General features: G+C 45.6%; 3 protein-coding genes across 8 annotated transcripts; all 3 read right to left on the bottom strand.

Annotated features, from left to right (window-relative positions):
* Positions 1-40,803: 40,803 nt before the first annotated feature.
* On the bottom strand, positions 40,804-54,710 carry cyld (cylindromatosis (turban tumor syndrome)). 5 transcript variants are annotated; one of them, XM_067248827.1, is made up of 17 exons: positions 54,692-54,710; positions 52,392-53,066; positions 51,424-51,726; positions 50,454-50,559; positions 49,591-49,692; positions 48,991-49,107; positions 47,395-47,777; positions 47,051-47,216; positions 46,797-46,938; positions 46,502-46,624; positions 46,247-46,338; positions 46,089-46,155; positions 45,809-45,941; positions 45,297-45,405; positions 45,092-45,210; positions 44,451-44,667; positions 40,804-42,625 (listed from the first exon to the last, which is right to left on the bottom strand). In XM_067248827.1, the coding sequence occupies exons 2-17, from the start codon at positions 52,881-52,883 to the stop codon at positions 42,441-42,443; spliced, it is 2,856 nt and encodes a 951-aa protein (XP_067104928.1). In that variant the 5' UTR covers positions 52,884-53,066; positions 54,692-54,710; the 3' UTR covers positions 40,804-42,440. The 5 variants fall into 5 exon arrangements, with proteins under 5 accessions (XP_067104928.1, XP_067104927.1, XP_067104929.1 ...); XM_067248826.1 differs by lacking the exon at positions 54,692-54,710 and adding an exon at positions 54,284-54,685; XM_067248828.1 differs by lacking the exon at positions 54,692-54,710 and adding an exon at positions 54,284-54,685 and having other exon boundaries at positions 52,506-53,066.
* Positions 54,711-54,991: 281 nt separating this feature from the next.
* Positions 54,992-60,296, bottom strand: nod2 (nucleotide-binding oligomerization domain containing 2). Of its 2 annotated transcripts, XM_067248769.1 has the most exons (11): positions 60,200-60,296; positions 58,951-59,450; positions 58,748-58,874; positions 56,864-58,637; positions 56,635-56,718; positions 56,450-56,533; positions 56,270-56,353; positions 55,881-55,964; positions 55,622-55,705; positions 55,425-55,508; positions 54,992-55,304 (listed from the first exon to the last, which is right to left on the bottom strand). In XM_067248769.1, exons 2-11 carry the CDS (start codon positions 59,434-59,436, stop codon positions 55,232-55,234), a joined length of 2,964 nt encoding a protein of 987 aa, XP_067104870.1. In that variant the 5' UTR covers positions 59,437-59,450; positions 60,200-60,296; the 3' UTR covers positions 54,992-55,231. The 2 variants fall into 2 exon arrangements, with proteins under 2 accessions (XP_067104870.1, XP_067104869.1); XM_067248768.1 differs by lacking the exon at positions 54,992-55,304 and having other exon boundaries at positions 55,346-55,508.
* Positions 60,297-68,981: 8,685 nt separating this feature from the next.
* Positions 68,982-95,914, bottom strand: nkd1 (NKD inhibitor of WNT signaling pathway 1). Its single transcript, XM_067249638.1, has 10 exons — positions 95,787-95,914; positions 95,630-95,662; positions 95,272-95,411; positions 79,746-79,803; positions 76,450-76,553; positions 76,146-76,241; positions 74,581-74,728; positions 73,607-73,688; positions 73,283-73,410; positions 68,982-72,615 (listed from the first exon to the last, which is right to left on the bottom strand). The coding sequence occupies exons 1-10, from the start codon at positions 95,809-95,811 to the stop codon at positions 72,065-72,067; spliced, it is 1,365 nt and encodes a 454-aa protein (XP_067105739.1). The 5' UTR covers positions 95,812-95,914; the 3' UTR covers positions 68,982-72,064.
* Positions 95,915-105,976: the final 10,062 nt, after the last annotated feature.

The following is a 105,976-nucleotide window of genomic DNA, read 5'->3' as shown; positions in this document are numbered from 1 at the left end:
AGAGCTGCCAATACCAGGCTGATTATAACGAATCAGGCCCCTCTTAACGCAATAATGTGATCAATTTCTCATTCCACTGAATAAATAAGGGGCCAGATAGGGAGCTGTCTCTGACCTGCCGTTAACCCCCCTGCCTCATTATTCATATCATGGCCTGAAAAGGCACAGAAGGAGAAGGAGATGGAGGGAGCAAGGAAGCAGGGAAGTCAATTGGAGCTAATTATTTGTTAGAAGGGGTGGCTCTGCTTAATGTTTCAGATTGGTGGAGTGTCCCGGGACTTTATGACATCTGCTTAGAAAAAGGCGGTGAGGGATCTGGCCAGCTTGGGACTGCTTTTAATCCCCTCATCCAGACCCAGATAGGGCTGGCAGATGCCTGATCAGCAGCCAGCAGTAGCAGAGGCAGGCAGCAGAGGTAGCCCACACATACACCCGGAGGCAGAGCCATCCCAGCCAGGCAGGGTAACACAATAGGCCTGTCTCCAAGCTCCCCACTTCCTCACAGGGCTGGGTATAAACTAGGCTGCCTGTGGTCTCACTACTGGTTACCATGCAGACATGGAGAGAGAGAGAGCGGAAAAGAAGGAGTGTGAGGGAAAGGAGAAAAGGAGACAAAGAAAGAGAGAAAGAGAGGGTTAAGAGAGGAAACAGCGAGAGAGAATCCTCCACCTGTGGCTGCAACAGGTTCATGCAGATAAAGCAACACCAGCACTGCTAATGTGGGTCTCAAGTGTGCTGTAGGTCCCTTCACCATACACACTAAGGCCAGCTATGCTTGAACAATTAGCATTTCCGTAAATCTAGATGGGGCTACATTTACAGCCAGCATTCGCCCCTAAATCTTTGTTCCAGCATCCGAAATGGAGCCGGGTCTGAGCAGGCTGGATTTCTCTAGCGTGGTAACTGGAAGCTGGCGTATCTGTGCCTATGCGGGCCTTGCCAAGGGAGCTTATGACACTGAGGGCAGCGCTGAGCCTTACACGATAACCAGCCGAGCTCGACCGGGAGGATGTGACACGGCCTGCGCTCGTCATTTATTTACCTGTGGCTTTTAGTAATGGCCCTTCTATGCTGTGTGTGCTTCACCCGACACCCAATATCTGGACCTATTGCTTTCATCTGCACCAAGTATTGGTCTTAACTTACCTCACACTCATCATGTAACTTTAATCAAGTAAATGGATGCATTTAAATGCTGCTAATTTTACCGTGGTAATTGCTAGGCCTTTAATTAAATTTGATCAAAAAGGCATTTTAGGTAATTGGAAGGCTTGAGTCGGAATTACCTAATGTCAGAAGTTAAACCTTAATTATATTGAAATTGTTTTAATTTCATCAAAATGGTTTTCACTTGTGCAGATTCTTTAATATAAATAAATTGCAGAAGCCACATTTCCACTAGTGAGTGAATAATAGATTGATTGTCACACGGCAACTGAAAGGTCGAGCTGTGTTATGAGTCACTGCTGGCTCCCTCTCCCCCTACTCGCTGTAGACCTGATGGCCTTAGCATCTGGACACTCACATGGAGTGCTCTTGCTCTCTTTCCTTCTCTGTCTCTCCCTCTCTTTCTCTGTCTTTCTATCATTCTCTCTCTTTATGTCTATCATTCTCTCTCCAGTTCCATCTTTTAGTCCTTGTGTGTCTTTCTCCCCCTCCTCACTTTTCTCTCCTTTCTCTCCCTCTCTCCCCCTCCTCTGTCCCTCTCCCTGCGTGATTCTGGAGAGGAGCAGGGGCCCAGAATGACGTCTCGGAGGCCTTGAACACTTTTATTGAAGTGATTACAGTTCTACAGAGAAAGCAGTGGAGGAGAGGGGGAGAGGATGGAGGAGGAGAGGCGGAGGAGGGGAGCAGACAGGAGGGGAGCAGGCAGGAGGGGAGGGGTGCAGGCAGGAGGGGAGGGGAGCAGGCAGGAGGGGAGGGGAGCAGGCAGGAGGGAGGGGTGCTCAGTTCCACATGAGAGGACTTCCTCTCCGCCGGCCAGCCAGCCAGCATTACAGAAGAGCAACAGGTGGCTGTTGGCAGAAGAAACCTGGGGCTAAGTGGATGTCAGAGTGGGATTGTGGCTGAATCATGGCTATTTATTTGACCCTCCTCACATCTGCACCTTTCCTCACCAGGGTGTGGGTGTGTCTGTGTATCTGTGTATCTGTGTGTGTGTGTGTGCGTTGAAGGGGTATTTTTTGTTCTCATCCTCTAGGTTAATGTGTTCATGATTTGTGGAAAAAGAAGGGAGGGGGGGGGGTTTATTAATTACAACTCCTCTCACATGGGAGGACAACATTTGCAGCTTTGTGTGTTTGTACGGAGTGGCATCATACACACTAGGAACAAACAGAGGCCTGTGAGATAGAGGTGTATTTCCCCACATGGCTCTTCCATGGCAGCTCTCTCAGATCCCATCTGAACAGAACAGAGGCAGAGCTGGACGCACAGAGGTCCTTCCTGTCGACCTCAGTCTTTCCACGCTGCTATCGTCCTGGGCCGATAGTGCAGGTCAGGAGCGTCTGCTAACAGGAACCCCTCCCTTCAGACCCACATTCTGAAGGCTTAACACACAAGCCGCTCTACAGAGCCCACTCTGTGTGCAGGCACCCATAGCACCTCTGTGTGCGAGTGTATGGAGGTTATTTAAGTGTTCCCAAAGCTGTGTGTATGTGCGCCCACAGCTGGGGCACATATTGGCGCTGGGCTCTGCCAGTCTTCCTGGACACGCTGATACGATTGTTCAGTGTGTGCAGTATGCTGTTTCCCCCTCTCTAAGTATGAGTGAGCTTTGAGACAACCATAACTACTACAGCTAGACATTTTAGTCCACTTTGTGTAATATCCTAAGTAGACATTTCTTCAGTGCTCTGAAGATGACGGAATAGTCAAGCTGTTTTTCCTATTGAGTCACCTGTTGATTCAGTAGTTGGGATGATGTTGTGACAGTGATAATAGACAATCGTCCTTGTGCTACTCTGAATTCCTGTCTGTCCCAAGGCAAAGTGGGAGGTGGTCCCCAGTACAGAGAGCCAGTAAAGTTTATTACACACATGAGCTGGCATGCTGTAGACCATTACTGAAATGTTATATTTCAGCAGCAAGGGATCAACAAATAGGCCTGGGAAATAACAGGCAAGGGACTTTGGTCTTTTAAACCGGGAGAACATTATGCAAACTTTGGATGAGGAATTTATTAAATCTGTTACAACAACCAAGTGGCTCTATGTTTAACTTTTTGAGAGCACTCTGGACAAGTATGGTTTGTGGTTCTGCTTGGCTCTGCGTGCAGTCTAGCGGCTGCAAGCTAGCAACCTCTGGAGTCCTACTTGTCCCTTAAAACAAAACAGCTGCACCCTGTGACACACAGCTAACAATAAAAAGGGGGAGAGAGAAAGGGGGCTGTGCTGGGAGGAGTTTTCATGAATGAAAAAGCTGAGCGAGAGAGAGTAAAGGCAGAAAAGGAGGAGTTGGAGGCAGGACCATGTGTGGGTAGAGGGAAGGAGGGAAGGAGAAAAAAGGAAGGATGCAGGCTTGGTTTGGGTGTGGACATCTGATTCAGGGGGTCATGTTAGTTTGCTTTGGTTCAGAATGAAAAGGGGCAAACAGCAATGTTGTTTACATTGCTTTTCGCTGTGCAGTAACCCACTGTGTAATTTGTAACGTGTGCAGATCATCCCCCCATGCAGGGAGCAGACAGTGGCTGTCACACACACACTCACACACAGTGCCTGCCACCAGAGCCCAAGCAGAGCAACTCTCATGAACAGTAGACAGAAAACAGAGCACCAATTGGCCCAAGCAAGGGGAGTATTAAAGTTAAACACTAAAATGAAACTTCAGAGTTTGACTTTAGGTAAACTCTCTCAAACTATCTAGCAGTCCTCTCCCTCTCTAAGCCAGAACAATATCTGTGTGATTAAATCCCAGAGACACAGAGGGACTGAGAGAAGCTGTGTCACTCAGCCAAACTGAGCCATGTGCATGCAGCCACGTATATTGTTTGGATTGGTGAGGCCAAAAAAATTGCACCATAAAACATTTTCTGCTGAATCTGTGGAAAATTGCGGAGAGGAGCAACACGCCTTAGCGTCTACCTGCCCAATCAGAGCAAGGAGGCTGAGTGGAGAATGGTAACCAGCTGGTCCTGGGGGAACATGAGTCACACGGCGCAATCTGCTGCAACCAACTGGAGGATCTGCTCATCTGCGTCCACACAAAAACAAACAAGCCGACACGCACACACACACAAGATGAAGATATGAACTCTAGTCTGTTCGCGCAGTTTTGGATAGGTATAGTTCACTGAATTCACCCACCACCACTTGATAGTGTTCCAATATAAGGTATTGAAAAATAGTTTTCCGAAGAAAGATTTGTGTGTGTGTGTATGTGGCGCGTATTTTAGACTTCAGCTTTTCAGATTTCTGATTATGGTAAGTGAGTCGTCGTTGTCACCACCACTCCCTGGGAGAGGACCACACACACACATACACAAACATTGGCCTTTCTAACCCCAGTGTCTCCCAGAGCAAGCTCCAGCCCTCACCCCCCCTCACCCCCATCTGTCTTTGATGAATGGATTGGATGGCCATTTTCAGAAGCATACAATGGCTCTGTATGAATATTATCAGTGTACAGTGACAGATAACCATTATCTCCCCAGTAAGAGAGCACATTGTTCTCTCTCCCAGCTCTCATGTAGATGTCACTGTGTTAGCCTAGCTGCTCACGGTCCATTGTTCATAAATTGAAATGTGTCGAGCTACTAAGTGATATCATTGCCTTAAACACTACAGATGTTTAGTCATTACTTATTATATGCACACGTGTATAATGGGCTTAAATTTACTCTGTGTAATATCTGTGTTTCGTGTTGTTTAGTGTTTGCTGGTAGTTTGGTCATTAAAGGCATTGTCCATAATATCACTCCTGCGATGAACCAGTCAAAGATAATTTTACAAAAAAAAGTTGCTATATGGAAGAAATACTTCTAATGTGTAGAGTATCAGAGTATGTTTTCTACCATTGTTTCCACAAGACACACTGAGTGATGTAATGCCAGTAAGTATGAGAGCCACATCTGCATGGTACCGCATTGGCCGATTCTGGTGTCCTACTTCTGAATAATGCAGCTGATTGGCTGAGAGGTCTGTACTTTGCGTGCCCTGTCACTGAAGATGCCCTCTCAACTCGTTGACTAACAGGGCCACCAGGACTGGAGGCAGCACTGTATATACTAAGACAGCAGTGTGACTGTCTATATTATACGGCCTGTTTTGAGACCTCCAGACAATGAGGCTGGTGCCTTTTTATGACAGCGGTTGAGTCTAAGTAGTGCGTGACTCCCTCCGAGTGTGTCTCCTAACAATCTTCCTAATGACACAGAAAATATGCACACGGATCCATTTATGGGCAGTAAAAACAGTCATCCAGCGACACACTAACAGACTGTGGAGAGCGCCATAACAAAAAAGGGCCCGTCATGTTAGGGTACAGCGCAGCACAGCTGAGCGGGGCGAAGTAGCTGTCATACACTTGAAGGATGGAGGAGGGAGCTTGGGGTGGGGGGCTCAGTCCTCTCTCTCTCTCTCTCTCTCTCTCTCTCTCTCTCTCTCTCTCTCTCTCTCTCTCTCTCTCTCTCTCTCTCTCTCTCCCTCTCTCCCTCTCCTTCCCTACCTCTCCTCTTCACGCCTCCCCTCTCCTCGCTGGCAGCCGTACATGAATCCGCGCCCCAGCCTCCCCTCTCCTACTGTAGAGGATGACAAGAACTAGCGGGGCCAGCACATAGGAAGTGACACCAATAAGCAGGCCCCAGAGAGGAAGGGCCTTCAGCTCCGATGATGAGCTGTTTTCCGGATGCTCCTTGACACGCGGTGCCAGTGACGGCAAGCACGGGGGGGGGGGGGGGGGGGAGGGGGGTTCTAGCAGTGCAGCACGCGTCCGTATTATCCGGCTGATTGAGTTATGACAGCTGGTGCCCAAGAGGAACGCAGCGGGCAGGATAGCATCGCCGGCGCCGCAGACAAATGATGATAAAGAGATCACTTTAAAGAACAATCTCCATAATATTTCATGCTCGCTCAGCGGCTCTCTGGGCAGGCCCGGGCGGAGGGGCTAACTGCTCTATCAATTGATTTGATTCACTGCTGCAGCTACTCCCCACACATAGTATTTCAAATAAATGACACCGCGGATAGAAATGATATCTGCATCAATATTAACCCTGAAAAGAACTAATGGAGCCAGGGTGTAATTTGCTGTACATCCCCGGTAATGCATGGGAGGCAGGTGATGGAAGAGTTATAACTAAAGCCCCAGTCCCCCCCCCAACCCCCCTTTCCCACAGGCGTAAAAGGAAACAAGCCCCCCCCTTCCCCCCTTCATGGACGCATACACACACATAAACACGCTACCCTCCCTCCTCCTCCCATCCCCAGGCAGCCATTTGTTTTTGTATTTATAAAGTGCATTACAGAAGAGCAAGCTAAACCCACACCATCTCTCAGGGCCTGCAGAACGCTAAGCCAGGGCTCAGATAAATCACCCTTGACCAGTTAGCCATTAGAGCGTCCCGCCAAACCGAGACCAGGCACGGAAGGTGCTCGTAATGGTAACATGGCGGGCCCTGTATTAATGCACAGACATGATGTGGTTTCCTCTGTGGTTTGAACACGGTTCAGCGCTCTGAACCTCCCATCCCAGTTGGGCTAGCTTGACCACTTTGCAATATGATGCCTTCTAAGCTTTGGTTATTAACGTGCCAGTTTAATCCTCATTTTACAGCCCGAAATTGAGAAAAACTTAATTCATCAACTAATCACATTCTAAATTGGTTGGAGTTATTTAGTGGACATGCTATCTGTGTAGCAAAATAAGAAAGATTGTTTTGGCTAAAAATCTAAAGTAATTTCCTTAGATTACCTATTGCCAGCAATATTTTACAGTTCTCTGAATTCTCTGAAGCAGTCCGTTCAATGGTTTAAAATGCTGCACCTTACACAAGCAAACCTATCACCACAACAGTGGCGTTGAGATAAGGAGCGAATACCACTTCTCAACCTCATTTCTGACCCTTGTGGCTAAACAGGATACCTCAACCACTCTTGCACACACATACAGGCATTGAGACCCACACCGAGCGCTAGATAGCGGGAGGTTAGCTGGCGTCTGATAACTGGGCTGTGATTTATCGCCCAGCAGATGAGAGTCTGGTAGCTAGGTGTCCATCAGAGGGAGCCTAATGAACATCATAATAATAGGATCTTCCCTCGACCACCGAGGTCATCTGGGGGGAAGGGGAGGAGGGGTGCGGTGAGGGGGTGGACAGGGCGATGAGAGGAGGAGGGGTCGGCCTGCACAGAGACCCTCAGCGCACTAATGAGTCCACAAGAGACCAGGCCAATAGCTTTGATTGTGATGCCCGGGAAGAGGGAGCGTCAGGAGATCTTTAGCTGGATTAACTATCTCTTAAGGAGATCCACTCCCAGCCACAATGTTATCAACCGTTGAGTATGTATTAATTAAGGCTATTGCCGAGGCGGTGGGTGTAATTTGCAGCGTATTCCTTCTTCTTGATTGTAAACACCCTCTCACAGGCGCAGACACACACATACAGACATAGGCCAGAATTCTCCAATAGATTCGCTCACAAAGACAGATACATGTGCACACAGACACACATTTGCCACTCAATGCTTGCATGGGTCTGTATACTTTATACATGGGTGTTACAAATGTCATCCTGTTTCCATTAGGGGCTTGTGATATGAAGTAATGCATTATCTGCTACCGGAGATGACGGTTGATTGACTCGGGGCCGGTAATACACTTTAGCCCCTCAAGTGGAAGTTTGGCTTTGATGTAAGGACATATTTCCTGGTTAGGGGCTGATATAATTCCAACCATTCATGAACTTATCATATGGAGCTTTGTCATAGCTGTGGTTCACTGCTGTTTGCATTTCTCCCATGTGTGGCTGGAAGATCAAAATTCATCTCTTTTTTTCCTTTTCTCACCAGCCGTCAGGTCTGCCTCTCTCTCTCTTTCATTCTTTTTTTCTCTTTGTCCATTCTCCTCTCTCGCTTTCTTCTTCTCTCACTCAGTCTCTTTTTTATCTCTCTGCCCTAGCTTGTACCTATCTTACCTTATTCCATGTCCGTTGAGTGCATCCCACCCCACAAACGGCACATGTTAGCATTGGGCTATTGCACACGGCATCAAAATTCAATCCCCCCCTCACCCCCGCCCCTCTCTCTCGTCATAACCCGGATGTTTAGGAAGTGTGTCCAGCTGGTATGTTTTGACTTGGTTTAAGTGGTGTTTAATGACAATGGACTGGCTGTTCTGTTCCGGAGCTGTGTAGAGAGTTCTAATCAAGCGTTCTGCTCCATCAATAATGCAGCGCCTTGGCTCCCTCCGAGCCCGTAATTGTGGGTGTAGGGCTGATACGGAGGCCCGTGGCCGGGGGTGTCTCATTGCAGCGTTTAATTAGAGACCCCTTGCATGTCAAGAGGAGGAGCCAGGGTGTTCGGAGCTCAGTGATCTGCCCACTGCTGGCGAGAGCCCCACTGAAGCCCTGGGAGCCACGTCCAATCGTCTGTTCCGGAGAGAGTCAGAGAAGGACAGACAGGCTCGTTTTATGTTAGCAACATTTATGATTGCTTTTGAAGGGATTCAAAGTCACAGTGACATATTGCTTGGAACTTTTCCTGTGTTCAAGTGACATGTTTGTGACACTTCAGTTACTTGGACATCTGACCATTTTCTCTGTGGTATATCAGTGGCTAGGACGGTACAAGCCTCAGCAGCACGTGACATTTGACACTGTGCCTGTTATTTCAGGTGAAGAAAAAAAAATGCCCTGCCTCTTGTCATGGTTATTACACCAATTATTGATAACAGACGAACATTCCACTTCTGGAGTTTGAGCTTCGGGTTTTTTTAATAAAATCAATACGGCACCTCAGGCCTTTATCTTCCTTCCTAAAGAGAAATGACAGAGCAAATTTGCAGGATGATGAATGATGGTTGCTTTTATGTTTCTTATGTATTGGGTTTATGATAAGGAGTTGAGTGGACTTCCAATTAGGATATGGATTACTGACTGTTTTGAAGTGAAGACCCAGCAGGTTTCAACTCCTAATCTAGCTCCACTGAAATGATTGACAGAAAATCCTGATGGGGATTGAAACCCTTTTTTTTTGTTGCAGTATTAGTCAATCAAATGTGTGGTCAGTTTGATGCAATGGCTTAAGAGATGGGGGAGATCTGTCTCAGTGTTGTCTGACAACAAAATTGGCCAAGATGGAGGGTCAGAGTAGATGATATCCTTTAGCGTCCTACTGCTTTATCAGACCCTGACACCCCGGGCCTGTATTCACGGGGTGTCCCACACGCACTTTCCCCCGGACCCTACATCAGGTGTCACACTGGCCGCGCCAATGAATGGACAATGGCCATCCATCAATCTTCCGTGCCAGCTTGTCTCAGAGCCGAAACACCAACTACAATGTCCATCTCCAAGCAATTTGATCCCCCTCGGTCGTCTCATTCATCAGAGCTGACCTCGTTTTCAGCATGGCCTCATCCCTGAAGAGGAGAATGGTCGGGGAACTCAGTTTACGGATGCAAAATATTGAATTGGAGCCGAGAAGGGATGATGCACTCAAACAGAATGTACCTATAACCTGCATGGCTGAGAGCCGAGTGGGGCGAGGGTTAGGCTTCATGGCAATACCATAGTGGCTCATCTATTCACTTGGTAGGTTGTTTATCATGCGTCTGTGTTGAAGTGGCTGGAGGGCAGGAGTTAGGAGTTAGAGGGTCTTGTCCAGTCCCCCCTCGAGTCACCCCCCCTTCTTCCCATGCTACAGCCTGCATGACCCTAACGGGTCAGCAGGACTTAAGTAAGAGTGAAAGTCACTTTAAATGGAGAGAAGCTCCGTGGGGCTTGGCCATGGGCAGACCAGCTGCAGAAGGCCTGCAACTATTACTTTTTTCAGAGGCTGACTTTGATGTTTTAACAATCCATACATATTGATTGAGACTGATAATAAACAATTTGATTAGCCTCTTTCTATAGGCTGTCATTTCAATCACTCTCAGAGCTCTGACGGAGTGGAAGTGAGGGGCAGCCGGGGGAGGGATGAAGGGATGAGGGAGAGAGAGACGGAGACAGAGAGAAAGACTGAAAGGGGAGGTGGAGGAGGGCGAGAGTGAGAGAGTGTGAGAGTGAGAGAACGAAAGAGAGAGAAAAAGAGAGGAGAGAGAGACCCCGCCTCAGACAGGAAAAAGGAATCCAGTCCTGATTAGGCCTCTGCCTTTGGTGAATTGGACAAGACAGCTGAGCTGCCAAGTTATTAACTCCCTCAGAAAATTCTCAGGCCTCTCCTGGGCCAGCCTGAATACTGCAATCTGGATCGATAAGCAATCTCCGGTGTGTACCAAATGCCTGCTGGATTCATTTGTCTCCCAGCACCCTCTCCCTCCACTGGACAATGCACCTGCGCAAAAGAGCCCCCTCCACTCTCTCTGTCTCTTACTCCCTCTCTATCCAGCCACCCATCCACCCCCTCCTCCACGTCCTCCTCTCTCTCCCTCTTCACCTCTCTCACGTTCACTCACTGGAGTCCCTGTCACTTTTTAAATAATGAGCCAGGGGCCGGAGGAACAACTGCCGGCCTCTATTTCATCACACTGAAGTCCCCTCTCTCTCTCTCTCTCTCTCTCTCTCTCTCTCTCTCTCTCTCTCTCTCTCTCTCTCTCTCTCTCTCTCTCTCTTTCTCTCACTCTCTCTCTCTCTCTCCCTCTCTCCCTCCCTCTCCCTCTCTCTTTCTCTCTCTCTTTCTGTCCCTGTCTCTGTCTCTTTCTGTCTGTCTCTCAGTCCCTTTATTTCCTTCTTTCTCTGTCTCTCTCTCTCTCGCTTTCATTGACCACGCAGGCTTGATGACGATACTGTTGGAGACTAATGGTTTGGGGGTGTTGCCCAGGGCGAACTGGAGGGAGGGCAGGGGGGACAGGAGAGGTGCTGTGAGTGACAGAAGCACAGATGTCACCGTGAGAGCTCCATCTTGGCATAGAAATGACCAGCCAACTGTCTACTGGGTAAATAGAAAATAAAACTGAGACAAAACAACAACAACAAAGCAATCTGTTGACAGGTAATAATAAACTGTGAATAAGCTGTTAAAACGAGAGGCGGTCTATACCCACACTACTTATAGACAGCTACAATTATTCGTAGTGTTGGAGTTGGAATAGGTTTGTCATTCTGCTGACAACATATTTATTATGTGAGAAGATATGGTTGCCCATAAAATTAGCACGGCAGTGGACAACTAGCTTCTGTTCCATTTACTTTACTGTTGTGGTCCAAGATCCAGCCTGGGTTGACAATATTGTACATTTCTGTGTAGGGCTCCTTCTGCAGAACGAGCACCGCCCGCCCCTTACTCCCTCCCTGCTAACTCGTCCTCTCTGCTCCCTTACAGCAGAAGCTGTCTTTGTGGTAGGAGAACTGAAGATGGATTTACATAGTGATTGTGTTTGCAGATTCGGCAGAGGGGCTTCAGCTGATAACATTTAGTGATTCGCTGGGGCATCGATCCCCCCTGGATGGATTTATTGACGGTTTGGACGGCTGAGGCTTGGGGGGGGGAGGGGACGCAGTGGGAGAGCAAGGGTGGAGAAGAGGAGAGAGGGATGGGGTGTGGGGAGGGAGGGAGGGAGGGAGGGAGGGAGGGAGGGAGGGAGGGAGGGAGGGAGGGAGGGAGGGAGGGAGGGAGGGAGGGAGGGAGGGAGGGAGGGAGGGAGGGAGGGAGGGAGGGAGGGAGGGGCAACGATGAACAAGACCCACTCATCCAGGACTGTGGTGGTCTATGAGTCTGTTCTCGCCTCACTTCACTTGCTGGAGCACAGCACTCCTTGGGAAAGATGATACGTTTTCCCAAATCTTATCTCCGTAGTTTGGTGTTCTAGTGTCCCTGCTGTGTTTCCATCCGACCACTTTGAGATGCCTTCGTGCAGTAACTCCAGACACTGCTCTCTGCCTACACACAGCACAGTGTCCACGGTCAGGCCCATGTCATGAGACTCCACTTCTCCAGCCTAATTATCAAAAAGAATGTGAAACATTCAAAACACATTTCATATGTAGGCTTAGGATGAACCTGCCGGATGTTTACACATCCCAATCAGCACAATCTGTCATCTAACAAAATCAAGCTGCTGTTTTTGCAGAGTTGGTTATGAATAGAAAAAGACAACAAGAAAACTTGTGCGACGGAAATGCATTTATTAAAGGAGCTTGGTAAATATTTGTGCATGCTTTAACGTAGAGAACACAAAAACACTCTGTATGCAGGGCCGTATAACCGAGAAAGGATGTGAGACAGACAAAACAGGAAGTCCATCATAAATATATGCTGCAGTACTTTTTAATCAGTGAAAGATGGTGGGCTCGTCAGGGACTGATTGGAACAGAGGTGTTTTTGTTCATAACATCTTTGTGCTTGTGGGAAGCTACACCAGCTGTTATTCTCAAAGACGGCTCCATGCAACATGTGTATTGTACATCAAAGGCTCTGCCTTTATCAGTTTATCTGTTGAACAAATTTAAACTAGATTTGAGATTCCTCAGATCCTAGTTTTAACACACCGAGCACGAGTGAAAGAGAGAGAATCGACAAAGTAGATCTGCAGTGTTCAAATCTTTTCTTTGTTGGTTCTCTTAATTGTTTCGTTTTTTTTTACCGCCCGTTTTTTTGTGCGTCCAAGAGAAACTGTAGATTGCGGCTCCATTGAAGCCGCTGATGTAGTGAGACCAGCTCTCCACTTCTTCTTCATATCAGTCATTTTAAACCATTTTAACCTCCTCTGTAATTCTATATCCCTGTCAAGCACTTTTTCATTAGGCTCTTTGTCTAGGTTTTCCCCCTTTTCAAGGTCATTTGTAACGTGGAATCTATAAAAAAACTCAATGGAGAAAGTTATACGAATTCTTACTTTTTAATGGCGAAGTAAAAAAAATTCCATCTCAGACCTGGAGTTTAAAATGATCCCACAATCTGTATGTCAGCGGATGAAATTGCTGAATTGTAATTAGGCTCACCCATTCAACCTTTCATTCCCTTCTGTCTCTGTTGTCTCTTTCTCTCTATCCTTCTCTCTCTCTTTCCCTTTCTCTCTCTGTCTTTATCTCTCTCTCCCTCATTCTTTGGAAAATAGAAAATACATGTTCTCAACCAAAAAAACCTGTGAAACATCCTACTTACATTAAAAAAAAACTAATCGAGTCTCCAGTTGCTGACGAGGTCTGACATCGTTTTGTCACCTGGATCTGGAGAGAGATCCATCTCTTGCTCTCTCTCTCTAGGCCTTTTCCCTCTCTTTCTCCTTCTCTATCCCCATATCCCTCTCTCCTCTCTCTCGTCATGTGACAGTGATTATAATGTGTGAATAGGTGCGCTGGCCTCTGGGTGCCTTGTGTCCATGTCCACCTTAATAAAAGTCAGCACTTGTCATCATAGCCTCATATCACACACACACACTTACCCCCCCCCCCCTCCTCCTTCTCCCCCACCACTACACACGCACACACAAACAAACAGGCGTCCAGGTTTTTCTGTTTGTTTGTTGTGTACCATCTGAGACGCCACAGGCCAGAATGCTTCCAGAACCTGTCCAACCCTCCGCCGTTCCTCTCTCCTCTCTCTCTCCCCCTGTCCGGTTTGTTTGTCCCCGGTAGACCTTTCCTTTTTCCCCTGTCTACTGAGGTTAAACAGATGTGACTGCATTTCATTTAGCCTGAGCCACAACTCACCTCTGGCATCACAGACACGCTCTATAATTATCCCCGCCACCTTGTGTCACCGAGTCAGGATGTGTCAAAAGTGCAGGTGAAACCAGGGTCACTGTCAGAAAAATGAGTGGAAGATGTAAGAGAACCAAGCACCCATGGAGGTGTGGTAGAGATTCACTTCCTGGTAGCTCTGGTTTGACAACTACTAAGCGAAGTGAGACTTCACAACATTTACAGTAGCCTTTGCAAGACAGGCAAATCTCTGGCTTTCTGAGCTGAAAACATGTACAGTCAGCAATCACTAAAGCACTAAACATTCAGGACAGCTACGGGTAGATTATTATGTTGTGTGTTAAAATGGCATGCAATAAGCAAACAATCGATTCACAGCTCAAAAAACCTAGACCATGGGGATATTTACGCTCAGTGCAAATTAAGTTCAAAATAAAGACATAATACACCAGCAGTAAATCTGTACTCAGTGATAATGGGGGGTAGCCTAGTTGGGGTCAAAAATTAGCATTCATTTGAAGGCTCCGAGATTTAAATATGCCACAAATTTGATTGAGTAGAAGTCTTGGACCAGATTCATCCAGCCACTCTGCCTGTGTCTCCAGATTGATTTTTAAGTTATGGAGGAGGGGGAGAGTGGAGGAGTGGGGGCATGGGGTGGGGGATGGGGGGTGGCCAGGCAATCGGTAAGTACTGCCCAATCAAGACGTAAGAACATACAGCAGATTAGACAATTTGTAGTAATCAATGAAAATATTCCATGATTTGCAGTGTGCTCAATTCCCGCCATAAATCAAGAGCATAACGTGCAAGTTCGTTAGCAATAAAACAAGGGCCGGCGACAGGGCAAACTATAAGAGATGAATTAAGGATCCGGGGGAGGAAGTGCGGACTGGTGCGGTAATGAGACAGAATTACAGGCCCCAGAATCCGGCCATGCTTCCCTTGCAGAAGCTGTCAACAACTAATGGTCTGGCTCCAAGTGCCTGCATTTGTCATCCTGTTTCCGTACACATATTTACTCCTTTATTTATCACCCCAATGCAATATCATCATTTTAATGTTAAATACCCCCCACCTCGCCGGATATACACATTGACTTGTGCTGCTCATCTGCAGTACAGGAAGTGGGCCTTAGGGCAGTAAAAAATGAAACACAGCTGCCAAATGAGGAGTAAATATTATTGGGTAACAAGGGGGCATGGAGGAAGGAAAGTGGAGATGTAGGCAGACCATGACTCTGCAGTATTCCCGGTCTTCTTCTAACTAGAACGTTGGAATATCTATGAGGCCACAAGTCTATCTTAGTGATGGGCGGAAAAAATAATTGATGGGAAAATTCTTGCTGCAAAGCGGAGAGAAAGAATGGTAAAGTCACTGTCATTCGCTTGACTTGATTTTCTCGTTCTGTTTTGTGCATCCTTTGACAGCCTCAGGCCTTTTGTGAGTAACACAGGTGAGATGAGGCCTGTCTTGTGCCTCTTACAGGTTTCTATGGGCCTCGGTATGGGTCTCTCCTGCATCGGGTCTTAGCAGGGGTCTTCTGCCTCCTAATGGACTGGCTAGACAGATGATCCTGACAGCGACCCGCACAAGTGCTTTTGATTCTATCATTCGCTCTCTGTCGTAGGGCCGGGCCTGCTCTATCGGAGGAATTACCTAAAGTGCCTCTTATTTCATCATCTGAGGTGTCGTGGCAGGCCGTTCTTTTAATTTATACACCCCCCAAAACAAGTGCCGCTTCATACATCACACGCCCTCCTCTGAAAAATCATTGGTGGGAGCCGAGGCCAGGTGTAGAATCATTAACCTCAGCCGGGGTGTGAGAGCAGGGTCATTACAGCGTGCAGGAGCGTCCACATTGAGTGAGAGCAGCTTTTGTTACTTGACCTCTCCTTTATTACACTATCTACACAGACACAGGCACGCATCAATAAACTCATTTCCTCCAGCCTTGGGCGCCTGCCGTATGGGTCAAGGAATGTAGTTTCAACTGTAACCCTTCTCTTGAGTTCCATCACTCTGATGTGTGGCCAGTCCCTCGTATGAAAATGGTCTGAAAGTTTGAGACGGATGAGTTTTTCCCAAAATGTTCACATCTTAGATAGAAAATGTGTATGATACAATTTCTTAACCTAGGCCACACATGCTGTTCTGTACCGGCGAGGTAATCAGTCTTTGATGGTAGCCACAGGGCAGACATAATATATTTTACTTTGCTGTGCATCCCACTACCAGACAATAGTAGTCTGTTGAGAAGATGCCTCACTAGCATGTGGGATTATAACGTGGGCGGAATAGGCGTTACTGGTACAGTACAGGCTTCTCTGACTTTGCTTACCCTTGGAAAGCTTTCTGCACCCCGTGATCCAACATCTGAAGAGCTGATAAAAACCCTTCAGTTGCCTCAAAGCAGCTGCATGGCTTAACATTGTCAAAAAGGTTTTTTATTTCCCTCCTGTTTCGACCTCCTGTGTATATTTTATTGAGCTGTTCTCATCCCACTGCAGAGCGAGGCAGCCATAAGCTGCGTTCAAAATGTATTTCGGAGCTCATTAACACGAGATGAGCACGCCTGGAACATACAATGTCCTTTTCAGAGACACTTTGAGAGAGAGCCTGGCTCGGAAACACCTAGAAGCTCAGGAGTGTTTTTTTAATATTCAGAATGAGTGCTTTTCATCTTTCTCTGCAGCAGCTCAACATGAGAGGATTAGAGAAGTTAATGAATTATCTTCACAGGGGCCTAAATGTGTGCAGGCAGCACTATCCCACGACTCATAACATGAGGGCCTTTGAATTTATTGAACTGGAGAGAGCGTTTTCTCACCCTTGGTTTGACCCAATTTATGACCATTATCAGTGTTTTTTTTCTTTCAATTAAATATAGAATATGTGACTCTTAACGCTACAAGAAATAGGTAACAATACATTCGGTCAATTCAGGTGTGGCATTTATGTTAGTTTAGGCTATGTTGTACTTGAGTTGCTTCAGGCTCAGTAGCTGCATTTGGACCCAAGGTTTCACTCCAATCCTAGACTGGACTGAGAGTGGAGGCCCCTGCCCATCACTGGCATCATTTCACTCAAACTCCCGAGGCCAGCCTGTGTAAAATGCACCAGCACAAAACGACGGTAACACAGCAAGACCTTTCCGTTTTTCCAAATGAGGCTGAACTTCTGAAGAACGCCCTCAAGGGGAGAGCCCAAGCTCCGGACGCTTCCCTCCGGGATCTGCCTTTCCATTTTCTATCATACAAAGCAAATATCAAAAATGTGATTTGAATCTCTCGAAAAATTATCCCTGAAGGACATTACAAGGGGGAGTAATGTGTGGCTCATCGCCGCCCGCTTGCTTCTTTTACAGGCATCGATTAAGTCTCTTTAGCTCACTCTCGACCTGCCGCACAGTGGGGCAGGGCCACTTGGAGAGTGTGTCCACAGTCCAGAAACTGCAGACCAACTGCCCTCAAGGTTAATTGAAGTCCCACGAGTGTGTCTAGCGGCCTCTCTTTAACAGGGTGACCCATAAATGTTGGATTTCTGAACGGTGACATGAAAAAGTACGTGTGTGTGACTCATGTCCTTGAGTGACATTCGGTTGTGTTTTTAGAGTTAGAGGAAACTTCCGGAAAATGTTCTGGAGAGGAAAGTGTGGATGACACAAAAGTGTGACACGTGCCTCAATCAGCCTGCTGGCGTGCTAGCCTGTGGAAAATCCAAGCAGCTTTCTTCCATGAGAAAGCCTGATTTTGCAATGTAGAAATGGACTTAGTGCTTTAAAGATGCATTTACACAGTTACATCCATCAGGTTCAATCAGCTGTGATTCCCCAACCACATCAGAATCAGAGGTATCTGCAAATGAAATCTTTAAGCATCTTAAATCTTTAAAAACTAATTTAGTTAATGTTTTACCGTTGCCGATTAAAAGCCCTGTCTGCAATTATATTGGGCCCAGTGATTACGGAGTTCCATGATTTACTTTGCAGTGTGTGTGTGTGGGGATGTGTGTGTGTGGGGATGTGTGTGTGGATGTCTGTGCTTGCGTGTTTCAGCAGGAGACAGGAATAGATAGGCAAAAAAAAGAGAGATGATGGCCCCAGTTCAGAAACCCTCACTTGCATCCTTGTCATTTGCAAGATAATCTCGTCATCGATTTGTAAAAATGCTTGAAAATGAAATGAGTGTCCCTCATCCCACTTAATCAAGAAAGCGTATTGATCAGCCTCCTAATGAAGGATCATTTAGATACGGCTGAGAAGAATGGACAGGCCTAGCATATGATGTTGAGTAATAGGATGTCTTTATCTGCAGATTCCTGGATACCAGTAAAAGGTAGCCTGCTATGTCCTCAGAACGAGGAGCAGCTTCTCAGTTTCATTATCATCTGCCACAGTTCTAGTTTACATTCACCTTGAGAAATATATAGAAGGTTAATAAAGATGGTGCAGTAATTGCAGTAATTCATAGATAATCTTTCTTTGTTGGAACTCATTATTCTTAAAATTACTTTTTAAACTTTTCTTTACTAATTCAACATTAGTAGGTTGTGGGTAATATCTTACTTGTAGCCAAATGAACAAATTGGATTGTGAGAGTGATGGAGGTGAAAAGATCCATTGTGGTTTGAACACTCTGACTGAATCCCGAGTTGATGGGCAGCTCTACTGCATTACAGTAGCGAGCCTGTGTGTACATGTGAGACAAAGAGATGGACATAGTGTCAGTGTGTTCAGAGGGCTCTCACTAACTAACAGCATGACTAACTTCTGGATGACAACAGTCCCACTGGGCATACCAGGATCCACTGACGTTGTTGTAAAAAAGTTGTGATTTGACAGTCATCCAAGTAAGGTTCCCAGTGGATTCCTTCCTGCTTCTTGCTGTGTGGGCGAAGTGTACTTCTTGGCTCCAGAAAGGCCTTCTTGAGAGGCCATTACAGGAAGTAAACTGGCTAAAGCTCCTCTAACAAAATAAGGTTATGGACTTCTCCTCTTTCTCCCTCCATTTTCACAGTCCCTCTCTCTCCCTCTCGGACGTCCTTGCACGCCGACATCGGTTTAGGTTTGGAGGCGAAGTTTACACAAATAATGCATTTCCCATAAACACAGAAAGTGCCCAATCACACCTAATGGTGTTGTGTTAAAACACAGAGTGCTGCCTCCTGGGGTTCATATACTACCCAGAATGCACTCCAGCAGGAGGAGTATGTCGCTGTGATCAAAAGGTAAAAGCGGCGTGGGTCTAGGCGAGGAGAGGAGGAGCAGCTCTCATTACAGGCCCAAGACCTCCATTTGGGTATTTTTAATATGTGTATCCTATTAAGCTCTTTAAGTGCTTTTTGATAATTGTGCTTTGTACTTTTTTACGGCACTCCAGTCTATTCCCAGTTCAATTTCCTCTTTTATCGGACGTTTGAAATATTGATCCCTGACAGATAAAAGCAAACACCATCATCTCACGCCGCCATGTCCCGGAGTGAGTGAGTGAGCTCGCGGTGTGAGAGGGGGGTGAGGGGAAGGGGGGTGAGGGTAAGGGGGGTGCACCAGGGACCAGTCGCTCCTCCAACCCTCTCTCTTTTGTTTTATTGCGTTTTTTCGTCAACACAATTTGCTTACTGCTCTGGGATGCTTATGTAAAACACCTGCTCACTGATGGCTCGTTGATATGACCATCTCCCTCCAGTGTCCCCCTACACCCCTCTATCTCTCCCCACCCCTCCCTCTCATCAACACCCACTCCCAACCCCTCCCCACCCCAGCTCCCCCCTTGACATTTTGCAAAGCGCAGCGTAGGGGCTCCCAGGGTGCTTTCCATGATTGCTGCTGCTTAAACCGCTGTCAGAGCCGCCTGAATAACAGTGATTTATCTCCATAGCAGCTTTATGGAAGTTAGTGTTTTCTGTTAACCTGAGCACTCAAATGCAGCTTGGTGGAGCCTCACCGTCACATTAACCTGAATCAATCACCTCTTGATTTTTCCATAAAAGAAAAGCCTGCTGTAAATAACGTTGGGATATTGGCTGGCTCCTCTGCACGCACAAAGCCCTGCCGGAGTCTGTGCTGAGCTAGGGATGATCTGATGATATTACTGTTGCCTGTTTTCCAATAGTCCTGGACCACCACAGTGCTACAGGCATGATCTGAAGTCCTGACTGTGATTATTGTTAGTCCTTGTTAAGCCGATTTCAAAACTATCTCTATCTGGAGACTTACACTGAACTGACATTCATAGACTGTGCTTGAGAACATAGTGCAAATTAACTTTGCACATTTCCTGAGAAAATGTACTGTACGTGACGTAAAATCGTAATATTTCCTGCTATTATGTCTGTTTAGAGAGCAGGGTGCCCACAGTATTTTGAGATCTGTTCGTTTAGGCATGGAAATACCACAAGATGGGCCTTCTATGCTGCCAAACACTGGAGCTTTTTGTGGCCTGTTTGCCTTTTTAGCTTTGCAGACATTATTCGAGATTTACTGCAAACATTTGACCAACCAGCCCACTCTATTGACTGCGTTTGACAAGCGTAATCCTTTTCTTCTTTCCAGTCACTTCCATTCAGCGATCAATCAGAGCATCAATGCCGTGCAGACCGCTATGAAGTGCAGGCACAGTGTTCGATCATGAGACAGGCACCTTGTGGGCCCTTTCTCTCTATCTCTCTATCTCTCTCTCCCTCCCTCCCCCCTCCTCTCCCTCTCTCTCTCTCTCTTTCTCTCTCTATAATATAGTGATTGATTCATCTTCAAAGATATCTTAAGTGGTTGGCCGGGTGTAGTATATAATGCCTTTTTTTGTTGTTGACTGCAGCCCTTTTTCTTTCCCAAAGAGCAATCCTTTAAAACAACACAAAACAACACATCAAAACTTTCCCCCCAAGACGAATACTGAGAGCTTCTGACCTCCACGTCTCTCTGAAGCTCTGAGCTTTGATTTGAAAAATGGTGATATATATTCAGCCAAGTACAAAGAGGGAGGCATACTTTTAAGATCTCTTTGGAACATTTCACTCTTTGTAAATTGCACCTTAAACTTGTTCCACTTATTCCACTTTTTGCTCCTGAAAACACTCTTCTTATATGTTATATGAGATACAATTCTTATATATTCTCATCTTCACTGACAACCCCACGGTTCTCGCCCCATGGCCTCGGTCAGCTGTGTTGCAGCTTACACCTCAAGGCAACTTCCACATCATCTGCTTTAAGGTTCCACCAGTGCAGTGGAGAGACTTGCATCCACCTTCACTCAACAACAATCACTGGTGTGGGAAGAGACACAGATGGAATAAGTTCTCAACAGGATTCGGTAAGGGACTGAAGGTCACCAATCTGTCTAGTGTCACCCGGTCACCGCAAAGCCACATTAAAACCCTGATCTCTCCCAGATTGGGCTCCGGCTCCGACTCTCACAATACAGCCATGGCAAGGAGCACTTGTTCCTACTAATACATAGATGTAAGTTGAGAGAAGGGGGAGGGAATGCAGCTCCCTTGGAGGAGTATTATAGGAAGTGTAGTAATTAAAGCACAGACAGTGTCACTGACCTCTAGATTGCACCGTGCTGTCTCTTTTGTCCCCGGCTGTGCATCCAGGCTCATTGAGTGAAATTGTATCTTTTCACTTTGGCTCTTTAAAAAATGTGCGTGGTATTGGGAGTCGGTGAGGCGTGACTTTTCTTCTTCTCTGCCCCCCCTCCAACCTCCCCCCCCTCCAATTCTCCACCTCCTCTACCCCTCCTCCCTTCCTGTCCATCCCTTCATCCCCCTCTCTTTCTTACTGGGAGGTGTTTCATGAACAGCTGGGTCCCGGGAGATGAGGAGAGGTTACTGAAAGAGGCACTCTGTGTATAATTCGATGATTATCAGGTGTGTGTGTTTGTGTGCGTAGATATATATGGGTGTGTGCGTGTGTCACTCCACCCCGCCCCTCCTCCAGCTATTGGCAGGTGTCAGGTGACCGGCGGGCCTTGTCACAGACTGTCAGCTGCACCCTGTATGGCAGCAGACACACTGTTCACAGCATTACCATATGAGGATAAGGGACATCACGGCTCGTCTCGGAACTCTCGTGCAGAGCTGATCTGATTGGCTGAGCGGGCAGAGGAGCTCATAGTGCAGCAAGTTGAAGAAAAAAAACATAGTACCCCCAGCTACAGGCAAGCTGATTTGTGTTGACATCTTTCATGTCATTTTTCTTGTCATGTACAACTACTCGTCATTTCTTTCTTAAATCATCAGGCATTTTTTATTGTGTTTTTCCCAACATAACAGAACAAAACAGGCCCTGAAATAATCTCTCTCTCGGTCTTTGTCTATCTCCCTCTCTCTCTCTCTCTCTCTCTCTCTCTCTCTCTAACTGACCCTACAAACCCAGTTGACACTGCAAAACATGCCGGCTCTAATCTCCCCATGGCTTCTTCTCCCAAAAGGCAAGGCTCGGTAATGGCCAGATCGGTTCTAAGGGGGGGGGGGGGGGGGGGGGTGGCTTCAAAGAGGGTCTCGCATTAGCGCTACCTTTAGCATGCTAATTGGTATGCTCCAGCTCTGTGGGGAGGCTGTTTGAGATGGAGGGGGACACGCGGGCTCCGCTCGATCCCTATCAGAGCAGACACGCTGTTCCTGGCCGGCCTGTCACAGCGCGGGGCCGCTCGGGGGGTGGGGGGAGACTGACACGGGGGCCCGACGTCTGCTGGGAATCCTTAAACCTGCCTCTCCGACCCACTTCATTATCTCTGCTGCTCCGTTTGTTGGCCTGCGTGTTGGGACTCCTCTGAGCGGGCTGGTGATAAGGGCAGACCCCTGGGCAGACCCTATCTATCGGCTATGGAATAGAATAGGAATGGAGTTGTAGTAAAGGAGAACATTGTGTGTTGTCTGCTTTGTGTTTGACCTCACAAGGGCATTGTTAATGTTGAATAGGCCTTTGAATGGCGATACTTAAACAGTTTGTTTATAAATCACCTAACTGTACCATACCTCAATGTCTTGTACTCCACATAAAGAACAGAGAAACCAGATTGAGACAAACGTTTATAAACTGAATTTGAAAACATTGTAATGACTTTGTCTAAAGGGTGACTGATGCTTTTAAAAGCCAAGGCATCAAACACTTTTGAAACTAAAACGAGTGCTTGAAAAAAAAGACATAATACGTTAAACTTTTAAAGGGGCCACGATATACGGCAGTTCAAATCGATAGCATTAGCTTAGCTGTGACAAAATACATAAAAAGAGAATCAATGCTAATAAAGTGAGATCAGACTCACAAGAATGCCTCTACTCCTTGCATTCACCTCTAGATTTCTCCGTAGCCCACTGTCTCAAATGCAAGCCATGGCTAGCACTCATTACTGCTGGGCCCAGGTCAATTATTATAGCTATTAACTGTTGCCAAGCCCCCTCAACACAGCAAACACCTGCAATGAACACACTCAGAGAGTGTTACTCTAGATGTAAATTCACTTGTTCCACATGTTTAGAGTACTACTCATGAATTTGGGTAGAGACTGGATTTGTGTTTTAATTAATCTTGTCTGACGTACACATTTTTTTTTGCAGGTTTTCTTCTGAAGTATGTTGATGGACAACAGTTCCAGATCTTAAAATATAAAATATTCCCTTAATGAAAACTACAGCTTATCTTCATCTAATCTTTAAATTCTATCAAGTTTTAACTTAATATAATAATAAATCTTGTCTTTTGAAAATATGTTGCACAGAGGAACAGTTTTTCAGCATGTACCTCTAATATAGGTGGAGCTTGGTAAGTCTTGGGAGTCTGAAGCATATAGTATATTGTTGAGTGCTTTTCTTTTGCCTTGTCATTATTGTGTAGACAGAGTGCCCTCATACCTGACTGAAGCTACTGCTCAAGCATGTCCCCTTCTCTTGAAGCTCAAGCACCTGTTCTCCTTTGCCTTAAACTACACTAAATGTCACTGAGGTGTTGGTAAAGGCATGTTCAAATAAAACGTCATCAGCTCCTATTTTATGTGAGCTGAAATACAAAAGTGACATTTTCTATGTGTGTAAATCATTTTGAACAATTTGGCTAATTAATTAGGTAATTTTTATAATTCAGAATGATGTTTTTTTTTCAACAGTTGTATCTATTGAAGAAAAAAAATCATAATTGTGATCTCTTAGATAGTTTCTTTTTAATTATTATTATTTGGTTAGTGGTCTTAGTTGGTTAGTGTTAAACTTTGTTGCTCTGGATATTTCATTTAGGAACATTCAAAATCAGGTTCTACCTGTCCAGCTTTCTATGAAATTGAAAGCCTATGTCAGGCTGTAAAGACCTGCTTGGTCAGTTCACCTATTTCCTCTCCCTCAAATAGGCCAACTTTCTACTGAAATACTTGAGATATATGTTTATCAATATCTGTGCGAAAGAGAATACTTGTTCCTGTGTAGGTATATGTGTTATCACACGCAGGCCAGTGGTTGAGCCTGTGCGTGTGGCAGTAGACACACGCAAACACATGCACAGGGATACGGTTTCAGGCTGTGATCTGGAGCACAGCGCCCCACAGTGGTCATGTTTGGAACCAGAAGCCCCACTCGGCCACCTCAGCACCCCGCACTACACTTTCTCGTGTGCGCCTGCCTGCCTGCCCAGAGATCCCGAGGTGAACATTACATTTACATAAAGGTGCAAACGCTTGGGCCCCGATGCCACCGACACTGTTTATCGTTTGATCAGCTATGATTGATGCTCTGTTAATACAAATCTAGCTTAGCGTATTTTCCCTGCCAAGGGACCCATGAAGAGGTTCAATTACAGAGCAATCTCATTAATTCGGGGAGCTGGTTACGGAGGAGGAGAGGACAGCCTCGATTTTTTTTATTCTGGAATGCAGATGTGTAGGGAACATAATTAGTAGATAAGAGTCCTAATTGGAACCTGCTGTGTGGCTGCAGAGGGTGTAGCCCTCGCTATGTTTTACAAGTTCCACAGTGTGGAAGTACACTTTTTTATATCCTGCTCACACACACGCACCATCCGTCACACACACTTGCCCAGGCGGGAGGGGGACCCCCCCCTCTGCCCCGACGCCGCACGGAATTGTTAGTGAAAGTGCTTCTGATGAGGAAAATGCACAAGCTCTGGAAATTCTATATTGGTGCTAGAGAAAAGAGACTTGTGTAAAACAAGTTTCCAGGGTATAGTGTTTTAATGCCCTCACTGTATAAAAACAAAATATTGGTATCTTGACTAAGTCCTTATTATTTTGGCACGGTATTGTATTTCCCCCAGTCACTGTGTTTGACTGCAGTGAGTAAGTGTGGTCTGGTAAAGAGGAATAAGATATTCAGACATTCAAGTAAACACACCGGAGTACAGTATCGTCCGGCACTGGCTGGAGAGAACATCTTCTTTCGGTTGTTGGAAGAATGTGGGGAGCTAACTTCAAACACTCCTGTGTGCCTTTTTAACAGCACCTTTATGGTGTTTTTATGACACAACGCAGGTCTCTCCCCCCTGCCCTGTCTCCCAGGCCATGTAAAATGTCAGGGCGGTGGACGGCTGGCTGGAGCCCACAGGGGCTGCAGTTCCACATATCAAAGGGCCGACCACCCCCTGGTCCAGCAAACACAGCCCCTGGTTCATAGGCCCTCGTTAGACAGCCCAGTTATGTAGACCTGCCTGTCTCTCAGCCTCTATGGGGAACCTGCTCTACATAAACAGTCTAGTAGGAGCCCACCCCCACACTCTCCATTCACCCCCCTGCCCCTCTCAAGTCTTTAGAGGGGCAGATACGAAACCAACCATACTCCCTGCGGTAGTCCGCTCTCTTCTGTAGTAGGCTGGGGGCAGCCCTCTCCCCCTGGACAGGGGTGTTATAAGAGTGTGTGAGGGAGGTCGGAGGGTGGGGGGTTGACACGGCTGAGCCAGCCCAGCCCATAGCTTGGTCCCACTGGTGTGGAGGAGGACTGGGAGCCAGAGAGGAGGAGGTGGGACCTCAACAGCTCTGGGTGGCGGATCTGCACCAGCTGTGCCCATGTGAGGGGAAAAGTGAGCCGGAGGAAGCTCCATTAGTTCCAGGGGAAGGCCTGGCCTTGTGTGGCCCATAGCCCTCAGCCCAGTAGAAAAAACCCTAGACGCACTGTACCTCTCTGTCTCTCTTTAACACACACACACACTCTCTCTCACCCTAGCCGTGAGATTCAACTCCAGTTAGAACCTCAGAGCTCAGAGGTCTCAGGACAATGAACAAAGCCCGCTGACTTACCTGACTCAGCTCATAAAGGAGAATAACAAGTCTGCAGCTCTGTTTTATGATCTTTACATTGTGGCCAATTACCTGAGGGCATTGCCCTGAAAAATAATCTTCAATTAATTATTTTACCCAAGGTTTCCTCATTTGTCCCATGTTTATCCAAGCCAAACAAAGAACTGAATGAGGACATTTAACAATCCAGCTGTATTCAATGACTTTCCTCTGTGAAATACAGTCAGAGAAGAACAGACCTGTATAAATGCTGGTTGGCCAAATCTTCTGATGGTAACATTTAAACACGCAGTCTTGTTGTTACTTTACAATGACATTTCTGACGAATTTTACAAAACCTACAATAGCAAAACATTCTCTCAAAAATCAGGGAATTTAGAGGGACTTGATGTAGCAAACGTAACTGTCTAATTTGAAATAACTTGCCATTAGTGTTTTGCCTGTCCCGTGGAAAGTTCCAGAAGGGGAGAACATATGCTCACATCAAAGCCGTCTTCTGCGATGCTCCTCCCTAAGTGCCACGCCAGTGGTTGATTAATTCACACAGGGTATTGCTTTATAGTTAAACAGCCAGCCAAAATAAGAAAGCAGTCTGTCCCGTATTTGGTCAAGGAGGTACCTCTCTTCCGGGCTTCTGTCCTTCTTGAATAACAGAAAAGAGGAGGAACAACAAAAGCTAATCACTTTTCAGACTTGGCCTTTGTTGTTCAGTGACCCATATCTCTATTAATTACATACGTGGTTTATCTTTCGCACGCCCCCCCGATCCCTACGGCAAGTCTGCTTCCTCTGCAAAAACACTTCAAATGGGTCGAGATCTATGTCAGATGTATGGGCTTGCCTGCTAGGAGTGGGGGGCATTATGTTCAGAGGGAAACTAGTTCACAGGCCTGAGTTAAACACAGTGACAACTCAAACTGCAATGACCTGTTAAATGTTTTTTTTTTCCGGTTTCATGGCTTGCAAGTATTTCCCCCCCTCCCCCCCAATATAAAAGGTTTACTTCCTCACATTTTAATTTATTTTGTAACTTTTCAAAACACGGAACAATGTCTGTTTTTACTTAGGTTCTACATGTTTCCCATGTTCGTCTAGGTCTGATAGTTTATCTTCCTTCCTGCCTGTCTGTTGATCCGTCTCTCTGTGTATACATGTGTACTCAGTGTCTGTGTGTGTCGGTCTGTCTGTCTGGCCGTGTGAGGCGGGGGCCCCTGCTGAGCTGTCTGTCAGACCTGACTGCATTGACATTCTGACGGGGCCCGCCGTAGCTCCTCATGTTTTTCAATTAGACGTCCCTTTGCCCGCGCCTGTCTGAAAATGAAAGGGCACGATTGCAATGTTTGTATAAACCTAAAGCCTCTGTTCTCATGTGAAAGTGGTGTCACACAAGACAAATTCTAAGACTGAAGATAAAATGTATCTTGAAATTATTTAGTACAAAATATGCGGTATATATACTGTATATTTATTCTACTGCATTAGACACTAGTGTCTTTTTGCCTCTCCTCCAGTTTTACCCAGTGGGCTGATACAGTGCTGTGTAGTTGACTCTTTTCCTCCCTGATGTGAAGGGTGGGAGGGGGGGGGGGGATTGTGGTTGTAGAGGGGGGAAAGATGCCAGAGGAGGTTTGGAGAAGCGTATGTAAACCTGCCAAACAGGAGCAGTTTATATCCCCCCCCCCTCCCCCCACACACACACACACTCTCCCACCAAACAGGTATTCCCATAGCCCTCTGAGCTCCCCGGCCAGCGCCCAGGGGTGGGAGTCTGAGTAAATAACCCAGAAGGCCTGCGATTTCCCAATCACAACAGAGGTGTCATTTACGCCCCCGTCACGGGGTGCGACCAGGGGGCCAGACTGAGCCCTGAGGAGACGCGCTATTGATCCGCCCCGCCAAGAAAGCCAGCTGCCATTAAAGCCATGACAGTGGAACTGTACAGCATCGATCGCCTGAGCTGGGGCCTCGGCGGTATTATTTATAGAGGGGCAGAGCTCCATCCACCACTCTCTTATGTCTGATAATTGATGGCAAGTGGGGCCTTGCTTCCTTCCCTGACCCCAGAACACTGAAAGACAGATGGATTACATCTAACACAATTATGATTGATATTATCAGATTACGCCATGCACGACAAGGTAGCCTGTGCTGGCTGTGCTGAGCTTTTCACCCTGGCTGTCTGAGGCCTTTTCTTATTCTCCCCTAGCGGGGAGAGATATAGGAGTGTGTGTGTATGTGTGTCTGTGTGTCAATGGCACAACCTAACTATCTTTTTAGCTTTGGGCCTCTGAATTAACAGGCCAAGAACCTCCAACCACAGCTCTCGTCCAGAGAACGAACATGTAGATAACTAGTAGATCTTCTCCACTGCCCCATTAGCTCACCCCCTGTGTAGTAACACATCTGAGTTTTCACCTTCTGTGCTCACAGAGGGCTTTGGAAGGGCTGCTGTGTCTTGAATGTGGGTGAAAATTCAAGTTATCAGAAGCAATCTATATCACCCGCTGTTCAGGAGGTGTAAAAATGTATTGGCAGCTGACATTGCCTTGACTTAACATCCAGCTAAGTAATCTAATAAATTCTGTTGAAATCTCCATCCCGTTTTCCGTCCCATTGGTTTGTTTCCCTGAGATTTCTGTAAGTCATGGGGTGTAATGATTTGATTGAGCAATTCATATTTAGTGCCAACTCAATGCTTTCATATTGATTTTCATGCCAGCTGTTTTGCATTTCTCTGGAGCTCTTTATTGTCTTTTTTCTTGGTCTTCAGTACAACATACAGAACAGAGTTTTGAGGCTCACCTCTGTGAAACAATGTTCTATGTTTTCTGTCAAAGGACAAGAATATCCGAGAAGTAAACTGGATTATGCTAGTCAGAATTCTTTTTTTAAAGCCTAGACTTGAATATTTTTATGATGAAGATAACTTAAGTTTGTGTACTGCATTTAGAACTAGTACTATGAGTACATCTTGGCTTCTGTTACTTTCTGAATATATGTACTGTGTGTGTGTGTATGTGTGTTTTCTTTAGCATGAGACCTCTATTGTGAAGAAGGAAGCCACTGTGGCACAGCCTCAGAGCCAGAGCCCTCCTCAACAGACCTTTCCTGTCCACACTCAATGACCAACATACGCCTCTCAATCCATTTCTTTATGTGTTATTATTATGTAGCTTGCGTTCCCCCCCCCCCCCCCCCCCCCCCATAATTCAATTATTCTGGATAACCATAATGCAATTTGGGCATTGTTTATGAAACTCTCGCTGCACATAACTCTCCTTGTCAAACATGGGAGGTTAAAATGCCAGGCCAGTCTTAAAAGGCTGTCTTTATGTTTAGAAAGTGAAGTTTCTGCCTTCTCCCAAGATCATCTCTGTAGAGAATTGAATTAACGTGGCAGTCGGAATAGCTCCCTAAGCTTTAAATTGTAAAGACAAGCCTTTTAAAATCCATTTTCTAGTTTCTGATTAGATTTAGCGTTATCATCACTGCTGCACAGATATGTCGGTTCTTCATTCATATTTGAGTGAGGAAAACATAAATCCTACAAATTAGTTCCTGTCTCTTCTTATTAAACTGATCTAGATTTATGACTCTGGCAGAGCACAAAGCATCAGACAATACTTGTCCTTACTTCTTTAGCTTCCTAAAACACACACACTTTTTTCATTCAGTATTATTCATAGTAATTACATCAAATTAAATCATATGCCTTTTCCACTTCTACTACTGAATTATAGAGCAAATAAAAAGTGAAACAAAAGTGTGTCAGTTTGAGAGTCCAACAGGTTCTTATCAGATGCTAGAGTTTGCTCAGTTATACAAGACCAACATGTGTCTCAATATACTGTATGTTTATAGTAAAGTAACACATTCAATCTGGAGCACCTCTGAAACATGGTTTGTGTTAACCCCCTCACAGGGTACTATCCCAGTGGAGCAGATGTAAGTTTGAAGCTGCTTTGTGTGAGTGAGCTGGCAGCCAGTGTTCAAGGTGGGGGGCAGACCTACAGCTCTAGACTGGTCCAGGAATGGGTGGGAGGAGGTGAGGCCGGGGGGCGGGCGGGGGCAGGAAGGTTGTACTGGCCTGGTCCTCGTCCTCTGTCCCCTCCTGCCAAGTGCATTTAACACCTGGAGTCCTGGCTGGGCGCTCTTTGGGCCCTGCTGTATAATGGCTTGTTAAACGGGGCTCAATAGGGCTAATTCACCTGATGAAAAAAGAGAAGAGAAAAAAAAACACAAAATATTGAGTGTCGGGCAAACACAAAAATGTTCCATTCACATGAGGCCCTGCTAGGATTACTATGCAGTTAAGCCGGGCCTATATCATGTTAATGTAATGGCTTCCAGTTCGTTTGTTTTGATACCCAATTTCATTTTTCTCTTTAGCAATGAGGAGAGGATCTCTCATATGTATGCTTCACATATGGCATATCAGATTACTCATATGTTGTGCCTATTGTATTTGCGTGTATCATCTTTCTCATATAGCACCTACAACATATGCCGTCCAATTCCTCATATGACATATGCTATTGAACTCACATGAACCCATATTGATACGAGACATGATAGTGTGTGACGTCTGTGACACAGGATGAACTGAAAAGTTGTCTGCCACTGTGATAGAAAGCACTCACACTTCTTTGCTCATGAAAAAAAGGCCTTTTGTAGATGTTGTCCTTCACTGCTGTGTGCTGCATTGTGTGGCTGTGAAAGAGATGGCTGCAGAGCCTAAGAATACACTAAGGCTCTGGGTCAGTGTTTAACTGAACTGAAGGGAAGTGACAACAACTTGTCCTCCAGAGCCGTACAGCCATGTCTGCTGAGAAGGCTATTCGACCCTTTCCTGTGCTGGGCTCTCTTCTCTCTGAGCATGTCTGTGGTTTCCTCTCACCAGAGGACAGTCTTTGTAGCTCCCTTCAGGAGCAGGAAGTCCATTATGATTGGCGGGGAGGTGGTCAGAAAAAGCTAGTAAAATCAGAATGACAGAGAGGAACCTTTTATTCTTTGGAAATGAAGCACGACGTTACACTGGCAAAGACCTGGTGAAGCGGCATGTTCACCAATTTCAAGTTGATGGTAGAAACAAACATTGCCTGAAGATTGACCATGAGGATTAATAATATACTGCATCAAGATTCAATAACATATTGCATTGAACAGTATTTATGATTAACGCCTGCAGTATAATGTAGGTCTGGGGATAATCTTTTATATATTCTTTACCTACTTACATTATTTTTCAACTTGGAAGTTTTATAATGATAACATCTTCAGGCAGAAATAATTGAACATTGCTCTGAGGTATCTTCTCTCATAATACCACTCCTGTCTCATTGTGGGTATAGGCTATCATCAATTGAACCATGTCGCTGCCTCCTTCTTAATTGTGTTATACAGTCAAAAAGCACTAGAATACGTCTTCAACGCTGCTATTGTGCGAATAATTGAACATATCAGTTCGCAGGAGTTAATAAGGTCTAGTTTTGTAATGTAGGAGGCTTACATTGACAAACGGATTGCATTTACTCATTCCTGCCGTGCTTATTATCAGTAACTTGTAATATAAATATGCAAATCTCCTGCTTGAACTTTACAATCTTGAGTTGAGGCTATTCATCTCTTTTAAAGTGTTCATTTGCATCTGAAGAGCATCCATGCATCATGCCGTGTCATTTTGAAAGCAAATATTAATCAATTTTCCGTCGCGATTTGCCCTCAAGCTCTGCGTAATGTGCGATAATGGCACTGTTTCTCTGTCGGGATGAGTCTTCGCGTAGCTCTCTGCTCAAACTCTGAATGATAATTCAAAAAGTGACCTAAACATTCATCAGAGTCTGTGAGGCTTGCCTTGCCCTGCCCTGCCCTGAACGAAGTCGGATGTGACGCTATGTGTATTCAGCTATCTATGAGAGCACATTGAAATTTACACGGCTCTCCTTTTTAAGGGAAATTACATGGAAATGCAGTCCAAAGCATTTATGGTCTGTCGAACTTTAATAGGTATTTTACCTTAAAAAAAATATCCACAACGCCAACTGGCTGGGTAATAGTTTACTGGCAGTGCAGAGTGTGCTTACGATAATGACTTACTCATAACTTCTAGTAATATGACTTTTCATTTCCACCAATTGAGTCATTTGTACTATAAGAATGACTGGGACAGCTTCAATTTGATTGAGTTTTCAAACGAGCGCGCACACACAAACATAGATTTGGTCTGTTAATACCTATTCAGAACTCTTAAACTGTGATTCCCCAAAATGAATCTTGACTGTTCAGTTTCAGGAAGTCAATAAAGTTGGTTGAGTGGGATACTGCTATGTGTAATATGACTGTCCTTAAAGTATAATCTAACTGTACTATTATTTACCACCAAACATGGGATCATATTGGCACACCAATGAGCTTAAATCCTGTGTCAAGTTTGTATTGAGAGTTTTAACAGTCGTGTTGAATGACTCATCAGCATGGCTGCCCTCGGGCTCATTAGGATATATTAGAAGTAGTGAGATGGATTATATCCATGTGTGTCCGTCTGTGTGTATCTGTCCCCCTGGGATGTCACACTCGCTCAGGCACGGTTTCCACGGAGCCTGCCTCGTGTCAGCGAGGCCTTGGTACATGGCAGACTGTCATACCTTGTCATACCACATCAGCCCTGGCAGGGGCTTGACAGGCATGTAACAGAACTCTAATTCCTCCCCTCGCAGCGATTGACAGAGTGGAACCAGGAGCTTGATAATGCAACAAAATAAAAAAAAAAGTCTACACACAGCAAATACAAGAGCCGCCCACATTTTCCCTAAGGTCCCCCACACCCACGGTGGAGCGTCCGACCTCCAGACAAACGATGATGAAGTGATCCCCCTCATGACTTTGACAGGCGCAGCAGACAGCCGCGGGATGGCCCACGCAATAAACACATCCCTCTGGACGGCACGGGCCGCAGAGGAGACAGACACGCCCAGCTCACCGAGACAGAGCTCTCACAGCAAACACCTAGGCTGCTGCAGATCACACATCACATTACCGACCTCTCATTGTTCTGAATGTGATGAACAACAACATACAACACTCCTAAAGAAGACCAGTGTTTACTTGGGGGACATTCATTCAGACACCATATGGAAACGTGTAATATCACTATTGCATAAAACATATAAGGGCCAGTTTCCCAGACATGGATTAAGCCTAGTCTTAAAGTAAGAGACAAATTCAATGAAGATCTCCATTGAAGAATGTTTTTAGTATAGGAGTAGGCTTAATCCATGTCTGGGAAACTGGGTCCTAGTGTTTAGCAAAGTAAGTTCTCTCTAGATTGTCAAACCTTTAAGAAGTGTCTTAACTGTCATTCCTGACGTTGTTGTTCCTCCAGGATGACAGGGCTGTTGCCTGGTAAACAATCCTAAATCTGGCTCTGCTACTCCCCAGGTCTGTGCTTTAAAAGGCATCTCTAAGACCAAGGTGCACCAGAGACAACTATGCCTTTTACCTAAATAAAAACGGTGTCATTTGCCCTCCTATAGCGCATCCAATCCCAGTCGAGATGTGTGTGGGGATTTTCAAGCACAGGAAAGGACAGTGTTTTATTTGAAGCAGCGACTGGAAATGTGACAAGGCAGTGGTGAGAGAGGAGAGAGCAGAGAGGTCAAGCATGTAATATCAGAGAGACATGGCACTTGCCACCGGTGAACAATAGGCCCCCGGAGCAGAAAGCATCCACTTCTTTCAACATCAGTCAGCCATTTCTTTTGTTAATTATAGTCATATCGCTGTATTGAAGTCTGGTGTCCCTTAACATATTCCTCTTTATTTTGAGGCTCTTTTTTCCTCAGGTAATGGAATGTCAGCTTCTGCCCAATTCTCGCGCATCACAGAGTGTTGATCAAAGTGACCTTTGTCCCTCACCGCTCTTGCAAATCAATACGCACAGTCAACAATCCCTGACGCCAGGCAGGCACAACATATAATAAATGACAATTCACCATCACAATGGCAAGAGCATATCTGACAACTACTGCTCATGGCAGTCATTTTCACACAATGCCAACCTGTTATGTTCAAAGTGGGATTTATTTGCTGGGCCCGTCTGACACAGGTTGTGATATTACAAGACCGACTTGGTTAAAGCACAAACACCCCATCTCCCCCAGCCATGCATTCCTGCTTGAGCTTGTCCTGGCAGTTCACTGACTGAAGGAATGGTATTACAGTTGTAGCTTTTTTATTGTTGTTGTCTTTCAGAGGGAGCCTATATCGAAAGCAATTTTCCTCTTAAGGGAGCAAATTGTTCATGGAAAATTGTAACTGCTGTTTGGGATGATTGGCAACGTGTTTTGAGGTTGGGAGCCAGGAATGAAAGGATTTCATACATGGCGGAAGAAGAAGAAAAAATGGTGCGGTGCATATTAAAAGATGTGTTGTGAAAAACGAGTGTGAAATTTCACACGCTCCGGATGAAAATGGCTTCTGTTTTTTCAGGTGGAAGAGAGCTGGAAATCTGATGCGGGCAAGCAAGTACACCCAGGGTAGGAGAGAGAGAAAGGCAGGGCATGGTGTTGTTTGGGTCTAAGAGAGAAGGAGAGAGAGAAACAGAAAGAGAGAGACTGAATGAAAAAGAGTGTCTGTAGATGCCAGCTCATTGTGTAAGCCTCACAGTGGGCCATCTTAACCAGTGTGACTAGCCTCTCGCTCCATGTTTCACAGCTTTGTAAGGATCAAGAGGATTTGGTTCTTCTGGCAAGCTTCCAGTCACCTGAAACAAAGAGTCTAACTGATGGGAAGGGGACATTTAGGTTCAGAAATACATTTAGCACTTTTGCTCTAGCCAGAGATGGCAAAAGTACACACATCCTTCAATCAAGAAGAAGTAAAGATACTCATGTTGAAAAACACTTGTAAAAGTTGAAGTGCTGATTACACTTTTTCACTCAAGTTACAGTAAAGAAGTATGGGCTCTAACATGCCGCGTTAAGTCAAATGTAGCCATTACAACTACCTGTTTTAGGGTCACGCTGGTGACTGGGCCTCACATTATATTAAAACATAAATACAAAAATACTATATTTAGACACGCAGCGCATTCAAGGAATCCTTTTTCACACCGGCAATTTTGAACATCTCCCTCATATATGGCCATGGGTGATCAGGAATGTCTCCATTCTCAGTCATGTCGACATTGCTAACTCCCTGTCTCATCCAGAACATTAGCCATGCTTCTTGTTGCCTTCTGCCTTGCTGTGCTCCGTGGTAGAACCGTGGTGGCTTCGTAGACTAGCTTACGTTTGTTGTGCGTGATAGCCAGGAAATGAAAAAGGGAAAGTAATGGCAAGAAATAATATTGATCATCCCACCAAATACAGATTAAAACTAAAGTAACAAGCCTGGTTTGAAAATGTAAGAAATTACTGATATATGTGGAGAAAAAAAATGTGAGTGAAAGTAAAAAGTTGTCCAAAAAATAAATAGTGAAGTAAAGTACTGATACCAAAAGAATCTACTTAAATTTACATGTAGTCATTTAGCAGACGCTCTTATCCAGAGCGACTTACAGTAAGTACAGGGACATTCCCCCGAGGCAAGTAGGGTGAATGGCCTTGCCCAAGGACACAACGTCATTTTCACGGCCGGGAATCGAACTGGCAACCTTCAGATTACTAGCCCGATTCCCTAACCGCTTAGCCACCTGACTCCCCACCTGACTCCCCAGTCAAATACAGTAACAAAGTATTTGTACTAAGTTACTTCCCATGTCTGGCTCTGGCCAATCTAAGTTTCCCCTCAGATATACTGTAGTTTCGTCCTTGCAAACTCAAGTGTCAACACTGACGAAGTTAAGTAAATCTTTCTCCCACACTGTGACATATGTAAAATGTTTAATGTGTGTCACATCATCAATTAAATCCAATATTTGCATTGGGGATTTATTTAATGCAAATATAAACTGTGAGGGTTGTTTTTTCTTTGAATAATTCCTTTCCTTATGGGTTACCTTTACAGATTAATCAACCTAAAATTCAAAGTTTCTGTATTGATTTCACATGACCAGGCTCGTGTGGCAAAGTTAATGAATTGCATTTTTTTGCAAGTTTTTACAACCTTTTCAATATTACCATTTGGCTTTCAACAGGTTTAGTCCCCGTGTAAAGCTTGCTCTGTTGGAGCCCTGTCTGCTTCCCCTCCCTGCTCTGCCTGGTCTGGCTCTCTGGCTCTTTTCCCCCTGGGTCTGAGAACCAACAGGTCTCTGCCACTGCTAATTGCCCTGATCCTGACATTTCTCATATTATAGACATAATGAATTATGAAAGTGGCTGAGCTGACACCCCCCCCCCACACCTTCTCCTCCTCATCCCCTCCCACACTTCCCAATAAACTTGTTTGTTTTGGGTCAGCTCCACCTCATCCATTAGATGTTATTGTTTTTCTTAAACATGGCATTGATTCAATTTAACACCAATCAATTTCGAACGGTTCTGACATTCAGATATGACCTTAAAGCCGGGCGATTCCAGAACTATGATTAGGATTAAACTTCTGCTAATGAGGTGATTTCTCTTCTGCCAGGGCATCAGACAAGACCCACCAGGGTTGGTCAGTAAAAATTAGATCAATTATTGCAAAGGAAACAGCTTTAACTTGATTACCCCTTGCAGACGCTAATTTGTGTAATTAATAACCTCTCCTCAGCCAGGGCGAGAGCAGTTTATTAATAACAATCTATAGCTGTGCTCCTTAATGAAATGGCATGGGCAGGTCATCCGTTAGGCAGGTAATGTCATAATCAATGGAGCCCAACATGCATGTTAATTAATGATGTTATTAATTGTTACAGTTAGCGTTGAATGCTACATGCTGTCAGACCCTTTTGTCCTATTATGTATAGCAATCAGTGGATTGGAAATGGCAAATCTAATTAGCCATTCAGCAGTCAGACTGGGTCTCCAAATGAGACGGTATCAGCTCTGACAGCTGGCAGACGAAGCGCCGCACACACTGGGCGCCGAACAAAACCGCCATTATCCAGTAGGCAAGGGACAAGAGGGGAAGGGATGTATCGCAAACTAATAAATACATTCACAGTAGCGGCCTGCCATATCCCACAATGGCCTGATGAAATGGCTGCTTGATGCCATTGTTTGGGTACAAGCAGTGTTTATGCGTTTATCTGTGCATTGGTGGGTGTGCTTAGTCCGTTCCAGTCCCAGTCCAAGAGAAAGGGGCTGTCGTGACACACACACACACACACACACACACCCTCTTCAGCTCTTTCACTTCTCTGTGTAAGCTTCTCTGTGTAAGAGCTTTCCCTGTTCCTCAGGTTGGTGTTATTGGTAAACCTTCACTTGGCCTTGGCTGAGATGCATACAGGCTGTAGATTTGTAGGAAAGTAGATAAGAACTTAACAGAAGCAAAGCACATGCACATATATACCTCAAATTTCCTCATGAGAAGCCATGTGGATTCAAGGGACATCATACTACCCAAACAGGACCTATCTTGTCTTTGAAGATCCAAAGGTCAATTACTTATGTCTTGACAGGGTCTTGACTGAACGCGGTATTCACATGGATCATCTGACCGTCAATAGCACTGCTTTTTGATGCATGGCCGTATGTTCTGAACTTTCAAGTCATGGGTTTCATAGCTCTAATGTTATTTGCCTGAATTTATGCTGTAAGGACATTTGAAAAATGCTCTGAATGAATTCCAAACAGTTTAAACATTGTTTTCTATTCAATGATTGACCATCACATGAACTTCAGCACATTGATTAGTCATGGTTGCAACCAACATTACTGTGATTTGGAATGAAAGTGAATTTAACATGAAGCTCTGTCCAATGTATTTACTTCATAGATGTTTGCGATCTTAACTCTTTCTCATCTAGAGCCTGAGGGCTAGTATTCCGAAGGTTGCCAGTTCGATTCCCGGTCATGCAAACTGACGTTGTGTCCTTGGGCAAGGCACTTCACCCTACTTGCCTCGGGGGAATGTCCCTGTACTTACTGTAAGTCGCTCTGGATAAGAGCGTCTGCTAAATGACTAAATGTAAATGTAGAGCACACAGCAGACAGATGTCTTTGGTGCAAGGGCCTCATGGAACATATAACTCGGAGGGTTTTGTGGACAAAGGTTGCTAGGAAGCGTACACACACACTTTCACTCACTCACACACACACACACATACACATACACATTCATATTTGATCTAGAAACCAGCTTGCGTCTCCATCCAGTAAGCACCTGTAAATAATGCAGTGTTAAAGATGGCAGCCAGGAGGGGATTAGGGAGTGAACAGGTGTATGAGGCCTTTACGTACATACACACACACACACACACACACACCAGTGCCAAGTTACATCCCACCCTCACCCTTACCACAGGTGCCAGGCTCAGCGTGTGATGCCCAGGGGGCATGCCGGCCTTTCCTTCTGCTGTACTGCAGAGTAGTGATGGGCAATAAAAACACTTCACACCTTAAGTGAAAGATACGACTTTAAATATTTTACACACATTCTGCATATGCAATTTGGCCCACACCTGCCTCTTAGTGGGAGCAACATCTGGTAGCAGTTGCTTTAGAGATAATTCATTCTTCATCCTTTTGACTAGCAAATACCCTCCTACTGAATATCTGTGAAAGGGAGTTGTGTGTTACACAGGTGAGAGCAGACGAGGAGATATTGCAGACGGCTCTGGGTATACATACGCATAAGTGACTGCACCTGTTCATTTGAGGGGCAGAAAGTGTTTTACTTGACCTTCAAAACAACTGAACAATGCTTTCTGCTCTTAATAGAATCATGGACAACAATGGCGCCACTATTAAATCAAATAGAGTTAGTTCAAAGACCATGAGGCTGTGAAATGAAGACATTGAGTAGACCACTGTCAGTCCTACCTCAAATAACGGGTCAAATCAGGGTAAAAATGACTGGCTTTAGTTCCATTTAGCAGTTAGCAACCCGGGAATTAAAGAAAACACTGAAGGAAAACCACATTACAAACCTAGATTTGGAGATGGCTCAGTGATTGAATAACTGCAAAGGCAAAATGTCCAGCTATAAACATTAGTTTGATTGCACTGCTTTGACTTCATCAGAATCTGACCTTTGTAGACACTAAATAAAGCCCGTTATCACAATGGAGTTAAAACTCCAGCCTAAGTGGTATATTGGGTTAGCACTGATTGGCTTGAAATTGTACTCTCTCAGCTCCTTTTCATCTTTAGTGTCGGAAATCACTGTTTTCCTGTTGTCTGAATGAGTTTAAACGTTTACCTTGACTCTCTCTCTCTGATGGGTTTTCTTTTTTACCGCTGTCTTTTCCCATGGGAAGAAAAACAGCTTCAGGGTTCAAAGCAGAGTTTCTGCATTCCTGTAGCAGTGGAATCTCTACAGTTCCTAAAGTAAGGTAGTTGACAATAAATTACAAAAAGCGCCCTGTCTTATCTAAAGCAAGCTGCACTGTCCCGTCCTTCTTGTGTGATAATTCACTTTCTAAATGGAAACCTAATGGCAAATGGTATTTCCTGAGCAGGATGTGGCACTGTGTACATTCTGGACCTTCCCATTGGCAAATTATATTCCCTTAGCAGGTTAGGGTGCAGTGTAATTCCTGGTTCATCCAGTTGGTGAATTGTATTCCCTGAGCAGGATGTGGTACAGTGTAATTCCTGGTTCTGCTCATTGGAGGGGTGTGGGTGGGGGAAGGTGGAGAGGGGGGGGGGGGGGTACCCCAGTGGTGTTGGAGGGACACTGGCTGTTTATCATAAACACAGTCCTGCCCAGAGAGGTCCATCTGCTTTGATTTTATTTAGCGATTCCCCCCAGGGGCCCTGAGCTGGAGTGAGAATAATAATACTCTAGCCCATCTGCTCCTGTAGTACCAGTCCCGGCTAAATTATCGCGCACTACGAGCGGCTGGCATATGCTGTGGCATAAAGCTACAAGAGGGCATTGTGCGCCAGCTGTTGTGTTGACAAATACTTATCTGGCACTTCTGAAGTCAGCTTGCTAAGCTGGTTGCAAGTTTGACTTGAAAACTAAATTGGGGGTAAGGTGTGTAACAACCATGCTGAAGGGGACATGAATGTAGAATATCAGATGGTATCTCTCCTGGTATCTTTGTGGCTCAATGTCTCTGGGAATTAGGTCACAGGCTATGGATCTTAATCCAAACAAATAGGCCAGTAAGGCCACGGAGGTGAATAACAATGACAAGTGGTCCAGACTATGATATTAAGAATCGCTGAGTATCCGGCACAAGCTGTGATCTTCTTGACCTGTTCATCTTTTTCCCTTTGTTATGACAAATTCAATTTGTAAAGGCCTCAATTACAATCTACGGTATCATAATAATCTGATAATCCTCTCACTACCATAACTGCTCAGCCTTTTATTTGAGATTTATGACATCGAGTTTTACAGACTAGAAGAACCCAGAATAAATAGAAATGAAAGTGGCAGGTATGTGTTACTGATGTGCCGTGTCTGTCCAGGCTGGACCTGTAGCTCTATGACCAGAGTCCATCTGTCGGGGCTCTGCCATTGCCCATGGGAAGACACAGACAGTGAGTCCCATCTGCTGTGTGCGTCTGACGGATCAACCACCACCTAGCGTGCTCCCACGGATACACCATGCTAATGAGACACACACCTCAGTGACAGGTGTGACCACACTCTCCTGCAGTGGTGACACATACAAAGTGTAGCACTTATTACACACACACACACACACACATCATACAGTACCTTTCAAAATGGGTTTTAATTTAGTTAACATTTACAGGAACAGCACTGACATTAATATTCCATCTGTTATATAGTTCATACTGTACAGATGCTCAGATGTCCATCTCCATTTCAAAAGACTTGCAGTTTCTCTCCTTGTAGAATGTCCTTTTCGGTGCCGAAAGCATTGAACTGCAGTAGTGCAGAAACAAGCACACACACACAGTCATGTCCCCTTTAAGGGTCCCTGGGAAAACAATCATGACGGGGCTGAAGGTTGTAGTCCTCTGGTTACTAGCATTGTACCTTCTTGTTCCTATGTCGTTAGATTAAACTACACCACCCAGCTTGCCACTGGTATTAACATTCAGTAGTATCAATAGGACAGTGTGTACCACAGGAACTCACTTCTCATACAAGGTAAGAGAGGATAACGAGTACCAGAAGCTTATATATACTTTTTTTTCCTTCTTACTTTTTCTTTAGAAAGGGGAATACATATTTGTAAATATATGGATAATTTAGTAAATCCATTTGGTAAATATATGGATTATAATATATAATAAATAATATAGTACAGGTCACAAATCGGAAATTTGCTGATGCATGGTTGGAGATTTAACTACATTTAAGTTTTTGGAGACTGGCAATAGGGCGTGTACTGTTCCACTCAGCAGTCACAATAGCTCTTGTCAACTGCAAAGCATGGAGTTTGCAGACGGCAGAGTTTAACGTACAAAATGATTTAGTTTTAGTTCATTTTTACCCACAAAGACTTTTACAATTGAAATGTTCACATCACACTGTTAATTTAGTAACAGGCTTTAACAGTACCTCCCCTCAACCCTTGCAAAGATATTCAGTGCTCTGAAACAACCTACTGTTTTATATCCATATGTAAAATATACATTGTACAGACACCGAAGAGGCTGGACAGGGAAAACATACGCAACCCAGATCACACAGATCAAAGTATTCTAACTGACCATAAAGTACTGTACTGTGTGTTAACTGTACTGTTGTGGCTAATGGTACTGATACAGTGGAGCGTGGTACATAGAGGTCCGAGTTGAGCCTGGATAATGGTGCACAGTTGGTGGAGGTTCGGAGCACGGCACTGTTTCCACACTCGGGTTGGGTTATGGAGAGCTCCCATCTTTTACACTGATTAAGAAAAGCAGGACTCCCCCTCAGGTAGGTAGACAAGGTGGTCTCGGTCCTCCTATTAGCACGTCTTGTTTTCGCTGCACATGTTTGGTCAGCCGAGACAACCCCCCCCCCCCCCTTCCCTCTCCACGGGGAGTAAATATTCATCAGGCCTTCCGTTGCTCTGCCGGCGGTCGCCACTCAACTATGAGGCACAGGAAGGGCTATGACAGCGAGCAATGTTAAGTCTTATTGTTCGCCACGCAAGAAAATATGAAAAAAAACACACAACACTTCAACAAATGCACAGTGCAAATAGGCTTCTTCGTTTTTTTTTTCTCTCTCTCTCCTCGTCTTATCCACAGTCTCTTCATTTTGTGCAGACAGAGACATAGGTTTTGAGGAGAGGCTGGGGGGGGGCTCTTGTCAACTGGACTCTTCTCTCCAGCCAGTGTGTTGTGTGTGCATCTGTGCCCTGCCCCAAGGCTCCCCAAGGGTGGGGAGGTGGGAGAGCTCTACTTGTACAAGCTCATGGTCGGGCTCTGGTACATGCACATGTAGGCATCGCACAGCAGACGTCTGGCCTGACCCTGGATGCTCTTGGGGTCGAGAGCGTGGAGCTCTTCTGGAGTCATCTTCAGGTAGGCCCCCACCTCGGGACACGGAGACACCTGGGGGATGTTGAAGCCGTTCTGCCCTCCTGGACAAATGCGCGCACACACACACACACACACACACACACACACATCAAGAACATGAGCTTCACAGAAAGGGACAACGCTTAAATGGAAGGCAGAATCTGGCCCTATCTCCATCTAACATCCATAACTGCTTCAACTGACTGACAGAAGAACAAGTACACGCCCTATTTCAAGACAGAGGCCAATTCAATGATGATTGTTAGTGTAGGAAATACTGCATACAGACGTGCTCAAATTTGCTGGTACAAACCAAATCTAAAAGTAAATGTACCTTTTATCAGTTTTATTTATAAGTCCAAGAGCAAAAATTTAGCTGTAAGAAGAGCCTTCAGCTAGATTTGAACACAAGACCCCTCACACAGTAGCCCACATCCTTAACCCCTGAACTATCAGGGATCATAACAATCTCCACTCAACATTTACATTTGACATTGAATTATCAAAGAGTTGGGGTGTCAGAAAACCACAAGAAAGCAGGGCTCCCCTGTTAGCTCACTGGGTTACTGTGCATGCTCTTTCAGACATGCTGGGGCAGTAGTATCACAACAGCCTGGGTACAAATACACATTTTAAATTGTTTATTTTAACTTAAAAGTTACCTTGACATGTGAGACTTCACCTTCACATAGTTTCATAAAATAGCTCATTGAAATAATGTTTCATTCCTCCTGAAAAGTGATGACATTAAAAACTATTGCATTGTGTATACTGGCATGCCTTTGGTATGTCATAGAGTAAATCAAAGAAGCTGTGAAAAAGAGATGAAATATTGCTCATGCTACTAAATGTATTCTACACTGGCCTGGACACATTAGTTTGTTAGGTAGGATAATTGCCAAAGAGATACAAGCTGAACTCCAAGGTGAAGATACGTCAGTTTCTGATCATACCATCCGTCACTTTTTGAGTGAAAGTGGCCTTCATGGAAAAAGACCCAGGAGGACTCATAAAAAAGACAGACTGGAATTTGCCCAGTGTCAGAAAGCTGTTTCAGTCGCAGTTCATGGGTCCTCCAACAGGATAATGACCCAAAACACACAGCTAAAAGTACCCAAGAATGAATAAGAACAAAACATTGGACATCTGAAGTGGCCTTGTATGCGTCCTGGTCTGAATCCTATTGAACATCTGTGGAAAGAGCTGAAACTGCCCAGTCTGGAGAAGACACCCATCAAACCCGAGCCAGCTGGAGCAGAGGTCTCAGTGAGAGCTACAGGAAAACGTTTGATTGCAGTGATTGCCTCTAAAGGTTGTGCAACGAAATATTAGTTTGAGGGTCCCATCATTTTTGTCTGTCATTTTCATTAGTTTTATTATTTACAATATTTTGTTGGAAAACTAAATCAAAAGCAGTCTGATTTCTATTACATAAAGAATAAACAACGGCAGATGCCAATTACTTCAGTCAGTTTTAAGTTATTTCAGAGGAAATTGTACATTCTTTTTATTTTGAGGTGTACCAACACATTTGAGCACGTCTGTCTGTACACACACAACCAATCCTTTAACAAAGCAAACAAATCCAAAACTACGGAAGGCAACACTTTACACTAAGGTTACATAAACTAACATGTAACTGCATAGCAATACCTATAGTCAAACACTGTAGGTAGGAATTGCTATGCAATTGTTAGTGGAAGGTATTACAGAATTGTAATAAGGCACAGTGTGGAGGAGGGATGTAAGTGGATGTTTTAAAATGCCATCCGAAGGTTGTGTCATCAAAACGAGATCAACGTTAGTATCCACTGCTGTGTAGTTGCATGGTGGTTAATGTAACCTTAATGGAAAGCGTTGCCCTGTAGAACAAGCGTGTTGACATACCGTCACGGTCGGCCATGCTGTCAAAGAAGAGCCAGGAGGAGTCGGAGGCGCCGTACTTGACGAAGGCCACGTAATGGCTGGTCTCGATGCAGAGCACGGCGAAGAGCTCCATCCTCTGGCGAGGGAAGCTGCCCTGGCGCCACACGCACTCCTGCAGCTCCTTGGGCACGGACAGCTTGCCGTGCCGGTGGGCCTTCCTTCTGGGGTGGAGGTGGACCTGAGACGACACACACACACGCGTGCAAGGAGTGAGAGACACGTACACATGCATGTGCACACGCAGGATGGTTGTTTGGGACTTCTGTTGTATTGCTCAATTAAACGTTATGTCTGTGCACGACGGGGTAATCAAAAACAAAATGTTTCAATCACTTAAACATGAAATTGAAAATATCTCTCAATCCCTGCTGTAAATGTATCCACTTTTCCCAAGTTCTTTAACAAACTTCCACAAACTTGAAGAAAATGTGTTATTTCTTAGGGGTTGTCGCCACCAAGTGGTACATACTGGTACTGCTTTAAAACTGCGAGCCATGGTTGAATTCAAAGCTAGTTTGGATGAAATGTCTGTTACATTTTTCATGCTTGGATTACTACATTGCAAGCCACTCCTGAATACAATGTTTACATTTCAATCTTACTTGAGTATTGCACTTTTCACAGAACTGTTTGATCTTCCCAGCAGTGATGTCTCCGTCATCGTAGCACTCCCGGCACTCGTACAGCGCCAGGCCCCCGCAGATCCGACACTCCCTGGGAGCTGGACACAACACACAGGGCTGAGGATCTCGGACTCCTCCTGTACTCGGAGGCAGAAACTGGATGACGAAGTCTCATATTACTCACTGTCTTCCAACAGGTCTGTGATGTCGAGCTCGAGAGAGGGGAAGATCTTGTTGAACATCTTGAAGTCCTTGCCGAAGCGAGGCATCTGGATGATGAGGCAGGAGGGCGCCTGGGAGGCGCACACAGGCAAAACAAACGCACACGTTACAGAGGAACACGCTGTCATACGCTTGCACATACATAATAAGGGAGTCAGATGGCTGAGCGGTTAGGGAATCGGGATAGTAATCTGAAGGTTGCCAGTTCGATTACCGGCCGTGACCAAATGCCGTTGTGTCCCTGGGCAAGGCACTTCACCCTACTCACCTAGGGGGGAATGTCCCTGTATGCTCTGGATAAGAGCGTCTGCTAAATGACTACATGTACATGTACAATACACAGAAACAGAAATTTCCAAGAGATGTAAAAGCACTATCTTGAGTCACCACGGTCCAACAAGTGTCTGTCATTTTTGTGTGGAACCAGTAAACAAAAAAAGTCTATGTGTATATATGACAGACAGGTCAGGTTACCTCAGCAAACTTGAGGTCACTGTTGATGAAAGACCACTCTATGAGCTGCTGGCTGGTGGGAACGCCCACTTTGTCCTTTTTATCCATGAAGATCTGGTAGAAGTAGCAGTCCTGGACCTTCTGCCCTGCTGACCTGAACACCAGAGACAGCACTCGTCACGGCAGGCTCGGTGGAGACGTGTGTGACAGCACAAATACACCCCAGACAGCAACCCCTAGATCAGGGAACTCCGTGGACGGAAACACCCAAGACTGATGATGATGAGAATGTGGTACCGACCTCAGCTTGAGTAAGGGGTCTACCCTCAGTATGTGGTGGAACAGGATGTTGAGAAACTCCTCTGGGTCTGCAACCACAACGATAGAACGGTATGTTTGTCGGCGAGGTATTTACAGCATGTATCAAGTCCTCCCTCTGTCAGAAGCAGGCCCACATACCTTTTTCCTCCGAGGTGAAGCCTGAGGCAGCCTCCACCTTCTCCAGGATCCGCCTCAGTTTCATCACTTTAGTAGCACACACATACCCGTGTCTGAAAGGCACGGGGGGGGGGGGGAGGGGGGGAGAAGAATGCTATTCATGCACGAGCAAAAGGACGGGTGTGGCTACAGTATGTAGAGATTATCTTCTCCCAACACCACCACCCCCCACACACACACACACACACACACATTCACACTCTTCCACACACGTACATGCGAAGGGGGTTGACTATTTCTGTGCGCAGCAGCTCCTGGGTCTCTCTGTAGTACTCCACATCAGTCTTGGACTTGGGCCTCAGGAGGACCGTGTCGAGGACCGAGCTGAAGGAGAACAGACTAAAGGGTGCGGCGAGAGAAAGAGAAGGGAGACAGAAACACAGCCACCAATGAGCAATGACAACTAACACAAAGTCGCTGTCATTGCTCCATACCTGGACTGCTTGAGTCATTCTGAGGGAACAAACTGTTAAAATCAAAACAAGTGATCTGTTCTCTGGCGTGTTCTCACCAGAAGAGGGTTGAGTCCAGGTAGCAGGAGTTGTAGTGGCCTTGGATTCCTTTCTTCTTGCCTACCATGACGTCCAGACCATCATTCTCAGTGCGTGGTGGAGTGTTCTCATGCACCACTTCACTCAGGTAGCCGCCAAACGCTACACACACACACAAAACATACACACAATTCCAGTTGAGCTCTGAAGTATTTCATACTCCCAAATGCTCAACTCTTATTGGTCACTGAGCTTAGTGACGCCGGGAACTGACCTATGGAGTTGCAGCGTTCTATGGGGTTGGAGGAGTGGGGTAGGGAGGGGAAGCGGGAGTCGGGCCGGCAGCACTTGAGCTTCACAAACAGGGCTTTCTTGGGTGGGCAGCTGAAGTAGCGTGTTCCCTTGAAGGTACCATCCGTACAGCCTACACACTCTTCCTCCTGGAAGAATATAAGTGTCCGTTGTGATCAAAACTGTAGTAACCTGCTACACTAACAGTGCAACACACAAGGAACTAAATTCTGTGTGTGCTTCCAACAAGGCAACAATTAAACAAATGTGCCCAGTGGCAGTTGATCCAGAGTTGATCCCTCCAGCTCAGTTCCAGAAAGGACTCACCAGCTCCAGGCCAGCCAGAGGCTCCAGCAGACCCGGGGGCAGGCCCACCCAGCGGATGACCCCACACAGGGGAGGGTTCTCCTTCACCTCCACCAGGGAGCCCACCTCCAGCCCTGGCACCCCGCGTGGGGGGCTGGGAGGCCGCGGGGACGAAGGGGGAGGAGGAGAGGGCTCTGGCTGCTCTCCCATCACCGATTGGACGGAGAGGGAGAGCGGCCCGTGACTCATGCTACCATTGGGCCCCGTCTTGCGGCTCAGGCTGAAGGGCAGTGAGTGGAACTTGTTGTCATTGGACAAAGAGGTGGTGGGCGGGGCCCTGGGGGGCGAGGCTTGGTTAAAGTCAGGGGGGGTGTCCGTGAGAGACTTGGCAGGGTCCTCCCCGACTGAGGAGAAAACAGACCAAAAATCATCTCTCACTTCCTCAGATGTTATACTCACAGACAGCATGTATGTGGAGCTATGACATGTTTAAAACTTGTTAGTATTCGCATTTAAATTGACATCCCAAAAGAGAATATCCCCTTCAGCCATTAGCTTTTATTCTTCTTTTTTTAAGGAAAATAAATAGCATATAACATAGCCTAACTCCACATTCATACATACTGTGCAGGCATGTTAGAGGCTGTAACCAAGATGGGGTGTTCAGACACCAATATAGAAGAAGAAGAAACACAGTACGTGAACAAGGTAGGCAGGGTGGCAGGAAGTGGAGCATGGTGAAAGGGGGGGGGGGAGGGGGTTCTGAGACAAGAGTGGTGAACACCAGGACAACACCTTGACAGGATCGCCTTCCAAAGATCAGCTCCAGAACTAGTCTAAACCTAACCCGAGATAAGGCTCAATCTATGAAAAAGAAGAGAAAAAAATGTCATAAATATTTCTAATTATATGATGATTCAACTACATTGATATGATAAAACCCTTGGTATTGACCACATTCAATGTGACTGATTCATGTTGGTGTTTGTGATGACAATCACAGATGGAGAACCGAAAATCTACCCCTCATCTACATACCTGTACCATCTACATATCACCCAGGACAATGAAGACACACCTCCTCCCTAACACCTCAGTGCTAAAGGCTTTTAATAAGCTCATAAGACTGTGTATATGCATACGAGTTATCCCTAGTAATGCATTACTTCCTCTCTGACCCCAAACAAATGTATTCTGGGAAGTATGGGATGCTTGATTTAAAGGATCATTAAAAGCCTTTAGTGTTTCTGTGAAGACCGTACCACAACACTATGATGCCATGCAGGAGGACTTGCACGTTGAATGGGAATGAAACAGGACTGAATGTAGGGTCTCGGTAGCAAGGTACTGCTCATATTAGAGTTAACTTTTCATCCTTTAAAAACCTAGTTAAAACCTAGCTCTAGGATTGTCGTGGCTTTAGGTTATTAATTGTAGACTCCCACTTGTTTAACTGAAAACGTTCTGATGACTGATTGTTGAATCAGGGCTGGTACTAAACTACAACAAGAAACTGCAAACATTCTAAGTCTCCTGAAGCAAGGGCTGGAGAACAGCGAAACTGAGACAGGACCTTGCTGTTAAGACGCTGGTGATTGCTTCCTGTTTGTCTTTTACCTTCATCAATGTACCATGTGCTTTTGGATTTGGACTGCGCTGGGGGATCAACAGAGCTGCCATTTAAAGTATAATAAAACTCAGACTTGCTTCTACTCCCACACTGATGACCTAGGCCTGTAAATAACACAAGTCAGATGGAGAAAGAGGGAAATAAGCAGGTGTGTGTGTGTGTGTGTTTGTGTGTGTGTGAGAGAGAGAGGGAGAACAGAGACAGCTCTCTGTGTGTGAGAGGGAGGACAGAGTGAGAGCTCTGTGTGTGCGTGGATGTTTCCCCTCTGTCAAAGCAGTGCAGATGAGAGAATGGACGAGGCCCACTTACCGAACCATGCAAGAAGCTCAAATCAATATTTCTCAAGCCACACACGTTTGCCTCTCCACACAACACCTTCACCTTTTTTCCCCCCCCCCAATCACTGTCGTTTCTATCACCATCTTTTTTTTGAGCATTTCCAATACACAGTTAACATAACACCCCCTCTGTATTGGTCCCATCTTTTGTCCAGCAGCAGCTATGGCTAGTAATTCACATCAACTGCAGTTATTACTTAGTTAGTTAAGGTTAGGCTGATTGGGTGACAGCAGGCAGCACAGCAGTACCTTTGCTCTTTGGTTTGCTTTGGCCAGAGGAAGACTTGTCACTGCCGCTGCCTCTGGGGGCAAAACTGTGCTTTTGCAGCCTTTGGTCCTGCATGGCGTATTCTGCACAGCCCAGAGATACACTCACAATTAGAGGCATAACAATCCCCACCAGGACACATTGTTAGCTACTGTTAGCATCCACATTAAGAGACACTGTTGCTGTATCAATGCAGGGTATGGAATGAAAGCTAAATCTGGAGACTTTTCAGAGGGCATTGAATCAATATTAATTACTCTAGAGTGTGTGAGGGCAGGTACTGTAGAACTTTCTAAATGTGCTACTGTCAGAAGTGAAAACACTCCGGTCATACAATACACTGTAAACTGTCAACAGACGCAATACCTTTCCAGTAACTAAAAGAACACAGAATAAACGTAAGTTCTCAGGTTTGAAAGACCAAAGAGGCTATAAAAGAAGAGAATGCATTAGCGACCCCCCATACATTTCAAGTGCATCCAAGCAGAAGCATCTAGAGAAACGTTGGTGGGGAGGACAAGCAAGCGGGCAGCACACATAAACAAATCAATAAGCCAATGGCGAGAACAAAGAGGCTGAGCATCTCACTTGACTTTCAAACACAAGGCAGGCCTTTACACAAAAGAGCCTCTGTGAGTCCTACCAGTGGACCACAAACAGAGGATGCACAGAGACCCAGCCTAACGCCCACTGCTCACTGCTAACACGGCTAGACTCCCTGAATATGGCTCGAAAAACAGAACAACTCAATACCGCATATCAGTATTTGATTCTAGGAATTCCCCCCCCCCCCCCCCCCCCCAAAAAAAAAATTTAAACGGTTCAGAAATACGGCCGGACTCACCTGGCATTATGTCACAGATGGGTACGAGGCGAGTGTGCTCCAAGCTAGCGAAATTACACAGGAGCTTCCCATCGAAAACACCATCCCAGTCCCCGATAGGATTGTCCTGGAAGAGCGGAAGAGAGCGGCACCTTATTACCCCCGCGGGCGTTCCTCATCTCCCCAAACCGGTACTTACGGTCCCAGCACAGTTATTATACCACAGCTCATCTCCACCCTGATGATGGGCCTGCCTTCGCACTCCCCGGCAGCGCCCTCTCTCCCCCCTCCCCTACTGTAGGTCGAAACACTCCAAAGTGGCTTATTTCCCCACGGGGTCAAAGTCCCCGCTGCACCGGGCTAATCTCAGCAGGGTGGACGAACAGTGTTGTTGATGCTCTGTGTTCGGGGGAGGGGGCTGGAAGGCTGGCTGGTTGTAGAGAGGAGGTGATCTGACCAGTGGGCTCTCCTCAGCTGCCCGCTGGCCCCGTGCCATGCTGTTGGTCATACAGCAAGGCTGGGTATCTACCTCACTCCTCCGCGTGACTGACTACTGGCCTTTGTGCAAGTGTTATGGACTAAGTAAGTGGGCTGCTGGCTGGTCAAAAGCCTGGCTTCGAAGTTTAAACATCTTTGTCCAACTGCCATCTGATTCCAATAGCAACAGTAAACAAGGGTATAAACACCTGACACTGAGTAAACACATCATTCATCGTAACCCAGCTGTCTTGTACATGCACTTACTTATACAAACTATTACTAACCCTGTTTAAACTATCATTTAACTTAAAACAAAGGCAGAGCAGAATTTATTTAATGTCTTCCATCATTCCTATTCCATTATCATTGCATATGGCAAACATTACATGTATTACCGTAACTAAGGTAGCATGTCATCATAGATTCTTAACTCCAACTAGATCCAGCAACAGACTGAAGAGAATGTGTGTGTGTGTGTGTGTGTGTACCGGGGGGGTTGGCATTGTCTCACCATATCAACACCCACGTAGTATCCCAGGCTCTCATTGCCAGGCAGCAGGTCACAGAAGATGATGGTTCCCCTCTCGGGCCCCTCCCTGGTCTGCACCAGCACCCTGGAGTTAATCTCTAGAGGGGGGAAGTCCTGCTCCTCTTCTACTAACGTCACATGGTCCACCTCCAGCTCGCCTTCTTCCTCGTCCTCCCACAGCTCCAGCTTGTCCAGGGCCACAAACACGCCACACTCGTCCTCGCAGCGGAACAGCTGCCGCCCCTGGTAGGAGCCCTCTGTGAAGCCCTGGCCCCGGCCCTCCTCCTAGCAGATGGGGAGGGAGAGGTAGATTGTCATAACAGAGGGAGAGGACGCTACAGCAATGCCCAACCTGCCAGCTCAGCACTCTGCAGGAGAGGGAAGTCAACATCACACAGCTGGGGGAGAGGGGTGGTGATCGATTACTGCGGAGGGCACAAACAGCTTGCTCAAAATGTTTCATGGCAGAGTGTTTCTGCGTAACTCTAAGTAACGATGGCAATCAAGCCAAAACCCCTGCACTTTGCATATGACAAACTATGTGAACACTGAGAAACATAAAATGGAGTACAGCCAGAGGAATTGAAGGTGTATTGAGTAATCTGAATTTGATAAGAGGCATTTGGTCTAATCGTGGTGTTGATCTGAAGCACGTGAATGTGCGAGACACTTTCCACTGCACAGGGGTCAGGCTACTTGTCCTCCTTCACCCACTCCTACAGCCTACAACTGGACTCCAAGGAATAAGTACAACATTGTGCTCTCCTCAACAGCCCTTTGTAGCTCTCTACTTGCACAATGTCTTGCAAGAAATACTCAATTCACAAGTTTTCCAATGATAAAGACCATCGCAAATAACTGTCTAGCTGAGGCTGTAAACACATACATGGGAAGATAATGGAAAACAAAACACAAAGTTACGGGGGTAAAGATGACTCGCGAGTTCTCACCAACAGTTCCACGCCGAACCAAATTCCAGAGAGTGCCCGGTCAGGCAGGAGCGAGCCCTTGAAGCGGACCACCCCTGGCAGAGACTCATCCCCCGAGCGGAGCTGCACACGCACCTTGGACCCACAGTCGATGTCACGGGCGCGCTCCAGGCGGGACTTGTTGCAGAGCAGAGCGTAGCGCTCCTCACAGTTGGTGATGGGGAAGAGCAGCTCAGCTAGCTTCTCATCCAGCTCCAGCAAGTCCCTCTCGTCTAGGCTCAGCACCACGTTGGTCTGGTCCAGGATTCGCAGACTCCTCTTGCCCTTGCTGGGGGGGAGTGTGCGGCCCAGGCTGTTGCGCTCCTGGCAGGCCTGGCCCAGGCTGCCACGGGGGATCCTCAGGGTCTTCTGGGCAGGTTTCTCCACTGTGCATTCCTTCACTACCATGTAGAAGCGCCAGTCCTCCCTGAAGCCCCCGCTGGGCTTCTCCTGGCTCCACAGGGCAGAGCTCATGGCTGGGGATGGGGCATAGCAAGGCTGAGAAACTCCAGTGGGGAAGGCAGGTCACACAGAGCAAGTTGAGGGGTACGCTCACGGGATCCTGGCCTGGAGTTCCCTCATGATCTCTCAACTGGCTGCTTGCATGTTCCACACCACTCCCACATAAACCCAAGCTGTACCTGTGTGTCTGCGTATCTGAAATACAAATTCAGTCAATGAGATTTATCAATACAGACCTCCAAGCTGTTTCCTCAGAAGACAAAAAAAAAACATGTGGTTTGATGTAATACGTAGAGACAAAACACCACAAGTCAAGATTGTAATCTTTTCACTGATCAGACTTCCACTGATTTGAAAGTAGCCCTTGTATGGTAAGAAAATCACACTGACATATTGCACACAATGCACCACCTGAGGAGGAAACAAGCATGGCTAATACAAGAATTAGCCATGCCAATATTGCAAACCAATTTAAGGAAAAAAGTTCTAAATATAGAATATAAATATTCTGAGCAAGCAATTATTCAAACTCACTGGACAGACATGACTCACATATTAACATTTAAACATTGGAATTTCCCCAACTTAGTGATGGATAGACAAATAGTCTGAAGAATAAGAAGAAAGCTATGCGGGGGATCCAATATACTCAATTCCTTCCTGGTATTAGACAGGAACAGGGTCAACTAAATATGAAGGAGCTACGTATTTCCGACTCCTCATCCAGCCACAAGATTGACGTTGTTTGTTTTGTGTAAACAGTAGGCTAGGCTACTACTAGCTAGAGAGTCATTGATGGCCACAGGTATGACACTGCATGTGGCATTATAACAGGAACACACAGGACATATTCTATAATAAGACAACACTGAAAAACAGTGAGAGTGAAAATGAAACAGCTTTCTAGGTAGAGAGCTAAAATACATTTCCCAAGGTCTTGCTACTGTACATCCACTTTCGATCTTAAAGCACTGTGTATGAGTAAAGATTCAGCTAGCTATGACGACAGCTATGGTTTTGTAAGAAAGTCAAGGGATGTCCTAGCTAGGTTAGCAATCTTATGTTCAGCAGACGTTGCAATACCCATCAGTGACATCATTACACAAACCAGGCAGTCAGCTGGCAGTGATTCTAGATTCTAGGAATTTAAGTTGAATGTGTCACTTCCCAGCACATAACATTATTTATGAAAATATGAATGCTGAGTGTATAATTATAAACAGTATGACTATATTAGCTAGCGACCGTAACGCCCTTTCATTGACCAACATTAGCTTTTTAGTAAAAATTAGCTAGTTGCTATCTCGATAGCATCACTTTGGCTTGGAGCAATGCTTAAGACCATGTCTTACTACCACCAGGAGGAAAAACACGCAATCGAATATGTTTAGTGTTAGGCTATATTTCCTTACCTTATATCGATAATTTGTTATTTCAGTCCAGGGATTTATAATTTTCACGTGTTAATTTCAATTGAGTATCAACCAATGTGCTGAAAGCTCGCTAGCGTGGCTAGCCGTGGACAACGTTACCTAACTAGCTAGGCAAGATGCTAGCCTGCTACAGTAGCTGTCAAAGCCAGAACTGTCAACCTCGAAAAAAGCTAACGCCGCGTTAGCTAGCTAGCAAGACAGCACTAGAAAGCTCTACAGCATTAAATGTAGCCAACCACCTAGCTAGTTTAACCGTTCTAACTGGGAATACATTACAGCAATCCGTACTTATATATCAACCAATTTAAGTGACATATTAACAAACCATGATTTAGATAATAAGGAACCGAAATTATTTACAGGACCACTGGCCCAACCAAACTTTACTCTGATCGTTTACGTTTCCTCAATCGTGACTCATTGGTCCATCATTGTTATTTCGGGAGGTAATAGGTTACGCCTCTTGTCACTGGGTAAGTCCCACCCCCTGGGGTTTTCCCAAGAGTTAGATTGAGACGTAGCTGCAACTGCGATTGGGCTTTTGAGCAATAGCATGATGCAAATTGTAAATTATGTAGTCCTACAAACTATTTTTATAAAATGTCCCCTTGGTAAACTTATCATGAAAGCTTTTATAGGTTTAGTGTGGTGTTGTATGAATACATTAGGCACAGGTGTAGAGTAGAATAGCATATTTATAGATTTTATTACACTTTTGCATTCTTCATTGAAACAATAAACCAACACAGGATGTAGGCTACTCTAAACTTTAGGCCTACTTACAAACAATAAATCTGAGTAACTTTTTACACACATAAAACACAAAAGTTTTGAAAAGCCAAAAAACGTTTTAAAATATTGTTATGTTACAATATTTTTATACACTGTTGTCTGGACCACTTAATCTACTGGATTTAATGTAACTAATCAGAACGTTAGTCGGGATTCTCTGAGAGTAAACTCCTCAACCTCCTTTGGACTCAGCTCGTTACCTTTCAACCTGACAGAGGAAACAATCAGTTGAATTCACACACAGTTTACTCACTGGTTCAAAACCATAATCTGTTCACTCAAAAATATACAGATATTAATTATTTGATAATCACTGTTATTTACATACCACACTGCCTCCACACTACTGTTGCTTTTAAGAGCTTGAATCAGGTATTCTATCCCTGTTTTGGTGATGCAGTTCTTTGTTAACCTACAGAGGAAATAAGAGTAAAGACAGAGAATGGATTTGACATAGGGAGAGGAAGAAAAAAAATGCAATGATCTGTAATAATCAAAGAAAATAAATCTATTTTCTATACTCACCACATCTCCTTTAATGTGTTACTTTTCTTTATGACTTGGGCCAGAGCACAAGCTCCTGCACTCCCAACACCATTCTCTACCAAGCTGCCAGGCGGGACAACAGTTCATGAATGTATCACTGCAACCTTAACCTGCCTACTTTTAGATATTTTGAGGACTACAGTGTATATGTAAAATGACACACGCAATACTGGTACTGATCAACTTGTCTTTACAGAGTTCGGGGACATGACTTGAATGTCAATAAGTGCGTTGTTACCTAAGCCACACCAGGGTCTTGCTGTTCTCTAGGGCTTTGGCAATGGCATCTGCTCCTACATCTCCAATCTTATTCCCCCAAAGCCTGAGAACATATAGATAATGGAATGGTAAAAGGCACAACATCTTCAGTCTTTGAAATCATCAGACATTATTAAATTATTCTCTAAATGGAGTCAGGTGGCTGAGCGGTTAGGGAATCGGGCTAGTAATCAGAAGGTTGCCAGTTCGATTCCCGGCCGTGTCAAATGACGTTGTGTCCTTGGGCAAGGCACTTCACCCTACTTGCCTCGGGGGGAATGTCCTTGTACTTACTGTAAGTCGCTCTGGATAAGAGCGTCTGATAAATGACTAAATGTAAATGGTGAGAAAGATCAAAAGTAATCTTACCCTAAAAACTTCAGTGAATGATTGAACTTCAGTCCTTCGGCTAGTTGCTTTGCCCCTTCTTCTGTGATGTTATTATTTCCCAGTCTTTAACAAGGTTTCAGAGATACAGTCAGATGGACAGTAAGAGGTTGGTGTGCTTTAATCACCATTACAATACAACTGTGTAAACAATGTGCTGACCTGAGAGAGAGGAAATTCTGTTTGGTCTTAAGGAGATGAGCAAAGTGCTTTGTGCAGGCGTCTGTAAGCTTGTTGTTGAAGAGGCTTTTGAGAGATGCAAGATTTTATCCCACTATGAACCAATTGATAATTGGATATTTTAAATAAAACATCTGTAAATTATATTGATAATTTAGATTACTTACGCAATCTTTTGGAAGCTTTCACACTGAATACCCTTATCAATAAGTTTTCGGATTCCTTCATCTGATATGTTGTTGTTTCTGAGACTAATGGTGTAAAATGAAAGACAAGAAGCATGTTGGCAACTCTTGTGTTTTGTGATTCTGTTTGTTGATCCATTTAACACATTTACATAAAATATATGTATAAATACCACAGCACAGCTTTCCTATTTCTTTGTAAGTCACTTACTACAGAGAGCCACACATATGCAGGCAAGGAAGTAGCTGCTCCACACCGACATCACCCACAGAGTTATAGTCCAACTGAAGCCCCACCGGGTTCTTCAGGTGCTGGAGCACATAGGCCAGGGCAGTGCACTCCACAGGACCAATGTTACAGTAGGTCAGCTTCAGATGCTCCACCTCCAGTTTCGCCATTGTTTCTCTGGCAATCTTTCTTTCCTGCATCTCGTAGATGCATTTGATGAGCCAGACAAAGCTTGGCATGGCGTGCATGCTCTTTTTTTCCCCATCCACTGGACGGGGGATAGACTTGAAGTGCTTGTGCATGCTTCTGGACAGGCACTTGAACACCTGCCTGTACTTCCTGTCCAAAGATGGTGACGGGCAGCATTGCAGCATGAGGCCACGGTGGCGTTGAGAAAGAAGCCCTGACACGAAGGTGGCGGTTATCTGAAGGTTGGGTGTGTCTGCTTTGACAGTAGCTTCGGAAATTCCCTCTTGTTGGCCTGTGGAGGCCCAGCAGTGCCGCAGACACGCCGTAGTAAGATCTGGCTGCTGTCTTTCCTGGGGCTGAAAGAGCTTCGAGATGGTAGAGGCATTATTATTGTTGACAACAATGTAGATTGCTGCAAAGAAACACTGCATGGTGACATGAAGGAACTCGTAGTGTTTGCAACCCATAGAGGAGAGGTCCTTGCTGTGGATTAGGAAGCCCATAGATATGTCTTCCTCAGTCACCCCACCTGTTTGCAGCTCTGTTACCGAGAAGACATAACAGGAGGTCTCAATGCCCTCTAAGGCTAGCTGCCCAAGATGTTGTATTGTCTCCAGGTGATTGTGTAGCCAAGAATCCCCTAATGATCTGTTCTGCCTTTGGTATCGCTGGAAAAAGTGCTGCAGGACCATCAGGTAAACATCTGTAATGGTCTGAGGACTACCTCCTCCACAGCCCAGCAGTTCCTTATAGCACTTGGAGACAATCCAACAGAAGACAGGTTTATGGCAGAGACCCAATAGCGTTGAGTTGCTCTTTAGCGACTGAAGGACCCTGGTGGCCACTGTGGGGTCTTGATGGTGCTTCCTCACAAAGGAATCAATCCCATCTGGCGAGAAGCCCTTGAGAAGAACCTCCTTGCTCAGATATCTCTTTAGAGCAGGGCTCACAGCCTCCGGCCGACTGGTCACCACCTTACGTACCCCCTTCATCAAGGTGCCCTGGAGCAGGTTGAAAAGAAGGGTGTGCACAGGGGCAGACTGGGTTGGGCTGCAATGCCTCCTCTCATCTGAGAAGCTCTGTTTGAGTTCGTCCAGGCCATCCAGCGTGAAAATAATCAAGTGTGGGTGGTCCAGGATGAACCGGAAGAGAAGATCCTGGTCCTGGTCAGGCCAGCAGCAGTGCAGGAAGAGCAGCTCCTTCAGGGACAGGTCCCTTTGTTCAGAGTTAAGTCTGCGACAGCTGAATGGAAAGAGCAGTTGGAAGCCCTGCAGAGCAACTCCCTTTGCCCACTGCAGATGGATTCTCTGAAGAAGGGTGCTCTTCCCACTGCCTGCCTCCCCAGACACCATCACTGTGTCTGCATGCTCGTTCAAGGTTCCCACCATTCCGACAATGTCCTCGAGGCCCAACACCCTCTGGGCCTCAGTGCATCCGTGAGCCAGCTCCACATCACCTTCGGTGTAAATGTCATCCAGGGATAGACTACAGGTCCCATTGTATGTGCTGAGAATATGAGACTGGGCTGACACAGAGCTACGTAGCTTTTTCTGGTATTGCAAGCACACTACAAAAACAAAGAAATCAGAGAGTTTGTGAGGAAGCATGCACACAATACCACAAACTGGGATTTGTTTTATGATACAGTAGGGCATTCAGGGCAGTGCAGTAATGTACCTGTGGGAGGTTTCCACTCCTCTTGGTTAGTTAGTGAGTGAGGCTTCTCTTCTCTTTGAATGTATTGAAGGAGGACCTGAGCTGTAGGCTCCCCCTTTGAACTGACCAGGTCAAGCAACCGCCTTGCCTACAAGATAAAATACATTTATAACCAATAATGCGTTGCTTCAAAGACTTACCCCACCTCCGTCCTGTCTACTTACCTGTTGAGATGGGGTGTGAACACGCAGCTGCACTTCATCACAATCACACACCGTAAAGCTTCCCACTTCAAGCAGGATCCGGAGAGCTCCTTCAATGCAGTCCCTTAGTCTCTTTACAAGACCCGGCCTCTCTGACAGGAGGATCTGGGCTGCAGAGTCAGGTTTCTTCCTAGACTGTTCTAGATCCGAATCACAGTGTCCAAAGCACAGCCCAGCTCTCTGAACCTCAGGAAGGACCTGTCTGATTGAAGCCAACAGGAGCGCACAAGCTTCCTCTCCCTTCGAGTAGACCAGGTCCAATAGTTCTCTGACGTTGGAGCACAGGGTTCTGCAAGGTACCCGGACAGTCTGGTAGTCCTCCCAAACCAGCACACCAATAGCCAAGAGCAGGTCCAGCACACTCTCCAGGCTCTCAGAAGCCCCACTACTGCACAGGGTCTGTACCAGCTCTGCTCTCTGTCTCAGCACCAACTGCTGGGCACTCATATCTCCTCATGTTCCTGATCAGGACAAAGCTTTACACAACTTGCACAGTCTCATTTCTGAAGTCGAGGCTTCATGTAACAGCTGCCACCTTCAAAAAGTTAATTCTTAAATCATCTGTCAGAACTTGTCAAGCAACTTGATTCATTACTAAATTTGTGAATAGAAAAGAGATAATCTATTCATACAGATCATCTATTGTCTGTGACTGTGCACATACAAAAAAAAGGAACTGGAAAAAAAGGAACAGGAAACACTAACACATGAACCAGCCTAACCAGATCGTAGTTAAAACCCTTGTGTTATCTTTGGGTCATTCTGACCCATCAGTCATTGTGACCCACCGTCGTATTGCGACAAATTTACCTCATACAAAAACAAAGTGAAGCATTTTCTTTTAACTGTCGGGCTGTCTCAGACCCCCCACATTGGAATGGTTAAAAGAAAATTATTTGTATTTGTTTTTGTATTGGGTAAAATTGGGTAAACACAACGATGGTTCGTTATGAACCTTTGGGTCATGTGACCCGAAGGCAGCACGAGGGTTAAGATAAGAAGATAACACCACTCTTGCCAAGTCCAGACTGTGTAGGCTATCTAATACTTATCGAGGCATAGCAATGCAACTGTCTTTATAGCCTACTGTTTACCTATACAATATGATCATCGGGTCCACATGAAATCTGCCACTTTAAATCCTGCCAAATTTAAATCGACCCTACATTTAACTGATTATCATACTGAGGCTTTGAATAAGTCTACTTACATGAGTCGATTTCTCCAATGGTGCTCTTTTGATCTTTTCCTGAGAACTTTTTACAGAAACGTTGTCAAACGTACACAGCGTAAGCATCACTGCTTTACTTATTTTACTTGTTGTAGACTTCCTCATTCTTGAAGTCTTACATCATAGGGTTTACTTCTCTACTCGAAGAATTCAAATAATTGTATAGGACTTTCTGTTTGGATTTTCATACCTTGTGCTCCTTTCAAGTAATGAATGCATGATAGGCCTACACTGATATATTGAAACAAGCTTCATGTTTTTAAATGTGTAATTAATATTTGATATCACGTAGTTTGAAACAACAGGGATGGTACTGGTTATGGTGTTGACAGATAGGATGGTCTAAAGGATTAGACGTTATTTTTTTGCTATTTTCAGATTAGCAATTTTCTATCATTGTTTTGAAAACATAATTGAAAAAGTAAAGGGTGTGGAAGTAGAACAGACATTGTTAGAATAATATAGTGTCAATTTGAGATTTTTTATCACAATTTTGAAAAGGTTATTAAGTGTAGCGTGGATTTCATGCTATTTTCAGAGATGAGCAATTTTCTAGCATTTTCTTTAAAATTTGATTGAAAAAGTAAAGGGTGTGGAAGTAGACCAGACATTATTAGAATAATATGGTGTCAATTTGAGATTTTTTATTACAATTTTGAAAACGTTATCAGTCTTATCGAGGATTTAATGCTATTTCCAGAGATTAGCTATGTATTTGCATTTGGTTAAAAAAGTTATTGAAAAGGTAAAGGGTGTGGAAGTAGACCAGACATTGTTAGAATACTCTGGTGACAGTTTGAGGTTTTATATCCATATATTATGAAACACATACATTTTCTAAATTGTACGGTTTAGTTTTCACCAGGTCCCTAACGCGACGCTGCAAAGGAGCGTCTTCTCCGAATTTGAGACGAATGTCGAATGTCGAAAATGAAACTAACTTCACCTCGGTGCCTATATTTACGACGGTTTCATTCCTGGGACGATAACACGATGGGGCGGGTTGAACATTACACGTATATTCTCTCTAAATATAAGACTAAATATATTCATATATTCGTATATCATTCCGTTTAGCCTACTCATGGCGAATTTTACAATACAAATCAGTCAGTGAGTCGACTGCCTTCCCAATAATTGCATGGTAAAATTGTTACTGTTTAATGTATCTGTAGATTAATATTTCACTTTCATCACATTGCTGTGAAAGCATCCGTTAGTGAACATTGTTATCCATACTTGACTTACGAAACCAGCAGACAAGAACAAGCCTATTAGTACTGGCCAGTTTATGTAGCCTAAATCATGTTTTGTTGTATGGAGATTAGATTAGACTGCTTGGTAGAGTAACATCAAATATTTTTGGAGGATGCACGTTCTAACTATGGTTTAGTATGGTTGCAGTAGCTTAATGCAGCCACTTGAGGGAACCATGGTGTAAAACAAGTTGACTGGTGATAAGCGATGGACCATGCTTTTCTGTCTAATACTCCGTGAAGATTCCCCTGACTGTATATCTTCCTTATCAGTCACTTGCCATTAACTATACGCTTCAAACGTTTTACAGAACTCAAGCACTAAAGCAATCCTTTCAGAAGTTATGGGCTGATGTTTATTCCTCCACGTATCATCTCCACAGGGTTCTCCGTGATCACTTTCCAAGACATTTAGACAGTTAATTGTCAGTAGACTAATTGGGACGTCTTTGATGTCTGAAGACGATTCCAATGCAAGCCGTTCAGTCTCGTAGCTAACGTGTTTGAATTAATTTTCTCAAAATAAACAGAGTAGGCTGTCCATGGTGAAAATCTTATTTCTATAAACAGTATGCAGCTGAGGTGTGAGAAACAGGACAAAATAATAGTTTATAGGTCTTGAGAGTGTGTAGCCACCATGCTGCGTTTCTGATGTAATCTTGAAGGAGCTCATAAAAACACTGGAAAATACAGCTATTGTGATTTCCATCCACCCTTCATACTAACTTTGATCTGACAAATAAAATACAACTAATAAATAAATAAGAAACAGATTTTTGGACTGTCTGTTGTTTTATTATTATTACATTATTGTTTCCTCCTGTGTGCCATGATTGGTATATAGTGTTTTTTTTATTATAGTCTGTGGGAGGAAATCTTCAAGGAATGAGTAGCCTAATAAAAGGCGGACTGGAGAACAACTTTTCTAAATTTGGTTTACTTCCAAATCTGCCATGCAGGCAGACCTACCACAGGGAGTACTAATTCAGTGTCACACATATTTGTCACATATTCTCTTTAACCAATGAGATCACTGCAGGGGCATGGGTTTCATTATACACTTTTTGAACATTCTAAATCTGACTCCTTCATCGCCAGCTAGGCTATGGAGCATCTATCCACCACTGATGGAGTCAGATGGCATTTAACACATTTACATAAAATATATGTATAAATACCACAGCACAGCTTTCCTATTTCTTTGTAAGTCACTTACTACAGAGAGCCACACACATGCAGGCAAGGAAGTAGCTGCTCCAAACCGACATCACCCACAGAGTTATAGTCCAACTGAAGCCCCACCGGGTTCTTCAGGTGCTGGAGCACATAGGCCAGGGCAGTGCACTCCACAGGACCAATGTTACAGTAGGTCAGCTTCAGATGCTCCACCTCCAGTTTCGCCATTGTTTCTCTGGCAATCTTTCTTTCCTGCATCTCGTAGATGCATTTGATGAGTCAGACAAAGCTTGGCATGGCGTGCATGCTCTTTTTTTCCCCATCCACTGGACGGGGATAGACTTGAAGTGCTTGTGCATGCTTCTGGACAGGCACTTGAACACCTGCCTGTACTTCCTGTCCAAAGATGGTGACGGGCAGCATTGCAGCATGAGGCCACTGTGGCGTTGAGAAAGAAGCCCTGACACGAAGGTGTCTGGTTAGGTTTAGCGGTTAGGGAATCGGGCTATTACTCCAGTAATATCCCGATTACTAAGGTTGCCGGTTTGATACCTGGCAAGGAACTTCACCCTACTTGCCTCTGGGGGAATGTCCCTGTACTTACTGTAAGTCGCTCTGGATAAGAGCAACCGATAAATGTAAATGTGATGGTTATATCCTACTCCAATAAAAGATTATTGAATCTGTTCCACAATGTTGTAAATGGAATGGAAAAGATCTCTAAGATACTACGGTCCTCCAAATCACCCAGATAAATAGGAGGGAGACACATAGAGGAGAGGATGTCAGAGATACTTTTCATTTTTTGACAATACCCAGGGCCAAATCCCAACATGGCGTAAATGTTAATCAACATGGGGTTTCTTGAACATTTAAGTCTTACTCCATATGGACTCGATTCAGGTCCCTTGCGCTGTACTAAAGCTGCTGGAGGGCAGTAAATATCTTTGCTCCACGCAGCCACCTCAACCTGATGGCAATGAATAACATGGATCGGTACAGGTCTTCCTGGCTGACAGCAATGAATAACCTGGCTCAACACAGCCATTTCATCATCGCAAATTCTTACTCAAAGATATCAAAACCACATGTGGTGAGCTCAACAACGAGCCAGGTGCTCAGTGTGTTCACGTGTGGTGAGCTCAACACAGACAAGACACCTAACCCAGATTAGGTTTGGCCAATAACAAGCCTATCTATGCGCACATCCAAGTTTGACTTTCAGAAGATTACCTAGATAGATGACCATGATCACCACCTGTATGAGTAATCCAGTGGGGACAGAAACTGAAATTCACTTGAAGAGATTCAGCTGTTGAAATGAGGAAAGGGAATTACTGGCCCAGACAAAGTATGATAGATAAAAACATTGATTTATCTCCGCCTGGTCCATTATAGGGCATTCTACTTGCTTCAAAGCAGTCACTTACAGTCACAAAGTTACAGACCACAGACTTCTAATCCAGGGACCAGCCTAACGTGCTTTTCCAAATAATGCCTTATCGTAATGTTAGTCTCGGTCAAATAGCGCACCCATAGGTCATCTACAGGAATGTAGTCTAAAACCTACCAGGTGCATCATCCCTGTATAAAATAGGGGGAGATCCTTGGAATCAGAACTTGGTAATGTAAGATATGCAAAACATGTGCACACTGGTTTGCAGTCTTTTATTGATACATGTTGATAAGATTGACCAATTAGAGAGGTCTTTCCAAGGCTAGCGGGGGATGAGGCACTTAAAAGAGGAACCGGAAAGAACCCTTTCAAAGGTAACTGTGTGTGGGAGTGTGCATGTGCGTGCGTGTGTGCATGGCCGTGTGCGTGGGTGTGTGTGTCAATCAAGATTTAATTGACAGGAAGATTAAAGCTTACATCTGAAAGTCGTCTTTTTTTCAGGGGGGGGGGCAAAGTCAAAGAAGCCCAGTCTCCAGCGCCTGCCTGGGGTTTTGGGGTGCGGCGCTCAAGGTTAGCGCAGGGCCCCTGCTGGGCGCGTGCTGTCTGAGATGGGTCCTACTTGTTGGACATTCATTATCAAACTCTGTTTGCTCCTTTCATCTGCAGCACTCCGCAGCACTCAACGTAAACTACAGAGGCACCTTGTAGCTTGACATCTCTCCATTCATGCTGTACCTTAAACAGCATGCTGCCACATCAAAGGGGCACGGCTGCCTTTGATGTTGCAAAAAGAAAGAGGCCCAATGATCCACTAAAACCAATGCAACTTTTTGGATCTCCCTCTTATTCATCTTCAAGCCCACTTTCTTTGAGAAGGTTTCTCCTGCTTCTGAAGAACCTCTGTTCTTCTGTCCCCGAAAGTCCGGACTTTTAATTGGGACCATGACGAAAACGTTCCTCTTTTTTCTCCCCAAAGCGAGCCAAACTTGCATGCCCTGTGTTAGGGTTAGGGTTAAAGATCAGAACAGGGGGGTATTCCAGAAAGCTGGTTTTGCAACATAACCGGGTAAGTTAACTCTCCAGCTGACACACAATGTTGTAGCAACTTAATGGCAATGTTGCTACAACGCTGGTTGTCATATGCGGAGTTAACTTACCCGGGTACGTCGCATAACCTGCTTTCTGGAATACCCCCCTGTTGACTCATGTCTGTTTGTCTTTGTGACTCTTCATCCTTTCCAGACCATAATAGGCTGACAGGTTACATTTTGACTTTGGACATGCCCTCACTCGTACCTCAGTTGATGACATTCAAAACGTTGTATTGTGTGATGGGTACAAAATACGTAGCTAATGCAGAAGTTTCATGTTGCTGCATAAAGTCATAATAAAGTGAAATGATTACCTCTGAGTTAGCTTGTGGTAAAGAATTTGGCCGACAAAATATTCCAAAATCCAGTAATGATGCCATAAAAGGCTCTCTCTCACACTCACACATGCAGCATGTATCCATCTGGGATCAATCTAAACCAGTTGTTTTCGCTTTCATCCAAAGCTGCAGTAATTTGCAGATTTCTTTTCAAAGCATTTTAAGATTGTGCAGACGACAAATGTTTTTCTTTTTCTCTTTTTCTTTTAAGAGGGGCTTTTAAATCAGACAGATATAAAAGGAGGATCTGGGCATTCTTTGAAATAAATAGTCTCTGGTTGACGAGAATGGCCCTTTGTTGCTATTGCTGTCCCTAATCTAAGGACAGCTGTTTACAGGCTGGTGCTGGTGTACCTCATGGAGAACATGATGGAGGTAGGCTGGAAACATGGGTGAGGCAGGTAGGGACCACGCTTGACCTTGTTCACCTCCCCTACCCCTCATCCACTCCTCCTTCCCACAAACCCACCCAACCAATTCAGCCTCAACACCCAATAAGTACAGCTACATTGATTTTTCACTTTGATGTGTGTGCTGAGACTTGTTGAATATATTTTTTCAAACAAAAAGTAATTTCCAGTGTAAAAGCCTCAATTATAGTCAGTTGGACATAAACCCTCAAGCACTGGTCTTCTTCTTCCAAACACTGAATAATTAAGCAAACAGCTTTCCTCCATTACAAACATCTTCATGTCCTCAGCAAATCCCTCAGCAAACAAACCTGAAAGCTCACATCCCTGGGTAGGATTTCGCCAGCAGGGAAATATCTGAGCCATTTAGTTCCATAGCAGGTCCAGTGAAAATCAACAACTGCTGACTCGTCAATTTGTTAATCCACTAATACACCAGGCCTGGCTTTGAAGAAAAGCGAACGATTCAAAATGGAAAACTTAACTGAATGATGAGTCTAGGACACTAGACCTTTGTCTCATATATATTTAAGACATTATGTTGGTGTCTCAAGGATTGACAGCTATTTTAAGCAGGAGCCTGTGGATGGCTGGGAAGTCAGAGACACAGTGGAAGTCCGGGTGACACCAATGACCAATCATCAGCAGATACTGGATAAGAGGGGAGACGAGCTGCACGCCCCTCCCCACAAGCCCCTGCCCACAAGCCCACTGAGTGATTATGGGGACGGCTCTTTAATCCAGTCAATTCTCATCTCATCTCATTTTTAACACAGGAGCCCAGCACAAGTGTCAACATTGAGAAGTGATACTCACATTCAGTGACTACTGGGGCAGGCGTGTTGAACTTCAACACTTTGTCAGCGCGTTGCTTAATTCAATGAACTTGAAAATTATTGAAGTGCTTTATTTTTACCCTTCTCTATACACATAAAAGGCTGCCACACCAATTAGCTTTAATTCTCTTTTTTCTCTTTTTCTTTTCATGCTGTTGAGTCTGCAGAACCCGGCATATTCCAATCATTTGCATTATCCTGCAAATCTGCTTTGAAGTTCTCAGATACTGTAAGAAGAAGAGCCCACTTATCCTGCATGAAATAAGCCCATAAATACGCTGGAACAGATGTACATTATCATTGGACTTGCCTTTTTTCTCTTTGCTCCTGTATTTGTAATAGACTACCTCATGTCCTTCTCATTCTTAGCGTTTAGCATCTTGCCACTACAGAAGCTAGCACCCTACTGTGCCAATCCGCACTTCAAAGCTCTCTGCCTATCTGCTGGAGACAAAGCACAGAGAACACATATGGCAGCCTCTCATTTTCCCACATTTAAGTCAATATCATTGCTTCTCTGCTTTTGACATCAAGAATATCGGGTTCATCTGTTGCTCAACCTACATACCCTCCTACATCAGCCCCCCCCCTCCCCCTCCCCCCTCCCGCTTCCTAAAACCCCATCCTTCAACAACACAAATGTAACATGGCACTGAAGTAAGGGGCGTTTTTGAAAATCATGCCTGGCAGTGTAACATTCCCCAAGAAAGCCAAAGAATATTCTTACATTAAATCAACACTGAGTGAAGATGGCAGGTACCCCGCTCCATTCTCAGGTTGATCCTAATTAGCCCCCTGACCCGTTGAGCTGCATCACACCCACTCCCGCCCCTCCTTGTCAGGCACCACCGGCTAGAGACGAAGTAGTGAATGAATCACTAACAGGAAAGAATCACTGCACAAATGAATCAGATTAATTTGGTATTTCCTGTACGATATGTGCAAGAGTCCACCAGGGTATGAGAGTGATTGATGTTTGCGGGCGATGTTTAATACCCGCTCTGTGATGTGAGAGCAGCTCTCTCCGTGAGTGTGCTCTCATCTCTCTCAGGGGCCGTCACAGAGTAATTGCTGCCTGTAATTGCTGTACTACAGTGGGTTAGGGCTCATCCATAAATGATCATGCCTTTTTGGCTAACTCAAAAGCCTTCCACATGGTAGCCTCTTGACCTCCACACAGCCTTTACTCTCTCTTTTATGCACACGCATACACACACACACGCTAAGGCCTACACACACACAAAGTACCAAAGCACCGATGCAGCACAGTGGAGATATTGATCTGGGGTCAGCCTAATTATCCCTGTGGTTATGTCTCCATGGTGCTCATCATCCAAACCCACCCACCCGCTCCCATCCAGAGCGGGTGGGTGAGCGCAGACTGCAGACACTCAGCATCAGGTTTAAATAGGAATAGCAGGTAGTAAACAGGCTCTGATTCTTGGGAGTGAATATGAGGCAGAATTGACCAGCTCTAAGATTCTGTCTGTGTAAGTTTTCGTTTCTGTGAAGTGTATTTCTGCATGTTCAAAAAGACATGCTGGTGATAGAGGGGTCCGTGGATGTTTCAGTGAAGGGGATGGAGGCGTTATTGCTGTGGTCTCTTCTTTTCCTTACCAGATTAGTTGTACACATGAAGATAAGAGTATAGAGTAGTCTGGCGTGGGACTGATGTGGTGACAGTTGAAATGAAGAAAAGTCTGGAAACGGTGAGATTCACCAGGATGCAGAGTTCATCAACAGTCTGAGTCCTGTGCATTCACAGACACAGCTCGATTTGGGAGAGAGAGGCAGGTCATGTTGCCGAGAGGCGAACACTCTGCGGTCGTCCCGAACCAGAGATAAGCGCCTAAGCTGCATATCAAAGCGTGTGCATGTAGGGAGTGTGGCGTGCCGGGCAGCTGCGGACCGCCAGATTTGGGAGCCCTCTGAAGCACCATGGGGCAGGGTGGAAGGGATCTTTCTCCCCCCAAAACCCACATGATCCTACGTATACCCACATCAAACAAAAACACACGGGCACATCAAACACTCTCTCTCTCCTTCACACACACACACAGATAAAGCTGTCAAACATAAAAGCAACTAAGCCAACACCAAAATGAGGTAATGTATGCATATGAAGCAATTCCAGTTAGAGAAACACAAACACATCCAAACAGTGTCCCCTCCTTATGGTCCACACTCAGGCATCCAGTATACATCCATAGCACAGACCATTTAGAGGAACTGACACCAGTAGACAACTCATAGGGAACAGTTTCATACTTTAATGAAAGGGCATATTTTCCCTTGGCACAGTTCTGCTTTCAAATAAATAAAGCAATTAATCAAAACCATCTATAGAAACTAAACAAAGTCATGAAAAACAGGTGGGAGGAACGCAGAAGTGAATCTGCTATTGAGAAACAGCGAGTGCTAGAATTTTTTTTCCATTTACGTCCAAAAGTACTACCCTTCCCTGCTAGCTCTGATTGGCACAGCGGATACTGCAGAAGTGACAGAGTAGGCAAGTTAGATAACTTGGCAGCCGTTTATTCGCTCAGTCGTTCAAATATTATAAATAAGCTTATTTTCTTCTACACGATACTGGTATAACCTTTCTGCAGTCCGCATCCTATTTACATTAGTTAAAAACAAAGATAAATGATTCTTACAAAATATAACTTAGTGGTGGGCTACATGAGGGAATGGTGTTCTGGCTGTGAACACTGTGGTTGTAAATCTGAGAAAGATTTGTTTGGCGAGTCATTTTAAAGCGTCCTATTAGAAGATCCACTAATGTTCCCATGGAGGCACATGGCACCATTCATCTGAAGGTGTGGATGGGGGAGACAGAGGGGTATTAGGAAGGATGAGTGGCCTGGCAGATACCGAGTTAGCCATGGTGTCTGAAAGGAGCTGTGGATCACTCAGCTGTCCACACGTCACTGCCGGAGGCCGCGCCGCCAAGTGTCTGTGCCCCCATCTGAATGATACACAAGGCAGCACACACACACCATGCCTGATGAGACCACCCAGGAAGACGCGGACGCTGTCTGGGCCTCAACAACGAGCGCTGATTTTTCACGTTCTGGAAGACTATGGAAAGGGGGGCAGGTGGTAGCATCATCACCCTCATAAGGGTTGTGGGGTAGGGTGAAAATGTTGACAAAGGGCTGTGTGTATGAGTGAGTCCATGGGACGCCAGCAAAAGCGTCCTGAGGGGGTGTGGGTGTGGGGGGTGCAGCTGTGATCTCCCTGGAGAGCATGTGTGTGTGTGTGTGTGTGTGTGCGTGAGGTAGGGTCCCATGGGAGGGCCATCTCTATGGTGCTTGTGCTAATGGACAGCCTGCAGCTGTGTGAGGGCACTGCTGGGCTGGGGGCAGGCCAGGAATGCACAGGATTCCTATTTTCCTCAAAGCACACACACACACACACACACACACACACACAGACAAGAACAAATGCATCCAAAGCCAATCCGAAGAGTTTGGATGTTTGTTTGCATACCTGGTGTAAAGTTTAACACGCCTCTGGAGAGGTGCTATACATCTGGGTTTTACACCCTTCACACCTGCTCATAAAACACACTCAGGAGCTTTAAGTGTCCTCAACCCAGACGGGCCAACCTAACCTCCACCAGATGAGGACACTGCTCCTCCAGACCCCCCGATCGAGGCATGGAGCCTGGGGGTAAGAGAGCAGCCCGACTAGAGGGTGGGAGGTGGCTGTCCCTGACAGCAGGTCTGAGCGGGTGAGTTATGGGTGGAGTGGAGCCTGCGGGCCGGGCCCTGTGTCATGTAGCACCAGTGGAATGAGACAGCTGAGAGCTTCGGCCGCTGCGCCTCATAAACAGAGCCTTGTTGGCTGAGCGCTGGGGACACATGGAGCCCCGCTGAAGGAGCTGCTGACAGCTGGGGACACTGGGGGGAGTGAGGGGACAATGACACTGGGGATGTCACTAGGACTGAGGGGCCGGCCATGTACCTCCAGCTGGACCCCGAGGACCAGGAAACGGCAACCGACTCCCCCAAATCTACTTTCGGGACTGTGTGATTCTTCGTAAGAGCAAGGGCGGTTTCGACCTCATGCTTTTGACACGTTGAGGTTTTGGGTTCAGTTCCTATGGAGGTCATAGCATGTGTGTGTGAATGTGCCAAGGACAGCCAGGGCCTCCATGAGTGTCACAGAGGTGAAGCTCCAGAGAGAACATCAAGACAAAGTGGTGCCGAAAACCAAACTGATCGGGTTCAAAGTGAAAAATGACAGATTTTTCCAATTGCTGATACAAACATATCACATTATCAATAAAGCTTATAATGACGATAAGAACAGTATACCTGTAGTGCTAAACATGTACATACAATATGTAAGTAATAAATGCACTATATGTCTGCAGATTGTGGCATGTTTTGAAAAACGTAAATTAACATAGCATCTGAATAATAACAATAATCATAATACAGACAGTTATAATACTAGAGGTAGGAGCTGCTTAGCGTCTTCTATTCTGAATTAGACATTTCCTTTTCATTTTGTCGGCTGTCTCCTGTATTGCATGTTTGTCAGGGTCTTCAGTTTCCTATCCAATGCCTGTCTCCTGACAGCCCAAAGTGTCTCAAATACTACCGCACGACAAGTGCTTTTCAAGTGGTCTTCAGTGAGGACAGGGTATCTGACAGTCATTGAACACACAATCGTACACTAATCGTACACTCGCACCCACATACATATTTTGTATGCGCACACACACACACACACACAATCTCATCCACTCTCACACGCTCCAGGTTCTGTTATCCCTTCAACTTGTTTTCCTTCATTAATTTACTTCTATACATCACAGTCTTTCTGACCCCCTCCTCTCTGAAGCAATCGTTTGAGCCAGTGGTGTGGGAGGAGAATGTTCTGGTTTGGCACTGTGAGCTCCATCAGTCTAGAGGGGCTGGATGCAGAGCCACCAGAGGAGTGCTCTGTTAATACTGTTCATCCCAGGCTCCTCTCCTCAATCCTGGCACTGTCCTCCTGCCCAACATGGCGTCTGTATGCCTGGACAACCTCAGGATGACCCTCTTCCCACCGTGGCGGCAGTGGGGCTGTAGCTCCCTCCTCCCCATGTCCTCCTCGCGCCCTCAAACTCCCTCCCTCTCAACTCCCGCTCTGTGTCTATCTATGTTTGTGTTTCTTTCTTCTCCCTGTGTCTCCTTCTACAGTGCCAGCTCTCATGGCCCAGGCCCCCACTGTCACAGTCCTGGCTGTGCTTGGCTGTGTTGTGTGCTTCAGGAGGGGCCTTCCTGTTGTGTCTGTCTGCCAGGGGTGAAGCAGCAGGGGGCGAGAGGGAAGGCTGGCTGGCTGGGGTTCAGGATTGGTAGAAGTGGTGGTAGTGGTGGTGGTGTTCATGGTGGTGGTGATGCTCATGCCGCTGCACCACCTGGGCCAGTCCCCCCTCGTAGAGCAGGACGCTGGGCAGGTCCCTGACCTGCTCCTTCTCCACCACCGGCCCAACAGACGCCCCCAGGGTGCCCAGGGGCCGATAGCCCAGCGTGGCCCCGTCCTTGGCCTTCTGCTTGTGTCTGCGGTAGGGTGCCGTGGACTGGTGAGGGGGGGTCTGGCTAGGCAGCGCTGGGGGAGGGGGCACCCCCCGGCTCCTCATCACCCGGCCGGTGGCCTGCGTGGGGGGAGTGCGGCCGTGGGTCTTGGGGGAGCGGAGGGCGTGTTTTCCTGGGTCCTGGCCCGCACGGGGCTTGGCGGGACACAGGCTGTCCACAGGGCCCGCACCCTCCGTGACAGTCTGCGAGCGTCGGTGATGGGTGTAGGCGTGGCCGTTCTCGGGTTCGTGGGAGCGGGACCTGGTTTGGTTGGATTGCCGAGTCTGGGGCTCTGCTTTCACTGGCTCTGTGGCTACCGGGGCTGTGGAGGAGAGGGACACACACCAGCTGATTCAACCCATGCTGCGTGAACAGCCCTGCTACATAAATCTTCATTTGAAACGCTTGAGTCATTCTGTTAGCACTTTCAGGTTAGGGATCACTCTTCACAGGACACAATATGACAGATAGCTTTTTACACTCGTTACAGCGGCCATGCAAAATAAGCATCATGTCAACACTGACATTTAGATCAAGGCGGCCGCTTATTAAACATAATTCAATTCACCGCAGCTCGGGCTCTTGATGGGGCTTAGCCCTGAATACATACTGTATTGTGCCTGGCTAGGTCCAGATGTTACTGCTGGCCAGACCTGCTGCAGATCATACTCGTAATGGCAGCAAGCAGGTGCTGTAGTAATAAGGGAGAGAGGCAGCTCTATCTGGAAGAGACTTCAAAGGGCCGACCGTGTGGCGCTGCTGCCCCTCTCTTTCTCTCTCTGTCCCTGTCTCTCTCTCTCTCTTTCTCTTTCCCTCTCCATTTCTCCCTCTGTCTCTGTCTCATTCTCTCTCTTTTTGTGCCACTTTCTCTCACTCCCTCACTTCCTCCCTCTCCCTCACTTCCTCCCTCTCTCTCTCTCAGCCATCCTTCCTCTCTGTGCTCATCGCCCCCTCTCTCTCCATCATAGCCTTAACCCCAGCTGACTCACCAGTACCGAAGCGGGAGGTGTAGTTCTCAATGCCAGCCAGGTCCAGGTAGTGGTTCCTCCGCTCCAGGTTCTCGTCTACACAGTTTCTCTGGCATCCCTGCTGGGTGTGGTGGTCGCTGTGGTGGCGCCTGGCACAAAAAGGGAGACATTTCTCATCAGACACAGGTGGCACTAAAGCACATGATCTCTCCAAGACACCAAGGATTTTTACTGGGTTCACCTTATACTGTATGATACTGTTGGTCTCTTTTGCAGTTTAAATGATGTTTCACCGTTATAAACGGTCCGTTTCAAGGCAGAGAGGGAAGAAGCTAAGTCAGTCACCTGAGTAGGGCCCGGGACTTCTTGTCTGCACTTTTTGGGTCTTCGATGAACTTGTCAGTTTTGTGTCTGGGGTGAGGCATGTCTGTGTGACAGATAGAGGGAGAGAGAGGTGGAGAGAGTGAGAGAGCAGGCTATTATCAAAGAGAGCGACACAGAGCAGCCACACACAGCACTGACTACTACAGTCACACAGGCCTCAGAAGAAAGAAACCTTTGTTCACAGCCTTTTACTTTGAAGATCTATAAAAGAGGGGAAATAAAAACAATGCTTCATTTATTCTATTTTCAACTCCAGGACTCATAAGACACAGGAAAAAAAACACACCCAAAGCCAAAAGCTTATTAATGGTGTGAGATCTGATGCAGTTTGAAATTATCATGAAGAAAGCCTGCCCGATTATATAAACCAGATTCTTTTGAATCACTTGACGGTTATAAATAACCAAAACAACAGGACATAAACAAACAGGAATACGTTTTTTTAACATTTACTCCCCACAATTCTTGTTTACTGAGTCGACAGTTAGAAAAGTTAAGTTGAATGTAGCTATATTTTCCCGACAGCTTGGAGGGAGAGGGGGGTGAAAAAAATGAAAAAATGAAAAGAAAATGGCGGTGGTTATCAAAAGGCCTTGCGCATCTCTTAAGGTTTCTCTCTGAGTATTTGAAGGCACATGGTGGGCTCTCTTGGCTCTGTCACTCCGCCCATCATTAAAAATGAACCCCATTGTGCTGGGGAGATGGAGCGATGGAGAGACAGAGGCAAAAAGAGAGAGAGAGGAGGGGGACTGACAGGCCTAAAGCAGGTGCCTTTTCTGCGTGACAACAAACATGTCTCTGGATGAGCTGACAGCAGGCAACACAGGGGAACCCACACAACCCCCCTCCCCCAGTCCTTTTCCCAGCCTCCCCCTCTGTTCTACACGCCCTGTGATCCAGCCCTGTCACCCCTGCCGCCTGGCACCTGCCTGTACCTGTGACGCCCTGAGTGCAGCTCCTCCACCGCTGGCTGGAGTCTGGTGCCACGGAGAGCTTCACCCGCAGAGTCTTACTGCTGCTGGGGGAATGGTTGACGGAGGAGTCCACAACCTCGTAGATGGTGTGGAGCAAGCTGGTGATGTCCTGGAGAGAGGGGTAGAGAGATAGAGAGAGAGAGGTAAATAAGGAGAGAGAATGGGAGAGAAAAGAAAGCGCAAGGTTTAAGCTCTGAAGTGACAACGCACTCCTAGGAGGTATATCCTAGGCGTAGCTCACACATGCAAACAGGCAGTGGAGGGAAGAACACCAAGGATGTCAGTTGTTTTAGTTCATCTCTTCCTGTAAAGTGATCGGGCAGGGGGAAAGGAAAGGGATAAATGCATGAAAAGAACTGTCTAGTAGGTAGGAGGAGAAACGCACCCGAGATGTCAAACCTGATGTACGACTTACTACACGCCCGCGACGCACTGCTCTCTTAATTTATCTTGCTCACTTTCTCTTTGACTTCAGACCTTTTTATTCTCTGTCTCGGTATGAATTCACACGCTAATCGGGGGTTTGTCTGTGTAGCTCTGGGGCATGATAAGGGGTGATTGAGAGAAGAAGGAGCGAGAGAGAGAGAAGTCGGTACTGGGAGAGAAAGAGAGGGAGAGAGAACCCCACGGGAGAAGGACACATGGGCCAAGGAACACTCGTACAGACAGCAGATATCTGAAATCTGCTCTCACTGAAGACATGAAAGCCAGCTTAGGAAAAGCACAACATTACCATCCAAGGATTAAAATTGTATTATGTTTAATTATACATATTTCAAGTCTTGTTAGCGATTTCCCTCTGAAGGTAATTACAGTCCTGCTACAAGTGCTCCCTCGACTGCTACTGGTGAGGAATGGGGACTCTTAAAATGGCTCTGAAATTAGGCTGCTCTGTTCGACTATTAACTCCAGCTCTCTCACCCAGAAATGAAGTCCAAACTGTCTGGATTCTAAATTGCCTCTCTCTCTCACTAGCAGCATAAAGAACTATTATAAATTCCTCAGGGACCGGTTCCAGATACCGTTTCAAACACAGACGTGTCATTTTTAGTTTCATTTCAAGGGAGCTGCAGAAGAAAGCTGTTTTTTTTCCTCCCTTTTTTTGGAGCGTGCTGACGCCTCATGTGCTGCGGGGCCACGGGCGATGCCAGAGAAACTGGAGATCCAACCATACGGAGGACAGCTTTAGTCTCTTCACACAGTTTCAAGAAAAATGCAGGCCTTTTTCGACGGCACCCTCAGATCTCCACAGTGAGAGGGCCAGCCACGAGGTATCTTGGACATGGAGGAAAGGTCTTTTCCTTTTGTTTCCTCGCTGCATGGAGGAAATGGATTAATGGGACTTAATCTGTCTGTGTCTTCTTTCAAAAACGTCGAGCTGCCATCTAGAGAGGGTGGTGGGTGGGTGTGTGTGTGTGGGAGTCTGTGTGTGCATGCTTGGATAGAACAAGCAGAAGCAAAGGAGACGGGTTAAAAAGTTGGTTAATGCAACAAGAGTTAGCATAGTTGGCATCAGCAGCTCTTACCTCTCTGGTGACCTTGCCATTGTTGTCAAAGTCATACAGGGTAAAAGTCCACTCTTGCCTGTTGTCCTCCTCTACTGACACTGCACACTCCAGCTCCTGGGAAAATGCAGTATTTCATCAATACTGTCCTGTAGATGCAAGTGCGTGCGCATATTTGTGTGTTTGTGTGCATGTGAATGCGCGTGTGTGTTTACGTGTGAGTGTGTGTGTGTCTCCCCATCGGTAAAGGTGACGCACGGTGTGGTTGGCCTAGCTTCCTCCTTCGGGGCAGTCCTAAATGGGCCCGGTCGATGTTAACACTCACTTCAAACTGGAGCTGCTTCTGTGTGCCTGCGGGCGCCTGGCTCTCTTTGCCCTGCCTCTTCTCCTCCACACAGCACCCGGCCGACTTCTCTGGGGGCAGAGCCACTGCGGACACACACACACACACACATTAAACACAGGGTTGGGGGTTTAGAAACAAAGACTAGGGGCTTCAATCATAACCTGGGGCTGGAGAGAGAGGGTTCTTTGAGAAGGTGCTAGCCCCAGGGCCAGACACACAGGGTCTCCACACAGCGAGGAGGATGAATGGCTTCACACATAGCCAAGAGACAGGACAGGATATTAGGTAGTGTTTGAAAATGAAGGCTGCACTGGAAACAGCATGCAAACATCAAAGGGCCCATGGGAGCCACCCCCCCTCCCACTCCCCCCTGTGTTTGCTGGCATCATTGCAGCTGGGCTCATCAGTCTAGATGTGACAGGCATAATGTTCTCCCTGTATTACTGTAGGTCCCCAGACTGTACATCACACTGTAGACCCGGATCCAGAGACAGACTCCATCTGACCCTTTTATTTTCTAGGGCTCCTCTACCCACTATCAACAACAACAAAAACCGTCAGAGTGCAAGCCTGGAAACTAGGTAGTGGGCCTGTGGCCCTGTGCACCTCTGCAGCGCTTTAGATGTGAGGTGAGATTGAAAGACAAGGGGAAGAGAGCAACACTGTGCCGGCAAAGGCGTCTGATACACCCAGAGCCTCCATCTGCAATTTTTTTCCTCCGTTCAGGAGCTTAGCCATTCTGTGTAGCTTGCTTGCTCCATGCTCCCCAAATCGGGTTGATGGAGACGTTAAGAAAAGGACCCTCAGTCTGGATGTGGCTGCACGTGACGACTTTCCAGTGACGCCTGTGTGTCCCGCGGGTGACATACACTCATAGTGTGGAGTGTGTGTGTGTCTCTCTCTCTCCTCGTTCACCCCCCCCCCCTCCCTTACCCCCCCTTCCCCTCCCCCGCTTCGCGCACTTTGAAGTTCCATTCTCAAACCTTTTGGACGAGGATCAGACCGCCTGTAAAACAGAATCACTAATTAATTAAGCCAAGTCAAAATCTGAAACAGTGTTTGTTGTGCTCGCCAAAAGAAGCAGACACAACAGCCCCCCCCCCCCCCCCCCTTCTTCTCCTCCTGATCCAGGGAGATCAAAGAGGACCCGTCCCATCCCTGGGCAGACAGGCACCGGCAGAATGAAGGGCCTCCTTCCAGGGAGATTTGAGCAACTTTTTTGGAAAGAGGGAGAAGGGAGGGGGTCATGTCGGGTCCTATCGTTTGATCATCTGAGGTGCTCAAAGAGAACATTGTCCATGTTAGGTAGGGGGGGGGATCTGTTCAGTAGCAAGTCCAATATAGTGGAGATGCTTATCTGGAGGCTAATGAATGGCCTAGGGGAGATACTGTAATCTGCCCCACACACACGCACACAAACCATGACCCCCCAATGGCTGACTTAAGCCTTGCCTTTGTAAGGGGGGGGGGGGGTACTGGCTGGAGATTCAAACTGAAAGGGCAGAGATGGGTGTTCAGGAAGGGCTGGCATCCGCCACTTTCTACCCTCTATGCTAGGCCTGTTTTCCAATGGCACCAGCATTAACACATTCCAATGGCACACATTCACATAAGTGCATTTATGTGCGAGTGACACGTGCACTGCCACACAAACACTACTACCACAGCAACAACAGGAGCTCTGACACACTTTCTGCCAAGACACACTTTTTAGCGAGGCCACTGAATTACAAATAACAGATTCCAAGCCCAAATCTTTCACGTCGATTGGCCCATGTGTTTGCTCTGGGAGACAGGATACAATGGCAAGTGTTCAAACATGTCAATGTAAGCGTTACCTGCGCTGATAGGGTTTCAGTCTGTGGACAAACACACTATATTTTTACACTATATATATATATATATATATATATATATATATATATATATATATATATATATATATAGTGTACACTATATATTTTATTTTATTGTATATTTAATTCTAGTCTAATCCCACTTAGTACTGCTAGTTTATGTACCCTTAGTATAGATAGTCTACATATTAAAATTTTAGGTATATGTTTATTGTATGCACCTTCCTGCCAAAGCAAATTCCTTGTCTGTGCAAACTTTCATGGCGAATAAATCCCATTCTGATTCTGATTCTAACTCACTCCCCTTCACCCTTTCACACCTCACTGCATAGTGGGCAGGATGAGACATCCTACAAACCCTTTCATCTTTGAGGCCTTTTGCTCTTCCCTTTGCAATTTTGCCAGCAAGATGTCTTTTTCTTTTCTTACAAACTTTCTTTGCAAGTGCTTACTAAGGCCCTGAGGAGAGAATGCTTTTATATCTACTCTTCTATCATCTTCACTCCTTTCTCTCTCACTCTCTTCTCACTTTAAGACCCCACTTTGTCAGATGTGTGGCAGAGCTTGTAGTGGGGTGGAGTCTACACCAGGGTTTGAGTCAAGTCCTCTCACAGAAAACCCTCTAAAACACTCCGTTATTAAGGACAGTCTTGTGTTAAATTGGACTGTATACGATTATTAAGATGCACGGTTGCACTGTGTGTGAACGACTCCAAAGAACAACTTATACCACAAAAGTACATTTATGTCCATTACATTTAGAAGCCAAAAGACTCACTATTATATCAATAGTCATAGTGGGACTGCAGAAAGGACACAAGGACACCAGTTCACAAAAAGTCTCACAGCAAGGAAGTCCCGGGTTTGAGTCCCGGATGGGCACTGTTCGGTGCTCAGGACGAGGATGAGCATGCTGACGTGGCGCTGACCCACTGCTCCTGGCCCCATAAGGGCAGCAGGATGGGTAGAATGCAGAGGCTGTGGACCCTCCGGCATGTGAGTTTGCGTGTAACACGATTGTTGCGATTAATACATGTTATTTTTCTTCCACTTCCACTGTTACTCCGAGGAATAACATAAACGCTGTTCAGGACAGCCAGACTTGGACAAGACTCAGACTCCTGTGCCAAGCCACCTGACATATGTGGCCCTCCACTCTCCTCTCCCCTAAGTGCCCTCCCACTCAGAACCTAGTCATGTGTCCTTGTCTCCCATCCTCACAGAACTCTTTAGCCAGGATCATGCCACGCAGGAAGGGATTGAGGACACGCAGGGGGTTTGCGATGCTCGCGGGGGGATGGGTGGATGAGAGAAAGAGAGGAGGAGGAGGGAAAAGGGAGGAGGAGGACCGGAGGGTTTCATGCACCTCATCAGCATTTGTGGGGCTTAGTATGGGACGAGGGGAGGAGGTGGGCCTACCTTCTAAACGGTAATGTTCATCACTGATCCCTTCTGCACACGCTTCATCCAAGGGGACCTGGAGTGAAAGAAAGACAGGGAGGGAGAAAGAAAAGTCAGTGTTGACAATCTACAGACAGGCAAAAGGATCATTTCACATTGCAAAAACAAACAGCTCTTAATGGACACCGGTAATTCATCGAAGAGCTGTATGATGCATTGCGGCAGAGTTGCATTGAAATGACGGCGGTCAGATGTATGTGTAGAGTATCTGGCAACCAGTGACAAACTGAGGCTAAATAGAACCGGAAAATAGGCGCAGGCGGTAACAGGAAGATCTAAACACACCGTGTGTGTGAGGCTGCCAAGCAGGCCTGAGACGAGTGAAAAGAGCCGTCTCAATCACCACTCTCTTCCTGTCAGGGAATTCTGGGAAAAAGAAGGGGTGGCGTGGGGGTTATTTCTGCGACGGGTCTTTCGTCACCGAGGGTAGCGATACGTTCCAAGGCTTGTTATTTTTCGTTCACCAGAGCCCCCTCTCTTGGCAGCCGTGTGTGTGAGTGCATACCGGAGTGCTGTGTGACATGCGAGCGCCGGGGTTCAACCATGGAAAAGTCTGGCTCAGGTGTCCTCTCTGGTATTGCAGTCATCTGCACCAATAACCATTACTCACTCACATATACACACAGATACACACACCCAGGAAAGCAAACATGCATTCACACACACACACACACAATATGAGTATCTCTCAAGTGAACTAACGCAACAGAAAAGTCCCACTGGACACATCCCGTACCCCACCAATGTGCACATGCACAGCAACACTCCTCACGACGCCTAGGCGATATTACGGCACACCATATTTGGAGGATTATGGGTCAATTACAGCAATGCTACAGCAGCCGCCCATGTAAATGAAGGCCATAGCTACTAATGCTAGTCAGTGTGGAGCATTACTGGAGTTTGAAGGGTAGGGGTTCCCTGAGCGAGGACGTGTTGGAGGGATCTGTGTCTAATCCATACAGATCTAGAAGGTCAGCGGGTGTGATCCTCGCCCAGTCAGCCTTGGTAGAGCTGTGCACCTCAGTGGGTGGCCCCCACTGGAGGAGTATACACACACTTACACATACTGACTGGTACTGTCTGACTCACTTAAACCTCTGACAGCTCCCTCTAAGCAGAAACCTTAGCAATATGCTATTTAAACCTTGCCTGAACCAGTCTAATATGGTCAGGCTTAGAAGTTACATGGAGCGGGAGATAGAAGTCAGATATTGTTTAAGAGGGGAGAGGGTGTGGATGCTGGGAGTGGGTTACATGAAGAGGTTTTGTGTTGCTGCTTAGGGCTCAGCCTGTTTCTTTGAGCGCCAGCCAGCACTCTGCTGATAGCGAAATGGGAGAGGCTTGACGTGTGTATTCTGCTTTGGAAGGTCGACTCCAACAGGTCAGTCCAACTCTACAGAGACGCCGAAGAGGAAAACACACATCAGCAGTGCTTTTCAGAACATCTTTTAAACAGGCAGATATGGGAAAGCTGAAGCTGTAGGCAACTGTAAAGGGTAACGAGTGAGTGAGCGAGAGAGTGAGAGAGAGTGAGCGAGAGAGTGAGTAAGTGAGAGAGAGAGAGTAAGTGAGAGAGAGAGAGAGAGAGAGAGAGAGCAAAGAATAAAGAGTGTTGACCCAAAACCTGTCCCCCCAGAGTGGCGTCAGGACCATTTCTGCAGGTCAGGTAGAGTTACCTGGGTCAGTGGAGAGGCCAAACAGCCTCTAATACTCCTGGCTATAGCTGCAAACTATTTTTGTGGACAGACCAACCAACTGACAGAGCAAGCCATAGAGCTGGTGGTCGCAGCTAAAAATCACCCCTCAATCAACATTCCTGCAGTCTCACACCAGACCATGTGTTCTGACATCTAACAATGAAGACTCTGGGCTTTAGTTACAGTAACAAACCATCCTCCAATCATGCACGCACACACACACACTCATTCACACGGTATTGAGCACATTTTCGTTTTTGATGAATGACCCAAAATTGTGGAGGGGTTAGCCAAGAACATGAGAACAGGGGGGGGAAAGGAATGTGCTAATTGGATGTTGTCTGTGGTGATGGATGGCAGCTGTATTATTAGTATGTTGAGGTTACTCTCTGGGATGGGCTCTGCATCTTTGGTAAAAAAAAAAAAAACATTCTATACATTCATTCAAACCCCCTGATCTTTAGTATTCTGTTCTCTCCCTCTTTCACTTTCTTTCACTCTCTCTTTCTCCTCATTCCTTCAGCTGAAATAATTGAGCACTGTATTTTCTGGGGCACTTTCTATTATTTAAATACTTCAGAGAATGTGAGTTCAAGGAACTGGTCAATTTGACACAAAGTAATTGTGAAAAAGTCCCCATGTCTCCTCCATTCCTGGCAGCCAAATGTCCAACATTCCCTGAACTCTGAGACTTGTCCCAAAGGAACAATGAGACTAGTCTCTTTGTCCAGCTCCTGGACCTGTGGCTCCCCGGTTAGAAGCTTTAATGGCTGGAATAACCCATTTGGTGAGGCTCAGGTCCTCACCAGGCAGCGGAGGTCCATTCAGCGCTGAAAGAAAGAGCTTAATCCCCTGAACCTCACTTCTGACTCCGGTGACACCCACCGAGGCCTGGGCCCCTCCCTTCACAATTCAATGGAGGTCCCGGGCCTGCAGCCCTCCAAACCTGCAGGCCAGCCCTCTGGGAATGCTCTTTTCTCCAGGGAGAACTCATAAGGATCCAGGCAGCAGTTGAAAGGAGAGAAGATTAGCGACTTGGACAGCCACTGAGATACTGACCTCCCCCTCTCTAAGGAGATTCTATGTTCATTTTGGTATTGTAGCCCAAACGCAGTGGGCAAAACTAATGCATGACCCCAGAGTGAATGGTCACAGCCAATGCATCAACATAATTCCAGAAGGTTTCAAAGTTTCTTCATCGGGTGAAACCTTGAGTTTGAATTCTTGTTTGTGTTGAATGGTTATGTCAGGCCCTAAATGCATGCTAATCAGTAGACCTTTAAAGAGCCATCAATCTTGACCTGCCCTGTCGGAGAATTAGCCAATCACTGGCTTGCAAGAAGACCTATGCAATCCTGGGGTCAAGGGTTACCATGGGAGTGGGGTTTAAGGCAAACACAGAGAAGGGCAAGGCTAAGAGCTGCACCCCTTTGATCATCTTGAGTATGACTTAATGAACACACAGCACCTTCTCAGAGTAAAACTCCAGTAAGCTTAGTAAGTAAAACTCGACATAAACACACACACACACAACTCCTTACTGTTGTGGTTGCATTTGACAAAGATGTTTGAATGATAAATACCTGCATAGTGTGTGTATAATGCTGTTACTGAACCGTGTCTATGGAAAAATGTGTTTAACAACACATGTTATGAAGTGTTTATGACGTCTTAATGTGGAGCTACAATGAGGTGTCACTTTCCCAGGCCTGCAGAAAGTCTTGGCTGGTCTTAGGGCCTTACAGCATCATGAACACATAAACAAGAGCTCTCCTCCAACACTTGGGACCACCAAAAACAATTTTCCAGACATGATGTTTAATGTTCTGTGGAAACCAAAGTATAAAGCATTTCACTTTCAACAGCAGCCAGACCCTTTTGAGCTTCTTCTGTGCCTGGAGGAGTAGGATTGCAAGGCTCCAGTGTGTTTTAAAGTTGTTAGAAGCCCTTCACAGAAAGTGATTTATTCCTATAACATACATAGGAACACAGTGTGCAGCATTACAACATCCCAGCTATAGGGATGGACAGTCTCTGGCGTTGTTTGATTTGGCCGTTGAATCTACATGGCAAACCAATGTCAACAACACGCACATAAATATGTATTTCCAAAAAGGAAAAACCAGATTTGCATATTTACAAACCATAATATTTTAAGAACTAGTATTGGGATAGACTGGATATACAGAGTGATTGAGGGTGAGACGTAAAGTTCCAGAAGCCATTAACTGAATGGGGCACAGAGCTCACCATAGGCTGACTGAAGTTTGGCAAGTAAGGTCATCGGGTTGCCAGGGGCCCCCATCAGTCTTATCCTGGCATTGTGCTCACTGAAGACTAGGCCAAGACTAGGCCAAGTGTGTGCATGTGTTTAAAACCCCCTTCTATTTGGCACATTAAGATGTTAGTGCCAAAAACTGTATAGTGAAGAGGCTCAAACAACCAAGCACTGGTGACAAGCAGTCAAATGATTGCCTTGAGACAAGGAGATGTGTGTGCAGTTAGAGACCAACGGCTAGTGTGTTGCACACTCCATGCAAGAGCGACTATAAGAGAGCGCGTGTTTACGTGTGCGAGAGAGGGAGTGTGCGGTCGCGGAAAGAACCACAAGGCTCTCGGCCTACACCGTCTGCCTCCACGCCACGCCACACAGGCTGACATTTTACACGGCCGACGACAGCTCCGCCTGATCGTGCGCCAGAGCTCCGTGGAAGCAGACCTCTGGAGTCTCACCACTGCTGCTGGCACTCCATCAAAACCCAGGAAAAATCTCATTAGGCCTGTCTCGCCTTGCCTCCTGCACTGGAAAACACCTTCAGGTCTGACATTTAGAGCGAAACAGCCAAGGCAGGGAGCGACACATGAAAGGCCGTTTAGCGAAAGCAGGCGAGACCGAAGGAGTCAGTCAGAGATGTGGAGAGGATGAGGGAATGGTAGCGATGCCTCTCTGGTTCCCTGTCTGCTCTTTTTGGCTTCACATATGGGATCACTAGAGAGTCTGACAGAAAGTTACCTGTTGATGGGAGAGGAGGTCATTCCTAGGTAAAAACTTCACTCAATCCTGACAGACTTAGGGTCAAGATGAAGTTACATGACCAGACAAGTCATTTACAGAAGCATTTATATTAAACTGTTTTAAATATTAATTTTTGCCTCACATCTGGCAGCAAAGCAAAGTAATGATGGTGTACATAAAAATAAAGTTTATAAAAATAAACCAGGACCTAAAAAAAAAGATATTTTATTAGTATTTGTATTTTGGTATTTAGGACAGCAAAATAAATTAGCTTCAAGATATAGTGTTATTAGTGCACCTTCGGAGTGCAGATGTGCAACTCCCCCGAACATACAAAACCCCTAAACTGAGATACTCTGGCTGCTGCCAGAGTCCAAGCCTGGTCCATACCTGATGCCTGAACATAGTGGAGAATCAGTCACTGGTGCAGTGGCAAGGCACAGTGGGGAAACATACACTGTCCACAGACAGACGCCCCACCCTGGCTCCAGACTCCTCACGCACTGTGAACTGCTCCTCGCAACAAACATTACACAGGACTCCCGGCCCTCAAATCCGCACGTAGAGGCAGAACACGACGCCATGAGATGGAGCCAAGATAGGGGGGTGTTGATGTGAGCTGGTGAACAGAGCACTGTGTCTGAGCTTTGGCTTCAAAGGGGATCGGTTTGCACACGTGAAATTAAGATATCTCGGATAATCATATGTAGCGAGGCTGCCTGCACATTTACCAAAGCTGAGAGACAGAGAAAAAGAGAGAGAGAAAGTAAAAGAGACAGAGACTATTAGTATGCACATTTCCAGATTAGGATGCATCTGAACTGTCATGTAAAAGCTTTCAAGCAAGTATGGTTTGTCTCTCAATCAGATGAAACCAGGGAGACATGTTTACTTCACAAAGGGATCTATCAGCTGAACCATCTGATGCTACAGGATTTTTTGGCTCCAAAACAAAAGATACTTGGGTTCGCTCCCAAATTATAGATCTTGATTATGCAGAGACCCATAAAAGCAATTGAAACACGATTTTTCATGGCAAGAGAATATACAACACCTGTAGTCATTTACACCACCTAATGCACACACAGTCGACTCGATTATCAACGGGCTGTTGCTCAATACCTCAAAGTGTCTTGATCAGACTTTGACCTGAAGTCATTTTACCTTCAAAAGCGAGCCTGGACATATAGGTTAAACCATTTTTTAGAAAACAAAGACCTGGTTCAACGGGACAAAAAACAAAATCCCTAACATTTGAGATGTTGCCTGTTTCGAACGGCGCTTCAGACTGCGCATAATTTGAAGTCTGCCACAAAGGAGACACAGACAGCACCTCGAGCTGCAGCCTGTGGACGTCTACAGACTCTGCGGCCCCGTGTGTGACACCACTCAATTTCAGCACAACCACTTCTCTTCCTTTGCCAGCAGGAAGGAAATTATAGCCAGGGGCAGGGGATCCATCAGCGGTGAGGCTGGAGGGAGGAAGCTGCCCTGTGATTAGAGTGTGCGTGGTCAGCAGCACCAAGGGCCCTGGGCTGGTGGGGCCCACGCATGCCAGGGGGCTTAGACTCTTATCTCTAGTTCACTGGACAGGTCAGACAGCCACTCCACCAACACACACACACACACAGCTTTGGCCACAAAGCCCTGTGTTGGACGAGGTGTGGTCTAGTGTGGTATTGTGTGCTGTAGAAGCCAAACCTCACGGTTTGCTCTGCAGGCCTATGTTTACTGATTTTAAGGCGTCTGTGCAAACTACACGAAGTTGCTGAACGCATTGACCTCATGCACTCTTGTTCTAAGTGTTTTCACTAAAGTTCAGTCGGTTCTCATCTCTTGATATGAGCACCTCGAACACCCCCCCCCCACATCCCCCCTCTGCCCCCCCCCAAAAGGACATACCATTGGATGGCTCAATTTTATGGACTTACTGTGCATGGCCTTCAGTCATTTTGCACCTCAGATTAACATTGCAAACATCACTGGTCACGTTACCTCACCCACATCAAAGGTGGCCTCCTAAAGGCTCAGTGGAATATTAGCAGAGATTTACAGCTCTCATCTCTGTACTTCAGAAACATGCTGATTTGAGCTAATCTCCCTTCCCCACTCCCTCTTTGTGCTTCATGTGTGGAGTTAGCCAACACTTTAATGACCCATTTACAAAACTTTTACACCTGCGAAGATAAGATTTTTACAGCTCCTCTAACCCCTGGGGCTGTGGAACCTGCCTGCCTCTCTAAGTGTAGGCGTCTGTATAGCTTTGAAAAACATGTAACCAAAGCTATTAACCTTTATCAGGCCTGTTTATCAAATGTGTCTCTCACAGAGGACTGGGAGGAGGAGTGAGGGATGGATAGATCAAGGGTCTTTAAGATCCCAGTCTACTCTCATGTGTTTTTCCTGGCAGATATGAGGTTAACAGGGGATATGAACTCTAGGTGGACTCCTCTTACACATTCTCCACCAGCCGATGAACCCGCCGCTGGAGCCGCAAGTCCCGATGGGGAGCTGGGGATCGGAGAGGAATGGAGACAGCCTGTCACTTGGCCTTGATTTACAGGTGGTCCAGTCAGCCAAGAGCAACAAATCACAACATTATGGCCCTTTGAATACAGAGTGAAGCTCATTTCCAAAGAATGAAAGAAGGGAGCTGAGGAGGCACAGTGACACGCCTCATCTCAGAGGGCCCCTGGGTTTAGGGCTGCAATCAGATCTCTCCCCCCACCACACAGGAAATTATAGAGCCATAGAACCTTGGAACATTCTAGGCTAACTGTACCAGGACTGACACTCGTTTTAAGACTGACTCTATGGGTGGTGGTGTGTGTCTGTGTGTGTGCTGAATAGCTTCCTGAGGGCGTGACACAGTGTGTCTGGGAGTTCTGGGTAATTAGTTATGAGTATCTCGAGAGGGAGTCATTCAAGGGTCTGTGTGGGTTCAGACACCAGTTTAAAGCACTATGAAGCGTGGGTGGGGGCAGGGGTTTAGCAGAGATCTGGTGGAAAGTGACAACCACTTCAGCCTTTCACCACGGAGCTCTGGCAAGATGAGCCAAAACACACCTCTGCACCCTGTCATGGAATTACTTCTACACCTGTTACCTTTCTACCAGATAACCCCTTTCACATTTAATTTTTGGACAGTTGACTTGCCTTATCTAGATCTTGTTGAAACATGAAACAACTCCATGTTTTATCGAGTTCTGGCTGAAGTGATTGAGGTGGCCACCCACAAGAAAGCTGTATACTTTCTCAGAGCAGACATCCTTCAAACCACATAACACTGCCTCTAAACATTAAATATGTCTGACCTTTCAATTTTCAAAGTACAGTAGCCTCTTTAATTACACACTTAACTTGGGAATATACATTTCCCCTACTGTAAGCTTACTGGAACCAAGTTTCTATTCTTAGTATAACATTTGAGAAAATATTAGGGGCCTTAGGCCTTAATAGTCACCAACAAAATCTTTACTGAAGAATGCTCTTCACATTGGTATTTCCACACTCATAAATACCAACAGTCATGAGACACCAGATATTGCTAATAGCAGCCCTTTAATAACAACCCAGGAAGTAGGCAAGTAGTAGAAAAATAAATCTCAAAAAGTTCCAGAAACTCCACCATTGAACGTTTTACTTTGGTTACTTCCAAAGATCTTGGAGAACGAACAGAGGCTTTGTAATCGCAAGTGAGAGCATTGCACCGACGGCATACAGCCGGATCTTTGGTCTTTGAAGCATCAAATAGAAATCAGCACAGTCAGTTTGTTCCACTTCCACTACCTGCAGGCTACCCCCTGTCTTTCATTGCTAAATCCGTGAGGTTTCACTGCAGTAGCAGAACGCTAAGGCAGAATAGCAGCACACAGCACACGTTAGCATGTGAACGATACATTGGATACTGCTGGGGTGGATTTGTGGTGTTTGTTGTATATTCCTTCGTTGGAAATGTCTATAGGAGAAGTAATGACTCGGGGAGAAGAGGAACAGCGGTGTATGTCTATCTCTGCCTGGACGAGAGGCCTGTAGCCTGAAGCTCAGACCCCAGGATGGGGCCTTGTGGCAGAAACTGCTCACAACCCTGACAATGCCCTGGCGATGCCCTTGGAGACTGCCTGGAGCTGTTCAACACACACACACACAGATTAACTATCTAAAACAACACTGAACAAGCCATAATAATCCAAGTTCATTGCTAAACCAGCCATGTGCACTCCAGCAGAAAGGACAGTCCCAGTGAGTGCTGCTGGGATGCCCTCTTCCACTTCTCAGTTCTATTCAGAGTTCAGTTCCACTCCAGCTCTGGTTAAATACTCTTTCTGTTGAGTCTGCTCTGTTCAATGTGAGTGATGGGCCTAGGGTTAACAGCCGAGGAAAACGGCCCTTTGGGGAGTGCAGGGGCTGCCCTGCCCCATTGACAGTCTATGAGGTGAGGTCCTCTCCAGGGCTGTAGCACCTGTGGAGCATACACACCAGGGGAGCAGAGTCTTCCTTTCAGCTGGGTCGCTCCCGTGTTTGGCTTTCTCTCCACTGAAAACATCCCTCTAACAGACAATCCAGGCCACCTCCTGCCCTGGCGCCACAGGAAGAGTCCCGGCCCACCGTCAGAGGGGGAGGCACAATGCTCTCTCGGCTCTGTTTATATAAACTCACTTCCTCCATTCTCTCTCACTCAGGTGGCCGCCAGGACCTGGTCACCATAGCTCTCTCAGGCTTTAGGGGGATAAATGCTCCAGCAGAGCAGTGGCAAGCTGTGTAGCCCATCACTGGTGTCTCCCTCCCTCTGTCTGACCAGCTACGAAAACAAATACAAAAGGAATGTGAGCACGCCAAATGGGTACTTATGTACGATGGTAAGCAATGCTAAGTACAGTAGGAGTGCGTGTGTGTGTGTGTATTTAAGTAGATGGTAGTTTCATGCAGATGTTGATCTTGTCCTATTTATAAGAGTGCCGCGACTTGGACTGCTCAGTCAAATTATTCAATGCTTGCTACACAGGCCAGAGCGAAGCCCGCAGGGGAACTGATAAACAAACAAGAGAGAATTATTCAGGGTTTAAACGCTTAAACGCCCACTTCAGCACAGCCTTTTAAGTGGGTGATTAAAACCGGCACAGAGCTCACATGGGAGGCTCAGTGGTACCCAATGACACCACAACAGCCGAATCTTCCACCATCTCTCCTCTCTAAATGTATACCTCTCCATCACTCCCCTCCAATCTCTCCCCCTGTTAACCAATTACTCCCTCTCTCACCCTAAATCTCTTTTCCTTTGTCACCCAGTATCACCCACTGATATTATATTTGAACAGACTTTTCAAATCAAGGTCTTATAAAATATAGCTGGATACATCACAAGCACATCAATTTACATCTGGTATCATAAACCGTCTTCATGGCAATGCCCATTGTCTCTTGACTACACACTTCAAACGGAAAGAGATAAGAGAACAACTCGGTGTGATGACATCAACTTGATTAACTCTAGATGGATAATCTGCTAATTAGGGCTTCCATAGACACCATTTTTACTATGCACATGCTTTTCAACTAAAAACCAATCTCAAACTAACGGTTTAACCCACAACCGCCAAACAAAGACCTAGAAAAGAGAGGAACATAGAAACATCACCTTTGGACGTTAGAATCCAATTTATCATTAGCATTTCCAGTCAATGTTCCAGAGAAGTCTGTCTCCTGCATACCGAGCGAATAAACAATGCACAGAAAGCGTCATAAAAGGGGGTGAGAACAGAGAAACACTTTGAAATGATCCTGGCCTATCCATTGCTCCACAGTTAGCAGATATTTGGGAAAACAAAGGCTGAATCTCAGCTGCTAATCCCAGGAGGATTCTGAGCACATTCCCGGGGACGCCTTTGATCTCCGGAGTGCATCCGGACAGCCGATCCCAGACACACGGCAACCTCACACACACGCACATACACACAGGCGCCACTCCACCCCCCTGCACGCCCCCATATCTCACATAGCAAATCCCTATTTTTAACTGTCTGTAAACATATAGTGTCACGCATCACAAAAATTACAGCCATGAAATTCATGACATGAACAATGAAGCAACATTCAATAGAGGCACAGCACTGACTGAAAATAAACTCCACCTTCAGAAAATATACATAATAGGGGTAAGAAAAAGAATCTGCTGGGGGCAACCTGATCAGATATCAGGATTGATACCTTTGCCTCACTCAAAACATTCTCAGATTTCCCTCACAGGAACCTGTCCAGGCACCATCATTCACAAGAGCAAATAAGGGATATCCGCTTCACATTGTCACTTTGGACAAGTTCCGCCAGCTAAGTAATCCATGTGACACAATATCAGAGGTGACATTAATGCCACCCGTGTCCCCTCTCCCTTCTGCTCATGGGAAAATCACAAAAGCCAGGTGCTGTCCTCCCTCTCCCCAAAGGCAAACACTTTATTTTCTTAGACCGCAACTCCCAGCTTCTCTTAGTCTCTTCAAAGATCAACAACAGGCCTGCGGTCCAATGGAAGCGGACAGGGGTAGATCCTGGTGGGAGAGGGGGGCATACGACACAACTCTGGGGACAGCTGGTGGGAAAAGCACAGACATGGGGAGAGGACAGAAAGAGGGAGAGAAAAAGAAGAGTCTGCATTTGAAAGGTGCTTTCAGCTTCTAGACAAGGGCCGTGCGCATTGTGAAGACAAGAAAGGAGAACACAACAGGAGAAGTGCAAAAGTAAAGGGGGGGAAGAAACCTGCCGTGTCTTTTAGCAGAATCGAAGGCTTGCATAAACAAAAAAAGTAAGTAAACATACATTTGCAAAAAGAGCATCAGGGCCTACTTCGAAAAAGATTCTGACTTCTGCAAGTCCAATAAACAATTGTCAGGCACCTAGTGAGAAACACAGGGGTCAAGGGCAGAGGCTGCACAGTATTTTTTACATTTAATGATTTTGTAATGATCACTGAGTTTTTCAATGTCATAAAAGGTGCTTTGGAATTTTTGAAAGTGGTGTCTTGAGAGACTCCAACAGAGCTATGGCTTCATTGGGGGGCCTCTTTTTACTACAGAGAGGCCAGGGCCTCTCACTAGAGGAGGGGCCCTCAGTGTCATTGCATCCACTTCCCTGCAACACCCACATCAGATGCAGCCTTATTTCATCAGCAACAACCAACAAGGCCACAGGGTAAACGCAAGAAACAGATGGAGCCTTGGAGGAAAAGAGGGAAGCTAGGGAGAGAAGAAGAGAAGTGGGAGAGGGGGAGGGGGCTTTGGGGAGTAAGAGAGGAGGACTTGGCAAAGGAGAGGGAAAATGCTTTAACAAATCATCAAATGAAATCTTTCAAGTTGCTTTCAACACATTGCAAATTCCTTGGACCATAAGCTAAAGGGGTCCAACTCACAACGCCGATTCCCCATTCAAACTCCTACGAACACTGAGCCTTCAGCAAACTCGGTTAGAGAGTCCTTAAGGCTTTACAAAACCATGCTAAAGAAATATTAACTGGCAAGTTGTACAATTGGTTGTGGTGGTCGGTACTCCTTCTCAATGTCTGTGATCTCCAACGTTTTACAAGGGATAAATAAAGTGTCACACTTTGAGGGTGGGGGTGAATACCAAGTCTAAAAAGTAAATGTGTCTAGACTCCCATGCTGTGGCCCCTTAAATGACAAGTCTGCATAGCCACCTGTTCTTACAGTCCAGCTACTTCATAAAAGTGGAAGCAAATTTTGATTAAATGTGATCAAAATGGCATTTTGTTAGTTTAACTAATGAACGTACTGAAAAAAGAAAAACTTCCCAGAGCTCTGGAGTCTCACATCTCTTCCCACCCACGACTTACCACTTAGCTCAATTCAATATAGCCACTAATGAAAACAAGCTTGCTAATGTAATCAGCTCAACTAAACAAACATGTGTTCTATAAAAAAAAGGGGCATTTAGCATGGCAGAAATTGCGTTTCAAGAAATGTGGTTTGGGAGATTCAGATCAAAAGAATTCCAAGGCTGGACTCCCCACTGCTGCCACCATCTGACCCACATTCTCCTGGACCCCAATTCAGCTGGGAGGCTAGAAGAACAAGGGCTATAAATAGCTATCTCAACAGGTATCCTATACAACATGTACAGATTTTAAAGCTAAAAGGGTTGACTTGCATCATCACCTAAGAGGTTTTATACCACCTGACCCACAAGGGATGGGCTATTTAACCGTATTCATTGAGGACAACAACTTCAGCTTGTCTGTGACACCGAAGTGTGTTTACAGGTTATTTAAGACTGAATCAGTGACCTCAAAATCACACAGTCTCAATATATATTAAAAACAATCTCAATTTTATAAAGCCAACACTCATTTGATTTGTCAGTGCAGCCAAACTTTTAAATCAAATATTCATGTTTTTTTGTTCCATTTTCCAGGACAAAGGAAAACAAAAGCAAACAACGTCAGGAAAACAGTCTAGTAAATATTGATGTAAGGCACACCTTTGTCCTATTTTATTCATTTTTCCTCAGAGCTGTAAAAGCCATTAGGCACACGGAATTCAATTATTTATAAAACTCAACTCCACAGAGTCCAAATTGTTCAAACCATCCAACTTTTTCAGCGGGGTTCCTTTTTCAAGCTCGCCAAATCTCACTTCACACCATCTGGGAAATGAAAACATGCTCTACCAAACAATCCCACCCTTTCAGATGTCTCCCACAATGCCCTTCACTGGGCTGAGGTGAAGAGAGCTCCCGGTACATACTCCACCTAGGGGGCTGCGTTAGAACGCTTCTCTCATGATGTCATGGACAGAGTCCAATTACAATACGAAGATGTATAAACAAGCCTGAGCACACGTCAACCATAGTGACTTTGACACCATGTGCGTGCAACATGCAGACCTGGGCCTGACCCCTCATGACACTCAGTGCCACACTCGATCACGGGCACGTCATCTCAAACTGGGCCAGTCATAAAAGCCCGCTGCTTTTCTCATCAGCGTCCCAGCCTCACACGGTTGTGACCTGACTAGCTGTGTTTGTTATTAAAAATACCTCACAGAAAGGAAAACAACCGAGGACTTTAGACAAGACTTTGATCAAGAGATTTTGCCAGCATGCTCGATTATGGTTGTTACTTCCTGAAGGAGTTCACGGCTGGCTTACCCTGTGTCTTCCTGGATTCCAATCACATGGGATCCCTATTGAACTGGTCTGGCATGTTGCTGTCTGTGCATGGTGGTTCTCTTTTAAAGATGCCAGCATTTCAGTTAAGCTGCATAACATCACATGAAGAGATGTACTGAAGGCGGGTATCCCTTTCAGGGGATACATGCTCAGAAAATGTAAGACGTTTTAAGATAGTAAAAAAGCAAACAAATAAAAGAAAACCTTCACATATCTAATACAAGCAGCATGGAATTTTGTGTAGCATGATGGCCACTTTCTGGACTGGGTGTCTGAGACCCCCTGCTGATGGAGTGGGTGGGGGTAGCAGAGAGTCCTGGTGGATTTTTGATGAGCACTCAATCCTCAAAAATTCTGTCTTTGAGAAGCATCCCTAACCAAAGAGGCTTATGGTTCGTCTGAAGCAATTCCAAAGGATTTCTTCTCGCTCTCGACAACAACAAAACTGTGTGTGTTTACCAGCATGCCAAATACGAAACAGACATGACCTCCACCACCTCGCTCCAGCCTTACAATGCAACCCTGTCACCAGTCTGTCAGCCTGCAATGCTTTCAACTTTGGTGTGATCTATTACCTACTGAAGAACCAAGCATCTGTTCATAGTCTGACTCATTTGTTTCCACTACAGTCCAATGGGTCATTTACCAAACCATAATGAAATGGTAAATTGTCAGGACTTCTATTGTTTGTATGAAGTTAAATCCGTAAAAGGGGCTTCTGTTCATGAAAGGGTTGAGGACAAGTGAAGTTTGAGCAAACTAACGTTTTGTTAGTTTGGTTTTTTTCTAACCAAATTTGTCTTACTTTTAATAATGGTTGTGATTGTTTGTAGGCTGTGTTCAGGTTGGTGTTTTCTATACAAATGTCTGTATGATTGTCAAATACAATCTTAACACTGCCTTTGAATATTGATTAGCATTAAACACTTCAATTTTCTTCAATCCAGACAACAAATGTTATAGCAACTGGACAGCAATACCTAATTTAGCCACTTCTGGTAGGTGAAGCATACTGACTAATTTTACTTATGAACGTAACCCAATTACCGTCGACCCATTGCATCCCTGCATATCTATATTTTCGGTCTAATTAAATAACCAACGGAAATTCTCTAATTTAATTTGATATCATAATTAAAACACTGAAGTGTGTGAATTTTGCTCATACAAACAACCGTTTTTTGTTCCAAACTGCCAAAGCAAATAGAACTGAGGCACATTCTTTGAGAACGCCTTTGAAGACCCCTGTCGGACTGGCCGATGAGGTTGCGTGATTGTTGTAAAATAAGCGGGTAACTTGAAGATTTCAATGCCAAAACCTATAGCCTGGCTCCCCACAACTGTCTTTCACTGGTTACTTAATGGATGTAACTGAAAAAGTTAATACATTTCAGTATACTTATTATCTTGAAGCCTAAGTTAAGCAAAGTTGCATATTCGCTAAACCTCGCTACAAGAAAGTTGATGTTCGATACCCCTAGTCATCATTGTGTCTAGACTACTTCATATACAATGTAACGACTACAACAATAAAGGACTTAACACAATATCCAATACGTTACATGTAGTCATAGTCAAATTCATTGCTTACCCTTGTAGACAATCCGCAGCTATTCTTATGATGACAGTCCTGTTGCTCCAGCCGCGAGCCCGTGCAATAGTATTTCTGTTTCACGAGCCAGTCGTCGATCCCTTTCCTCGCCAAACAGGCATTGACTACGAAACTGTCGCCTGAAACCGAAAATAATAGACGCATTATAACTATGTTCACATTCATTGTACCTTCCTCCACATCATGTTTTCAAGTGTCTCTGTAACTATTTCCAATGTTTACCCGCTAAACTCTAGGCGTACGAGTACCTGACAAAGCAAGGCTGATTGAAAATAGATCTTTCAGTAAAATAAAACATTAGAAAAGACTGTATGTAGCTCAATATTGGTCTACTCACCTTCTGGACTCTCCCTCGGTTTACAAATAGCAGCTTTTGAGATAATTCGTGAGAAAGAAGGAGAAAAGAATGAGTTGAATTACTCGAAAGTATCCCTGCAAGTGAGCATTCATTACGTCGACCATAGTGCATGTCACAGGAAAATGCTGAATCTTACCATGCTTAGAATGAAGTTTACCCATGTCTCTGCATTGAGTTGAGAATGTAAAACATCAGATTGATTTATAATCCAGAAATCAGCTATATCCAGATACGAGCGTCCGTAAGAAAGCAGCTTGCGCGCTCAGTACATCATACAGCAAAAGAGGCACACTGCCTTTGATCGGAGCAAGCTTTCCCCCTCGTCTCTCTTCTAAGCGTACAGGAGGCGGTTACCAAAACCCGCACTTCAACCACTGAAGGGACATGATTGACACCTCGCCCAAGATTAAACGACCAGCAGGCCGTCTCTGTGTTTTATTGGACCAAGGCGGCACATGAAAGCCAGCCGGGATTCTTACAGAATCTCCGAATATAAAAACAGTAAACACAGCAAGCCCGCCAGTCAAACAGACGCATTAGAAGTGTTGATGGTATTGTATTATAAAGATAGTGAGTGAATAATATTTAATTGATAAATGAAAATAAATTATTTTTGTATGAAGAATTTGTGAACATTTCTAAAGTTTCTCATTTTACAAATGCTTGAGTTTGTAAACTTGAGTATAACATGACAGCTTATTGGATGGAACCCACAATATAAATCCGAATTTTTATATCATTAATTCAGTTTACAAATCCAATTCTTAAATGTTCTCTTGAAGTCCCATCTCATCAAAAAATCTTAAAGATCTACCAAAAATGTAAATGAAGATAAACAATTGACATTGTTAAAGTGCTGCTTAAAAAACAGAGGTGAACCATTCCACAGGATGGCTCCCACATGCCCTGAATGTAATGGCCCCTAAATTACCCTGGGCCTCTTCGGTCAAGGCTATGTTTAAGTTTAAAGGCCTGCCATGCCCTGCTCTGGTTTACCCAGCCACCTGCATCCATCCACTAACAGACGCTCTCTCTCTCCTCCAACTCTAAAGACACCAGGCCAGCCTCTCTCCAACATCCTTCAGAGCATGTGCTTTCTCCTCAGTGCTTCAGGCCATGCACCATTACCAGTTAGTCAGACACTGTAGCAGCAGATAACATCACTGGCACCGTTATGACTTCAGGCAGGCAGCCGCCGAAAATCACTACTCGTTCTCAGACACAGTTTAGTTGGGCCAAGAGGGTTGTCTCTTCAGCAGTCTGGAGATCTGTCTGGATAAGACAGGCTGAGTTATGAGGACACTGCGACTGGCGTCCATCTATGAATGGGCTTCGTCTTTTCACTGGAGACAGTCTCACAATTTTTTCTCTCTGCCCCCTTTACCTTTTCTCTCTCTGTCTCTGTTTCTCTCCCAAGCCTGAAAGAGACACATGTGAGAGCAGTTCCATGTGGGAGGTCTTAGAGCGTCTGAGAAACAGGCACTCATCAGGTCTTTCTTTACCAGTTACATGAACATGTAGTCTAGCTGAGGCACATCACAGTCCCTTACACTCACATGCAGCAAAGTGGTTTGCTGCATGTGAGTGTAAGGGAAGTGAATGGACTGAGATCTGGCAAAATCACACTCCTCAAACTTCTAACCTGATCCCAGTTGGGTGGGTTAGGGGATAGTTTCACCTCTTTAAGGATGTGGCTATGTACAGTGGGTACATGTCCCTGACACAGCCGCCCCAGTGCATTTCTGCTAAGCAGCGCTTTCCGCATCCTGAGTCTATCATCACATGTTTTACCAGAGGAATCAGACTCCTCTTTGAACTTTCCTGCCACAGACACGCAGATGAGCTTGTTATTATAGCCGCTCGCCTGCATTTGCTGGGAAAGAGGGACTGTCCCTCTGACACACTTCCTGTACTTTGAAGAGGCCAATGGAGAGATGGCTTTGCGGGCCCTATTTCCAAGCCTGGCCTTTGATGCCAGGCGGAGAGGAGATGGAGGGGGTTTAAACCAGAATTCCATCTTGTGGATCTCCAACCACACCTACTGATCCTGTACTTGGTAAAAATCTGTCTGGAAAATGTTTATCAGTGGGGTCATATCATTGTCATTATTGAATAAATCACATGAAGTTATGTACAAAGCCATGTGCCAATCTGGTTTTCTTTCTCAAATCTCTGAGGAGTGTAACGGTCATGCGGAGGTCAAACAAGGGTGCTATCAGCCACACACTAGCCAAGAGCAAAGGATATGGTTTAAAGACCTGCCTTCCGTCCTGTGTATTCATTAACCTGGGAGAGCACCTACCCTGGTGGTCAGGCAGAGTTCATTCTGCCATAAAACCCAGCATTCTCCCTGGAAACAGGCATAAAAGGGGACATTCAGCCTGCCGGATTGGGGGGATCTAATGGTTTGTCTGTGTTTATGTCCTTGTAACAATGTTAGGAGGCTGCCCGGGGAGCCCACTGGAGGCAGAGAGGAGGGAGAAGGGTTTGATGGGGGAGAGGGGGCAGGGGGGGGGGGGGGGGGGGGGTGAACCATATAGAGAGAAGAGGGAGCAGCTGCCGGGCGCTTAGAGCGCAAACATGTGACTGTTGCCTTTCTCTAAGGGGACAAAAGGGGGTGGATGTTGTAAAGGGCAGAAGACAATCGTGATTGAAGTACAGTGTTGATTCCTGCAGCGCCGCCGACTCAGCTCATTGTGGCGGCCCAGCGTGCGACGTGTCGGACGAGGGGTCTGCGCCGTGGCGACAGCGGCCTGTCGTGTGGATGCCTCTCCATATGGACAGCGGCTATGGTTCTCCAGTCTTTCTCCCTTTCATTGACTTAATGGCATACAGATATTTTATGAATATGACCTGTGTTGTGTGGGACAGTGTCTGCCAGACAAAGCCAAATGACATTTTCCCTTTGCAGTAATACAAAGGGAAAATGTACATCTCTTTTGCAGAAAGTGTCTATCTATGGACATAATTGGTAAAGAGTGTGCCACTTAGCCATTGATACACTGATGAATGAAATGTATTATTTACAAAAAATATATATCAACAGAACAAATGCAAATCCTACAGATTTTCAAGGCAACCCATTAACTGCAGAGTTTTCATTATGTAAAGGAGTGTTGGGACCATGTACACACAATATCATAGATATATCTTGAGGTACATTTCTTTAAATCAAATTTAAAAACTGCACTTGGCAAAATAAAAATGACAGCTCTGCAAACTGTAATATATGCAATACCTTAAAATAAAGAATCTTCCGGATGGCGCTTTCTTTTAAAGACTATCTTAATTAGCTGCTGATCCAGAGTTTTATGTTATGGGCTTGTGGTGTAAGAGGGTAAAATGTTGGTGTCCCACTTAAAAATTCCTTTTTATCTGATAAAGGCAGCATGTAAAAACATTCTTAATAGGGCCTTAAGCCCATTAAATCTTTTCTGCTAAATGTTCTGAAGTAGAGACGAGTAGTGTAAATGATGGTACATAGTATAGTGAAGTAAACTCACACTTTCTCTGACTGGAGTCATGGCACTGAGTGTTTGTGTTAATTTCTCCCGTCAGAAAGCTCTGCCCAAATTTAGCTCTATAATCAATACTTTCTGCTTCCGTACCTCTCTTTGCTATCTGCACCCGGCACTTGCTTCTTTTTGAAGCGGTGGGGGAGTAACCCCATCCAGAACGAGGACACAATTAGTGTATTCAGACGAAAACAGTAGGGAACCCCCTTTGATGTGGGGATCAAATGAAGGAGCTGTGTGTTTTTGTCCAAAATGACAGGCTTGCCAGGTTTACTAATGGGTAGCTAATAGAAAGAGAGGTTTATGATGCTCATTAATTACACGGCCTGTCATGTGCTGGAAGGGGAGAAGAGAGGAGATAGGAGGAAAGAAAAGGAGAAGGGGTGCAACAGAGGAAAGGGAAGAGATGGGGTGGGGGTCGGGGTGGAAGTGAGGGAGGCTGGGTGTACCGTGAAAGGAGAGGAAATTGGAATGGGGCGTATTGAAAGAGTGCAGGGAGACTCAGGGACAGAGGCGGAGACTCTGAGAAGCGGGATAGGGGGAGGGAAAAGGTCTTCTGGGGGGAGAGTTCTGCTGGGGGCACAACCTGAGGAAACCAAGAACGGAGCAAGAGAAAAATGAAAGTGTGGAACAGAGAGAGAAGAGAGAAAGAGAGAGAGGAAACAAGAAAGCTGAAGGAGAAAAGAGAGTAAAGGGAGGAGATAAAATAATCCTTTCCTGAGATAAGAGAAGCCACCAAGACAGGAGCTTCAAAGAGCTGGAGACGCTCTCGTGGGAGCGCGCTGTAAACCTTTTCCACATCTTCAGAGGAAATTCAGTCCCTGATCCAAACACACGCCCTGGCTCTCAGCACCCACGACTCTGCAGGCGTCCGAGGCCCGGCACCTCCCGGGGTGGCTCGCACACTTCCAAGCAACACAGCCTTTGAACTGTCTGGCCCCACGTTGCGCAGCGGTGGTGAACTACACACAAGGTGCAAATGTGAATGGTTAATGAAGAGAACCACAAAATAAATCACAGCCTGCCACTCCCACCAGTGGGAAAAGCAGTGATCTCTCATATCAGCTCCAACCAGTTCATCCCACATCCACCCTCCACAGACAGGGTTTGTCGTTTCAAGCTGAGGCATTAACAATCCCCAAGCCTGACTAACTGCCTGCTATCCCACATGACAGAGGAGTGTGACTTGTGGGGCCAGTGGACTTGGGTATTAGCAGTGGAACTGGCTAAATGGGCATCACAGTGCAGTGTTGGGCCGACCAGTGACCTGTGAGTGACCAGGCTGCCCTCCTCCCAATAGGGCCAGGCACCATCAGGCTACTCAGCCAGACTAGGTTTATTTAGCTAAGCTCAGAGTCTCCCACATATTGAGGCCCGGATGGCCATGGAATTCATTATCCCCGGCTGGAAACCGGCCGCCCATGTTTTGAATAGTTTCAGCACTCTTTGAAAGTACACTTCTCGCTCTGGGTTCAGGTGCGGCAGACGCGATCGGATTGCGGCCCAAGTGCTATATCATCTTCAAGATATTCGCCTTGAGCCGCAAGGCTGTGGCCCACACAGAAACACAATGGCCCGCTAATGCCCAAATATTTACCAGGGCCTTCCTAGGCTCCAGATAGAAGGCTTTTTGGAATAATAAGAACAGGGGGGTTGCCAGGGTGGACCTGCAAGGTCTGGTTACAGACAGGCTTCCTCTCTATGAGCCTGGGATACGATGACCTTTCACCTACAGACACACAGGAAGTCAGGAAGTCAAGCTTTCCCCATAACACGCCGAGGGAAAAAGGAGCAGGAACATGGAACCATGGGAGGAAGATGCAAGATCAGAGAGACCACTAAAACAGAGGAGAAGGTGAGAGAGAGAAATGGAGAAAGAAAGTGTGAGAGTCCATCTTATCTCTCATCTAAATGCAGGACTAAATCACCCAGAATCCCCTGGGGCCCACACCCGAGGAGGAGGTGAAGGGGAGGGGCTAGTCTGGACTGGGGGGGAGGGGTTAATACTGAATTCCATGTTTGCCTTTCGACTCTCATTTCAGTCTGAAGGCAACACCTCAGCAACACAACTCGTCCTGAGAAAACCCAAATATGTTTGTTGTTGTCATCTGTTTCTAATTAGTTCCTGTACTGAATTGGTGCACACTTCCTATGTTCAGGCAAGGTAACAGGCAAAAAAGCCAATGTACAATAAAACACTTAAATCCTTGTATTTCATGTATGTTGCCTTCTAATCAAAACTGGATTTAGCTTAGATATTGATGAAAGCATTTTGTACTATCTGTATTTTTAGATAGTAAATTATGGCTCTTTATATTTTATTTTTTATTCTCAATCCCCTTAGTATTAGCTAGACTTTGCTCCTTTTGTATAGTTACACCACATATTTAAGCTTTAAGATTCCTATATGTTTAATGTATGCACCTTCCTGCCAAAGTAAATTTCTTGTCTGTGCAAACTTTCATGGCGATTAAAACCCTTTCTGATTCTGATTCTGATAGTCTCTTTCTGTCAAATTATGCAGTATGCAACAGTATGGAGGCAAACACCTGTCCTACATTTGAATATGACAGTTTTGAATGGGATCCATGAGTGACACTAGAATTTTTTTGTTCCTCACAGGTGTTATTTGTTCCTCACAGGTGTGACTGTTGTAGAAAAACAAGGCCAGTGGTCAATTCAGATTCTGTTGTTAGATCAATTGTCTTTGATATCACTTCATGAACTAACTAAATTGAAATGATAAAACCTTGAAAAGCACATAGCGATGCAGACATTTGAAGGGTCACATCGTCTTTGGACCAAACACTGGGAAAACAGAGTAATAAGCCTCCACTTTTAGAATGGATCTCTTTATTTTGTAGAAAAACACCCATCGACCATATGCTTTGACATTGTTCTTTTTTTTATTTGTTTACTTAAACACTTCTTTAAAACAGTTCTTGGTTTTAGCCAGACATAAGCTGTACAATGCTGACAGCAGAAATTAGAATGCCTCGAGCAGCATTGTAAAACAAGCACTTAAAATAATTTTTCCACAATAATAAAACATTTCTAAGTTGGCTCGTGAGTTGAGCAAGAGCGCAGTGGGAAGAGAACAGTGAGGACATTTCAGGAAAAACAATAAACGTAATACTAATTCTTTATGGGCAGATTTCTACCACAATAAAATGTTTAAACAACAGCATGTTACAACGTACAAATATTAAAACTGATTTTATGTCTTTCATAGCAATAACCCTATTTTGGACTCAAAGCTTGCAATATATGACAGTTCAAATGCCTTAGTCTCTTACTACAATAACAAGGTATAACCTTTTCTATGAAGCCTTTTGCCAAGATTCAGCCCAGTTTATTTTTAGGTTTGTGCCAATCCAAACACTTTTGTCTGCAGCACTAGTGATTCATATATTTTCTCAGAGTTTTGAACATGTATACTTCCTTACAGCTATACAGTATACCTTCACTTCATTCCTCGTTTTCTCTAACATAATGTGAGCAGAGGACTGGATCTTTGTCATCCTCTGGAGGAAATCTCTGCTTCCCCAATACTTTTCAAACTTGGACCGGACGGTTCTACAGATGTCTGCGTTCTTTTGCTTGCATGTCTTGTGGGAACCTTTGCTTTCCACTCCCAATGCAGAAGGGGGCACATTTTGATGTCAACACAATACTGATGATTTGTGCCCAAAAAGCCCTGAGCTGAAAATGTCTCCTTGTTCCCACAGTGGCACACAAGCTTAGCTCCACATCCTAAAAGGTGCCTCCTGACCACCATCAAAGACCTTGAAGCTTACTCATACACCAAGCCAACTCACTGAACTTGAACCATTTTCAACCATGAACACAAACACAGTCCAGCATCCCCAAAGACACAGGATGCTGAAGATGACACTGCATAGAGAAGGGCTTCAAGTCATTAAACAAGCCACACTTCACACCTATCGGTACATATTGTTTCTGGGCCTTTGGACTAACACCTAAACATTTAGATGAGGGGGGGGGGCATTGGCCACAGCTCCACTGTCCATGAATTACAGGCAAATGTTTTTTCTTACTAGGCAGGATTTAGCTTCAGCTTGACGAAACAGATTTGAAAGAAAGATTAGAAAAAAAGGCATTTTGCTGGATCAAGCCAAACAATGAGATTGAAAATAAATGAAGTTACTGCTGTTCCCCTGGGCTTGGCCTGAAAGAGGTCATGTGATCCCTCTGAGAGGAAGGGGTGGTCCAGTGATCCGTTACATGAGATGTTTTTGAAACACTGGGTGAGCTGACCCTTGAAGCTGCGTCGCGGCACGATGCCCTGATGTCCAGTGAGGCCCCACCCTGGCCTGTGAGCTGGGCAGTTGGCTCTTGACAATAAGACAATTCATCCCCCTAATGAAGCTGTGCTCCTTGAACAGAGCAGAGCAGAGAGAGAGAGAGGATGGAGGGGGGACTGGCTGGCAGCCCTGTCTCAGCTGGGCCAACTTCTTTTGTCCAGGGACTCTGAGGGAGGGGGGTGGGGGGCGTGGATCAGGAGGGGGCGCAACTGGTGGGGCCAGTGATGTCATCTCGCTGGACGCCAGGCTCTTTGTTGCCCACTTGTGCCTGGGAAAACGCTGCACAGGGAGAGGCTGGTTGATTAGAACGAAACAATTCCATGTGAAGAGCTGTGGTCCTAGACAGAGTGAACGTGAGGAGGGAGATGGGAGGAGTGAGAATGGGAAGAGGAAAGTGGAGAGAAAGAAAGGGAGGGAAAGAGGGCGGGAGATTAGGGGTTTGGACAGAGGTGGGAGGAGACAGAGAGGGAGGAGGTCGAGGAGAAAGAGAAAAAAATTAGTTTAAAAGTGTTTTCATCCCCAGTGGCCAAGGCTAGTTTTATGATCTCTTTGAGCTTTCTGCAGAATCTTTCACTCACTTCTTCCCTTCCTTACTACCTTAAGCACACACAAATATTAGACTATAAAAATGAATACATTGTACATACAAATACGTCTTATTTTCATTTGGCTTGTAACTGACTATCAACTTAACACATCTTTTAGACCTACTGTAAATACTAATTCTCAGAACCAGTAGGCAGTTTATGCAAATAGTTATGCAAGCCAGCCTTGCCTTGTTGAGGGCTGAGGGCCAAACTCTATTTCTCAAACCCTGCTGCCTGTCTCCCTACCTAGCATGCAAGGAAACATCTGGACAGCGCATGAGCCTCCTCAGAACCATCCACTCAAACATAACAGCCCTTAAAATCACCTGTGAAAACACAGTGTGTGCCAGCTACTTACCTCACACAACAGTACTCACTTCACACAATAGTATTTACTCAACACAACTTCCCCCCACTCTCATCATTGCTGAGACATTGTTAGCATGGTTGGACCATAGCTGGACTGTTGGATGGTTCCACAAAGCCCATCACAATCATAATTTCCTTTAAATATACTTATCTTGCCTTACATTGACTTTCAGCAAACTAGGAAAAGATGGCGCCCAACACGTAAGACTTTATTTGTTCTGAACTATCCTCAACTGTTTAGGTTTCCTGGAAAGTGTGTTTTATGGGTATCTGTATCACTTTTAAATCGACAGCTTCCACATTTGTGCCTGATGTCTTGCTTAAACTGGTAGAACAATGCCCTCCTAAATGTTAGTTTAGTTTAATCCAAGATAAAGAATGTTCCAGGAACTGTACATGTTTATCTCTATCCATAATCTGAGGAATGCCTTTTCAAACATTGTAGGCTGCCAACTGAAAATATTTCAGCCCAAATAAAGAGCGTATGCAACATATAACTGACTTCCATGGCAACAATGAAATGGAATAACAAGTGAAAGAAAGATGCAAGAATGCCAGTCTGTTTTATGATTTTGTTTTGACCTCTGTGGATTTTATGGGCATGGCGTGGGCCATTCCAGGCCAACCGCAGCTAAGACCGGGTTCAAGAACAATAGAAATAGACAGGCCTGCACTTCTCACGCAAGCAGGTTCAACTGTAGTAGGAAGGGGGAGATAACAAAATTTAATCCAACACGATTGCAACATAGTGCTTCTCAATCCTGACCTGTTTCATTTCGGATGATCCTACCCAATATCCAGTCATACTCCCTTATACTGCCTCCGATAATCCACTAATACCCCTTGTCTGGATGTCCTACATTATAGTGAATATCTCAACAGGGCCTGATGGTGGACTGTACCTTTTTACCTTGTACCGATTATTTCTTTGGGTCACAGGCTTTTTCCCTCTCTGTTTTGTAACTGTTGGAAGACCTTCCTGTCCAGGAGGGGTTTAGCACGGCTGTAATTGGGTACAGACACAGAGGCCCCCGCGTGCCTCCCGGGTGATGTCAGCCCGGGAAGACGAGGGCCAGGCGTGGAGAAGGGAAACGTGCGGTGAGCCCGGAATGTCTGCGAGGCGGCTCACACACGTGCCGCAGGTCTGAGGTGGGCAGACCAGGCCGCAGAAATCCACCACCTCCCAGTGGAGATCTGTGGTTGCAGTTCTGAGCTGGTAAAACACATGCTTCACGGATAACTTAGTAGGATAATAAGGAATGGTAAAAAAAATAATGATACAACTTTCACCCATTTAGAGGCTCATAAAAGAGATACTGTAGATACTTATCAAGGGCAATTACCATGCAATTCAATATTATGATTGCATCCTTCACTCAAGGTCATTAGTTCAGACATAATACAGAATGAATTCCGTACTGTTGTGGATTTAGGATAATGAAAAGGTTACTTTATGACTTAGGCTACCTAAATGTGAAGACTAATTGTTCCCTGTGCAATTTACCCTAATCAAAGAGAAGTCAGTTGAGC

Source organism: Osmerus mordax, chromosome 13, assembly GCF_038355195.1.
Source record: "Osmerus mordax isolate fOsmMor3 chromosome 13, fOsmMor3.pri, whole genome shotgun sequence".
NCBI classification, from domain to species: domain Eukaryota; kingdom Metazoa; phylum Chordata; class Actinopteri; order Osmeriformes; family Osmeridae; genus Osmerus; species Osmerus mordax.
The sequence above is the reverse complement of the archived record's forward strand: the minus strand, read 5'-3'. Positions and strand labels throughout refer to the sequence as shown.

What these genes read in the sequence shown, in the direction of transcription:
- nkd1 (XM_067249638.1), bottom strand. Translation starts at nt 95,811, where the DNA reads ATGGGTAAACTTCATTCTAAGCATG. An exon ending in CTGCACTCAGGGCGTCACAG is followed by an intron (nt 73,689 to 74,580) that starts GTACAGGCAGGT and finishes TCTGTCACACAG; the next exon opens with ACATGCCTCACCCCAGACAC. An exon ending in CACCTCCCGCTTCGGTACTG is followed by an intron (nt 72,616 to 73,282) that starts GTGAGTCAGCTG and finishes TCTCCTCCACAG; the next exon opens with CCCCGGTAGCCACAGAGCCA.
- nod2 (XM_067248768.1), bottom strand. Translation starts at nt 59,436, where the DNA reads ATGAGTGCCCAGCAGTTGGTGCTGAGACAGAGAGCAGAGCTGGTACAG. An exon ending in GAAAGCTTCCAAAAGATTGC is followed by an intron (nt 56,534 to 56,634) that starts GTAAGTAATCTA and finishes ATCTCTCAAAAG; the next exon opens with CCTCTTCAACAACAAGCTTA. An exon ending in CAGAATTTCCTCTCTCTCAG is followed by an intron (nt 56,354 to 56,449) that starts GTCAGCACATTG and finishes ACCTTGTTAAAG; the next exon opens with ACTGGGAAATAATAACATCA.
- cyld (XM_067248827.1), bottom strand. Translation starts at nt 52,883, where the DNA reads ATGAGCTCTGCCCTGTGGAGCCAGGAGAAGCCCAGCGGGGGCTTCAGG. An exon ending in AAGCAAACCAAAGAGCAAAG is followed by an intron (nt 49,108 to 49,590) that starts GTACTGCTGTGC and finishes TGTTATTTACAG; the next exon opens with GCCTAGGTCATCAGTGTGGG. An exon ending in CTCTGGCTGGCCTGGAGCTG is followed by an intron (nt 47,217 to 47,394) that starts GTGAGTCCTTTC and finishes ATATTCTTCCAG; the next exon opens with GAGGAAGAGTGTGTAGGCTG.